Source organism: Rhipicephalus sanguineus, chromosome 5, assembly GCF_013339695.2.
Source record: "Rhipicephalus sanguineus isolate Rsan-2018 chromosome 5, BIME_Rsan_1.4, whole genome shotgun sequence".
Taxonomy (NCBI): Eukaryota; Metazoa; Arthropoda; class Arachnida; order Ixodida; family Ixodidae; genus Rhipicephalus; species Rhipicephalus sanguineus.
The window spans coordinates 50,745,141-50,889,319 of record NC_051180.1 but is presented as its reverse complement, the minus strand read 5'-3'; the positions used below and the strand labels follow the sequence as shown (position 1 = coordinate 50,889,319).

At 46.1% G+C, this 144,179-nt stretch overlaps 2 protein-coding genes across 2 annotated transcripts; one reads left to right on the top strand and one right to left on the bottom strand.

Moving 5' to 3' along the window:
- Positions 1–29,995: 29,995 nt before the first annotated feature.
- Positions 29,996–31,549, bottom strand: LOC119394656 (uncharacterized). Its single transcript, XM_037661972.1, has one exon. It carries the CDS (start codon positions 31,547–31,549, stop codon positions 29,996–29,998), a length of 1,554 nt encoding a protein of 517 aa, XP_037517900.1.
- An 18,697-nt stretch (positions 31,550–50,246) lies between these two features.
- Positions 50,247–140,373, top strand: LOC119394655 (cell adhesion molecule 2). Its single transcript, XM_037661971.2, has 4 exons — positions 50,247–50,364; positions 61,649–61,942; positions 98,062–98,349; positions 140,112–140,373. The coding sequence occupies exons 1-4, from the start codon at positions 50,247–50,249 to the stop codon at positions 140,186–140,188; spliced, it is 777 nt and encodes a 258-aa protein (XP_037517899.1). The 3' UTR covers positions 140,189–140,373.
- The last annotated feature ends 3,806 nt before the right edge of the window (positions 140,374–144,179 follow it).

The following is a 144,179-nucleotide window of genomic DNA, read 5'->3' as shown; positions in this document are numbered from 1 at the left end:
ACCCGCAGACAGCGCCTGTCATGCGATTCGTACCAACCACATATCCAGGTAAAGCCCGCATCAGTCTCAGTTGGCACACCGTACGAAGGAAAGGATCATTTGTGTTGCGGAAGAAAAGGAACCTGTTTACTACTTGGCGTATGAAAAGATGTGGTAATCCCAACCCTCCCTGTTTCACTCGTCTAAAAAGATTAGTTCGACTGCATCTCTCCCAATTCGACGCCCAAACGAAAACTGCGAATATGCGATGGAGCTTCTGTATGTTTGCCCTTGAACAATGCAATACTTGCATAACATACCAAAGTTTTGCGGCAAAGAACAGATTGCAAACAGTCGCTCTCGAAAACATTGACAGGTGATTACCGTTCCATCTGTTGGCTTTCAGCTGGATTTCTCTCGCTTGTTCTTGCCAGTAGTTCTCATTATCTTTATAATATTCCAGTGGGATACCAAGGTACTTAACGGGTGTGGTCACCCACTTAACATTGGCAAAATAGTCTGGTCTTGACGGCCACTTTCCATGCCAGAAGCCCAGGCACTTTCCCCAGTTCACAAAACTGCCAGTTGCATTGCCGAAGCTTTTAACTATTTTGATGGTAGCGCTAACACTTTCTTGATCAGTACAACAAATTGCCACATCGTCTGCATACGCGAGAATTTTAACTTCCGATGCTTGTAATCTAAAGCCGTGAATGCTGCTGTTTTCACTTATCGCTAAGCACAAAGATTCTATATATAGACTGAACAATAGAGGACTGAGCGGGCAGCCTTGACGAACAGAACGCCTTATGTCAATGGGAGCGCTCAGTGACTTGTTGACTACTAGACGTGTCGTGCAATTCCGGTATGCCATAGCTACTCCATCTCTGATTATTGATCCAACATTGACATGGTCGAGGATGGCAAGCAGCAGAACGTGTGAAACACAATCAAAAGCTTTCTCGAGATCAATCTGTAGAATCGCTACACCACCTTGATCGGCGTCGCAGCACTCGAGCACGCATCGCATCTTGTGTATATTAGTAACAATTGTGCGCCCCAAAATCCCGCATGTTTGGTGAGGCCCTACCAATTTTTTGATTACTCCCTGAAGTCGCCGTGCTAGTACTTTCATTAAAATTTTGTAATCACAATTAGTTAGGGATATAGGTCTATACGAAGAGACTAATTTTAACTTCTCTGACTGTTCCGTCTTAGGTATCAAAACTGTTGAGTACTGGACTCCCACGCAGAGGACCCAGGTTCGAACCTCGTTCCATCCTGTAATTTTTTTTCTTGTTTCTGTTTTTTTTTTCTTATTTCGAGCGATAGTGGTTACGGACACCGGCGGCGGCGGCGGCGGCGGCGGCGGACAAGTACGGCGCCAAAAACGGCCGCTGAAATGATCTCATAACAGCTTTCGCTGTAAAAAGTATAAACGCGGCATTGTACTTCGGCGCAGCAAGGCGCAATGCAATTGCATTAGTGGTCATAAAGTGGCGACATATTGTTACGAAAAGTTGCTTTTTCTTGTGACATCAGACCTATTTGCGCGCCTTAGCTCCTGCAAATTAAAATGAAAAGCGAACAAATGAACATAATGAGACATTATTTTAACGTGTGTCGGCTTACATTCATTTTTAATTCAGCGTAAGTAAGGCTGCCCGAAATAAGCATTGAAGAGCACTTTATTTTGAAACACGCGTGTTAATGAATACCGCTCCAACTACCCTATTCCTGTGCGCAACAGCTGTCCTAGAGAATCTTCAACGCAAAGCGTCCTCTCCAAACCTATACAAGGGCGTGGCAGAACCAGGTGAGGTGTCGCCAAGTAACACCATGTCCCGCTAGGTTTTAAGTTCAGAGTAAAGAATATATTAAATTCGACGCTCGTACTGCTGAATGTGTAGAAGAACCTAACTTATACGTTCAGAAGTCGGCTGCTTGCCTACTGTGTTCTCGGCACGACTACGCAGTAAAGCGACATACCGTTGAGCCACTCTGTCCTCCACAACAAATATACGAAACAAAGAGCGCAAATCCGAGACAAAGCAAGCTCTCATATTCTTGCTTTTTCGGGGTTTCTACGTCGGCACGTCTTCTTGGTCGGCCTCTCCCCACTATTGAAATGCAGTTCAATATTGCGCTATCTTCAGGGTCGCCTCACATTCGTGGGAACGTGAAAGAGATATTACATGAACAGGGAAAGTTCTATCCACATATGCGACCACAGCTCTCACGACTGTATAAATGTAACGCCAACACTATCACTCCATCTACCCAGTAAACTTCGCTACGAATGCACGCGCCAATTCGCATAATGCTTCGCACTACGGTAACTCTCCGAATCTTGGTGAAATTTCTTTTTGCTTGTTTATACTGCAGTATGTTCCAGCAGTGGCGCGTTTACTGTGTGGGTTTTCGCGCCTTCGATAAGTACTTCTTCGTGTGACTGCGGGAAGTACATGCTGAAGTGGTTAACGGCTTTCGAATGAGAAACTTAATATCCTTGGCAATCTACTATCCAGATCTAAAAGCGCATCTGACAGCATTTCGATAAGTGTGTGCACATTAAACAACTACATTATATGCTCAGCACTTTTAGAAAGCACCTTAAATGTGTTCACGACGGTCTCTTAGAAGGCCGCTCCTCCTGCTTACACTGTGTCGGCGCTCCGTGCTCCGCGAAGGCCTGGAGTAGTTGTTTTTTTTTTCCTCTCTCTCTCTCACTCTATCTTTGTACATATATATATATATATATATATATATATATATATATATATATATATATATATATATATATATATATATATATATATATATATATATATATATATATATATATATATATATATATACATATATATATATATATATATATATATCTATATATATATATATATATATATATATATATATATATATATATATATATATATATATGTATCACAAACGGTTACGCTACAGTTACATTCAGTTATATCATGTACAAATGTGGCCGGCAGTTTCTTACATTATGAATACGATAAACTGGCGATTTGACAAATTTGTTGTGAAGTCGTTATTTTTAGGATAAGTTATTACTATTATCATTACATTTTGTTCGACAAGAAGAAATACTGGAGTAAAGACAAAGAGAGGGGTAACAGGCTGGAAATTTCTACGAGGAGAGGCAACAAACCTGTCTACTCTTTAGGCAGCATGAGGCGCGTATACATAATATCGATATAGCAAGTAGATTTCGTTTTAGATTCGAAAGCAGTATGTAATAAAGCGTATATTTATTAAAAGTGGTTTCACGCTACAATGCTGTTACCCATTCAAACCGCTCTTTTTATCTCGAATTGCTGGTAGTATATCTCAATTTCGTTTCCCCATAGTAACCTTTTTACCCTTATTTTGGAGTGTGCCAAGTTAGCGGTTCCGTAAGTGGCCGGCGCGCCACATTACCGCTTTTGTTGGCAAGACTACTCTATTAATAAGCTTCATTCTTATCTCCCAGAGAGAAACATTTCCGAGCCGCTTCAAAAGACTCCCCAAACAAAATTCAGACCCATGCTTATTAAATTACCTCGGTGCCAAAGCCAGCCCGTAAAAAAAGTTTTTATTGTGTTGAACCAGCAGGGTAGAACTAATACACGGACAGAAGCTATGCCTCAAGGACGCCGATTCACTTTGTTCATTCGAGCGACACTTTCTGTTAAACGAGATTGTCTGAATAAACCAACCGTGTGAGATATAGCACGAATCTTTCAACCATGCCAACATAATGAAACGACATTATGACGTTGCGACATTTAGATAATATATTACTAGTATTCGCTAGCTTTATATATATATATATATATATATATATATATATATATATATATATATATATATATATATATATATATATATATATATATATATATATATATATATATGACATTAGCGCTGTGCAAGCTCTCACTTGAGCCGTATGTTCTGTATAAAAACATATAAGTATGTTACAATGAAAAGCACAAGACCGCTGCAAAAGATGTTAAGAACACGTAGAATTACTCGAAGTGTCACCTACGTATCGGTTCCTTATTATACAAAAACGTAACAGCCTGAACCTGCAGATTCAATTAAGCTTATACTTGTCACGTTTTCCACACGCTTCCAAGAACTCAGTCGCCGACAGAATAAGCTCTGTAGTTGAGATGTTTTAAGCTGGGCTATTGGTGTGTCCAACGAATTCGCCGGGCGATTGTAGAATTCAATGCGCGTTCGAAACTGAAAAAAAAAAAATCAGTTTCCTTTTATAAAGAAAGTTATCACTTCGTCACTCTACACTGAATATGCGGTCTTCATTAAAAAAACGATGTATACTGGAATACTTTAATATCTTACACTTACATCTTGAGGTACCAGGATAGTTTGGGAAGGTATTAAGTGGCTCACCATTTTCGCTCTTGCCACGAACGATAACGATGAAACAGAATAATAATAATAATAATAATAATAATAATAATAATAATAATAATAATAATAATAATAATAATAATAATAATAATAATAATAATAATCAATCAATAAATCAATGATTTATTTAACGTGCCCAGGAACAACCGTAAGGTCTTTGTGCTGGCGCACGCAAAAAACAAAAACAATAAAAATAAACAATACAATACAGACAGTTTTCAGAAATAAAAAGAGCAAAAACACGTAGACAAAGAGGAATGAACACAAAAGGGGAGGAGTAAAATAAGACAACACGAGAAATATTGACGGGGCACAAAAAATTAGATTGCATATATACAACTATGTGGAAAGACTGAGAAGGGAAGACTTTGTACATTGTGCCACACTATGTCAAAACAGTGCAAAGCTCGGATAAAAACAATGATTGTGGGCTATGAAAAACGTCAAGATCAAGAAAATTAACATTATAGAGACTTTGTATTCTGTGAACGGTAGAGTGTTGGAAGAAGCAGGCGGGTACATGAAACGGTCTGTTCTCTCTGGTTAACTTACGCGGAATTCGAAAATTTACACAATTGAGAAGTACAGGGCAGGATATGATACCGTGGACTAGCTTGTAAAGAAATAAGAGATCAGAGCGATTTCGTCGGCAGTGAAGTGATGGCAGTGATAATAATTCAGCAGTACTTGAACGAGATCCAGAGTCATTTTTAGCAAAGCGATGGTTATATATGCTGAGGAATTTTTTCTGGACTCGTTCAATGGTGTTACCGCTGGATTGAGCAATGCCATTCCATATCACGGACGCATACTCAAGTTGCGGAAGACATATTGCCGTGTACAATTTGTGTAGGGCCATGGGAGACCTGAATTCTCGAGATATTCTACAAACACATCCGAGAGAACGAAGGCCCCGCATAGCAGCACGCTTAACGTGAGAAGAAAAATTTAACGCGCTGTCAACAACAACACCAAGATCACTGATTTCATAAACCTTGCATAACGGCACAGAATTGACAGAGTATTGAAATGACACGCTAGATGTTTTGCGAGTGATAGACATGAATTTTGTCTTCGAGGTATTCAGAGAAAGGTTATTACCATCGCACCATTCGGAAAAAGAGCGCAAGTCTGACTGCAGCAAGCGACAGTCGTTAACTGAATGAATTTCCTTAAAAATCTTGATGTCATCGGCATACAAGAGGAAAGAAGAATTACGAATGGCAAAAGAAACATCATTAACGTAAATTAAAAATAGGAGTGGGCCTAATACCGACCCTTGAGGGACCCCACTAGTCACTTTATACAAAGAAGACGTTTGGCCATTTACGGCAACATAACAATATCTATTGAGCAGATAGCTCTGCAGGAGATTCACAACTGACAAGTCAACATCAAAGTGCGCAAGTTTAACCATAATCAGCGTGTGGCTGACTACGTCAAAAGCCTTGCTCAGGTCACAGTAAATTACGTCAACCTGTCCTCTCTGAGAAATAGGTGTGGAGGTCTGCGTCATGAAACTAGCAAGATTTGTGGTAGTTGAGCGGCCAGCGAGAAAACCATCAATGAGTTTTTCACACTAAAAGACAATATGTCGTGAAGAGCCAGCTCGAAGATCTTTGATGTGGCACATAGTAGGGAAATCGGGCGATAATTAGAAGCATCTGTTTTAGAGCCCGACTTAAATACTGGAAAAACACGAGCAGTTTTCCACATGCTTGGAAATGTGGAAGTGTCCAGGCAGTTATTAAATATCGTAGTTAGTACTGGGACAAATATACTACCATAAGCTTTTAGTATGGCGGAGGGGATGCCATCTGGCCCACATGATAAGGATGGTTTTAAGCGCTTAATGCATTCGGAGATAAGATTTTCATCCAGCGACAAAGCACTGGATGAGCTAACCGCCTTGGGCTGTTGTCTGATATCAGTGCTAGAGTCTGAGGCCTTATAAACGGATGAGAAATGCGTGGCAAAGCAGTCAGCGACGGCATGCACTTCTACCCCATTTGAGTCCAGTAGTCTGAAGGACTCTCCGCTTTTGCTGGACCGTTTACGTACATACTTCCAAAACTCAGCCGGCCTGTCAGAGGCGCTTTTTTCTAAGAATTCAATATACGAACTATGATCCCGTTTATATAGGCGTTTAGAGAGAGTTCGAAGGAAGCTGAACTCTTCCTTCCACTCGCTGGATGGAGAACATTTAGATTTCCTGTGTGCGTGATCTTTATGCTTCAGTGCACTGATAAGTTCAGATGAGAACCAGTGGGGATATTTACGTTGTTTAGGTGTATATTGGGGAATAAAATTACGCATGCTGCTCAGTACAAGCTCCGTAAACCGATCAACCTGCTCATCAACATTTGGTTTGTCAGTAACCTGTGACCACTCAACGGTAGACAAGTGATGATAGAGGCCCGTGTAATCACCTCGCTTGAAGGCAAATCTCGGAGATTTGTTTACGTAACTGCTGAAGCTCGTTGTTTCGGCTGATGCGGATAATCTTACGTTAAGTGGTGGGTGGAATTTGCCCGGACGTACAAGAGAGATGTCGGAGCGGGAAACTTCATAATAATAATAATAATACAGTCACAGTTTCGCCGTGAACGCCGAAGCAATGAATGCGATAGCAACAAATTGCAACGTAACGCGAAGACAAGCAACCAGCAGGAAAATTACAGCGCGCTGCTCAAGCACAAATGACACACGAAAAGAACACGCACAAGACGAGCGAGAACTATCAACATTCACAGCTGGACACTTAAAGCGCGCCCCTTATATATTTATATATATATCTACGGCGCGACAGAAAGCTTACCCTTCGCACTGTTTGCAGCTGCAGTAGTCAATCCCAGAAGCACGTAATTATTTTACAAGCAGTATTTTTCGATCTGAAAGGCTCTAAACACGGATGCAGCTTTCCTCCAGCAACGCTGAGAATTGATAGCGATGCCGCGAGCCCTTTTCGCGATTTGTGAAAGCTATCGTTGTTCTGCTTTCGCAGGAGTTCCTGTAACTATGTTTAACCACCTTTATTTAGAGCTTTTCAACTATTTTTGAAAACAAGCTGTTACAAAGATGATGTGGCATTACACACATTCCCTGTATTTGTACCGCGTTGTGCGGGCATGAGTCCAAGTTCGCTTGCGCCTGTGTCATGGGTGGCTTGTCCCGGCGTCGTTACTCTCTCGATGCACGAGCCAAGCCAAGTCATCGGAAACGTCACTACTAGTCACTACGCATATGCGCGGCCGCGCCAAGTAGCAGCGCGCGTCATTTCTGAGACGAAGTGTAGGTAGCAAAACTATGTCGCTCCAAAATCTTAGCGACCTGGAAACTGCGTGCACGGTTGCATGAGAACGCTCAACAGTTGCTCAAGACGCGCTGAGGAGCATGGGATCATCCCGTCACGCGAAGGCATCGCCACTTTCATGCATACTACTAACGCAGGCCTATATATGTGCATTTTTATGGAGTAATACCTTTTATTATAAAGAAACGAACAATATTTCAATACTAACAAATAAATCGTCGACCGCGTACAGCAGTCGATGGTCACGTGGCCGGGTACATCGGATCGTTGATGTTTTTGCCACCAGAGGCGCCAGAGGTCATTTTTCGCGACTTTCAATTAATAAATAAAAATATAAATCCACCTCTCACGAAAAAAATCGGCCGCGTATCTGCGTGCTTCGCTGCAAATGTCGTCTAAAGGCGATAGAAGAGGCGTTGCGTTAGAGTCACTAGAAAATTTCAGAGTACCGCAAAGGTAGGCTACACGCGGGCAACATTGGGCGGCGGCGGCCATTTCCCTTCCGGACCATCCGGCGCGTTGTAGCGTGTGTTGAGAAGTGACCGATCTTTTCGCCTCGATGCCTTGTTGCGCTCGGCGTAACTGCAATATGCGTGCGTGCGTTTCTTCAAAAGGATGTCAGGAGCAATTTCGAGTCATCGACAGTCATGATTAGACTGCGCGGTAAGCGGTGTAGCCAATGAAACATGCGGCGAATGTTGCCTTGTGCTTGCGAACTCTCTTCGTGTCTTCATCGGTCTCTTTTCGTTTCACAGCCGGGTGTGTTCCCAAGGTCCGGAGCTGTATAGTTGCATTAGCGTAATCACCATGCGAGATGCCATTTACTTCGACACTTGGTGAATTTTGACTGTTTGCGCTAGCTTTGCAGTCGGTGTTCAGGTTCACTTCATAGCGCATTCGAGAACATTATCGAACATCGCGAACATTCAGCATTGCGTCCTTCAACTGATCGCTGACGCATACTTTACTTGCGCACCATGCTTGCTGTTCAGCTGGGTGTTATCTGTAAAAAAAATGGCGTGTGTACGGTAAGTGGAAGTTGTGCGTGAAGTATTTGTCTCGGCTCGGAACGCCAGCAGCTGAACGCACGGGCGAATCGGCGTGCGGTAGGTAAGGTGCATCTTATTTTGCGAATACGTTGTCATTTTCTAACAGATACGTTGAAAATAGGCCATCAAAAATGATTGACCTCACTACTCAGTTGTTCATTTCCTATTTTTTGCCTCCCTAATATTCCAAACGTTGCAGTGCATTTGCAAAAATTTTGCTGTGTTCCGACAAAGTTTTTTTTTTGGCGTTGCCAGCGCGTAAACAGCTGGGGTTCGGTTTCTGCACTGCTTTTAATTTCAACATTTTTTTTTTCGTAATGCACTCTTGTTAAAACTTCCTCGGCGCAGTGCTTTATATTATTTTGATCAGAAATAACACATCCCGAAACTTTTTAAGGCGCATGCTACTGCAACACAGTATGTATATAGATCTAGGGCTCGCATGAAATCGATTCCCTCAATGCGTGGGAGGATAAGCCGATTTTTTTTTTTTTTTTGCTGTGACCATTTCTCACCCACTAAACAGTACTGTAAGGGTACGCTCGGCGCAATGCAGCATTAGCAACATCTTTCTTGAAAAAAAAAATAAAATACGCTTAATAACATTGCCTTATACCAAGTTTATCAACAGAGTTCCACGCTTCAGTTTTGCGCAGTGGCAAATAATCATGCGACCATTGCCTTCAAGGTATACACAAAACAGTTATTATTTTAATAAGTCTTCGATTTTGCTCTCGTGCGCGACACGCTTATAACTCGAAATGCATGCACAATCTGTTCAACAGATCGAGATATAAACAGCCGAGCAAATAGAAAGGTATGTAGTAGGTAGTTTTCAATATAATAATAATAATATCTGGGGTTTAGCGTCCCAAAACCACCATATGATTATGAGAGACGCCGTAGTGGAGGGCTCCGGAAATTTCGACCACCTGGTGTTCTTTAACGTGCACCTAAATCTAAGTACACGGGCCTCAAATATTTTCGCCCCCATCGAAAATGCAGCCGCCGCGGCCGGGATTCGATCCCGCGACCTTCGGGTCAGCAGTCGAGCGCCATAACCACTAGACCACCGTGGCGGGGCAGTTTTCAATATCGCTGAACAAAGCGAACAGAAAAGGTGAAGTATCCTGTTGCATGAGAGCTTTTCTAGCAAAGTTTGTGTAGTTCACTGCAGAAAAGAGTGTTCTTCGAGGGGGGGCTATTTCATTCCGTGGCCAACTATGCAGCCACGTACAACGACGCTCTTTGACGTTAATGTTTCCCACACGGAATGCAAAAATATAAGAAATTCCCGGAGTAGCTCACCAGCAACGTTCGGTTACTGGTGAGCTACTCTCTGGCATCTGCATGACGCGTTTAAAAAAGCGACGAACTACTTCTAGGGACCGTGGTACTGCTAAATGTCCGGCCGCGCTCTGCATTCAACGCGCCTGCACCCAAAGCGCTTGGAAGGAATATGACGGCGAGAGGTCACGTGATGCGACTAAGCCAATCGCGTCGGCGGCGGCGCACGGAAAACAGATGCGATACTCTGAAATTTTTCTAGTGACTCTACGCTGCGTGAGATATGGACACCATCTGGCAATACGTCGGGAAATATGAGTGCTGTGTTGCGGGCTGGTAGTCCCGGCGCAGCGGCAGGCGAAGACCGGTGGTGACCAACGCGACCGGCGGGGACGCCAGCCAGCCCGAATACGCGGTTTGGCGCGAAGCGCCGAAGCAGAAGAAACGTCCGCACTCAACGAGTACTCTCCACACACTTTTTTATTTACATGTCGCCTGGGTAAAACAGGAATGCCAGACCGGCGCCCCATGGCATTCGTACAGTGCAATACTGAACCGAAACCGAAACACAACAATGAGCTCATGCAGAGGGCACGGAGGAAGGCACGTTTCAGCGCAGTCGCATTTTCAGCGCAGCTTAAGAAACTAGGGTCTCTAGAATTACGTATCTATGTATTTTCTATAAAAGGAACACACAATCTAATGCTTACCTAGTGATGTTGCGCCTCAGATATGCGTAATGTTTGCTTTTTGATCAACAATGTACACTAGTATGAACCTAGTCAGCCGTTCAAGATGACTGGCCCTTGGGCAAGTGGTTCAACTTTGGCCGGGTGGCTGAATCGAGTGACGTGCCGACAAACAGAAAGACAGAAAGGCAGACCAAAATTTCTGCGTTTAAGTTCCCCAAGGAAGACTATCGTCTTTAAAGACAGGGTTGGTTTGAGTCAATGCGACGGACAATCTTTCCATCAGTGGAGTCATCTGATTTCATGTTCTGGGCAGTAGTCGGTCCCTTTAACGTCAACTAGACTGATGTCATATACCGTCATTCGTTCCCTAATATACACCATGGTCTGCCAGTTCTCTAACGTTATAACTTCGATTTTTCGCTCCACTGCTCATTGCGCAGTCCTTCTGCGCAATCCTCAGATTTGTACAGTGGAGCGGTAAATGGCACACCTGCTTGATTCTGCTGCGTCTGCCCGCGCCTGTACACGAACTGAAGACTCACGTGACCTCCCCCTAGTGAGGGATGGCGGCACAAAAATGACTTCATCATGACGTCACACGATGGCGCCATCAAGTGACATTGTCGATCGGTCAAAGTGGGCCATTCTCATAGGCAGCGCAGCCCCACGCGAGGCGAAGAAAGCTTCATTAGAGCGGTACGCTTTTCGTACGTGTTTGGCACGTCATTGGAGTCTAGGCGCTGCGCTGGCGTGGTTGTGCTTGGCAAATGTGGGTCGAGCGCTCACTGTCAGAACGCGCGAGTAGCAGCATGCTTATGAAGAACGCAGACGAGAACAGAGACGGGAGTGCGCCCGTCAACTCCGCTGGTCACCTACCGTCACAATGTGGAATGGCTTCAACTTCTTCAGTTAGGCTTCAAATTTCTGCCCTTGGTTTATGCCCGAAATTTTTTATCCCAGTATGCTGGCTCATTTGTTGTCGTAGATCGGTTGGGTGACTTGACGTGCGTCGTGGCACGCTTGACGTCAGCAGCCGGTCATCGGTCTGGCAGAACCCAGTTGGCGCATGTTGCCCTTCTCAAGAATTTCCACCCCACATTTCACCAGTAATTCTGACTCGCCTAAAGGTCTTCGTCTGTGAACTGGGGAATGCTACGCTATGAGCTGGGCGATGGTACGAAACCGGAAAATGAAAGAAGGGGTTGTTAGCTGGTCCGGCCTACGGACACCATCATCGCCTATCATTGCCTGACCTCATCTGTAAATAAATATAGTGAAGTTCAATTGAACCGTGACGGTACGTTAGCACCGGTAGAATATAATAACTTAGCCCTTTTCATTCGAAGTATAACTTGAAGTTGTGTAACGACGAGCGCCATCTGCTAATGACCGTGATTTTCGGCAACCAATTATATTCGTACTTGATGACTGACGTCGAAAAAATGTACATTTGTGCCTGCACCTATGTCAAGTTTTCAGGGTTTGTATTCGCAAGAACGTTTTATGCTAAATATGTTTGAAAGAAAAATGTTCAGCCTAACTTGATACTGGACGTGTGACTAGAGAAGCCGGCCGCCTATAGGTGCAAGAAAGCACTTGCAAAATGAAGGTTGCGTGAATGCAGCTCCTGTATCGCTTTCTAAGTCGCATGGAATCTTACGCAATGTTCAGACGTCAACGCCAAACCTGCACCTCTAAGGCAAAGCAATTTGCCGTCTCCACAGACTGGGTAAATATTTACGTAATAAATGGCACCCCGTTATAGCCGTTTTCCTGTGTCTTAAGACTGAGAATCGAATTTCGCTGCCTGATTGAAACTAAAAGGAACACGCATTTGCGTTAAAAAAAGGTTATTGATTCCCCAGCCACACGTCTAACAAAGAGATGACAGAGCTCGGTAAATATGGCGGTCAACAGCATTCCATTGACTTCAATCAAGGAAGCTTAAGCAAAAATGCTGGAATGGGAGCTCTCGCAGCTTTTGAGGAGCAACTGTAAAGCAAGCATTTGCCCATACTCAAGCACCATGACACAGCCATTTTTTGTGATGTGCGATTATAGATAAAGTGATTTTGCTTTACTGACGTAAATACTAGGTTAACTATAAAATACAATAAGAGATATCTGTTTCCAACGAAGGTAATGCGTTCGGTTGGTTACTTTTAACGTGAACCCTCATTCACAAAACCATCTTGCGATAAATTTTTTGTAGGGAAATATTTCAGCCAATCACAGTGCGGCTCATATCATTAGCGAAGTCGGCAGACCAATGGAAAAACGCACTCACGAAAGAGAAGTTTCCTGACATAGGCCCGTGTTCTTTAACAAAATTTGCCAAGAGTTTGGGGCTTCTTCAGGAAGCCAGGAACACAAAGGAACTGGTTTAGAAGTAGCTGTTCCGAACGAACAGCCGTCTTAAACTTATAGAACGTGCGAGGGAATGCTTCTTTTTTATCACTGTATGCTAGCTTTTTATCGTGCCCAGTGTAAGATGGCGGAGACCTCGCTTCCCTTTCGGGACATAATTTCGACTCCAGTATTTTTTAAAATCTCCTTGGCTACAATATGAATTTCCCGTCAAGAAAAAAAAAAACTGCGGGAAGAATGGTTGTCGCGCAATTGAAGATTGGCACTGTGAAACACGGGTTCGTCGCCGCAAGTACTCCCCGTCGACCGACACGTTTAGCTTCAAGACGCGTGGCTTGCCCTTCGGGAGTACGCAGCCAGGCTATGCACTATAGAGCGGAGGTTGCGCGCGATGTCTCCTATGGTGGGCTTCTCGTAGGTAATGCGCCTGCGCGGCTTGGCTAGGTGGTGCAGTATCTGGTCGCTAGACGACGCGATGCTAGCTTCCTCTTTCTTTTTATCTTTTTATCTCTCTCTCTACTTCTTTCTCACTCTTTTGTTGGTGTTCTCTCTGTCTCTCTTTCTTTTTGTTTCTGCATTTCTTTCTCTCTTTCTCATTCTTCGTGTGTAACGCTTTACACTCTCTCTCTCCTTCTGCTTTCCCTCGTCCTCATCATCACATTTGTCCTCCTCACGCTCACTTCCCTTTCCCAACCCCTTGCTGCCCTGCACTATACAAGGCTATGCTATGGTCGGCTGGCGTGCCTGGATAGCCGAGTGGTTAGGAATCTGCATTTTAGGAATCTGCATCTGCACCGAGTGGTTAGGAACACTGCATTTTAGAGCAGTATACTTGCGGTCGTTTTCCGTCATTTGTTCATCCAGTATATATACCATGTGACATTATGGATTTCCACGGCGTGAAATGTTGAAGTCAAGCATAAGGAGCTCGCAGCTATATTGCGGTACCTTTGCATGCTGCTTGATTCCTTGAATAGATCATTGCCTACCATTATGACTGATTTGATTTAATAGAATAGCAATATTAATAGTTAGTATGATCATCCCGACAATTATGATCGCCATGGCCATGTGTCAGGGCTAATAATTAAACTCACTGCCACCTATGCAGATCACAACACATCAGTATTTGATAGTGTAGACCGCGAGAAGACTCGACTATGAGCACATCACGAAGTGAAACCAAAATGAACAATTAAAAAAATATATACTGGAGAAGTGATTATAAACTGAGTTATGGACAGTTGACTTCACAGAACAGCATCATAGCAGTGTGTTTGTAAGCATGATGACAGAAATATTGCGCTTCGCAAAAAACCAGACATTCTGACATTAGCCACGCATGTCTCAAACGCCGACGTCGTGAAAAATTTGCGACGAATGTATACCTTTCCGCGTTTACAATGCCATTCCTGATTAACAAGTTTTTATGCCCTTTCAGTGTCACTCTACTTGCATCTATCAAGATTCGGACGGTAAGCGGTGGCGCTACCATATTTATTCGCATACTTCCAGTACTTGTCAGCACTTACTACTGTTGGCTTGTGCCAGCTGAACCATAGAGTTTCCTAATATTACACTAGCGAGAAAACTGGCGCTGATGTCTGTGGGAGCTGAACGCATGACGCTTCAGCCAGCATGGGAATGATGGTTAATACAGGGATTTGTCTAAGCTTCGTTCTTTCGTTTCTCTTCGGCTCCCCGTGGCCTGCAGCCGCTGTGTCGCAAGACGAAGTTCAGCAAATGTTCAGCAGTTCCACTTACCACCTTGACCATTTTGGGCTCACCAGTTCAAATAGGCTTACGAAGTTCACAACGATTCACTCTTTTATCCGAAACAAAGCCAAAACGCAGCAAAACACACCAATAAACAAAGCCAGAAGTGAGTTCGAAGCCTCAAGCACGAAGATTAGGCAAATGAACGACTGTAAATCATTATAATGGTGGCTGAATGATCGCAGCGCCAGAGTTCCGTCTGGTAAATATTGTAGGAAACTCGATCGGCTGAACAATGGTTTTTGTAGGCCGTGTTGGCTAATGTTTGCCAGGCGAGGGCAAAAGAAATGTTCGCTAAATGAGGCTAAATGATTGCTTATGTCGACTAGCACTGAATCAATCATGGCTCATCTTGTCTAGTTTTGGTTAGCATTGGTTAGATGATGACGATAACGTTTGGTAGTCTTGGCTAATGTTGGCTAGTGCTTACTTACTGGAATAATATTGGCAGACGGCGGCTAGTGTCGGTCTTTCAATTGTGGCTATTCGATATTTTCTTTCAATTCGAATCCTCGTTCCACCGTGGTGTTACAGTGTTTACGGTGCTCGGCCGCTGACCCGAATGTCGCAGGTTCGATCACAGACGCGGGAGTCGCATTTGGATAGAGGAGAAATGTTAGAGACCCGTGTAGTGTGCTATGTCAGTTCACCTTAAAGAACACCAGATGGTCGAAATTTCCGGAGCCCTGTACTACGGCGTGCCTCATAACCATATCTTGGTTTTGGCATGTAAAACCCCATATATTATTATTATTTTTTTTTGTTACGAAACTGAGCCCGGACACCACTGCTGCTGACATCAAAAAACATATTGCTTCATTGGATATGTCTCCCATCTCCTGGCGGCGACTTCAAACGACATTCCAGTCATATTCTTCATTCTATATCGAAGTTGACGAGGAAACTCTACAACGCCTGAATGACCCTTCGATGTGGCCCCTCGGATGCCTCTTCAAGCCATTTCGTGGGGAGCTGCGCGATGACATGCTTCATCCCTCTGAGCTAGTGCCTGGAATCGAAAGTGCCGTGTAACGTAGACATATTCTACCAAAATGCTCGGGGTCTGCGTACCAAGACACTCGAATTTTTCTCCAATGTTCTTTCGTCTTCTTTTCCTATTGCTATTTCTGAATCCTGGCTTGACACTGAAATTCCCTCATCGGACTTTTTTCCCCCGACCTACACCACCTTCCGCCGTGACCGAGATTTCAGTGAAACCAAACAGAAAGGCGGTGGCGTGCTGATTGCCATTGACAATTCACTGAAATCCGTTAGATGGAAAGACCTAGAAACAATAGAAGAATCGATCTCGCTAGAAATCAACCTTGAGCGCCGTGAAAAATTGTTGATTGGATATTTCTATTTCCCGCCCAGCATTTCCCCTGCCTCGTTTCATGATGTCATGTCTTCTATTGAACTTGTGATATCTGCTCATAGAGGGCACAGAATTATTGTTCTTGGGGATTGCAATGCACCTGGAATTGAGTGGAGCACGCTTACCTTTTCTCATTACAATCATTTCACAGAGAAAAAGTGCAGCCTGCTCTTGGACTTTCTGGCGTTTAATTCACTGCTGCAACATAATTCAGTCGTCAATTCCAGTGGCAAGGTCTTAGACCTGTGTGTGTCAAACGATCAACCCCTTGAAGTTTCCCGCTCCAACATCTCTCTTGTACGTCCGGACAAATTCCACCCACCACTTAACGTAAGATTATCTGCATCAGCCGAAACAACGAGCTACAGCAGTTACGTAAACAAATCTCCAAGATTTGCGTTCAAGCGAGGTGATTACACGGGCCTCTATCATCACTTGTCCACAGTTGAGTGGTCACAGGTTACTGACAAACCAAATGTTGCTGACCAGGTTGATCGGTTTACGGCGCTGGTACTGAGCAGTGTGCTCAATTTTATTCCCCAGTATACACCTAAACAACGTAAATATCCCCACTGGTTCTCATCTGAACTTATCAGTGCACTGAAGTATAAAGATCACGCACACAGGAAATCTAAATGTTCTCCATCCAGCGAGTGGAAGGAAGAGTTCAGCTTTTTTCGAACTCTCTCTAAACGCCTATATAAACGGGATCATAGTTCCTATATTGAATTCTTAGAAAAAAGCGCCTCTGACAGGCCGGCTGAGTTTTGGAAGTATGTACGCAAACGGTCTAGCAAAAGCGGAGAGTCCTTCAGACTAATGGACTCAAATGGGGTAGAAGTGCATGCCGTCGCTGACTGTTTTGCCACACATTTCTCATCCGTTTATAAGGCGTCAGACTCTAGCACTGATATCAGACAACAGCCCAAGGCAGTTAGCTCATCCAGTGCTTTGTCGCGGGATGAAAATCTTATCAGCGAATGCATTAAGCGCTTCAAACCATCCTTATCATGTGGCCCAGATGGCATCCCCTCCGCCATACTAAAAGCTTATGGTAGCATATTTGTCCCAGTACTGACTACGATATTTAATAACTGCCTGGACACTTCCACATTTCCTAGCATGTGGAAAACTGCTCGTCTTTGCCCAGTATTTAAGTCGGGCTCTAAAACAGATGTTTCTAATTATCGCCCGATTTCTCTACTATGTGCCACATCAAAGATCTTCGAACTGGCTCTTCACAAAATATTGTCTTTTAGTGTGAAAAACTCATTGATTCCAAATGAACATGGTTTTCTTGCTGGCCGCTCAACTACCACAAATCTTGCTAGTTTTATGACGCAAATCTCCGCACCTATTTCTCAGAGAGGACAGGTTGACGTAATCTACTGTGACCTGAGCAAGGCTTTTGACGTAGTCAGCCACACAGTGATTATGGTTAAACGTGCACACTCTGACGTTGACTTGTCGATTGTGAATCTCTTGCACAGCTATCTGCTCAATAGATCTTATGTTACCGTAAATGGCCAAACCTCTTCTTTGTATAATGTTACTAGTGGGGTCCCTCAAGGGTCGGTATTAGGCCCACTCCTATTTTTAATTTACGTTAATGATGTTTCTTTTGCCATTCGTAATTCTTCTTTCCTCTTGTATGCCGATGAGATCAAGATATTTAAGGAAATTCATTCAGTTAACGACTGTCGCTTGCTGCAGATGGATTTGTGTTCTTTTTTCGAATGGTGCAACGGCAATAACCTTTCTCTGAATACCTCAAAGACAAAATTCATGTCTATCACTCGCAAAACATCTAGCGTGTCATTTCAATACTCTGTCAATTCTGTGTCGTTATGCAAGGTTTATGAAATCAGTGATCTTGGTGTTGTTGTTGACAGCGCGTTAAACTTTTCTTCTCACGTTAAGCGTGCTGCTATGCGGGGCCTTCGTTCTCTCGGATGTGTTTGTAGAATATTTCGAGAATTCAGGCCTCCCATGGCCCTACACAAATTGTACACGGCAATCTGTCTTCCAGAACTTGAGTATGCGTCCGTGATATGGAATGGCATTGCTGAATCCAGCGGTAACACCATTGAACGAGTCCAAAAAAAATTCCTCAGCATATATAACCATCGCTTTGCTAAAAATGTCTCTGGATCTCGTTCAAATACTGCTGAATTATTATCACTGCCACCACTTCACTGCCGACGAAATCGTTCTGATCTCTTATTTCTTTACAAGCTAGTCCACGGTATCATATCCTGCCCTGTACTTCTCAATTGTGTTAATTTTCGAATTCCGCGTAAGTTAACCAGAGAGAACAGACCGTTTCATGTACCCGCCTGCTTCTTCCAACACTCTACCGTTCACAGAGTACAAAGTCTTTATAATATTAATTTTCTTGTTCTTGATGTTTTTCATAGTCTACAATCACTGTTTTTATCCGAGCTTTGCACTGTTCTGACATAATATGGCACAATGTACAAAGTCTTCCCTTCTCCGTCTTTCCGTATAGTTGTATATATGCAATCTAATTTTTTATTCCCCTTCAGTATTTCTCATGTCTTATTTTACTCCTCCGCTTTTGTGTCCATTTCTCTTTGTCTACGTGTTTTTGCTCTTTTAATTTCTGAAGACTGTCTGTAATGTATTGTTTATATTTATTGTTTTTATTGCGTGCGCCCGCACAAAGACCTCACGGTTGTTCCTGGGCACGTCAAATGATTGATTGATTGATTGATTGATTGATTGATTGATTGATTGATTGATTGATTGATTGATTGATTGATTGATTGATTGATTGATTGATTGATTGATTGATTGATTGATTGATTGATTGATTATCCATTTGGATGCAATGATATGGTGACTGCACTGGAATAAGACAGCGACATGATGCGGCTCTACCTTACTTCTTTTCTTGCAACGCTGAAATCTAACGTCCATCACGTGAAGCTTGAAAGAAGTTTTAAATGCCAGTGCGTTTTAGCGGGGCCTCCTTACTTCTTTTAACCTGCCATGCTGGTCTGGTGGTTATGGTGCTCGACTGCTGACCCGAAGGTGGTGGCATCGAATCCTGGCCGTGGCAGCCGCATTTCCATGGAGGCGAAATGCTCGAGGCCCGTGTACATAGATTTAGGTGCACGATAAAGAACATCAGATGGTCCAAATTACCGGAGCACTCCACCATGGCATGTCCCTCGTAATCACATTGTAGTTTGGGGACGTAAAAGCTCCAGAATTATATTATTTTCTTTTTAAAATATGTTTTCGCGCTCATACCGGCGGATTACAAGCAGGAAAGCGCGAAAAGCGGGCTGTGTACCCCGCGCAGCCGCCCCGCAAGGCACGCCGACTCCTCGAAAACGACGGTGAGTTACTATCACATGGCAGCAGTCCAGATTCGCTTCCTCCTCGCGGCTGACACTCCGCCGTCGTCCGCTCGCTACAAGAGTGATCTTGACGAATACAAACGGCCGTGTCGATGGTGGCAATATATTTTCGGTGCACAGGTGCTACAAGTTGTTATCGCGCGGGCTGCGCTCGGAAGCGCTTATCGATTACTTGCGCCAGAGCAAATCGAATCGCGCTGAACGGGTGCGAAGTTTGACTTTCCAATGGCGTCGTGGTTTCAAGTTGCCCACAAGGCGCCTAGGAAGCTGATCGTCAGACGAGTTCTGGTGCAAGCTGTTGCAAGTTTGGTGCAAGTTTTGCATTCTGGTGCAAGTTTGTTGTGTTCTGCTATTTTCGTCCTCCTCCTCTTTCTCATCCCACGGCTTCAAGCCTCTCGAAGGATTGCCGTCTCGTGGCGTTATTTTTTCTTTACTCTGGCGCATTCACACTATAATCGGGGACAATTTTCTGTGGCAGTGCAGTCAAGGCTACAGAGGCGAACCACGCCGTTTCGTCAGCGTCGCTGCGCAGCTGGAAGTAGTTTCACAAAAGAAAACGTTTTTTGTGCGTAACCTAATTATCTAAAAATGTGCAGTTATAATTTTAGCTGCTAATTGATAATGCCAGAAAACTATTAGTGATATTATGTGAAATAGCGTTATATTTTAGATTTTGGGTTTTTTTTTTAGTTGCCGCGTTCCCCACTGGCGTCGCATTGGCTCTCTTCCTTCACCAAAATCCTTCAGAAAAAAAAAAGGCCTCCGCGTCGCCTGTGCCTTCTTCCTCCGGTTGCTCGCTAATTGGCTCACCGAACAGGATATTCAAGAAGCTTGAGTACCAAAAGCTGTCGAAACAAACCAAGCAAGTGGTCTGCAACGTGTACGCCCAAGTGAGACTGACGCAACCAGGACAATCCGTCGCTTCCGTGTTTCGTTCGGTTAGCCAGGTTTGGGACGTTAAACCCCAGATATTATTATTATTATTATTATTATTATTATTATTATTATTATTATTATTATTATTATTATTATTATTATTATTATTATTATTATTATTCTCGGTTAGCCAGCTTACCGGCGTGCGCGAGCGTACCGTCGCACGGCTCAAGGCGGATGTTTTAAAGGCTACCCTGAGGTGCACGAAGCGTAAAGGGCTTTGTTTCGCCCCTGAATCACCAGCAAAAGTTACTAGAAAGACAAGAGTGCAGCGGTGCGATAGTTTTACGCTGTCTGCTCTTCGCCGGGCATCAGTACTACATTCGCAACGAGGCGCCAACGGCAGAAAAGATCCTCAGAGAGGTAATCGGCGACACCGACATGGGGCTAACGAAGCAGCTTAGTGTCAGAACGATGCGTAGTTTTCTGAATGGCATTGGATTTGAATTTCGCAAGCGAAAACGTAACTGTGCACTGCTAGAAAGGGACGACATCATCGTGTGGCGGCGGAAATATCTGCGGACCATTGGAGAAATGCGAAAGGAGAAATGGTACGTACAGTTACTGCTTCGATTTGTTGGACAGAGATATAAATGTCAACGATGTCAATTAAACACAAATGTAAAAATTCAGAGTTGAAAGAGCAGGAAGAGGAAATAACGATGGAAGTTCTCGTACCGCTAAATATTTAATTTTTAATTCACCCGTTCTCATACATGTTGCTGTTCATCTTGATTTGTATTTTTTATGGCTTGATTCTGCATCTGTGGCTCTTATTTGTATTTTGCCTGTTATTCTGGCTAAGCAAGCGAAGGCACAAGTACGTATCGACGTGTTCTAATGAAGTATGGATAGCTCTGAATGAAGGTATTTTGTTATTCATGCGAGTAGGTACCTTCTCCGAACATTTTTTTTAGTTTTGTATTTTCCAGTAACACCCAAAAACTGCAAATATCTGCCTGCCCGGTAGAATGATATTAGATGCACATCATAAATTTTTTCTGTCTCAAGTGAACCCTCTTGTTAAAAACAGAAACCTGGCACACTTTTCCCTTGCTTTCGCAGGGCTATATACCACCTTGACGAGACTTGGGTGAATGCTGGGCACACCAAGGAAAAGGAGTGGGAGGACGCCATTGTGTCGTCACGTGAGGACGCCTTCCGCAAGGGTCTCACAATTGGGCTTCGCGCACCGAGCGGCAAAGGTGGTCGGCTCATTGTTCTCCATGCTGGAAGCGAAAACGACTTCGTGGATGGGGCATCTCTCGTTTTCCGGGCGAAAAAGAGTGTTACCAGTGACTACCACAGTGAAATGGATGGCCCACGCTTTGAGAGATGGTTCAAAGAACAACATTTACCAAACATTGAGCCACGGATCGTAATTGCCTTGGACAGTGTTCCATACCATAGTGTTCAGCTCGAAAAGTTGCCCCGGACGTCATCGCGCAAGGCAGAGATTCAGTCTTCGTTGACTCAAAAAAACATTTCGTGGTCTAATGACCAGTTAAAGCCCGAGCTCATTGAGCTGGTTAACCAAAACAAGCACCGTTTTTATAGATACCAGATTGATGCCTTGGCGAAGGTTGCTGGTCATGACATTGTTCGGCTTCCTCCTTACCATTGTGAATTCAACCCTATTGAAATGGTATGGAGATAGGTCAAGGGGTATATTGCAGCCAACAACAGGTCATTCAATTTTGCTGGAGTCGAAGAACTTCTGGACGAAGCCATTGCCCTTGTGACATCAGAAAACTGGGCGCGCGACTGCGCTCATGTGGTGCGTCTTGAAGAGAAGGCCTGGGAGCAGGATGGTGCAATCGAAAGCACGCTCGACAGCATCCTAATTACTCTGGGATCTTACTCCAGCAGCTGCAGTGAGAGTATTGAAAGTGAATTGAGTGGTATAGAGGAACTCTGGTGAACCCGGTGTGCGCTGACTCATGTGGTGCTGATTGTTTGTGAGATGCTATGTATTCCATTTCGATGCCCAACAGCTTGGAAGTATGCTCTGTCATTCTAAAAAACAGAGCGTGCAAACAAGGACCCAGGAAGGAAGTCAAGACACCACAAACGGCGACTAACAAGTTATGATGTGCACTATCCGCTTACGTGATTCTGGTTGCATGCAGCACCAAGCAATCATTTAGTATGTTTGTTGTCAGCCTGTGAATTAGTCTTGATTGTCAGTTGTGGGTGGCACTTGTACTTCACACATAAAACGGCAGCTGAGGAGTGCAAGCAGTGCTGAGTGATGCATCACATATCTTGTTTCACCCGAAAGAAATGGTAGGAAAATTTTGATTACAACCGAAGAGACTGTAAACAGCCTTTCCAAATAACTGTTACGGGTGGATGAACTGACAAGACTGGATCAATTATAGCTCAAGAGCTGCGAGATGGAAGTGCATTCCAAAAATTCATTGTCTCATCATTCGTAACTGTTTCACTCAACTGGTAAAAAAAAATACCACGATCAGTTACACTACGTACGTAGATAATAATTGGTATCCACTTGTTCACGTTTTGTTTGTCTCTTCGATTGCACATGCTAATAGACCATTTCCAAGCAATCCCAGAACCACCCGCGGGCGCCCGAAGCACTATGGGAAAAGTATGTACGGCGAGCCCGCCGGCTGTTCAGTCGCTCGCTGCTCGTTGGCGCCGTGGGAGAACCAAACGAAAACGCTTCACCGCTGGTTGACTATTATTAAATCCTGAATACTACGCATGTCTGAACGCACCTGCATGTATCTCTACGCAATGAAATGCGAAAGGAATGATGCAGTCAGTGTAGGTATTGCCGAGCGGATGTATACCGGATGTAGCAGTTAAGCGGCATGAGAGTTATCACGTGCCGATACATGCAGTCAAAACGTGCCATCGTGAGCAATGTGAGCTGGAGCACCGCATTCGTATTTATTCAATGTTACTTGTTCACAAGCCGCCATGGCATTTAATGCCACAGCAGCTCGTGATCTGGTTTAACCAAACTGTAGAGAGGTGTTAGTGTTCAGGCACACAGAACATAATTTGATTTTAATTGACAAGTCACGCGCTGTACAAAGAAGTGAGCACATTCTAAACACGTTTAAAGAAAAAGGGATGGGACTAGAATTCACTTGCGAGATGCCTTAATCTGATAATTTGCGGTTTCTTTGATCCATGCTTGTAAGTTTCACTGCGGAGCATGTTTGCGGCCAGAATAGCCCGCGTTCAGCGAAATAGGTCTTTAATTTCGCGTCGGCGCATTCGAATATTGTTAAACGAGGAATTGTGATGTCATGATTACGCACGGCATTGGAAAAAAAAAAACTTGCACACATAAAATGAGCAGTATTTTCCAGCTGCAAAATGATCAAAGAGGCGGAATATCCTGCGTATCGTTGTATCGGTTTGCGAAAATCTGTTCGCATGGCAAAGAAAGATTAACGCGGACGTCCTCCATCCGTAAATAATGAAGAAACTAGAAATATTGCAGTTATTCCACATATGTATAAAGTCGCATGACCTGCCGAACGTGGAGAAATTGTGTGGGGGTGAATGTTTTGTTTGCCACCCCAAATAAGCTTAGTCGCATTAAGGTCGCAGCGGTCTGCGCTGGGCAAAGAAAAATGCGGTCAGAGGCATACCAATTGTTTTGTAAATTGTGTAGGAGTTAACCACAAATTTCTCTTTCTTGTGTCCGCATGTACATCGGCCAGAGTGGTCGATGTATTAATACGCGCCTCAGCGAGCATCGAAATTCATTGAATGGAGCCGTCTCATCTCGCATCGCTATGTCAGTCATGAAAATGTAATCCCATCTTCGAAAGCGCAGTTATTTTGTATCATCAACCTAATCAGACAACGCGAGAAATTTCGGAGGCATATCATGTCACAAATAACGCCACACTTTGTGCCAGTGTTGTACACGTTCCTCTAAAACAGGAACGAAAGCTCGTTCCTCGTTCCTTCCCAATCTTGGAACAAGTTCCCGTTACAAGTTCCCTTAGCGTGAAAGAAACTCGTTCCAGTTACATTTCGAAAATTGGAACGTGTCGTTACATTAACCTTACATTTGAATTTACGATCGAAATATAGTGCTGGATAACCCTGAGGCGAAATAAAGTAAGAAATTTAAAGCTAACACTGAGCTACATATATTTTACGAATTTGACATTGCCAGCAATGTAGATAAAATTAATCTAAAGAAACGCTCCTAGACGACTTTTTCAGACACCACCTGCCATGCTACAGACATATGTCTAACTGCAACTTTCGTGCTCGTATATTACAACTGCAACAGATGGGCCACTTTCCACCTCAGTCTTCAAATGCACCGCCAGAATAATGCGCTTCAGATATTGAATTAGAAATACCCACACATGCACTAATATAAATAAGTTTCTTGCATAGGAAACCACATCGAAAAGACCAATACATAAGCGCTTAATGAGTGTTGCTTAAATATCGCAGTGTGAATAGAAAATAATCTCCAGGATACACATTCACAACTTTGTAAAGTCCCCTGTTTGCACTCAGCAAGAGTTGCATATCGATTTTGGTATCCGACTGAGGAACCTGTTTTCTCGTGAGCACTTCGTTGGCAATGTTGGCAAGCAGAACCGCCCAAATACGCAGCATCCCTCCCCCCACACACAAACACACACACAAAAGCTACGTTCGAGTTGGCTGAACAAAGAAGCCACCGAGGTGAAAAAAGTGCGTGCCCATTCGTGGCGGCAGCCTAACAATAGGGTGCGATGATTCTCGAATGTCAAGTAAAAGTTCCCCAAGGTGTGTCTAGAACAGCCAGTGATTGCTGTCAGAGTGGCTCAGACGAAAAGGGGAAAAAAAAAAATCAGCTGTTCTTCCCGGGAGTGGTCGGTCTTGGCATCGCGCGCTTCCCTGCGCCTCCGACGGGTGCCTTAAATTGAAAACCAGGCTGCAGCATAGTCAAGTGACAGGCGAGCGGTAGATTCGTGCGGCTCACGCGGTCGCCCATCAACCCTGTTCTGCATGATGTGCTGTGTGCGGGCGCCTGCTCAATGCCGAGGAATGTTTATGGAAGGAACGCCGTTCCCTGTGCCGTTCTATACGTAAACGTAACGAGTTACCGTTACAGTTCCAGCGATCCTTAATGGAACGGTGGCGTTCCTCCGAAAACGAACTAGTTCCTGGAACGTCATTCCTTGGAACGCCGTTCCGTGCAACACTGCTTTGTGCCAGTCAACCTTCTCAGTCGTTACAAGACAAAAAATTCAATTTGATTAATCGACTGTTAGCACGCACCTTCATTGCTTGACTTTTTGTGCCTCTTTATGACACGCGCGACGCACTGCCATTTTTGTATTTATGCTTTTCGTTTGACGCGTGCAATAACTTTCAGTTGTGTGTGAGCGCTGGTTTCTGCATTTCTTTCCTTGTACTGCTGCTTTCTTTTTCCGCTCTAAGTATTATTCCAACCTGTAGTTATAGCACCAACGAAGGTTAGTAGGCACTTATCGTCCGTTGGATATATGGTGCGAGCGACGCAATGAACGTATCTCATTTCCCCAAATGCCGACTACACTTTCTAGTGTACTCTTTAAAGGGGTCATGAAGCACCCCTTGCGCTGATTGAAAAAACACATCCTGCGGAAAGCTGACACGGCTATGAACTGCTCTGCCAAATATTACAGTCGTGCGCGCCGCGTAATGGCCACAAGCGGAGCGCGAAGTTGCCGTTTCCCCAGGCACCCTCTTTTCAAACAGAGGCCGGTTCTCACTCTCGTCGGTGGGCGGGGCGTCTGTCCGCTGTACGTCGCAAGAGACATAGCATGCTTATTGGCCGATAGCCGACGTAAATCGAGAGCGGCGTTCGGATCAGATGCGCTTCTTGCCGCGGGGTGCCGCCACTTGCCGGCGCCGCACTCCTCAGTACACGGTAGCCGCACTCGCGCAAGCGAGTCACAGCGGGAGAGCGATCGCGTTTCATGACGCGCGCTGGCGTAACTTCTTTCCCCCATGCCATCCCTCCCTGTCTAGCTTCCAGTGCGCTCGTCGGCACGAGAAAAAAGAGAAAGCGCTGGGAGCGTGCGCCAAACCCCCGTAACTCCGCTGATTCTTGACGGATTCGAGAAATTTTTGCGGCAATCGATTCGGGAGGCAGTACACTCCGATACTGAGGCCATTAGATCATTACTTGGAAAAGTGGTTCATGACCCCTTTAAATATCAGAACCGCACACTGTACTCGTCGACAGTGTCGATGGACGTTGATTCCAAATGCCTCCGCCAATCATAGACCGCTCCTGCACTTCATAGGCAACCGAGTTGTATGTTTTTTTTTTCATTTATGCCGTAAGGCGCACTGGTGCCAAAAAAACGCCAGGCCTGCGCTGAAACCGCAGCACAGTCACAGCGAAAGCTGCAAGAGCGGCGTTTCTAGAGCCCGTTGTAAGCTCTCTTGGGGCTACAATACAAGTACACTAGAAAGGTACCCACTACGCCATAAATCACAATTTTTGTGAAGTTGGGAAGCACCTTCTAAGCCATTATTTGTCATTCTGCGGAGAAGCGAGGCACCAGCCACACGTCTGAAAGGCATTAGACAGTTATAGTTTAGCGGGTTTAACGGAATAGCGGGCTTACCGGAATAGCGGGATCGAAGTGCGCATGCGCAGGACCGTAAACGACCCGTAGCGTTTACCGTACGCACGGTATTTTTCAGATTTAGCGTTACCGTGTTTGCGTGGTTAACGTAGTGTACGTAAAACATGGCGGCGGTTTTCGACGCCAGCTTCGAACTGAATTTAGCGTTGATGTGGACGGATCCACTTCTTTCGTAGCAAACGACTGTGCGAAATGGCTTCGCTTGCCTTCAGGTAGCTTCCACGACACGGTATTACGGATAACTTAGCGTAGTTTTTGAGATCGCTTCCCATTTCGAACGTCCCTAGGCCTATCAAGAAGATCGGTGTAAACAAGTCTGCAACATGAAAATTTTCGCTTTTGTCGCTTAGTTCATATTTATTTACTTTTATTTTCACTAAAAAAGGAGTAATATTACTGCGTGCGGGAATACAGGCGAGCATTCTCGGTTTTGTTCTTCTCACTTTTTTTTAAGGCATTCACCCTTTTAAGGCATTCATCCCGCTAAACTAAAACACGCTTTCCGCAACCAACGTTTGCGGCACGGTAACGCTATTCCCTTAACCCCCGCTATCGCGCTAACGCTAAACTATAACTGTCTATTATGTGAACTTTGTTGACGCGACGACTAATGACGATGAAGAATTATGGCTCAGCTCTTTGTAATGGGTTGGAAGCTTTAAATGGCCCACCAGTTATGTAATTTGCATTGGGTGACGCCCAGTCGCTATTTCCCTCTCCCGTCATGCTTATAACATACGTTGACGTGGGAGAGAGACGGGGGGGGGGGTGAAGAAGCCTACTGAGACCCCGAGGAAATGGATCATGCGCTTATGGGCTTCCTTGGCAACCAATACAAGTGCACTTGCGAGGAACCCACTACGCTATAAATCATTGTAATTTTACTGAGACCCCGAGGAAATGGATCATGCGCTTATGGGCTTCCGTGGCAACCAATACAAGTGCACTTGCGAGGAACCCACTACGCTATAAATCATCGTAATTTTTGAGAAGTAGGGCAGCAGGCACTGTGCCATTTTTCGTCATTCTACGGTGAGCGTTGGTACCTGCTAAACGCATTAAAGGGGTCATGAAGCACCCCTTGGGCTGATTGAAAAAACACATCCTGCGGAAAGCTGACACGGCTATGAACTGCTCTGCCAAATATTACAGTCGTGCGCGCCGCGTAATGGCCACAAGCGGAGCGCGAAGTTGCCGTTTCCCCAGGCACCCTCTTTTCAAACAGAGGCCGGTTCTCACTCTCGTCGGTGGGCGGGGCGTCTGTACGCTGTACGTCGCAAGAGACATAGCATGCTTATTGGCCGATAGCCGACGTAAATCGAGAGCGGCGTTCGGATCAGATGCGCTTCTTGCCGCGGGATGCCGCCACTTGCCGGCGCCGCACTCCTCAGTACACGGTAGCCGCACTCGCGCAAGCGAATCACAGCGGGAGAGCGATCGCGTTTCATGACGCGCGCTGGCGTAACTTCTTTCCCCCATGCCATCCCTCCCTGTCTAGCTTCCAGTGCGCTCGTCGGCACGAGAAAAGAGAGAAAGCGCTGGGAGCGTGCGCCAAACCCCCGTAACTCCGCTCATTCTTGACGGATTCGAGAAATTTTTGCGGCAATCGATTCGGGAGGGAGTACACTCCGATACTGAAGCCATTAGATCATTACTTGGAAAAGTGGTTCATGACCCCTTTAAGGCATTATGCGCACTTTATTGATGCTGTGCCTGATGACGATGAAGAATTATGGCAGAGCCCTTTGTAATGGGTTGGAAGCATTCAACAACCTACTCGTTGCGCAATTCGCATTGTGTGACGCCTGGTTACAGAATTCGCGTCGAGCGACCTTTGGTGCTTATTTTACTCTTCTACCACGCTATATTGCATTTGCTAATGTGGTTCCTTCCCGACATGAAGCCTGTATAGGACCTTTGTGCAAAGCAGTTTCAAGCACCGGCATGGCTCAGAGGTTGAATACTGGGCTCCCACGCAGAGGGCCCAGGTTCGAACCTCGTTCCATCCTGGAATTTTTTTTCTTATTTAGTTTTTTTTCTTATTTCGATCGATACTGGTTACGGACACCGGCGGCGGCGGCGGCGGCAGCGGCGGCAGCGGCGGACAACTACGGCGCCAAAAACGGCCGGTGAAATGATCTCATAACAGCTTTCGCTGTAAAAAATAAAAGCTGATGCTTCTGAGCCACTCAACTGGTCCAACAGTGGGACAGATGGAAATCATCGAGAGGGCCGTCGCAGCTAAACACTGAAGCTCGTGAGTGAATTGCGCAGTAACATGTTGCACCTTGCCAAATTCACTGTGTCTAAGAAGTCCTCGCACGGCGCAAAAGGAAAGCTACAGCGCGAGGCACGCGCGTTCGTCGCAGCGGCTGCTGCGGCGTACACACATTCACGGCCGGGCTAGACCGCACGCAAGCGCGCGTGCGGTCTAGCCCGGCCCTGACACATTTCCCATGAGCGCTCGCGCCCGTTGGTGGCGCTCGTGTGCTTGAAAAAGGTCTATTGCTTAAGTAAATGGTCACGTTGAGCACAAATGCTTTTTCAAGTGCGTTTTTAAAGGGCCGAATGACGAGGTATTTGTCGTGTGCTCGAGGAGCACGAAAGAAAGCGACTCTCCACACGGCTTGCTGGTAACAAAAAGCGTTTATTTCAGAGGCGCCCGGACGCGCCTGCTCTCGGGGTGTAAACCGATCCGCGCACCGGGAGGGCGCGCTGGGCTGTCCGTCGTTTACACTACGCGGCGCGTGCGTGTTACAGTAGGCGAGGCGCCCTGCCACATTTCCCTCTCTTCACTGACGGGAGGGGAAATTTTTCCCTGAGGACTGAAGAGTTGAGGCGGGTGAAGTCCACGCATATTCGGACACCTCCTGAGGGTTTCACTACCGGAACAATTCCGGCGCACCAGTCCGTAGGGCTTTCTACAGGGCGGATCACTCCTTGTTGTTGCATGCTGATGATCTCCTGCTCGACTGCTTTCCGTAGGGGCACAGGAATGCGCCTTGCCACGCAATACGGCACAGCCGCGGGATTGAGGCGAATTGTGTACGCACCCGGCAGCAGACCCAGACCGTTGAAAAGTTCGGGATATCGTTCCTCAACGCGTTCCGTGGCACACAGAAACTTGACTAATCCCAAGCTTTCGATGGCAGGTAATCCAAGGAGTGGATACTTCAGCTGCTGCACAACGTAGACGACTTGGTTCGACCTTCGCGACCTCCACGTGATCGTTGCGTCAAATTTCCCGACGACCCGAAGTGCCCTGCCGCTCGGTCCCGAGAGGGTTTCGCTTGCTGGCTGGAGATTTTCAGGAATTCCAGCAAACGTAGCCGGGACAACAGAAACTTGGGCACCGGTGTCGATCTTTGCGATCAGTGAATAGCCGTTCAGGTCGACTTCGAGAAGCCTTGAGTCGTGCTGAGCGTCGGCTTGTTGGTTTACCGCCCCAAGAAACATCGCTGAGGTTCCTTGCTCGAGCGTTGAGATGTCTCTTGACGGAACTTTTCTGCAAACACGAGCGAAATGTCCCCTTGTGTTGCACTTTGAGCACTTCTCAGTCTTTGCTGGGCACAGAGAACGAGAATGAGGCGCTCCACCGCAGTAACCACACGATTGACTATTTGATTTCGTGGCGTTGTTATGCGGTCGCGGTAGGTTCTTGCCTTTGCCGCGATGCTTGTGGGAGACGGCGTCGAGACCGGTGTACTCTGACTTGAAAGAGGACGTTTCCCCGGAGGCCTGAAGGAGCTGCTGCTGCTGCTTGTGCACGGACTCCTTTTGGCGTGCCTTAGCGAGCGCCATGGCGAGTGTGAGGTTAGCGTCCATCTGTAGGGCTTCGCAGAGCTTCTTGTCGCGGAGTCCAAGTACGAAGCGGTCGCGGATGAGGCGATCCCGCAAGTCACCGTAGTCGCACCTGTCTGCCATGTTGTATAGGGCGGTGACGTATTGGTCGACGGTCTCGGAGGGCTCTTGTTCCCGCCGATTGAAGCACGCTGACTCGTACACGACGTTTCTCGCTTGGACGAAGTGCGAGTCAAACTTCGCCTTGACAAGGTCAAAGTTTTTGCTGTCTTCCGTGGAGAGCGAGAACGTGTTGAAAATTTGTCTCCCTTGGCGACCCATTACGTAGAGCAGAGTTCGCACCTGCATTTCACGCTCTTGATGGACGAGACCCGATGCAAAGCGGTAGTCGTCGAACTCGAGGATCCATGCAGGCCACTCGGAGGCTTGATCAAACGTAAATGGCTGAGGAGGCTTTAAAGAGAAGCCTGTCGCGGCGTTCGTAGCTGCCGTAGCCGAGTCCGTCATCGTGGTCGTTCGAGACCGTTGAGGACGACGAGAGCAGAGGCTAGAAGAGACGGCGGAAGGACCCCACTTCTGACACCATGTCGTGTGCTCGAGGAGCACGAAAGAAAGCGACTCTCCACACGGCTTGCTGGTAACAAAAAGCGTTTATTTCAGAGGCGCCCGGACGCGCCTGCTCTCGGGGTGTAAACCGATCCGAGCACCGGGAGGGCGCGCTGGGCTGTCCGTCGTTTACACTACGCGGCGCGTGCGTGTTACAGTAGGCGAGGCGCCCTGCCACAGTATTAAGGGAACACGCGCAGTAATGTGCGCGTCTTCATGAAGTTTTTACTATACATTGTAGTCAGGTACTTCATATAAGTGCTGACGGAGTCATAAATGTTTCGTTGAAAATACACGGCTGCCTGGCTTTGATAGATTAAGTTGGCTTGAAAGAAGGGAACACAGTATTAAATGTTTATTCCTGTGACTGGTGTGCACGTGTGTGTGCATTACTACTTGAGCGACTTTTAGATTTTAGCCAGCTGATTATGCAGGAAATTTATAACAAAACACCTTGTTTTAGCTGCTGCAATTTTTCACGAGGCACAATTTATTCCTCCTGACAAATACTCGCCGTGTCCAGATTTAAAACTGTCTGCTACAGGCCGTGGTAGCCCTATGTGTACAAAGGGTTTCCTTGCTGGTTCAGGTATAGTGTGTGTGAATACCGGCCACAGCCACGAAAATCGAAATTGTAATGTGGAGGGAAGAGGGATGGTGTAATTACCAGGCTGAGTATGGTTCAGAATGTTGGCGTTGGACAAAGTTAGCTAATGAAATGTGCTTTACGATGTCAGGAACCAATTCTTGCTTGCGAAATCATAGGTGACCATTTATTTTTCAACTTTAGAACCAGCGCTAATTGTGTAGTTGTTCAGAAAGCATGACATTTTACAGACGTGCAGGGGTTTACACGCCTTCCTGTTCTAAGTAAGTAACCTAACAAGTGCAACATACGATTGCTATCCTGAGGCGTACATAACCGGCGCCATGCAGTATCGTGAGAAATGACCGCATGCCCGTACGGTTTTAATGAAGGAGACGGAAACGGGCAGCGGTTGGGATTGAGCACAGGATTCGTGGGTTCTGCAGCGGCGCGAGGTTGCCGCTATACGTTTTCTGAGCCGCCTAGCGTGTGGGCAGTGGGCAACAATGCCTTCTGATGCCGGCGTAACTCAACGCGATCCAAACTAAATTTCACTTCGCGCCGCAGGATGTGCGAGCTGCTCTTCACTATACCGCGCCCGCGTTATGTAAGCACGCTACACGCGTCAGTTTTCAGCTCTAGATGAGTTTACATGGAAGTACATGCCCTAAAAACTGCAGCGCTGAAAATATCACGTCATTTCTGGACGACACAGAATGGCGCAGACAAATTAAGCGTAGGGAAAGAAACACCAATATGCCTGCACGCTTGGTACTCGTGGTTCAACGCAATCAACCAAGGAGCACCATGCGAAGAAATGAACTGCAGGAAGTACGCATCTGTCACGCCGAAACTGAAACCGGAACAAGTTCGTCGGGGACTACTCTGGCGCAGTAACACAGACCAGTTAGCTCCGCCCCCGTAGCTTTCCCTTAATTGCCACAGTAAGTTCTCCCCGAGTATAGACACAAAATGACCACGCGCCGCTCTGTTTGCCCCAAAGGGCCCGATTGTAATCGTACTCGGTTGTTCGGTTTTAACTCTTGCGAGTCTCATGGCAAGACTCGTGAGCCACGACATAAAGTTGACGTTCGAGAAACAAACGTGGTGCTTAGTTCTCTCGGTAGCGATCGCGTAGTTCACTCGGTAGCGACTTATAAAATGCCTACGTGGCGCGAATTCGATTGAAATTAGAAACGGAACGCCGCGCACTCACTTTCGCGGTAGCCAAGTTTAGAAAGAGGGTCAAAGCTAAAACGCACGGATCAACGTACAGGGCACTCGTTGGAAAGTACACGGCTGGTCGTGAGTCGTATGGATGCCGACGCAAGGCTAGAGCGCTCGCAAAACGTCACCGACCACCATAACGGAAAACAGCGTGAAAAGACGCGATAAGAAAGTAAAATTGGACAGGTGCAGCCTACCAATTTGGGTGTTTATTTCTGGAGACGCAGATACGTACGCATACAAAGAGGGAGACAGAGAAAGGGGGGGGGGGGGGGAGGGGGAGGGGGAAGGGATAAGAACAGGTTAAGCATTCTAGTAAATGTCATCGTACTATATTTTTCATTTATATTTGTCAAATAATGCCACTGTGGAAGACCACAACACGTGACCGGTTCTTCATCCGACGTGTGGCGCGCAATGCTGCCAATGCAAGAGGACCGAGTAGCAAGCAACATACGAAAAGAACACGAAAAGTGGAGGTGAGCTCATGACGTCAGTATGACGTTCTTCCTTGTATCAGGCACTTAGCAGCACGCAGCGTTTGCGAACGGTAAATGAACGGTAAATAGCCCTGCGAAAGCAAAGGAAAAATGTGCCACGTTTCTGTCCTCAACGAGAGGGGTCAATTGAGACAGAAGAAATTTATAATGTGCATCTAATATCATTCTACCGGGCAGGCAGATATTTGCAGTTTTTGGGTGTTACTGGAAAATACAAAACTAAAAAAAAATGTTCGGAGAAGGTACCTACTCGCATGAATAACAAAATACCTTCATTCAGAGCTATCCATACTTCATTAGAACACGTCGATACGTACTTGTGCCTTCGCTTGCTTAGCCAGAATAACGGGCAAAATACAAATAAGAGCCACAGATGAAGAAGCAAGCCATAAAAAATACAAATCAAGATGAACGGCAACATGTATGAGGACGGGTGAATTAAAAATTAAATATTTAGCGGTACGAGAACTTCCATCGTTATTTCCTCTTCCTACTCTTTCAACTATGAATTTTTACATGCGACATTTATGTTTTAATTGACATCGTTGACATTTATATCTCTGTCCAACAAATTGAAGCAGTAACTGTACGTACCATTTCTCCTTTGGTACTTCTCGAATGGTCTGCAGATATTTCCGCCACCACACGATGATGTCGTCCCTTTTCAGCAGTGCGCAGTTACGTTTTCGCTTCCGAAATGCAAATCCAGTGTCATTCAGAAGCCTGCGCATCGCTCTGACACTCAGCTGCTTCGGTAGCCCCATGTCGGTGTCGCCGATTACCCCGCTGAGGATCTTTTCCGCCGTTGGCGCCTCGTTGCGAATGTAGTACTTTCCGGCGAAGAGCAGATAGGGTAAAACTATCGTACCGCTGCACTCTTGTCTTTCCAATAACTTTTGCTAGTGATTCAGCCGCGAAACGAAGCCTTTTTCGCTTCGGGGACTTCAGGGTACCCTTTAAAACATCCTCCTTGAGCCGTGCGACAGTACGACCGCTCACGCCGGTAAGCTGGCTAACCGAACGAAACACAGAAGCTACGGAGAGTCCCGGTCGCGTCAGTCTCACTTGGGCGAACACGTTGCAGACCACTTGCTTGGTTTGTTTCGACAGCTTTTGGTACTCAAGCTTCTTGAATATCCTGTGCGGCGAGCCAATTGGCGAGCAACCGGAGGAAGAAGGCATTGGCGACGCGGAGGCCATCTTTTAGGGGCGAAGCTCCTTAGGGTGTGGGTCGTTCCTTCCTCTGTAGTAGTAGTAGTAGTAGTAGTATGTAGCCACCTCTAGTTTATAAATTGCTCAATAGAAGGCGTTGTGTGTCCGTACATGATAGAGTCACTGGAAAAGTACCGCAAAGGTAGACTGCACGCGGGCAACATTGGGTGGCGGCGGCCATGTCCCTTCCAGACCGTCCGGCGCGTTGCTAGCGTGTGTTGAGAAGTGATCGATCTTTTAGCCTCAGTGCCGCGTTACGCTCGGCAGAACGGCATTATATGTGTGTGTTTCTTCAAGAGGATATTAGAAGTGATTTCGAGTCATCGACAGGTACGGATCGACAGCGCGGTTAGCGGTGTAACTAATGAAACGTACGGCGAATGTTGCTATGTCCTCGCGAACTCTCTTCATGGCTTCATCGGTCTCTTTTCGTGTCACGCCCAGGCGTGTTCGCTAGGTCTGGATCTGTAAACATAGTTGCATTACCGCAGTGACATCGTGCGAGATGCCATTTACTTCGACATTTGGTGAATCTTGACTGTTTGCGCTAGCTTTGCAGTCGGTGTTCAGGTTCACTGCACTCGAGAACGTTATCGAACAACATCAAGAACATTCAACATTGCGTCCTTCAACTGACCGCTGACGCATAGCTTGCTTGCGCACCGTGCTTGCTGTTCAACTGGTTGATATGTGTAATAGAAGTTGTGTGTGTACGGTAATTGGAAGTTGTGCGCAACGTCTTGATTCGGAACGCCAGCAGCCGAACGCACGCGCGAATCGGCATGCTGTAGGTAAGGTGCATCTGATCTTACTATACGTAGAAAATAGGCCATCAAAAATTATTGACATCACTACTTCATTGCTTGGTTTCATATTTCTTGTCTCCTTAATATTCCCAACGTTGCAATGAATTTGCAAATATGTTGCTGTGTTCCGACAAACATTTCTTTTTTTTGGCGTTGCCAGCGCGTAAACAGCTGGGGTTCGGTTTCTGCACTGCTGCACTTTTTTTTTCATAATGCACTCTTATTAAAACTTCCTCAGCACGGTGCTTTATGTTCTTTTGATCAGAAATAGCACATCCCGGAATTTTTAAAGCGCATGCTACTGCAACACAGCATGTATATAGACCTAGGGCTCGCATAAAATCGACTCCCTCAATGCGTGGGATCTGCTTATTTTTTTGCTGTGACCATTTCTCACCACCTATACAGTATTTTAAGGGTACACTCGGTGCAGTGCAGCATTAGCAGCATTTTTTTTCAACAAATTTAAAAATACGCTTGATAACATTGCCTTATACTAAGTTTATCAACTGAGTTCCACGCTTTTGTTCTGTGCAATGCCAAAGATCATGCCACAATTGCCTTCAAGGTATACCAGTAAACAGTTATTATTTTAATAAGTCTTCGATATCGCTTTCGTGCGTGACACGCTTATAACTTAGATAGCATGCGTAATCTGTTCAACAGATCGAGATATAAACAGCCGAGCAAATAGAAAGGTATGTAGCTTTCAATATCGCTGACCATAGCGAACGGAAAAGGTGAAGTATCCTGTCGTACAAGATCTTTTCCAGCAAGGTTAGTGTAGTTCACTACCGCAAGGAGTGTTATTCGAGGGGGGCGAATTCGTTCAGGCCAACTATGCAGCCACGTAGAACGGCGCTCTTTTACATTAATGTTTCCCACACGGCAAACGAGATTCCCAGAGTAGCTCACCAGTAACGTTCGACTGATGGTGAGCTACTCTCTTCTGGCATCTGCATGCAGTGGCGTAGCAAGGGGGTGGTACACCGGGCCCGTTCCCCCCCTCCCCCTCCCCCTCCCCCGAAAAAAATGTCTGCTTACGCCCCTGTCTGCATGACGCATTTAAAAAGCGACGAAGTACTTCTGGGGACCGTGGTATACTGCTAAATGTCCGGCAGCGCTCTGCATTGCACGCGCCTGCACCCAAAGCGCTTGGAAGGGATATGGCGGCGAGAGGTCACGTGATGCGAGTAACCCAGTCGCGTCGGCGGCGGCGCGCGGAAAACAGATGCGATACTCTGAAATTTTTCCAGTGACTTTAGTACGTGAAAGAGACGCCGAAGCGTGTCGTCAGGCTGCTACTTCTAGTTTATGAATTGCTCAATAGATGGCGCTGTGTGTATATGACCTTGGAAATAATATCACTAGATGGGGTTAGTGGTTTTTCGCATACGTTGATGATTAAAGATGGTAGATGGCGCTGTTATAATAAGAAAAGGCGCTCGCTCTTGGCGCGCTTTCTCTTTCGCTCGGAGTCTCCGGATGGAAGACAAGGCAGCGGAGCGACGAGCGCGCAAGGCAGCGGCAGCGCGCGCTCGCAGACAGAATCCGGCCGTGCGAGAACGAGAGGCCGAAGCGTGTCGTCAGGTTGCTCGGCGGCGTCGGGAAAACCCCGCAGTGCTAGAACGGGAGGTCGACGCGGCACGGCAGCGTCGCGAAGATCCAGCCGTTCGAGAACGGGAGGCCGAACGCGCTTTCTCTTTCGCTCGGAGTCGCCGGATGGAGGCAGACAAGGCGCTCGCTCTTGGCGCGCTTTCTCTTTCGCTCAGGAGCGGACACTTTCCCTGCATTTCACCGATCACAAAGCGGTGATAATGAAGGGACCACGTAAACCAACATTACAATAAAAGTTTGATGTTTAATATATACACTGTGTTTCCCACTCTTTATATGATGTGCTGGGCGAATTTCACGGACGAGTTTCATGGTTTACCTATGATTCCCTCTGGAGCTTCGCCCCACTCATCATCGCCCCGGGGATATGCTGTGATTTTTCTTTTCCCGAAGGGTGATGGTGAAGGAAGAGAGCCAATGCGACGCCATTGGGGAACGCGGCAACTAAAAAAAAACCCGGAAAATCTAAAATATAACGCTATTTCGCATAATATCACTAATAATTTTCTGGCATTATCAATTAGCAGCTAAAAATTATAACTGCACATTTTTAAATATTTAGGTTACGCACAAAAAACTTTTTTTGCGGAACAACATCCTGTATGACATACTGCCGCTAGTAAAAAACACACACACAAAAGAGACACGAACAGGACGACAAATGTGTGCGACAAATGTGTGCTCTCTTGTGTGTGCGTTTTTTACTAGCGGCAGTATGTCATACGGTAAGCAATACCAACTAGGCCAAGAAGAAGTTCTCCTCAAGAACTACTTTCAGCTGCGCAGCGACACTGATGAAGCGGCGTGGTTCGGCTCTGTAGCAATGACTGCATTGCCACAGAAAGTTGTTCCCGAGTATAGTGTCAATGCTCACAAGAGTTTATTACAGATTCCAGCGACAGTGTGCTAATATAGCTCCGTTGTGTTATGTTTAAGACAAGCAGTCTATCCCGGAAATTTGACCTTCAGCTCGTTTTTCTTCCACACTGGGCGTACGCAGCTCTTTGTTATTTCAGCAGCACAGCTTCGGTTCGCGTGACTTCATTCCGTATATAAGTTAACAGTATGCATATATTGCCACACAGAAGTTCTTACCTTTGCAGTACTGTGACGTCATAAAAAATTAGGGAAAAGGGAGTAAAAAAAACGCACACACACTCAAGCACGGGAGCATCATAGTCGTTTAGCGAGGTCGGTTGAGCGGAGAAACTTCAGCAGCGCCTTCGTCGCTTTCTGGTTGGGAGAGGGTAGCAAACCGAAAAACTTCTGGTTAACCTCCCTGCCTTTCACTTAACCTTTCTCTCCCTCTATAAAAAATTACCGTTATAAAAATGCTACCAAAAGCTTAATATTGGTGTTTTATGAAAATACTAAACAGACAATCGTATAAGCAAGACTATAGCACAGCCTTGGTACAATCTGAAAAAAATTGCTGCGAAACACAATCTACAAAAGAAATATAAGATCATAGTTAACAAAAAATATCATAAGGTGGCAGTGCGACGTACCCGGCGCCCACTTGATGGTAATTAAAATTTTAGCGCTTTCTGCCATATACGGAAACACATTATTTGTCATGAAAAAAAAAAAAATCTGTTACTGCGGGTAAAAATCGCAGGCGTTAATGATCAAACTAGCACGAAGATTTAAGAAAAAGTATGAAAAGAAAAATCACACCCCGCTCATACGTCGCACTTAAAAGGACGGTGACACGTGTATGAAATTATTCGTGCTCTTCAGCGGCGTTGTTGCATCACGGTATACCGCACAAAAGTGCTACACGATTATGAAATTTAGTATTAGTTCCAACAGGGCAGGATTGGGAGAGGAATAAACTCTAATTAAAGAGCAGGCAATTTGCTTGCCGTCCCCTGCAGGACTGTGCATTAAATCACTGCTATGGCCAAGTATAGCTTCTGTCAACATGTTGGAAAAACAGACTACCTACTCATTTAATTTACTTAGAAGACATTGCACGGATATTGGGCAAAAGCGGATTTGAGCCAACAAGGCAGGAGGAGGGCTACTACGCAAAGTCAAGTCTTTTATAACACCGCAAGGTTCATAACGAGCTAGTGCTTCTAAAACTGGTATCGCAAGTGAGCGAAGGGCTTCCGGAGCAGCACCTCTTGCGTCACCTTTAAAAAACGAAGCACTATGTAACTTTTGCTCTGTAATTGTATGGTACAGTTGGCGAAAAAGGAACGCAGGGCACTGCAGCTGCGCAACAAGCAGCTACATCTTGCGCAAGAGCGTATCGTTCTGTAAGCTATTTTTCCTCGATACTAAAAGAGCCGTGTAGCGGTGACGGGTGTTCTCTCCTTTCCCATTCACCCCCGGAGATACTATGCCGGAAAGTGTCGTTGGTTTGCGTGCAAACACCACTAAGGCACATTTATTATGCCAGAACCCACAAATTACTGGATATATCGATAAAGACCTCATTTGGAGCCCACACGTGAGCTGCTTGAAACAGCGCGAGACCGCTATTTCCCAGCTGTTCAAATTCCTTGGTGCGAAATCTTGGGGGATGTCTGCAGACGCAACGTTGTAAATGCATAGAGCACTCTTTCGCGTTTCTTAAGAGCGGAGCTGTTTGAGGTCGAGGTGAGTGGAAAAGCCTAGACAACGTCACGCTGCTCATAGCGGATATGTGCCACAGAAATTGGGCAAGCTGCACTACTCGCCTCCGGTTCACTAAAATGAAGCAAGTCTTTAACTACAATGCTGGGCGATGGCTAAATGTCGTGCGCTCTCCGATAGATAGATAGATAGATAGATAGATAGATAGATAGATAGATAGATAGATAGATAGATAGATAGATAGATAGATAGATAGATAGATAGATAGATAGATAGATAGATAGATAGATAGATAGATAGATAGATAGATAGATAGATAGATAGATAGATAGACAGACAGACAGATAGATAGATAGATAGATAGATAGATAGATAGATAGATAGATAGATAGATAGATAGATAGATAGATAGATAGATAGATAGATAGATAGATAGATAGATAGATAGATAGATAGATAGATAGATAGATAGATAGATAGATAATGTCCAAAGCAAAGAGCAGTCAGAGTAACCGAGTTTAATGTGTTGCAAGAATTGTTCAGTGACTTTGGATAGGAATACCGGGCTTTCCTGTAAACAGATGATGACAAGAGAGAGAGAGAAATAGATGAAAAGGAAGAGGAAGGGAGGATAACCTGGCGCGAGCGACCGGTTTGCTACCCTGCAGAGGGGTGGGGATATAGGGGTCGGAAAGAGGACAGAGAAAGAGGGAGATAAAATAAAAACAAAACAAAACATGCACACATGCACACACATGCAGGACGTCCTATCACAGCCGTTCTGATAGCCCGGTTGAACGCAGAAAGCGCATTAGCGCCTGCACAGCCTTCTTCTGAGACGTAAAGTGCTGTCGGTGGCGCAGGATTCTTTCTTCCGAAAGAGTTCGGTCGTCCAATTTGTCAAGCGCGTTGCAAAGCGAATGTCTCTGCGAACAGCACTGTGGACAGTCGCACAGAATATGCTTAATTGTTTCATCACTTCCGCAGTGGTCACAAGCTGCGGTGTCGGCCATTCCTATACGGAACGCGTACGCACAGGTAAATGCGACACCCAACCATAACCTGCACAAAAGGGTAGCGTCACCTCGACGAAGTCCTGGGGGAATTCGAAGGCTGAGAGTTGGGTCTAGGGCATATAATCGTGCGTGCTGGAAGTGTGGCTCGTTCCACTGCGACGTGGTGAGTTGGCAGCAAGCACGCGGAGCTTCCGTGCAGCGTCAGTTCTGGAGAGCGATATTAAGAGTTGATCGTTTTCAGTATGGGCGGAACGGGCAGCTTGATCGGCCCGTTCATTGCCGATAATCCCACAGTGACTTGGAAGCCACTGAAAAGTTATTTCATGCCCTTTCTCAGTTAAATGGTGCGTCTCTTCTGCAATCTCAAACAGAAGTCGTTCGTGCGGGCCGCGTCGTAAAGGTGACAGAAGAGACTGTAGTGCCGCCTTGGAGTCACTGAACACAGTCCATTTTTGTGCCCGTTCATCACTTATGAAATGTAATGCGACACGAAGCGCTGCGAGCTCTGCTGCCGTCGATGTCGTAAGGTGGGAGGTCTTGAATTTGATTGTTGTGGCTTTAATCGGTATCACAACTGCTGCAGTTGAGCTTTTTAGCAAAACGGATCCGTCAGTGTATACGTGTACATAGCCTTGGTACTTCTCATATAGCAGGAGTAAAGCGAGCTGTTTAAGGGCAGGTGACGACATATCCGCTTTTTTCCGGATGCCAGGTATTGTTAGGCTGATGTTGGGCTGAGTCAGGCACCACGGAGGAATCGAAGGTCTCGCGGCGGGCATGAAGCATGTTGGTAAAGACTCGCGATACGCGGTTACCGTTTGGCAAAAAGATGCGCGTGGTCTGTCTGCTGGTAAAGAGGCTAGGTGGTGGCGGGGAGTCCGAGCCAGATGCCTTATATGTGTCCTGAGTGTTCCAACGTCAATGTGTGTCTTGATGAGATGGTCTCCGGCGATCGCTATAGAAGCCGCCATCGATGCGCTGAGGCAAGCCTAGGCAAATCCGGAGTGCCTGGGCCTGAACACTTTGTAGCGTTCGTAGGCTTGTTTTGCTTGCGTTGGTTAATGCAGGCAAGCTGTACCGCAGGAAGCCGAGAAAAAGTACCCTGTACATCTGTAGCATGGCACTTGGGGACTTTCCCCAAGTCTTCCCAGCGAAAAACTTCAACAGATGACAGATGCCAATCAACCGCTTTTTTAGGTATGATACGTGATGGCTCCATGATATATCTCTGTCAATTATGACACCCAGAAACTTGTGTGATCGAATATACGGTATAGCTTGACCGTTGATTATTACGCTGTAGTTATTCATAGGCTTGCGCGTAAACGCCACGAGAGCGCACTTCTCAGAAGAAATTTCCAAGCCTCTGTTACGGAGGTAATGGGCAGTTTGAGTGGCAGCTCTTTGAATTCTCGCTCGCAACTGTAGGAGTGTTACAGCGGTCGTCCAAATGCATAGATCATCCGCGTACATTGATAGCCTAACTGTGCTTGGCAAAAATACTACAGAGCAATGTCAAGCAATGAAATAGCAACATTACGCCGCCAGCTCCGCTGTTTAACCAGTCTTCGCGACGTTAAGTCAGTAAAGGTACTTGATTTTTTTTTAAGATATAGTCGGCCCGTACTGACCAACATCTGCAAGACAAATTGCGTTTTGCTGGCTGCACAAGCTCAGGCACTCAGAGTTTGCTTGACTTGCCAGAATGTGCGGCAACAAAGGCTACTATTGCCATCGCCCATGCTCAAATATGTGCTGAAACATGAACCGTGCTGAAACTTGTGCAGTTATTATTGTGCCTGTGCCGTTATTATATATTGTGCCTGTTCACTGTCACACACGGTTTCAACAAACGGCAAGCCACTACTACTGTCACCGAGGTTTCCCGTTTGACAGAGGCTGTATTATTGCTCGCTGAAACAACTTGGAACTACGCAGAGAGGTGGAAGTAAATTGCCAGCTGAACCAAATGCCAACTGCTTGACCGTTTGCGTTTTGCCTCTGGCACAATCTTACCGGTTCTGACAGCACACAAAGTCACTCAGAATCATTTCCTTCAATCGTTGGATGTTTGCTTTCGTAGCAATATGAAAGAAAACAAAACGGACCTGCTCTTTGAAGATGGACTGATTACAGCCAGCGGTGTTTTCCTATCTGCATGCGTGATTGCATTTCGGCAGAGATCAAAGCGCTACAAGAGCAAGTGATGGAACAGTGGACACAGTGTGTTCAGCTTGAACGAGCGTGAGTGTTTTCTGGGCTGTGTTTTCTAGGTGGAGTTCTGTATGTTCGAAGGCTGGCCACTCCTAGCTCGCCGGTGTATAGTGACGTCCTTGGAATCCGTGAAGTTTCTGGTTCGCATTGTTTTGTACGGCTTGCTTATAAGCCAACTAGGTAGAGCTTGTAGATTCACCCGTTTGTGGCCTGTTGAAAGTAAATAAAACGTGCACAAATGCTGCGATAGGAGTCTAAGTTGGACCAAAATGTATTCTTGCAGGATGGTGCAGGAATGTCACGTCAGGTCAAATTCAGTGAAAATTGCAAAGTTTTTGAGCAGAGTGAAAAGACGCTCTTTTACTAAATGGTGTTTTCTGCGCTGTAGTCCTGCAGAACCCTGATCGAATTCTTCGTTTCATTTAACATGGAAAAAAAAAAGAAACACCAATGTGCTTGCTGCGGCAGGTAAGTTTTATAAGACATTACTGTATTGTTGATGCGTTCATTTTGGTTTGGAGAATGCGCCGCTTTGTGGTTTCGAAACCGCCTGCAACTAAGACTTCATCATTCGTGGCGCGCCCTGCTCTAAAAATAAACTCTCCTTCTTTCAGGATAGCAAACGAAAGAACTCATTCAAGTCTAGCAGAAGTTTCAGTAATGCTGTCGTTATAAACATGAACGCGCTATCTAGTGCCATAAAGGGCCCGTAAACAGGCTTCGACTTTTTTGTTACACCTTCCAAACAAGCTCGCTAATTCGAGCAGAAGCCCGCGGCGATCACATTCGGCGAATACCACAGCGATGCGCTCCGCGCAGACGCTCCATTTCGAAAAAAAAAAAAACAGTCCCTGCGCCTCTCTCCAGCGCCTGTCCAATCCTCCTCGTATGCGCAGTGACGTAATTTTGCCCATGGGCAACTTTACGTATCACCGGCTTCATCGATTGATCCTCCGAACTACGAAAGCGCGCCTCATCCCTGCCGTGATGCGGTTTCGACCGCGTATAGACCGCGCTTGTTCACCGCTCCGCTAGGGTGACCCTATCGCGCCTGTCTTGCACACGAGCGACACGGGAATTAAGCCTGGCTCGGTCGTTGGCTGCGTGCCCAAGACGTAATCACTGACGTCGTGTTACGTCGCCTATGTGGGCGTAGTCACGACAGCGGCCTACGCCTACCCTTCTTGGCGGCCGAGAAGGGTAGGGATGCCGAGCGAGAAACCGAAACCAGCCGAAGCGGTTGCACTACATCCTGTAACTTCCTTAGTACTGCACTTATTCGTAAAATTCTTGCTGCAGAATGCTCACACCGTACAAATGCGCAGTTATGGCTTCATAACACATTTTGGACTGCGTGGTTCGTTACTGGCCCTTTAAACAGGAACCTCGCGGGGTTTATTCACGCTCTTCGCCCCCAAACCTCCCTTTTTTGCAGTGTGAGGACGCTACCTGATAAACGACCCCGGCAACGCCTGGCGGCGCGCAGGACGCCTAAAGGGCTGCAATGCGAACATATGAGAGAAAATAGTATTGGTGGGACTAAGACCTCATTCGCATAGCCGCCGAACGGCCAGTCTATACTCGCGGACATCTTTTCTTGGCAATGAAGGGAAAGCTACGGGGGCGGAGCGTCTGCATATGTACTGCTACGCGAAGTAGTCCGGTTTGGCGCGCGTCTCGTAACGCCGTGGAAGTGATGGCTAGCGTTGAATTTCGACGCAAACGCTGCTTAGCGTCTAACGTACGGGTAAAAGGCGCGAAGTTTTCACGCACTCAAAAACGCCAAGTGACAACGTATAAAGTAAAATAAATGCAAATATCTTGCTTGTGTGCGCTGCGTTCCGTCTCAAAAAGCTACATGTAGAAAATGAAGGAGTAATTTATACAACTCACGCAGAAAATACGGACGTAATTGTGGGGCTACATTCATTAGCGCTAGGATACGTGCATTGTGGCTCTGTAGCCTTCGCTTCATTGCCAATAGTCACCGCCACAGTACCACTATTCGTCATGAAACAACATTCATTGCCAGTTGATCTAAATAAATGTGATATTTGCACGCAAGGGAGGAGCAATGAATGGAGTAGCAACAAAGTAGAATGCTATGCGAGGTAAGGCCAGCAGCTTTAAGAGCAATGTTAATTGTAGTAAACATGTTATTGCTGAGTGAGCATGTGTGCAGCCGCATGTCTATACCTATATGAAGGGAGAAGCGCTATGAACGTGACGAGCCACGTGTCGAACGATGGCGTTCATGACAAGTGGCTGCCGGGGGCACAGTATTTTAGGTCATGAGGCAGAACATCACTTGTACATAAGTAATACATCCAGCGTCTCACCGTACTGGGGCTCCAACACGGTGGCTATGGGATGATGTCAGTGAATCATATTCAATGCCACGGAACGCTGCTGCGGGTGTGCGAGAACGTAAAGGGGTCCTGAATAACTTGTCCAAGTAATCATCGAACGATCTCAGTATCGGAGTTCATTGCTTCACGATCCCATTGTCGCAAAATTTGCTCGAATCCGTCAAGAACGAGCAGAGTTACGGGATGGCACGAGGGAAAGAACCTAAGCGCGCTTGGGGGACTTCAGCGTACTTCACGACTTTGAGCGCGCGTGATGAAACGCGGTGAATCTCTTGCCGTTGTGATTCCTGCGCCAGAGTCTGGTTCCCATTTGGAGCGCGGCGCCGGCACGTGGTGGCACACCGTTTAAGAAGCGCATCTGATCCAAACCCCGCTCTTGATTTATGTCGGCTATTGTCCAATAGCATGCTATCTGCTGTTCGACGTCAAACCGCAGGCGCCTGCAGCTCTAAAGAGAGTTAGTACAGGCATTTGTATGAAAATAGGGCGCCTGAGAAAATGGCAACTTCGCGTTCCGCTTCTAAATTCTGTTCATAGCAGTGTCTGTTTGGCGCAGGAAGCGTTTTTTTTTTTTCGCTAAGCCCGAGGGGGTGGTTCATGAACCCTTTAAAGCACAGCCACCGCGTGCTTCAATGTCACCAAGGCGCAATCGTGCGCGAAGTTATCCGTCTCAATCACATTTTGTTCGCAGATCGCCTCAAGAAGGACCTACGAGGCCACGCCAAGCCGCGCCCTGTAACTATACGTGCCCTAGGCACTTTACGCCATATCGCGGAGAGTTAGTGAACAAGCCTCTACGATGCTGGAGCTGCTGAAGTTGCTCAGAGACGTACGCATCGCCAACTCTAAGGCCCCGTTTACACTAGAGCTCGAAGCAGGCGAAAGCGGCACAACTTAATCAAAATCCGGTCGTTTCGCAACCTACGCGGGCAGAAAACCATGCGGCGCGCCCGACTGCGATAGAGGAACGCATTTCCGCTTCACTGGAAGCTGTACTTTGGGTGCACTAGCACATAAAACACGTGATGTAAACATCGGGCCGATATTTCAAAATGGCGGCCAGGGATTTGGCGGTGCTTCTCATCGATGCAATCGCAAACTACCCTTGCTGCACGGCAAAACTCACTGCACTTACGATGACGCGTTTTTCAAGAGAAATCGGAAGTAGGTGCAGCAACAGTGCTTTGGCGTGCCCCAACATAGCACATCGCGTTTGTTCAGCCGAGCGAATCCACCGCCGATGATACCGGGTGTCCGCTTATGGAGGTATATAGCTCCTGTTGACGCATCTCCCGAAAACAAAAGCTTGAAAAGTTCGAAACTATTACTTATCCGTTTTCTGCATGAAATAACTAAAACTAGGCACGGAATAAAAAGGCCTGAAAGGAGGCAAAGTGGCATGCGTTTCCTTCGTTTGTTAAAAAAATAAGGCAAGGCAGATGAGGCTGAGGCGGCTGCGGCAGAAAAAAATTGACAATCTTGAACAAGCGCGGGAAATAATGTCCGCCCAATTTGGCATTTTCGCTCTCCTGCTGCTTTGCCCAGTATGAAAGCAGCCGAAAGGATGTCTCTAAATAGCTCGCCGCTTGTATTAAGGAGTATGCAGGTGTACTCATGGCTGCAATAAAAAAAAAGGATTGTCTGCGACGTCTCTCCGTCGTGAAGAAGGGTCGGTGGTTCGACTCCGCGGTCGCATGCGCCGGACAAATTTTCCTCAAGGGGCCCTGCAATACTTTTCCAAGTAATCATTGAATGATCTCACTATCGGAGCTGATGGCCGTACGAATCGATTGCCGGAAAAGTTTTTCAAATCTGTCAAGAATTATCAGAGTTACAGGGGTTTGTTGCACGATTTAACGCTTTCCCTCATCTTTCGTCCTGATGAGCGCACACAAAGCTACACAAAGGAGGAGGACAAAGGGGCGAGGAGCTACATCAGCTCGCGCAATGAACTTAAGCACTTCCCCTTTCTTCCTGAACGCGTCAGAGTCAGAGTCAGTGATGCCAGAACTACGCATACAAAGTGGCTCAAGCTCCGTTTAGCACTAAATTCTGAAGTTAACGAGCCTCAACGAAACCTTGCAAATAACTCATTTGTGTATGTGTGTCTGTAACGACATGTACTATTCATGTGATTATATAATTGGTGTATGCACTTGTAGAGTTATCACTCCTATTAGCCAGCCACGCGTTCAGCAAAACTTTCTTGAGCATATCATTTTATCTGACTCTCATTACCTCTATTCTATATGCACATGCTTCTGTGCTACGTATTGCCATTGTGGGGATGGTTTGGGCTACCTGTTTTAACAATAGCTGTTACGAATAAAAACACGCATTTGTATGGTTAGACCTTAAATGTATGAAATACTTTGTGACATGTAAAATACAATGTCATAAATATCATATATCCTCAGTACAATGTCATGATTGTTGCAGTATAACATGCATACACTGGTGCTTTGAGCACTTTCTTGATGCAGGCGCAGAAAATTAACAGATGCCTACCTACTCCGACAAGAATATAAGCGCTACTACGGAAGGCAAACCTCGAGTTAGGTTATAAGTCCGCTCTGGTGAACGCGCATTACGGGCCCAAAAGATGGAAGGAGACGCTGCCTTCATTTCAATACAGTGAATAAGGTAAAGCCGCTTCGAACGATCAAGTATCTTTGTTTTAACTTCCCATCGGTCATTATCGTTTGGCCAGTCATCAAGACCTAGATCTTTATTGCCACGAGCGGCGGGGAGTAATTAAAGCACGCACCCGAATGCTGATTCTAAAATTTAGCTGCGCTCATTACACAGTTCATTAGATGATACAAAGCGTTTCACGGCACCGACTGGATCGCGTGCGCTTCTTTCGAAAAACCATCACACAGTAGTCCGGTATGTAGGCAGATATAGGCAGCCTTCGGGGCGCCTCAACGACGAAGGGGCGCTTCATTCTCGCTGAAAAAAAAGAAAAGCGATATACGGGAGAGAAAGGGCTCCCGTTCGTTCCCTCCACGCGTCAAATGAATATTCGCCTAAAATTGAAGAACGCTGCCTAAAAGCTCGGGCCTGAAAATGAGTGGGAGGTGCAGTCACGATTATGTAAATACTTCCTGCCAAGCGAAATCTCTGCCGGCCGCCGGATAAGCTGAAAACAAGCAGATGGCCTGCCCGTCCGCGCGTCGCCATCTTAACTCTATTCGTGGGTGCAAGGGCGAAAGCTGCGCTAATGCATGCCCTCTCCCCTAGTGCTGTGCAATCCCTTTCTTTTTTCGCCTTCGTCTCCTTCACTTCCCTTTGCCGCAAAGCACGCCGTTACTTCGCCCCCCCCCTCCCTCGTTATACTCCCTTTACCCTCGCCAAAACGCCCATTCTGCTCTTTCTGCCGCTTCCGTCGGCGACGCAGTATTCTTAATTCGAGACCACCCCATTCCACCCTGCCGGAACCGCGGGGCGCGATCATTTTCACTTGATAATCAATTCATGCGACCCTTATTAAGAACTTCTCTGCCATCTGTCGTTTCCCTGCATCTCCGCGACGACTAATGACCGTAACCTCCACCACCGCTAACGTCCCGCACACAAACACATCGCCGCTGGCGGGGTGGACCGCCGTCGGCCGCCCTATTCTGTGTCGGAATTCTCAAATTCCTTCTTCCCTCCGCGCTGACGCACGCACACACACACACACGTACACGGTCGTGCACAATCGCTCCAATGAGCCGGCGGCGGTAGCGAGCACTCTTTGGCGTATAGCCCGCGCAAGCCCACAGTGGACGCACCAGAAGCAGCAGCAGCAGCACTGGAAGGCGGCGGCAGATTGCGTGCGCGCTCCTTTCCGCAAAAAACTGGCAACTGATCGCCGGATACTTACGCGGATCGCCGGACTCCTTCATCGCGCAGGTCGCTTTGCCGCTTGCAACTCTCGGTGCAGCGGTGAGTCGGCGTTCGAGACCGCGTCCCGATTAGCGCATAAGGACATAAGCATCCGACTCTCTCTCTGCGTCACTCCCTCGTTTCCCTTGTTTCTTCGTCTCTGCGCACGAGCAAGGAACAGAAGAGCGAACAGCGAGCATCAGCTCGCCACGAGAAAAGAGTGGTTGAAAGTGTTTGTTTCTGTGTTTCCTTCTTTCATCCCACCAGTCGTAGCCCGCCTGGTGCTCTTTGAGCGAGACTGTCGTCCCGCTCTCTCGCCCCTTCTCGTTTGCCTGGCGCGACCAACAAACTCTTCCGCCGCCAGTTACTTCGTTTCTCCACTCTGCACTTCGCTCTCCCTTGTTCTCCCATTCCTTTCCCTCTCTTCGTCGTTGTGCGGCTCTCATTTACGTGCCAGCATCGACGAGGTGGTGCCTCTGTGGTTCGGCTGGTGGCGGTCCACTTGAGTGCCGACGCCGGTCGAGTGCGGAGCGGCACGCAGTCGCGCACCCCCGTCGTGTCCCGTTGGCGGGCGGGACATCTCCGTCCAGTAGTGCCCATGCTGCTACGCTACCGGACCTTCTGCTTGCTTCTCTGGCGTCTCGGCTTTCACGGCGCCGTCACAGCCTCCTCTTCAGGCCACAGGCACAGCGTCCCGCGTCGCGACGTCCAAATGGGTGAGCAAACACTCCATGTCCTACATTCACTCTCTCCCCTTCTGTCCCACCTCGTAGTTGAATGCCTTTTTTTTTTCTGGCGTTCTTTTCGTACGATGCGGGATGAATGCCGCAGCCGGAGAAGAGCCTGCTAACGCGAGCTTAATGCCCTTTGGCTTCGCGAATAGATTTCGCCGCCACCGGCGCCCCATCAGTCTGCCCGGCGTCCAGTGCTGACGAGCAGGCTTTACGCCGGTGGCTCGGTACACAACTCTATCGATCTCGCTTCCTCTTTTCTTCTTTAAGGGACGTCATGCTTAGCAAGAGACCTTTTAGCTCATTAACGATGCGCGCGCGCACTGTGTGTACATCGAGAGGCGTCGCCTTGACCGGAAAGCGATGGATGACGAAGCTGTGGTGTGTGTCTCGCACTTGCCATGCAGAGGAAAGAAGCGCGCAGAGACTGACGTTATCCTAGCCTGCCGGTATTGTTTCCTTGACGTGCGAACTGACGTTCATTCGAAGAACCGCATACGCTACCACGGAAGCGCGCCTACTCATATATCTTTATGCATAGACTGGGCCATCAGTTCTTGGGGCATACGAATTGAGCGAGCGTACATTTAAATTCTGAAATAGGGAAGTGGTAGGCTTCAGGAGAAATACTTGCGTTCCATTCGCTGATGTCCCGAGATCAAATTGTTCTGTTCATTGTAGTAATTAGGTACGGACATTCATGTGATGTGTATTTAACTTTGATATGTTTGCAGCCCATTCTGCAGGAGACCCTTAGACATATATATTTACTGCACCTGAAGTTATCTCGCTCGTAAAATTTTCAACGCAGTTATCGTAGCAGTTTGCGCCTGTGTTCTAATGTTGTTTTGTGGACAAAAAAATATAGATGGAACATAATGCAGAAGGCCTAGAGTGGAGCTCAAGTTGCACAAATAACTGGGTGGTGCGTGTCTTCCACCAGGAGCCTGCTGGCGCTCTCAATACCGAGGCGAGACCTCCCCACCAGTGATACGATGTACAGAAGGTTTCATTGTTAAATGGAACACTTGCGTGCAATGCATGCTCGGATTTCGCTCACTTGCAAAAACAGTGGCATATACTTGCACAAGACTGTATACTGGTGGTCGCCGTTTGGACACCTTTGGATAGACTAGAACCGTGTGCGAACTGCGTTTCCGCATCTACTTGTAGATAGAAGGACAGCAATTTGAAAGGTGCACATTCGAGTGGTTTCTTTAAAAACGGACTGCACTGTACACGTGGAAAAAATAAGGGGAAAGAAAGCTGGAGAGTGGACAGCTGTGATTAGTGACGGAGCGACATTCAGACATAACTCTTGCACGACGCTATTGACAAGGCAAGGCACTTCTCACACTAGCCTATCCTAACAAGAGAGTAGTGGAGGCCTTGTGAAGCCTTGAAGTGATGAAAAAACGTTGAGCAGGGAATGCCCCTCGAGCCATTTTGACAATAGGATTTCAGCATGACATATCCAAGTCATCTTGTCGAAATGTTGGCTCCAGCGTCATTCCTCGGTCAACGAGGCCCTATACTAAACTTCGCATGCTACAGCGGTCGGGAGGAGTTATTTGAAAATGTTGAAATGAAATTTACTACACGGTATTATTACTTACTTCAGATCTTGGTCGCAGCAAAAAAAAAAAAAAAAAAAAAACTGCTTCCGTGTCTTGCACAAACACTTTCCAGAAAATTGCACAGTAATTATACTCACGAAATAAATGTAAACTTGTTTGTCTATTGTGCTTCAATCAATTGGCGGGAACAAACAGTGGTCTTCAAATATGAACGCTTCCTTAAGCGCGAATGCTGAACAGCAGAAAAGAGAACGGCAGCAACAAGTGAACCAAGGTAATGTAGATAGCACACATATGTAATAATAATGAATTATAGGGTTTCGTGTGCTGAAACCACAATCTCATTATTAGACACGCTGTAGTGGGCGCTTATACATTTCATACCATCTTAATACGGCCGCCGGTGGCGAGATGGAACCCTTAACTTCGAGTAGAGTAGCGTAACGAAACACATTCTGAACAACCACCTGGGCTCATTAAAAGGGATATTGACGACTCTGGAGCCCTCTGTCAGACAGTCTTCCACGACAGAGTTTCATTATTTCCAGTATTTCAATATCCTGGCGTTCCCATTATTTTATCTCTCTTAATCAAAAGCCCTCTATGCATCTTTGTTTCTTTTTTCCTCCCGGAACTTGTGCTGATTATTCAAGAACATAATAAATTGATCCTTTTGCAGAAAACGCTTTAGAAATGCGGTATTTTCGATTGCAAATCACACAAAAGCCGCTTTTTGTACGAGTAGAAACTTTGCCTCCAAGAGTACAACGGCGATGGTGCAATCAGAGTCCTTGCGCATCGCCTTGAACCGCGCCGCAAGGAAAGAAACGTTTGTGGGTGTAACGTTGGCCGTTTCAAACTATCCTAGAATGCTTACTGCGAGTACAATTGCGAAGTTCGCACTGCGCGATAGTTCTTTCTTTTGCAAACTGGCAGAGTACCAACTACGGGCCCATAAGGTGCCCCGCGTATCTGCACATGTTGTAATGGGTGGGCAGCTTTAAACCGCCCACTCGTTGCGCACGTGACATGTTTTGACGTCTGGTGCGATTCCACTACTCTGCCGCGCAATATTACATGCGTTAAGGAGGCCCCTCCCACTTCATTACATTCTTATAACGTTCGTTTACGAAGCAGTTTCGAGCACTGGCGTGCCTTTGTGGTAGAACATCTGCTTGCCACGCAGAAGAACTGAAAGTATGCTAGAGGATGTATGCGTGGTGGCCGAGTGGCTAAACGCCTCGCGCCACGGAGCGAGGGGTCGCAGGTTCAAATCCCCACTTACACACGGGCCGAAGATTTATCATTGTGTATTTAGTTTCATCTATCTCGAATTTTCGCTCTCGGACAACGCGGATTTTTCATTCACAACTAACGACGCCGACACCGGAATCTCTGCAAAACGAGCTCTTTAACGCTATCGCTTTAACATCTATCTCTATAGTGCTCCCCGCGCATGTATTCAAGTTCAAAACACTATTATTGCATTGTTGAGCGTGCTACCATATGTGGCGTTTTTTTTTTTCAAAAAGAGCCAAATCCAGAAACCGAAACTCGGCTAAATTTCACGGGAGCTTAAAGCTTGCCTAAGTATTGTTCACTTTTAAAGTAGTTGTAATCAATATGGGGCAATTCCTCATTGTAACGTGAACTCAAACAGGCAGCTTCGAATAAAAAGATCAGCCAAATCATGCATCTGTTTGAACCAAACTGAGCCAGATCCACTAAACCAGCGCTGCGTCAAGAATCGTGACCAAAACAACCCACGGCGCCGCATCCAATCTGTTTCATTTGTGACCTAGTTACTTTCCTATCATGCTTTCATTCCACAGTTAATTTTTCTTTGGCGGGTTGGTACTTACTGAAGGACATGATGTTGTAGGGAAAAACTCGAACATAAAAAAGGCAAGAGGCCGACCTTGCTACACCTTTCTCCCTTTGAGTGTTTCGTTTCTAGTTTTGCGCTGGGCGTGTCCAGATAAGATCGAACACGAGGTCCCGGTCACCATTCCCGATTGTGATGAAATTTACTGTAGGTCCAGGCATTACACCCAGAACAATGGTTTCGCAGTTAGTTTTGCGAAAACAAATTTTGTTCGCCTAAAAAAACAAATGTAAAAATTTTCGCCGCAAAAAACGCTTTTCCGCCAATTTCGCGATTCCTGAATTTTAAGCGCACCTAGGGAAAAAACGGTGCACTTCTTCGTCACAATATTTATTCCCCTAAAGAACAAGTGAAATATAATCTTATGAGTCTATTATTTCCCTTGCTTGTCAAAGCACGTTTGAAGAAAAAAATCACAAACTTGGCAAATCGCACAAAACACCTCTAATTCAGGAATTTATTGCTGCAAGCAAGTTAAAGTGAGGATAATAAAAATCGGTACATATTAACTTTGATATTTTCGCTCTCTTTTAAAATAATTTGCGTGGTTTTATCGCGCTCCGTTTTACTCGATAATTGGGCTGAAACGTAAGTGATTTACCAAAAACGCCGAACTTTGAAAATTTTTTTCTCAAAAAGGCCATTTGTAATTTTTTTTTAAATCCCTCTGATTGAAGTCAAGGACGTCATCTACTATTGTGCAGAAAAAAACGTTGCATTATTTTGGTTGCTAACAAGTTATAGTGCGTCAAATGTGACCATGCCAGCCTAGCGGCCGCGTCGTTCGTTATGGGCTGAAACTCGGATATAAGTTGCTAAAAATACTTGTACGTGACATAATCACAAATCAGCAGCTCCATACCAACAAACGCGCAGCCCGGTGTCATGGTTAAGCAAGTTTTGTCTTGGGATCAGCCGCTTGACAAACCCGCAGCAGCGGCCGCTCGATGCTGCGGGCACTCACATTACATGAGTACCGCTTCGACTGTGGATGAGCTCCACTTGCGCGCCAAACTACGCTCAGAGGACAAACGAGAGAAGGAATGCATCACTGTGAAAGTTAAAGGCCGTTAAGTGCCAACAAATGTCATAGTATGCAACGAAAACTCTGCCAGCGATTTCCCAATGAGCGCCTCCAATAGTGCGCTCATGTGTTGCTTTCTCTCTTCGGATGGCCTAAATATAATTAGGTTCATTCTATGAGCAACATATGGCACAAAAGAAAGCCATTGACATCTAAAGAAAGCTGTCATACGTGCTTCCGATGGTCGAGCAACTCAAACTGCAGTTGTTCATCTCGAGTATTTTGTCACGTACAAGTATTTTTAGCAACTTATATCTGAGTTTCAGCCCATAACGAACGACGCGGCCGCTAGGCTGGCATGGTCACATTTGACGCACTATAACTTGTTAGCAACCAAAATAATGCAACGTTTTTTTTTCTGCACAATAGTAAACGACGTCCTTGACTTCAATCAGAGGGATTTAAAAAAAATTAAAAATGGCCTTTTTGAGAAAAAAATTTTCAAAGTTCGGCGTTTTTGGTAAATCACTTACGTTTCAGCCCAATTATCTAGTAAAAGGGAGCGCGATACAACCACGCAAATTATTTTAAAAGAGAGCGAAAGTATCAAAGTTAACATGTACCGATTTTCGTTATCCTCACTTTAACTTCCTTGCAGCAATAAATTCCTGAAATAGAGGTATTTTGTGCAATTTGCCAAGTTTGTGATTTTTTTCTTCAAAAGTGCTTCGACAAGCAAGGAAAGTAATACTCATAAGATTGTATTTCACTTGTTCTTTAAGGGGAATAAATATTGTGACGAAGAAGTGCACCGTTTTTACCGTAGGTGCGCTCAAAATTCAGAAATCGCGCAATTAGCGGAAAAGCGTTTTTTGCGGTCAAAAGTTGTATATTTTTTTTCAGGCGAACAAAATTTTTTTCTGCAAAACTAACTGCGAAACCATTGTTCCGGGTCTAATGCCTAGACCTACAGTAAATTTCATCACAATCGGGAATGGTGACCGGGGCCTCGTGTTCGATCTTATCTGGACACACCCCGCTGCAGTATCATGTCCTCCTTTCAACGGAAGGTGATATATTTAATATAGAAGGCGACTAAAATACTGGGCACCGATATTTTCCTTGAAGAAGAAGAAGTGATCCGAAACGGCACGGCATAAACCGAGATAAAATAAAAAGAGCTGTGGGATATTTTGAAGGCATCCAATAGGTGACAGAAACAAGAAGGCGCTGCCGATGACCCAGAATAGTGTGCTCTTGCCTGGAAGGACCACTCGCTCTTCATGTCTAGTCATCGCCACTACGCCCACGAAACAAATTTGGATGTCACCGACGGAAGCACATGGATGGTGTTAATTCTGTCGCAAAATATTGCTATATCATTCATTCGCTGTGATTTAAACGTATTTTATGAGCTAACTAAAGCCCAAATCAAATGTTGCAATCTAGAAGAGCCAAATACAAATGTTTCTTCTGAATACCAACGATAGGGGTGGCATATAGATTTCAGCTGCAATATAGATTTGAGGTATTTTGGTGACATGAGCACACTGGCAAAAAATTGTTGGAGCAGGCCAGACCATATTGTCAGTATCTCATGAATCTTGATAGATTTTCCGCCGTATTTGCATAGTATATGAACTACGTTTGAACGTTAAGTAGTCTGGTTTGTTCTAATTTATTTTTAAGTCAGCATCTACAAAACATGACTCGCTAAATCAGTAGCACGAGAGAGTTAGCTCAAAATCATAACAAAAGACTAGCTCGTAATACGTTTCATGATAAAATATGTGCTCTATAAATGGCTTAATACTACCTGAAGTCTGCTTTAACTAAAGGCAAATGAAATGTAAGAAATCATGAAAGTAGGTTTTGGTCAACTCTTTATAAATTTTGGCCTTACTACAGAGTTTTAAGGGTAAGCATAAGCGTTTTCGTCGATTTGTTAAAATAGTTTAGTGCAGGAAAGTGAACGCGAAACGGGAGAAACGGAATAAAGGATGGGTTCTGTGGGTGAATTTGTTTATGCAAATCCATCTCATTCGTGAAGCAGGCACCCGGCGTATAATCTTTCGGACGCTCTGCAAAAGTCAAACTAACTACAAATTTTATCTTGTTTACGTAAGTACACGGAAGCACAATGCCGTGCGTGTTATCTATGCTCTCAACTTACGGGAATTCGAGCCCATGCGATTCAAGGAATAGCTCAGAAATCTCAAGGCTTGCACAAAGACAAAAACGAAAAACAAATTACACCATTTCCCACTCAAGGGAACCATGAGGGGATGCGAAGCAGCATTGGGGGCGCACACCAAGTTTCCGTTACGTTCACTCAGCGTTTCCGTTAGTGTGTGAGGTTGGTATTTAGTGTTTGTATTATCATTACGTTGTGTTTGTGCGTTGCTTTCTGTTAGCGCCGAGCGAACGAGTGGCGCCGACGTTGACGTTACAACTCATCTGAATGAGATCGAAGCGAGAATGACGGAAGCCGACCGAGCGCACGCGCTTATATACACATGAAATGGGGGAGGGAGAGGAGAGAGTAGGTTACATGATGTATTTGGCTGCGGCGCGGCTGCATCACGTGGGAGGAGAGGCTGCGCCGCGGCTACAGCGCGGGGGAGGAGAGGAGAGAAGGCGACCAAACACCTGCGTAAAGAAGGAGAGTGGAAGAGAGAGTAGGCGCATACGCAGTGGAGCGGCGGACGCTACCACCGACGCCAGACACAGCCCCGAGCAAAAGCTGCTTCGCATCTAAAAATGAAAACGGCGCTTTCTCGTGATATGCCTTTAGAGTGAGCGATAATACAATTTTTATTTCTTTATGACCCGATGCTTCCAGAGTTGTATGCTGTCAGTAAAGGTTCATGAAAGTAAACCTACACCACATCTCAGAGCTTGATTGTAAAAACTGCGCTACAGTTACTGCGAAATACAAAGTTAGGGGGAAGACACGAAAAGAAGTGGACACTGCAAGCGCAAACTATAAAGTGAATTTTATTGAACAAAACTTGAAGGTAAGAAGACATCCAGGAAAGGGAAAGAACGGTTTACGCAGAGGGTAGGGCGGTGGCAATCTTGCTGAACCGTCTTCATGTGCTCCACGTGGGGTGATTGCGATGGGGTGATGGGGTGATGGCGATTACGAAAAGTGTCCAAGGCTCAAAGTTCTTTTGCGAGTGCGCTGATTCGATTGCTATCTCTGGCTTCTGATGAATTCGATTTCCGAGGGGGTTAGTAGAATGGAGCTTGTACTGATGCATGCGCTTTCCTGGTCCGATATGTGGAAGGCTTCCCAAATTTCGCCTGTAGTCTTATTCTTTGATTTGGCCAAAACTGTCGTTTTTTCTACCATTGGGCGGCACCCACACTCTCTGCAGTGCATGGAAATGTTGCCTGTAATCGCCGTCTGCTGGCATGCATAGCGATGCTTTTTTGGCCGTTCATTGAGGCACCTTCCTGATTGCCCAATGTGCTAACCGCCTCGGAAATCGAATTCATCAGAAGCCAGAGATAGCAATCGAATCAGCGCACTCGAAAAAGAACTTTGAGCCTTGGACACTTTTCGCAATCGTAAACCCCATCACCTCATCGATATCACCCCACGTGGAGCACATGAAGACAGTTCAGCAAGATTGCCGCCCTCCCCCCCTACCCTCTCCCTAAACCGCTCTTTCCCTTTCTTGGATGTCTTCTTACCTTCAAGTTTTGTTCAATAAAATTCATTTGATAGTTTGCGCATGTAGTGTCCACTTCGTTTCATGTCTCCCCCCTAACTTCGTATTTCGCAATAACTGTAGCGCAGTTTTTACAATCATGAAAAACCAACTAGCCCAATACCTCACTTTGCTCACATCTCAGAGCGTAGCTTGGTCTGTTGAAAGATGATTTCATAAACTTGCCCTGACGTGAGTCATTAGGGAAACAGGTGTAATTACTGTTAGACACTTTGACAAGGCAATTGGCCGCGAAATCAGGTTTACATAATTCCAACTAATCTTAAATCATTTACCGTGCAGTCACGTGCCTCATAATTACGGCATAAGGATTTGAAATGATAAAGCCATCGGAAGGAAAAAACGCCTTTGTCACAAGACAATAAATTGCGCAGGTTCTGGTAAGCAGTTTTTCCTGTTAAAATAGCACGAACGCAACAGTGTTTCCCACTTCTTTTGTCCAAGAAAACACTGCTTTGTCCACGGCTATAACTGCGTGAAACCTACTTTCCCTTATATACATGAGATAAATGAACTGTGTAGTGTATTAGAAAATATTGCATCTTGATTCGAACCATTTTCAAGTTATCTCTGCACATAAAGTACAACTTGCTAGCTAAATTTTCTCGCTTTTTTTATTGGAAATTTCTAAAGTATTTCATTTCAGCTGCCGATCTAGGCGTGTAAGAGGTATGGACATTCGTAGTCATTGCCAGCTACCTGCTCTTGTACACAATGGGCTCAAACGTAGCAGGTTTCTCAGTATCAAAGCAAGCTAGGGCATATGAACTAATCAACAAATTGTACAAATTGTACAAGTTTGCTACTGAGCATACCTTCTGATATGGTGATTTCGTACGCTCACGTTGTGAAAATGTTGTGAGCATATTATGTCATAGCTTGAATTAATGTCATAGCTTGGTCATCGTAATTGACGAGGATGCCCGGCCCACCCACGGAGGATATTTCAGTCCCACTGATATATGCTCGGATTACCTAATTTGCGAGTACGGCTCTGCAGAACCAGTACATTCTTCGTATCTTTACACATAGTGCATCGGAAGTAACGCTTATCGCGTAATTATAGTTTTTACTTGCCTTATGTAAACATGCACCGAAAACTATTGCATTGGACATGCTTGCTGTTGTGCAGATTTATTTATTTATGCCCAGCGTCTAGTGGTATAAATCGATAGATGGGCTGATGGCGCTACGGTTTCATCGTAAGTATCACTTTGCAATGGTGTAGATTTCATGCCAACCAATCAACAGAAAGGAAAATTGGCCGCCATCCCTCCATGCGAACGTGAATGTCCAGCGAAGCTGTTTCAAACACCACACATGCTGATGGGGGGGGGGGGAGGGGTATGTCTTAATATTACTGGAGAGTAATGGTAGTGATAACGGTAATGGTAATGGTTTGGTAGTAATGGTAGTGTCGCTATGGTAGACCGTGAATGGTTCTGCAACCATTTTCAGCAAGACCAATCTGTTTCTTTTGTCGAGCATTGTATTCACGCTGTTCTTTGCAGTCTTTAATTTTAGTGGCCCACCTATGGCTGTCTTAGAATGAACTAAAGGAGTTGCCACACGGGTCTCCCTTTTATGTATGAAAACGGGAAACACAGGTGGGGAGAAGGAAGGGCCATTTGACGTCATTCGAAGCGGTCGTGTGAAGTGCAAAGCAGCCGCAACCTAATCATTTCCGGGAACGCGTGGGAGGCTGTTCCCGTTGTTCGCAGGCGCCTTATCATCCATCATGCGGTTTTGATGCTTCTTTTGTGGTTTTGTTTATTGAAACGAATACTGAGTTCTATGCTGTATACCTGATTGCAAAGAAAGATATGCCGTTTGCCTTCAATTTTTCAAGGGTCCCTAAATCACTCAGAGGTCGAAATTCAGTTGCGGCGTAGCAGCTGCGCACGAGTCTACAGCGAAAGCTAGCGGAGTTAGACGCGTTTACTCGTTTCGCTCTTTCCTTCGCTACGCTGCGCTCGTCGGCTCGTCTGTCCACCTCTCCGGATGCCCTTCTTCAGCGTCCAAGGTGAAAACGCGAGGAGCGCGTGCATCTGCTAGCAGAGGAGCACGCGAGCGTCTGTGGCGTGTAGTGGGACTTGCCCAATTTCTGTGGCACGTATGCTCTATAGGAATTTTGGGCTGACGCCACGAAATTTTCAGACCAACAATGGGCATACAGCTTCACTGTAAAATGCGGTTGCTGACCTCGTGCGCACATCTGTAAACATTGAGAAGTTGCCGGATTGATTCGATAGTATATTTTGCCACATTCTCGCAATTCAATAATTTAGGGAAACGCACCTGATGGACAGCCGCGCATCGACTCTCCCCACGATGAAATATTCATGTACGCAATCTTTCGCCACGAACGTTTCACATCGAAGTAGTGTAAGGCTAGGGTTCCGTGTATCTTGCCTGTAAAGCTTGGGCGAAATTTGCTTACATATTGCATATTCATAGCTGCGAGTTCAAGGGTCAGGAAAGCATTTCGCATACGAAATGTGGTAGCTTTTGTAGCGAAGCTCTACAAGGCGAGAGCGTTCCGTGGGTTAGCGAGTAGAAATGTATGTGCCACACAATTTATGCAAACCCCACCAGTCAATGCCGCTTCATTAAAACTGAATAATGGAACACAGGGGCGGCAAGCAACCATTAAGACCGTGCACGAAACGCTTGGTGCATGCCGCAAGCTAGACAAGACGACGCACGTTGCACAATCGTGAATGCGGCAAAAAGGCGCAAATGCCATGTTACTTAAAATAGAAAGCTTTAAAGAAGCATACGCTAACTTCAAAAGAGGCTTTTTGGGAAGATATTTCGAATATAGTTGCTTGGCGTATGATCGGCTACGGTTCAAATTTATCCGTCACTTCTGTGCAGAGTGCTGAAGAGCTTCGCTGGTCGTCCACGTTCGCAGAGTAGAATGGTCCAGTATTTTCTGTTTTTTTTTTCGTGCCTCTTAGAAAGTAAAGATGCTGCTAAGTGAACATGTAGTTTTCCAGTTATTTATGACGTGAGCATATCTTTTCTTTTCCTGTTTCTCTCGAAGTGGCGCCGCAGACAACGCGCATCACGAACAGGGGCCAGCTGTTCGAAGGTGAGTCCGTGGAACTGGAGTGCATAACTTCCGGTTCACGTCCGCCGGCCGAAATCCGCTGGCGATTGGACGGTGAGCTGCTCTCGGACGCCTACCTATTTGTATCACCGGACGAGAACTCGACCACGTCGGCGGTGAGCTTCACGCCCCGGCGTGAGCACGACGGAAAGCTGCTGACGTGCGAGGCTTCCAACCCGCTGCTTGATAACAGCTCGCTGCTCGACGACTGGAGGCTCGTCGTCTACTGTAAGAAACGCTACGCCTACTGTTCTTGCCTCTCATTTTTTAATAGGTGTCACCCGAATGAAATGTTAGAAATAGAGGAGTATTTCGTGTGCTTCATGTGCTTACATAGAACCAAGACTTCAACAGATACTGAAAATCCTCAGATGCTAGAGGAGTACAAGTGAGATATGCAAAAGTTGGCAACAGCATCCAAGAATAGTGCGAGTCTTCCCTGTCCTCTTTTTCTCTAGTTCGCAGTGTTCATTTACCAAATATGTTATCGCAGCTACTTCTCGCAGTTACGTTCGGGTTTTGTACAAGGCTTAATCTTGAGGTCACTAGGGAGCAAGTATTCGAGACTGACAAATATGATAAAACAAAGAATGCATTGGTAAGCCAAATAATACAAAAACAACACTAAGGATCTCTTACACGCTAAACTTGAAGTCAGATGCGGGGCCTTGGAAGACCTACCTTTACAGCATTGGGAGCAAAAATGTGCTGTTTATATTTCTCAATGTTTTCTTCACCGGCTTTACTCAATGATAAGTAATAATGAAACACAGGCGTTTAGCGATCCATGCGGACAATCTGCATGAAAGCAGTATTTAGCAGGCAGTCTGCGGCAAGTGCATAGACAAGGAGAGTTGAGACGGCTGTTAGATTCGTGTGCACTGTGTTACCCCACGACTTCATTGGAGGTCGTATTATCTCGACGTCTCCGAGGCGGAACGGTGGTGACTTTTCGTGGTCGCTAGCGAACGCGTGACGCGATACTTGTGCCTTACACGGGTAAGCGAATATTTACTCCGTATGGGCCTAACGGCGCACATTTGACACAAATATACGTAACAAATATTATGCCTTAAGGGCAAGTCTATATCGCAAATAAAGAAATTAAAAAAAAACATGGCTGATCCCTCCGTCATAGGAATCGGTATAACACGAAAGTGAAACGTGTCTTCACAGAAGTAGTGCTTATGATATATGAGAGCTTGTACAATGTCTATTCGTGTTTGGCAGCTATAGCACCGTTTGACGTGGATGCACCCATGTTGACATCATGTCTCTATCGCGACGACTAACGCCCATGATCATGATTAAACCGTCGTGGTAGCTGACGGTGTGAACATATATTTGGACACAGCGAATCGTGAATCCCGCGTAAGGATGATATCAACAAGCTCATAATCAACACTGGTACCCGGTATGCACTTCTTCAAAGCGTCGTCTATTAAGGAGAGAAACGGCACGGTGTGCGCTTTCTAGTAATGGGTAGCCGACGCCTGTGCTCATGCATACATAACACACACTGCGCTTCAGCAACACGGGAGTTAGTCTGAGCCGCAAACGCGTGCGTCCCGCTGGCCTCTGTCTCGCAGGCGCGGCTCTCGCTCCACCAAGGCACGACATTCGCCCGTCGAAATCGCGTCCTTTCTGCAACGCATATTGCAGCAGTTTTGTTAGTCGGTGCTCTCGCAATTGAAGCAGTCGGCGGCAGAGAAATCCCGTTCGTGCATGTGGAAGCTGCACTACTCCGATGAGCCGACGCACGCTAACACGAATCCAAAGGCAAAGAACGTAACTGCGTCAAGGGTGCCTCGGCGACGCCAGCGCGGCCAGTCTACCTCTCTGGTATCGAGACGCTTTAACCATGACCTCCGATATCACGTGCAATCTCGGAGTAAGCGCTAGTAAGTGTCGATCGTGAAGCATTACTTCTTTTCACCTCTCACAGACGGCGGCACCGCCCCGCTCCGCCCGCCGCGAAAGAGAAGGTGTGAAAGATATAAGGCGCGTTCGCGCCGTACCTAGCATCTCCCGAGTTGGCTTAGTCGGTAGAGCGTCGGGCGCTTGCCGTCGCGGCCGCAACGTCGTGGGTTCGATTCCCAGCGGGGTATCTTTTTCTTGGTTTTTTTCTTTCTCACCCGTTGGCGTCCATTTTATCAACGTCATATCCGTGACGGATGTACTTGGTGGACCCCGGCATAAAACACTTTCGTGTTAAAATTACTCCGTATGAAAGAGCATGGGTGTGCGAAAGCGAACACATGCGAAAAGGACCAGGGAATGTTTGCTGTAACTGAAACGGTCAACAGGACTACGAACCTTACTTCTCATAGTTGCCTAATCATTTGCTGTTGCCACTAGATACTTGCCTTTTGGCACAAAGTGTAGCTATTTTTCGCAGATCATGAAAAACTGCTGATACGCCCCTGATGGACAGATCCATGTCAATATACAATCCCGCACTTCATTGGGAATAGCATTTACTTTATATATTTGGAGGCGTGGAATGAATACCTCTATATTAGTAGTGGGCGAATTGAAAAAAGCTGGTAATATAATGCCGACTGAAATCAAATTGCGTGGGAATATATTTCATATTTATTTATTTATTTATTTATTTATTTATTTATTTATTTATTTATTTATTTATTTATTTATTTATTTATTTATTTATACTGCAGCCCTAATGCATGGCAATAGCAGAAGTGGATAAGTTATACAGAACTAATAAAACAACAATAAAACTGAAATACGTTACAGCAATACTTAAGAAAACATCACTTTGCATATTACAAACAAGATGTTTACATATTTTCTAAGTGGTTAATAGCAGCATCAGGGAAATCTTTTAATGGTAGTGAACGAATAATGCCCGGTAGGGAATTCCAGAGGTCTATTGTACATGAAAAAAAAAAACTAAATTTGGATATGTTAGTATGAGCAAATAAAGGTTTTATGTTTAAGATGCGGGAGCTGCGGCTGCAACTTCCATAAATGCGATGTAGTTACCATCAAAGATGCCAGGGGATGAGTTGATGACTGCATATAATATTAAAGATTCGATGCAATAACGAGAATGTAATGGTTCAATGTTCAGTGAATACAGAGCCTTTGTTGTGAAGTTGTGGCTGCAGTTACGGCATATGAAGTGGATGGCTTTACGTTGAACGCTATTACGGATTTTTAGGTCACACTGTTTGTAAGGGTACCAATTAATCTTTCTTCTCTACCCTTTCCTTTCTATTATTCCCCCTTCCCCCACCCCAAGTGTAGGGTAGCCAACCGAGCCAAAGCTTCGCTAACCTCCCTACCTTTCCTCTTCGTATCTCTCTCTCCCTCTCTCTAAACGACAGATGCGTATTCGCGTAAGTACGGCGCGAATAACCTAATTTTTTAGAGCTTTCCCGCTGATGTATTAGATGTGGTTGGTCCAGGAAAAAAATTTTTTTGTTAGAATCACACCCATATATTGTGATACTCTTTTAACCATTTCGTTACCACGCCTATTCAAATCCATCACCGGTGATCCATGCTTTCAATCTTCGATTTTAGCAAGTTGAATTTGTTTCTCGTGCACCTAACTCATCCTACTAGTTACTCCAGCCACTGAACTTTCGGGATCAGTTTGAATTTGCCCGTTTTGGCAAAATAGTGATTTTTGACAGACCTTTGCGCGAACCAATGTGCGTGTGCTGTTGGGAAAGTGCGCTTGCCTGACGAACTTCAGAGAAATACATGCTGATCGGGGTTATGCTCTAGTAACATGAGAGTTCTGTAATCAATAGAACTTTTTCAAGTCAAATATCAAATTATGGTGTCAGCTTCGCAATGTCCCAGTGTTGAGCAGTAATAATTGCCTGAAATTTTTGCCAGCTGTTCACTAGAGAGCTCTTGTTTGGAGTCTAGGAAGATCTATTCTACCAAAAATTATTTTAGAAGGTCCGCCGCATGTACAACGTGTAGACGGGGCCTTTTCAGCCAGTTTCCAGCAGCTTAGGTTTGGCTTATATTGTTATATCAAACACGGGGCCGCATCCCTCGTCGCTAGTCGCTCCTATGGCGTCGTCGCCACTCGCGCAGGGGTGCGCACCTGCGTCGCGAGAAACGCGCGCCGTTCGAAACTGTCTTGCAACCGCACCTGAATTTAGTGACGACGAGCTTTGAGTCCGAAGATGACAACATCTAAGCTTCAAGCTCTGATGGCGACGATGTTTTGCGTCAGCCTGGGACATCCGTAGCCGTTCAGGGGTTGGTTTCGTTTACGGCCTCAAATGGTCTCCTCCACCGCACCTGCGTAGCTGCTGACTTTTGTGCACAGTCTTGGAGCTACTCTGGTTACGTGCGAGGTCCACATGTCGCTGGAGCTCGATATGCTGGCGCCGGCTGCAAAGCTTCTCCTCATGACAAGAAGCCTGCCGCAGCAGATCTCGGCCCTGCACTACAGAGCGGCGCGAGATGTTTTAGGACTGCGCGTGATTTAGTTCTCTTTTTATTAACATGAAAGTGTTTTATGCCGGGGTCTACCACGGCTTCACTGGCGTATTTCTGTCACGGATATGACGTTGTAAAATATAAAGACTAACAGTCGGCAAAGAAAAAAACTAGAAGAAAATGTTCCGTCACCGGGAATCGAACTTACGACCCCTGGCTCCGCAGCGCTAAACGAACCGGCCACGGACGGCACGTTCTTCGCTATCCTAACGGTGAGCTATTTATATACACCATTTGCCGGTGGCTGTACTCGGAGATCTGTGTTACAGCGTGTTTTCGTTGTCGCTAGCGAGAGGGCGCAAAGGGCTCGAAGAGCGCGCTTGAAAGGTCATCGCCGTTGCGACGACTACAGGGCGTGGTCGCTTGTGCGTGCTCTTATCTCGTGATCGCGGTGGTTTGTACGTCTCGCGTTGAGAGCACGAAGGTCACTTGGCTCACTGCAGTGGCCGCTTTTGCGAAAGGCGCACGGTGCTCACGCAGAAATAAGTTACAAATGTGACAGTTCGTTCGCTTTCATCCTGTGCATGTTCGTTCCGTGCGTCCTTTCTGCTTGAGCAGCGCGTTGCAAGTTTTCGAGCTGCTTGCCGTTCTTCGCGTGACATTACAATTTGTTGCTGTAGCATTCATTCCTTCGCCCTTGGGGCGAAAGAATGCGCAACAAACGCTCAACTACGTCTATGAAGACACGTTTCACTTTCGTGTCATACCGATTCCTATGACAGAGTGATCATCCATGATTTTTTTTTTCAATACTATCTGCATAAATACGAATAAATATGCTTGGATGCATATTTTGAAATGCCAACAGGACAAACTGTTGAGGTTCATTGACCATTTGATTTATATAGGTGTTGTTCACATCGTGGGCCTCCATCTATACTAGAACACGAGCAGGCTATTCTCGTAAAAAAACTAACATTTTTTTGCGAAAAGCGCACAGGTTCGCCTGTGTCTCACAAAAACCAGGATATGCTTCACCGCATTGCACGCGCAGTGAAGCAGTACCTCGGGTCAGATTTTTTTTTGTATATTTTAGTAGAAAGATTGTGTCGAACGTTTATTATTTTTATGCTATTACTGGGTCATTTATCTTCAAATTATATATTATAAATTTTCTTTGTACTGGATGCTTTTGCACATGTATTGTTTTTATTGCTCTTTATCAGCCAGCAACAAAATGTTACACACTTTCAAATTTTTATACATTTGTTGTGTTCCAAGCACTCCCTGCAACACCGGCAAGCCTCCGAACCCGCGAAGGACCGGATGCTGAAACTACTTCCAGATGTTGACTCCTCCCCTTCCCCCGCTCGGCTAAAACGAGCCACCGATCGTTTCCCCGGGCAGTTCGGCTGCCACCTCCAACCCAGAAGGAATAAACTTGTTTTTAACCGTTCGAGGCTGTCTGCGCTTTTTGAGACTACCGCGACCCACGCGTACGTCTATGGGCCGACTACAACACCGGACATAACAGTGGCGACGAGGAAGTGGATTTCGACCTACGCTACGCAACGATATTGACAAGCTACAAGCTATGGCTACGCACGGGCTCCCAAATCAGCTACCCGAATTCAACGGCTCATGATGGTCATCATGGTTTGGACGCCTGCAATTTTACTTCGAGGCTAACAACATCACTGATGCAGCAATGAAGAGAGCCAACCTGCTAACGCTGTGTGGGCAGCAGATATGCGACACAGTCTGTGCCCTGATTCATGCACGCACTCCAGCAGCCGTTGACTACGACGACATCGTAGCAGCGCTACAAGAACATTATGACGCAAGGCCATCGGAGGTCTACTGTCGAGCCCGCTTCCAACGGCGAGACCAACTGGAAGGCGAAAAAGTGGCCGAAATCGTAGCGGCTCTCAAAAAGCTCGCTGCTGACTGCAATTTCGGGACGTTGACCGCGACAACTCCAGCTACTGCGCAGGTGGGAGGATCGATTGCCACACCTGCTAACACCACTATGCTCCCCTTGGACGTTATGTTGCGTGATCGTTTTGTGTGCGGACTGCGTGACGAAGGCCTACAACAACGCCTGTTCGCGGAGACGGGTCTCACCTTCTCCAAAGCCTACAACATCGCCCAACGAGCGGAGAGCGCCGGTCACCAGCAGAGGGATATTCGACGGTACGTCGAGCCGGTGCATCACACCAGTCATCAGACAGATGATTTCAAGTCTAAGGCGAAATCAAGCAGAAAGACACAGCGCTGTTGACGATGCGATGACATGCACGATCCCCAGGTATGTCGATACAAGACAGCGACCTGCAATTTTTGCCAAAAACTGGGACACATTGAAAAGGTATGCATCGCGAAGCGCAAACAGCTCCGACCGAAGACTTCAGTGCAACGGAACAACAATGTTGATACACAGGAGAGCCAGACGCAAGATACAAGCCGAACAGCACTAACGTCATCGGCACTATATGACTTAAACGCCGTTGTGAACCTCGGCACAAGACCTAAGATTACGACTGAAATCATGGTACACCAGCGCCCTATCAGGTTTGAGGTGGATTCCGGAGCAGCATGTACGCTCATCAGCGAGGACACTTTTCGCGCCACTTGGCATGAGAACGCGCCAGCTCTTCAGCAAGACGACACGCAGCTGAGAACGTGGTCCGGACATTCTCTTCCACTACTGGGCTGTGCCAACGTAGACGTGTACTACAACGGTCAGACATATCAGCTTCCATTGCTAGTCGTTCACGGTTCTGGATCAAGCCTTTTAGGACGAAATTGGTTCACCCCTCTTGGAGTGGTCAGTGGCGGAGTTCACCACACACCCAGCTATCCGTCAGGGGAGGAGCTTCAAGATAAGTACAAAGCGGTTTTCTCTGAAGAAATACCAGGAAACAACGGACACCAAGTCACACTGGAGCTTCTGGAGAATGCGACGCCGAAATTTTTGAAAGCTAGGTTGGTACCTTTCGCCCTACGAACGTCAGTCGAGAATGAGCTTGACCGACTGCAGGCACAAGGGATCATCGAACCGACGCAACAGTTGGAATGGGATACACCGCTCGTTGTCGTCCGAAAGAAGAACGGTACCCTACGCCTCTGCGGAGACTACCGGAGCACTGTGAACAAAAGCGTCTTCCTACCCACTGCCGACACCGGAAGAGGTTTTTAGCATGCTTCGGGGTGGAAAAATCTTCAGCACCTTGGACTTGACACAAGCCTACCAGCAGCTGAAGGTGAGCGAATCAACGTCTGAACTGCTCACGATAAACACCATTGAGGGTCTCTACAAAGTTAAAAGGCTACCATTCGGAATATCTGCAGCGCGAACAATCTTCCAGAAGTTTATGGAGTCTACACTTAGCGGGATCCCTGCCGTTTGCGTCTACTTGGACGATGTTATTGTCGGTGGCGCCTCCAATGAAGAGCACACAGAACGCTTGGAGCTCATTTTGGAAAAGCTATCAAATGCTAACTTGTGCATCAGAAAAGAAAAATGTGTTTTTGCGGTGCCTGAAGTGAAGTTTCTTGGACAACAAATTGACGCGCAGGGTATCCATCCCACTGAAGACAAAGTGCGAGCAATCACTGAAGCAAGAGCGCCTACTAACAAGCAAGAACTGCAGTCGTTCTTAGGGCTATTAACGTTCTACAACCGGTTCTTAGAACATCGAGCTACAGCGGCCAACGATCTAACCAGCTCCTGCAGAAAGAAGTCGCATGGACTTGGTCGCCACGCCACCAAGAGTCATTTGTTGCCCTTAAGCAACTACTTCGTAAGTCTACAGTTCTGCGGCACTACGACGAAAGGAGACCCCTACTGCTAGCCTGTGACGCATCACCATACGGAGTGGAAGCAGTCCTCTCCCAAGCTGATGACCAGGGACGGGAAGCCCCGATCGCTTTCGCATCGCGCACCCTATCGCAGGCAGAGAGGAATTATTCCCAGCTAGATAAAGAGGGACTTGCCATCGTCTACGCAGCAGATCACTTCCGGCAGTACATATCGGGCAGAAAAGTGACATTCATAACAGATCACCGGCCCCTATTGGGTATTATGGGTCCCCAGAAGCCAATGCCACAGACTTTGTCGCCGCGGATGACACGATGGTGCATCAAGATGTCGTCGTGCGATTACGAACTCGTACATCGCACTGGGAAGAAACACCAGAACGCCGACGCAATAAGCCGCCTGCCGCTAGACACCACAATAGATCAACCACCCCCGCCGGGTGATATACTCATGTTCGAGGCGCTGACGAACCCTCCGCTAACAGCTGACACGGTAGCAGCGTCAACGCAGGAGTGCACTGTCTTGAAGGAAGTCTACGCAGCTATACAAGAAGGCAACGTGCAGAAGCTAAAGGGTGAACACTTCAACGCTTACCGCAAGCGAGCTGCGGAGGTGTGCACTCATCGCGGTTGCGTCACCTTTGGATCAAGAGTTGCAATTCCGGCGGCACTTCGCGAACGGGCCATGTCGCTTGTCCACGCAGGTCATCAAGGCATTGTTGCCATGAAAAAGTGCGCCAGAAGTTATGTGGTGGCCTGGTATCGACGATGATATAGAATCAACAGTTAAAGATTGACAGCCTTACCAATGCAACCACAGAAGTCCGCCAAGAGCCCCGGGCCTATTCCTGAATGGGAAAGACCAGACGCGCCTTGGCACACCCTGCACATTGATTTTGCTGGACCTATCGAAGGTTGCTCATTCCTGGTGGTTGTAGACGCGTACACCAAGTGGCTTGAGGTAAAACAAATGGCTACAACGACATCGGCAGCAGTTATCGAAACTCTGTGGTCATTGCTTGCAACATTCGGTCTATCGCGCAAGGTGGTCTCGCACAACGGCACTCCGTTTGTGTCCACGGAGATTCTCAAGTTCTACAGCGACAACGGCGTCTCGTCTGTTACATCAGCTCCTTACCACCCGGCGACGAACGGACAAGCCGAGCGCTACGTGGCTGAGCTAAAACACGCCCTTACTAAAGATCAGACTGGGACAATACAACGCCGCATCGCGCGCTTTCTCTTCAGACAGCACAACACTGTTCAAAGCACTACTGATCAAACGCCAGCGAAATTGATGTTCGGACGAGAAATGAGAACCCAGCTGACAGCAATTGTCCCGGAGCCCTCAGCGAAAACACCGTCGGAGGAAGAAAAGCTCCCGCGTAGCAGGAGAACTGAAAGTGGACAGCGCACATACGCCCGCCAGTTCCACAGAAAGCCCGGCTGAGTTGAAGCGACGGCACTCAAACGCATAGGTTTGCGGTCATGGCTCGTCGACATCGGCGGAAGGGCCACACGCCGCCACCTTAATCAGCTACGTCGTTCAAGTAATTTGCCAAGGGAACCTCCCATTCAAGCAGCCACCTCCACGGAAGCTTCGTCCCACTTAGCCTGGCATCTCGCACCACATGAATCGGCGCCGCCGACCGCCTGCCCTGAACACAAGAGAAACGACGCCCAGCGAGCGGAGGCTTCTCTTCCTAGTGCGTCTAGAGCGTCCACGCGCCCATGCCTCCGAGAGTTGCTCGCTGGATTTCGTGGAGAACGGACGTGTCGCCCGCGCCCTGTGACGATTGCCTCGACCGCTATGCCGTGCGCCTCTCATCGGCGGGGCCTTCGCCGCCTCGTCACCGACGCGTACCGTGCCTCTGGCTGAATCGTGGTCCAATCCCTCGAACTCCTGTGACCATCTCCATCTCTCCTGTCTTCTCTTCTCTTCGTCGCGGCTGTCGACCTGCTATCACTTCACTTCCTTCTCTATTTTCTTCCACTTTTCTTTTATTCCCTCCTTACCCCCCCCCCCCCCCCCAAAGGCGCTGAGCCGTGCTCCCGCAAGGGCTGCAGAAAGTAGTGCCCTTTTCCTTTCCTTCAACCACACAGTCAGCCACCGAACCCGCGAAGGACCGGATGCTGAAACTACTTCCAGATGTTGACTCCTCCCCTTCCCCGCTCGGCTAAAACGAGCCACCGATCGGATTCGTTTCCCCCGGCAGTTCGGCTGCCACCTCCATACCAGTAGGAATAAACTTGTTTTTAACCGTTCGAGGCTGTCTGCGCTTTTTGAGACTACCGCGACCCACGCGTACGTCTATGGGCCGACGACAACACCGGACATAACAACATTCCACAATATTTTTGTTGCTCTACAACTTATCTTTTTCTGGAAAGACCATCTTAATATGCATATTTTGGTATGCTGCAATGCATGCTGGAGTACATTTCAAACCGGCAAAACAACTTTTTTCCCGAAACATGCGAAAAATAACCATTTTCTCGCGGTAACGAAAAAGTTAAGTTGTGTACCATCCAGATAATAATCCTTTATATAGCTACACTATGCGTGTTTACTTCATAAAACCATAGACTGCTTGCCTCACTCATATGTTATTAGGGGTAATCCCTAAGACGTTTCAATACTTATTGGAAGCGAGATACTAAAATCCTTTTAAGGTTTTGCATAAAATGAATATCTGGGCGGCTTTCTATAATCTGCGCACGTCTCCCAATACGCAAGGGGCATATCTATGCTAATGCACTTTCTACTGCGTGGGAAAGGTGTATACAGTGCATTTCCCCGGCCTATATCAGTAAAACACTTTTAGCTATTCATCTGCGCTAATTCAGTGCTCTCCAAGCAGACATTAATTTGCGTATATCGGAAATTCTGCCTGCATCAGTGGGTTGGTTCTTTCAGCTGAACAGCTTACGTGAGGCGCTGCTTACTTCAGCGTCTGGATTTGCTATTTTGGTCCTTTCGATGCGCTTTCAGTATACGCTGTGTATCAAAGCACCTGAAAAATAAGGCAAAGAAGGAAATGCACATTTTGGTGGTTGTTGTCGCTACTCGACTGCATGCAACGTGGTAATAAGGTTTTAGTTATCACGTTCTAGCCCCCTGTTTTGCTAATGCCACCATGGTTCACTGGGTCAAAGCCTTGACGCAGGCACTGCACTTGCGTCGTCATAAACATGTGTGGGCGACATAAGTCCCTGTTTTTTGCACCTAAATATATTAATGCGATCACTATAAAAGCGGGATTCTTTTTTGAACAAGTAAGCTCGCCTTCATTAAGGATGTCTTCTCTTAGCAGCAAGCATGTGAATACTTCGCCCACAGTGGAGCTTCGTTATGGCCCGCTGTTCGGCTCAAAGGCGGTGCTTTAGAGCGTTTCGTGTGCTGATGTAATAAACGGTATAAAACATCAGCTACATTGGCTTCTAATCAAAAAACACTACCATGAGTATCGAATTTTCGAGCGTACATTGGTCGATAGCTCGGAGACACGCGTTGACAGTTGCGAAATAAAGGGAAACGAGCTGAAGAGACAAGAGACAGCTGGTGGTGGGAAGATGGAAAGGTGCATCTAGCCTTTTTTTTTCGTGTGTTGGTTTCGCAGTGCCAGCAAAAGAGTACAAATTCCATGTAGTCAAACGTGTTAGTAACCTTGCCTTAATGGGTACATACTCTGGATTGGTGTGGCAATGCGAGTGTCCATCGGTGCTTGCCTGCGTACATCAAAACACATAACACACGCAAGAACTAATTCCTAACCCTTTCCATCATTGTAGAACCAGCTTTCCTGCGAATCAGTTAACCCTACTAATGGCATCTAGTGACTTCTGCAAACAGCGTGTTCAAGCGCAGTTTGCGTGCGCTGTGACAAAGAAAATGTAAAAATGTAGACTCAGCTGTTCTGATATAAACACGCATATTAGACAAGCGCGAAAACGTGCAAGTACGACCTCCTCTCACCTTGAAGCACGACAGGTGCCGTCTTTAGTTGGACGAATACGCAGCGCAGGGAAGCGCACTTTGGATTATGTAAAGGGTCTGTTAACATCCACGAAAAGCAGTCATGGACTTAATGTATCTGTGTTTCATTCTCGGAGTGATATTTTCAAGTACAGTTTTCTCCTCGGACCATAGAAGTGTCGAACAACGTACCGGCGGGCTACATTCGTTGACTACGCACGGACGAGTATTTGAACGCTTTGTAAACTGTAAACTATAACCGTTCGTCATTATTATGTATGCTCTATCGATTTTATTGCTTATATGATTCCGATTATATGATCTTTTGTATTCTTACCAACTATTTGGATTACTTTGACTGCATCTCGCATATTTACTTGCTTGCGCGATTCTAATTTGATTACTTTCTCCTGCAATACTGTTATGCAATACTTAAGTTTTCATTATGGGGGTACATTTCTTGGTAATGTGTTAACATTGAGCACCGGCGCCGGCACTGTGGTACAGTGGTTAGGGTGCTTGGCTGCTGACCCGAAAGTTGTGGGTTCGAGCCCGGCCGTTATGAAGGTGAAATCCTAGATGCCCGTCTACCTAGATTTAAGTGCACGTTGAAAAAGCCTCAGTAGTCGACATTTCCGGAGCCCTCCACTACGGCATGCCTCATAATCATGTCGTGGACCTAACACCTGGAACCCCAGCTATTAATTAGCGTAGGTGTACAGTAATTTTTCAGTGTTCTGGCAAAGCACATCTTTACTGGGATTGCAAATGTACGGGTACGTCACGTAAGAGCCATTTTCATCATCTTCCTGCTAAGCCGTGCCTTCCTGAAAAAAAAAATACGAGGGCGAGCCGAATGTGATGGCCGAGCGCCGTACATATACTCATGCGCGCAACCTGATATGATGCGCGTGCTTTGGCAAGAAGGCGAAGGCCATCCGATTCCGCGATGGCTTCATAGAGCCACGTAGACGTCGCGCACGCTAAGTGTTAAAGTTGACCTGATCGAACCCGTATTGCCATAAGAGTGGGTTTGCTGAGGCCAGCGCGCCCCCTCCTAAACCCCCACAAAGGGATAGTTGAGGAGCCCATTAAGGTCACAATCGAGCGAAGTACAAGGCCTGATCGCACTATGTAGAATGCAATAAGCTTCTGGTGACAGGGTGAAGGTCGAGCCTGGACAGCTGACAGCTTTGCGCGCTCGTGCCTAGTATAGGAGTTCATGTAATCTCGGTTTTGGAAACGTGGCCATATGGAAGAACGGTGCAGTTGGCGGCTGTACAAAACATGCGCTCCATGGTCGATGACTTTCAAAAGGAGAATGATGTTGTGGCGGAAGTTCGAACAGTACTGAACTCAGAGGCTCCGGAGCATCTTATATCCGTACTACCGAGCATATCATATCATATCTTATCTTTTCTGCGCCTACAAATGTTTCTTTCGTGGTAAAAAAATGAATTATTATTTGGAAATCTAGCGTAATGCCAGATACATAATTAGTAACAGTTTTATTTTTCTTCTTTTTCGTTTTTTGTTTCGAAGACAGAATAAAGACCCAATTTTCTCGTGTCCTAACGAATGCCTCCTCTTTGCTTCATGCTTAGCACGCAGCATTCCACGCACAGGGCAGAAGACTAACATAGATATATGATCGAAAGGTGTCACACGCAGAACTCTTTTTGGACATATAAGAACGTCTGTGAGTCACGTATAATTTGATAAGCTTCTCCGGCAAGGCTTTCACGTTATAAGCGGTCTAGCAGATATGTGCACTTTTTTTACAATATTACTTCCTGTGTTTCTTCCTCATCGCCAGAGTTTGCGAGTATTGTTTACAAAGTATTTCATAAGCTCGGAGAGTGCAATGAAGGCAACAGTACATTAGTAGTTTTAACCCGCCGTGGCTTATTCCAGCTAAGGCATTGCGTACTAAAATCAAGGACGGGGTTTAATTATCCTCAACTGTGACCGTATTTTGATGGAAGTTAAACAGAAAAACAACCGTGTACTTTGACTTAGGTGCAGGTTAAAGAACCGCATTTGGTCAGAATTAAACGCAGTCCCACACTACGGTGTCCTTCATATTTATATCGTGGTCATGGCATTAAAAAAAACATAATTTAAGAGTGGTTTACTTGCAGTGCACACACAGTGCTGCAGAAGCACTCGTGAACAAAACAAAACAAAAAGCTCGAGAAAGTGAAAAGTTCTCGTTCACTTGTTTGTTGCACAAAGCCACAATTCCTCTCCCACATCAAATCTCATCTTCTAGCAATTTATTTTGGGCCGCACTTCCGTCTGATACCGATATTTTTTATTTAGACGAAAAACGTTAAGATCCTTACTTCGTGGAAACTGTCACGCAGATTGGTCTCGACATTCTGTTTCTCAGTGTACTCATTCTCTGCTCTCAACACTGTGTTTGCACGCGCCTTATACACGGCCGCTTCGTTTCGTTCTTTCGGGATCTGAACCACGCATGATATTCTCGGTACATAGCTTAGGTTCATCGCAGCTACGCTAACATAAAAAGCAAACGTGGAGACATCTGTCTACATGCAGTGAACGAAAGGCAAGCTAACTCCTTTATTCGCCCACGGGGGGCCGATCGATGACGTCGTTCCGGAAGTAGACGAGCCCCTAACTCGTCCCTGCCTGCAGCATTATTTGCGCTAGAATCAGTAGCGCCTTGCTTCAGCTTTCTTTATTACTGCTGCTCTGTCCGCGCTGCTATTTATCGCTTCGGGGAGTAAGAAATATTACTTCTCGGCTCCTCAAACCGAGGTAAAGTGCTTCGCGCGAAGCGCTGAGTCAACTTCCTCGGATGAACATTTTCTCTTCAAATGCGTACGCTTCTTGTTCTCACAGGCATAAGGTATTTTATTATGATAGAAGGAGCGAGTGTCAGCGGAGCGTGTAGCACGCATATATTATTGGGCGCTGTGTCGGTTAGACCGATAGAAGGGAAAAGTGGCAAGCTTTCCTCTGAGCGCCTTTGTATAGGCAGGGAAGGTACCTCAGAAACCGTTTTTGTAGTGTTATCAACTAAACATTGGCACCCTGTCAGAATCAGATATTTTCTATTAGTCTGTTACTATCGTTCTATTTAGAGGGGTAATACTATGGAAGCAGACGTTCATGGTCGTTGAATTTTGAAGATGTTTACGGACGTAGCAAGTGGACGGATATTAAAATCTTCTACAGATTAACGTGTAGTTTCGAAAAGTAAAACACATATACATTCTAAAGTTAAGAAAAGAATAAAGTACCTTGGCTACAATAAATAATCAATCTTAGTCAACGGCTTCACATGCAGAAATGTGTGAATTGCGCTTTAAAATTTAAAGTGCTTGAACATGCGAGGACGTAGCAGCTTCGTAGTCAGAGAGGCCAAAGTAGTCTTTCAGAAGCTTAACATATCTAATAAAGAAGACATACAGAACACGAATAATGGTTGGACAAGCATGAGATCAATCCCTACTCTATATTAACCGTAATACGAAGAACAGAGCATTTAATTGAGTGATCGGCTGAACAACTCCGAAGCACTTTGCTAATCTACCACAATTAGCAAAGTGCTTGGACCATGTCCCCATGCTGACAACCAAAGATGCGCAGTGAGCGCTCTTTTGATTTTTCAAAGGACACAAGTTTAATGAACTGTTTACAGTTGTCATTATTGCTCCCTTTCATAGTATTGTGTTATTATTGAACCTATCCCATAGTCAAGATATATGGAAGTGCATAAAAAATTATCTGCACGGACTGAGCAATCTGTGTGATCATCCTGGATGTATTGACTCTGCACTTAGACGCTGCCCATTCTTTATACGCCAGAAATCGTATGTGTACATGGAGCTCCTGATTGCTTCTTTTTCTTTTCTTATTGTTTTATTCTTTCTAATTTTTCTTATTTTTATGTATTTCTTCAGTAGTCATATGAAGTTGATGACATAGCTGGCTCTAACACGGCCTATGTTCCCGTGTTATCTTCACATATATAAAAAAAACCTGTACACTCCAAATTCCTAGTCCAATACCTGTGCGGATGCAGCTTCGATAAAAGACAATTACTTACAGCAGCTCTGCTATGAAAAAATCACACCATCTCCCGCTAAAGGGGACCATGAGGCGATGCGAAGCAGTGTTTCGGCATGTAGAGCCCGCGTTCTAGAGGTGGAGTGGTGAGGGGAAAGGGAGAGGGGATGTGGTGAGGGGGAAAGGAGAGGGGGAGGGGAAACGGTTAGGGAAAGGGGACAGAGAAGGGGAGAGGTGATGTGGAGAGGGGGAGGGGAAAGGGGGAAGGGGAGGCGATGGGAGAGGGGAAGTGGAGAGTGGATGGGAGAGGGAAGGGGAGAGGTGATGTGGAGAGGGAAAGGGGAGAGTGGGAAAGTGAGAGGGGAGTGGAGAGGGTTTGCACATGCGCAGTCAGGGTGGTCACGCCGCACACCACCACCACCACCGGATTGAACTCCGCCATAAGATGCTTCAGATCTAAAAAGGGCTGCTCACAATAGATAATATCAAAAGCTACGGAGCTAACAGTACGCAAACAATTATAAGCAGAGTTGTAGGCACTGACAGACAACTGAATATAAAACAAACAATTTTTCATGGAAATAATATTATGTGCAGTTTTACGTGCGGGAACCCTTATACTGCCACCTGATGTTCCCAGCCAGCATGCCGTGGCCAGCCGAAAGAGGCGAAGGAGACGAACACGAGGTGCGCTAGCCGTTCATTCGTGTCTGACATTCATGTCTTGCTGTTCCGCTGTTCTTGCTCTAGCGTGTGACAATATGAATATGAGGTGCGCCGGCTCCAGAAATTTAGACCATCTGGTGTGATTTAATATGCACTGACATAGCACTGTACGCGGCAGCAGCGTAGCCAGAAAAATCTCTCGTGGGGAGGGCGGGGGCGGCGGTGGCGCAGTCATTTCTTAAACGCGCCTGCTGCTGCGAGTGAATTGATCTTCGTGCGGTCTATAGCTTTAACGCAATCTTTCCTATGAAAGCACAACACGTACAAACCTCCCCCCTCACGAGAAAAGCGCGCAAGCACGGAAGACCACGTCCTGTGGGTCAAAGTACAGGTAGGAGGCGCGAATCTCAACTCCGGCGACACACGAGCAGGGCGACGACCTTTAAAGCGCGCCCTTCGCGCCATCTCCCGGGTGATAGTGAAAACGCTGAAGCAACTCCAAGCTTTGCGTACCGTCGGCGGTAAATGGTGTATATAAATAGTAGCTCACCATGGCGGAGAAGTGTAACGCGACGCGCTGCGAAGCGAGGGGTCGCAGCTGAAAATCCTTTGTCGCGCGCTTCCAGAAATGTTTCTTCTGAGTTATATTATTGCGATAGCAATTATATGGACACTCTCGGCGAATTTTTGCCGTCGCCGTCATGCCCCGTTTATGTATATGCATGTATATATAAATAAAAGCCATATATAAAAATAATTCACAAGAAAAATTCTGAAGCGCTCGGCCGGGGTTCCGAACCTGCGACCCCTCGCTCCGCAGCTCGTTGCCTTAGACAATTACGCCATGCCTCATTCGATCTCCAGTATACTAACGGCAGAATACAAACGCACGCGGTGTTGGGTGAAACGCACGGGACGTCACGCGTGGCTAAATTAAACTTATCCGAGACGCGAGCCATGCTGCATCGTTGCCCGTGCTGCGTTTGTGTCGTATCGCTGGCGACCCACGTAAGTTTTTCGTTTTGGAGTTGTAGCGCCACGCCATTCGTGCGAGTCCACCATCGAAAAAGAAGAGCGTCCCGTGGCTCGTGGGGGCGCGAGCTAGTGGAAATGCTTTGGCTCTTGAAGACTTATGCCACAAGAGGGAAGAAACGAGACGGCTGAACCAGAGTTACAGTATTTATGTTACGCTGTGAACAGAATCCTGAGGCTGAAATTACGGCACAAACAGATAAGACACCCACGAAGAAAAGAAACGTACGACACAACACCGACTAACAACTGCACAATGCATATGCCTAAGGCAATCTTACCGCACATGCGCACACACCAATAGCTCTAAACCAAAACGTGTAACAAGGATGATAGTGCATTAGATACACAAAGACAAGAAATCATATTCATATGGGGACAGGGACAAATCAGTAAGGAAGAAGTCAGAAGGACAAAGAAGCGCGTTTGCGCTGTAATTTAGGCTGAGGAATATGTACCAACTAGAGCGAATTGAAGTTTTATCTTAGTGACCATTATCGACGCCCGCAGGGAACGCCAGCCGTGGCTTCATCTGCCACTGCCAAGCGCCGTCTTTATTTTCTTCTCTTGAGATCGCGCGCTCTACGGTTTTGTTTGCCGCCCAAAGGAAGGCGCTGCAGTGTCTTGGGACAACGCTAGCGCAAGAGTCCGAGAGTGGCTTGCGTTCTGCGCATGCGTGCTGGCGGCTTGCAAATTTCTTGGGTCCCTAATTCTAAAACTGTCTAGTGTTTCACCGGAGTTGCGATGTGCGCCTCGACTTGTACTTTGATATACAGGGCGTGGTCGAACGTGCACGCGCGATTATTTCTAGAGGGGGAGTTTTGCACGTCTTGTGCTTTCGCAGCAAAGTTTGCTTTGAAGCTATAGACCACACGAAGGTCACATTGCTCGCTGCAGTGGCCGCGTTTGCGAAAGGAGGAATCTGCTAGCTAGAAGAGCCAAAGTAGGGGCTAGTTGAAGTAACAACTGTGACAGTTCTTGCTCGTCCTGTCTATACCTGTGCGTTCTTTTCGTGCCTCATTCTTTTTGTTTGAGCAGCGCGCTGCAAGTGTCGAGCTGTGACAGTTGTTAGTTCGCACTCGACTTGTGCTTGCTCAGCGTGCAGCAAGTTTCTAGCTGGTTGCCGTTCTTCCTGTGGCATTCCATTTTCTTGCTATCGCATTCATTGGTTCACTCTTGAAACGAGACTGACTTTTCTTCCTGGCTTTTAATATATATATGCATATACATGTCCCTTTGCACCCCGAGTTTTTGTTAGGCAGAACGACATTTTTTAATGTTTTTTTCTTGCTAAGAGGCTATTGAAAAGCATGCTAAAAATAAAGAAGACTGTAAGGAGAATGGTTTTTCACGGGAGAACCATGTCCAGCATACTGGAAACTGAGATTCATTTGTTGCACTTATGGGTACACACATTGTGCTTTCTTTCTTTGGTCCTGTCATAAGTTGAATTGTCTTAGAAAGCACAACAACGGTCTGTTTTGACTCGGGAAAAAGAAAACAAGTTTGACGTGGTTAACTGTCTCACATCGCGTTCAGCACCATGAAAGAAAAAGATATCTTAGAAAAGAGCGCACTTAACGTCCACAGGCCAACCTCCTCTGACGCGGCTACCTCCTCGTGCTCATGGTAGACTTCTCATCAAGCTCCTGTTTCGTTTTCTTTTTTGTTGGTCTCGTAAAAAAATTGAGGAGCACGCGCGCGCCTAGTGTCCGCAAGCCAACCTCGTCCAACACCGACTCTTCGTGCTCCATGCTCTTGGTAGAATTCCCAGCATGCTCCTGGTTCATTTTTTCATGGCTGGGCTTCAACACTGTCACGTGTTGCTCCCTCCTAGTTTTCTGTTTTTGCTTACACGTTTTGCGCGATGCGTGCCAATTGCATCATTGTGTCTCGACTTCTCGCATTGCAAGCAAACTTCTGATTACAAAGGCGAACTTTTCACGACAATGTTTGAAGTGCACATAAGTTAGCTCGCACGATTTAAATTATTTGAATTGTCCGAAGATAGCTCCTCAAATAATTTCGTATGCTTGAGCACACTGTGCGCACGGATTTCATCGTTGACGACGCCATTTCATTGATGCGCCCCCAGAAGAAAATGCGGCTGTGGGAGGACCTACATTAAAAAGATGGTTGATCCCGCCGTCATAGGAATCGGAATAACACGAAAGTAATGCTTGTCCTTAAAGAAGTAACTGAATGTTTACTGTAGATTGATACAAGAGAGTTTGCACAATGTATATTGATGTGAGGCAACTATAGCACTGTTTGACGTGGATGCACCCGCTTTTATGATTGGTGGTACATTTCCATCCTGACGACTAACGTCCATGTTAAATGATTAAACAAAGCCTTGTGGTAGCCGTGGTTATTGGTGAAAGCGTAATGAGAGAACTATGTGCGATAGCCAGAAGAGCGTCGCATATTGGACGCAGAACTTGGTCGCCATCGACCGGCATGTTAAAATGTGATTGAACACATTTTAACCGGACTAGAGGGAAACGCACAGCACGTCGTTCCGCCCCGCTAGCCCGGCCGCAATTTTTCGGGGCGAGCGCGTGAGCGGGGAACGCGGTGTTACAGCCAGGGGAAGCAGGCGCGCGTCGCAGAGCTATTTTAGGGGCGAAGCTCCTTAGGGTGTGGGTGGTTCCCTCCTCTGTAGTAGTAGTAGTAGTAGTAGTAGTAGTAGTAGTAGTAGTAGTAGTATGTAGCCAGCTCTAGTTTAATGAATTGCTCACTAGATGAGCAATTCACCAGATATCATAATTTACAAGACATCGCAGTGTTCCTTGATTTAATCACACAAAAAGACATACTGTGCGGGCGATATACTCTAGTGAGCTTTCAACTTTTCGTCTTAATTTACATGATAAAGAAATTATTTCTACGAAAAACGCGAAGCAAACCTTGAGCAAGATGTTTGGCTAAATGGGACCATGAGGTGATGCGAAGCCGGAGCACTTGCACGATCGCGTTCCGTTGGCTTTCGTTGGGCATGCTACGTGTATGTTAATGTTTTTGTTGTACGGACACTGTTTCTAAATGTTCGTAGCGTCCTACGATGAAATAAACTTTGTCTAAACACACCGACCTCGCGTCGTGGAACGCGAAGAGAAACGCTACGCGCGTCGTGTCTGCCGTCTAGCCTTGCCGTTAATTCTCACAGGGCGAGCGAAGAACGCGGTCACTCTTGGCGCGCTTTCTCTTTTGCTCGGAGTCGCACTCGCTCTTGGCGCGCTTTCTCTTTCACTCGGAAGCGGACACTGTTCCTGCATTTCACCGATCACAAAGCGGTGATAATGAAGGGACCACGTAAAGCAACAGTACAATAAAAGTTTGATGTTTAATATATACACGGTGTTTCACACTCTTTATATAATGTACTGGGCGAATTTCACGGAAGAGTTTCACGGTTTACCGATGATTCCCTCCGGAGCTTCGCCCCACTCATGATCATTCACCCCGTGGATATGCTGTGATTTTTTTTTTTGGTTTGAATTAGCGCGATGCTATGAGCGAGGCCGACGCTTTTACGACGCTTAGGCTAAGGTCACCACCTCGCGGTGTGTTAAGGCATTGACAAAATTGAACTTGTATAGGCTTCCCAAGCAACGCTTAGCGGCGCTGCTGCTCTTGACAGGCAGTGCCATCTCTGGCAGAAAAATAGAAACTGGAGTGTAAGCAGCGCGCGTTTTCCCTTCTCTCCACCGCGTTGCCGCTCGCTTCTGTGCACGTGCAGAACTCTCGCGTTGCGCTTGCGGGGCCTCACAATGTACCGCTTGCAGTGTGGCTTCAAAAGCATCTTCAAGCTTGTCTGGCACTTCTGAAAAGCGAACTTGGTAAAATAAAACAGACGATCGACGACAACGACGCCCTACTCAAAGTGAAATGCATTTCCCAAGTCGTGATTACACCGTGTAGGACGTATACCTCGAGGTAAGTCTCATTCTGTCATGTTAACGATGAATAATGGTCCACATGCACTCCGAAATGAAGCCGTACACGCTAACGATGTTCTGCGGTGTGGACTATGAATCATATGATTGTTGTTTTGATGTGGCATGCTTACAGTAGCAGCCGTGTACTTTCGTGAACAAACGTTTGCGGCGTGCGAAAAAAAAATTATACGGCCATGGCACTGTTTCCTGAGAAGGTTAGAGTCAAGTCCTCCGTGTCGCCGCAGAATCACCCGCCGATTAAGACGCGAGGCAGCTAGCTGAGCTTTAACCACTGTGACGCAAGGTAAACTGCTCGCCTCGTTTTTTTCGGCTCTCGCGTCATGCTTGCAGTCTTTTTTTATGATAAATATTTGACAGGCGTATAAAACCTGCTGCGCGAATACGGCTGGAAACTCACACAAAGTGATAAGGTGGTTACTTCAAGGCTGCAATTGCAAAGCATGTATTACGTGCCAGTTATATTTAGCGGCTTACATATACATCACCCTAATAAAGTGACAAAAACAAAGCAAACCTGCAGAACGATGTCAAAGCTTGCTGAAAATGCACAGACGCCCGTCCCGGCGTGATAAAGCAGCCTTCCCGACGCGTCAATTGCAGGCGCCGAACTTCTGACAATGTGCCGAGTTCAGTTTAATTCAACCAACCGCGCAACGCTAACGGCATGACGCGAGTGTGAACGTTCAACAACGACGGGTAGGTCTCACGAACACGGAGAATAAAACACAAAGTTTCTAACCTACAACCGTAACTAGACTTTCGCAATGCGAGAAGACAGCGAGTAATCATTACTGTAGTCGCTGCGTGCATGCGCCGCGTTACTTACCGATTCAGGTAGTAGAAACGAACGAAAACGATGAACTCAGACAGCCAAAATAGAAGGCGAGACAGCGATGTCAGCTATCCACGCTTGCCGCCTTTATTTCTCGTGCGACACGCCCGGGAACCAATACAGTTTCACTCGTGAATCATGTGCCTTGGTGTTGTCTGCACTGTTGCGGCAGGCCACTAAACCACAATACATCGGACCTCGCTTGCGCTTCCGCGGGGTTGCTTCTGCCATCGCCGAAATGCGCAGCTTCGCACAGCTAGCGTCTCGGTTCAACGTGCCGAGCTTACGGCCCCCCAGTTACCCGCATCGACAGAAGAACGCGTGCGCACGTGCGCTAGCGCTACCGTGAAAGGGGCTGAGTCGGCCGCGCATGCACTACAGAGCTCTCCGACAGAGCCGCAGCGCGGCCAGCGCGGCGCTGTCGTCGCGCCGCAAACTTGACCTTGGGTTCCCTATTGAAAACGCGCCGAATGGGACGGTCGTGTAACGCGTTGCAGGTGCTCATCGCGGAGGCCACAGTAATGACGAATTACTTTATTTACCGCTCCCAGAGGGCAACACCACCCCGCAGCGCGGGAGAGTGGTAGATATTGTCACGTGGTCGTGACGTCGACGAAGACAGCAGTCGGCGTTTGCAGGATGAAACTGTTTATTTGGCCGAACTTGTGGCCGGAAAATGAGAACTAGAACTACAGCAATACACGCTGTACAATGATAGCGGCGAACAATGCGTCGTCCGTCGATCAACTGACAAGCGGTCACGCGCGTCGGCTTTTATACACCAGAGCACGCCTGTCTCGCACCCAGGCTGCTGGCGAGCCGAGCGGATACTCTCGCACCCAGACGCCGGGCTGACCGGGCTGCCGAGGCGCGCGCCGGCTGCACTAAGTAAACAGGGCAAGCTGCAGTTCTGAAGCTTTAAAGTGCAAAAAAGTACCCGTTCACGCCGCTTCAGCGTATAAGAGCTCGTCTGGGCACTACTGCGTCGTCTTTGGATGCCAAAACAAGCAGCGCAACAAGAGGATAATAGCGTTGTCTGCGACGATTATACGACGCGCCACGGAAATAGTGCCGGTGCGGTATTTTCAGCTTCGCCGCGAGTGGATAACTGTGATTCAAGCAAAAAAACTAGGAGCCGAGTGAAAATGCTCGAGTAAGTACACTAAATGCGTGTATTCTGCAGTGTGGTGCCCACCTATTTCGTTTTGCGAACCTAATTTGCGTGACACGCAGCTGGGTTGAAGGCAGGCGCGAGCTTTGTGTGGGGGTGCACTTCATACCTTCGAGCGTTTCCTTTGACGAAAATGTAGTGCAAGGTAGTGCTTTCAAGCACAAGAAATCAGCATGCTTTGCCACTTTCAACGTAGTATTAAGCTTTAGTGCTTTTGATGGCATCCACGCCTTCGAGATTTCGTCTTCGAAAGGTAATAAATGGCACGGTGCTCCTCAACTGCTGGCCAGAATTTCGTGCTTTCACTGCAGTGTTCGATGTCCCCAAATTTATTTGGACACGACGCATCCAGCTGCACATAATACATATATTGGCACGTAAGTAAAGAGTACTCGCGCCAGTGTCCTTTACGTCGCAGACGTAGCTAACCGGCTTAACTAATAGTAGCACAGTTTCGCTTGTAAAACACCATCGTTACAAGAATAAAATCGCGCAGATAGCTTCCAAAAGGGATCGATGAACGTCACTGCAGGTGATACTCTCTGATAGCACGCTTTTGTGAGCAAGACGCATTATTGTAAGAGCGCTCGTGAAACAAAAATTACGTTCCGCGAAACTACCCGTAAAGCGTACTCTAATTATTACGCGATGAATGCTGAAATGATGAGCTTTCACAAAACTTTGTGCACAACTTGTAATATGGGGCAACAAAACATCGTTTCACTCTTTCGCGAGCTGCACTGCGATTACGATTCACGCGTACTACAGCGAGAACGTTTTTTTACAAATGTAACAGCGTACGTATCCGACGAGGTTGCTTCCGCAGCCCACTCAGCACGTACTGTATACATTGTGGACTTGCATGAGCAAGATGTTCTTGATGTTCCAATAAAATCAGCGAAAATGTCCAGGCCAGAAAAGACGCGAAACACGCTCTCCGACGGGCTGAGTTTCGGGAGTTTCACGTTTGCTCTGTGCGGCGTCTGCTAGCGTGGCAGCCCGCGCACGTTGTTTCCTCGCGTGTGCGATAGATGGCGCGACGCGCGATGCAAATATGGCGATGCGCATGGAATTCGCTGTGTTCTGGTCTATACAGGCGCTATGGAACTTTCCAGCAATATCGCTGGTGGCGGCGTTATCTCTCGACAAAGCTGGAACATTCGCGTGCGGCGCGCAATCTTAACAAAACGATCTACCAAAATCGTGAAGCTTCTCGAACACTGCTTCGGGGCCAGCGTCGAGCGTTGATAACCGTCCTTGCTGGTCAAACTCGAACACATCAAAATAAAAGAAGAAGCGGGCGTGGCAATATAAAAAGCGCGTTTGCAAAGCCTCTGGAGTTTGTGACCGTGGCGCAGTGGATAGCGCGCCCGGCATCTGTTGCTGCGGACCGAGCGGTCGTGGGTTTCATGCCCGCTGACGGAAGTTTTTTCTTTGCCATCTGATCGTGTAAATGACGTCATTTCCGTGACGGAAATACGTCACTGAAGTCTTGATGGATCCCGGCATAAAACACTTTCGTGTTAAAATAAAACAACGTTGATTTCTCCGTCATAGGAATCAGTATAACACGAAATTGAAACGTGTCCTCGCAGAATTAGCTGAATGTTTATTGTACATTGGTATACGAGAGCTTGTACAATGCCTATTGGTGTTTGCCAGCTACCGCTTGGTGTGGACGCACCCACGTTGACACCTGGTGGCACATCCCCATTCCGATGACTAACGTCCATGATTATGATTAAACATTTGCGGTAGCTGTAGTACTTAACATACACTAGGACACAGTATATCGTGAATCCCCCGCAAAGATGGCTTCACCATGGACATAATAAACACTTGCACTCGACATGCGCTCTTTCAAATTGCGCAATCATTTGAGGAGAGAAACGGCAAGGTGTGCGCTTCCTAGTAATATGGTAATAGGTAGTAAAAAAAATTCATACACTACCACACAGCCCTTCAAGAACGCGAGAGCAGAGCTCGTAGCTCCAACCATGAACGTAGTTTAGCAGAACAGACTTGGGCTGGTTGGCTATCCATGCGCCAGTCCTTTGTCTGTTCTCCTTTTTGTGCTCGTCCATTTTTAGCGCTTATTCTTTCAGTGTCCATGAACATGCGAAAGCGTTCCGCTGGCGTGTCTCTCGCTGCACCAAAGCACCCACTCGCACGACATTCGCACCTTGACGTTGTTGCCTGTCTACAGCCCTTATTACAGCCGTTTTATTAGCCGGTGCCAATGCACACAAATCAATATGCGACGGAGAAACACCGTTGGTTCATTTCGAAGCGGCGCTACGCTGGCGAGGAGCCGTCAGGCGCTGACGCGAAAGGCGAATCGCGTAACTGCGCCGCCACCGAATCGAGTCACCGTGGACGCCGCATTTCAACCACCGTCGAGTTTCCTACAATATTGCAGCGAAAGCCTCCGCCGCGCTGAGACTACCGAAACGCTCGCAGTCGGCGCTTGTTAGTGCCGTGATGCATTACTTGTGGCCTCCGAGATTGGCTCCGGCAACGCGCCGCCAGTGTTGCTCAGGCCGTTCCATTCGCATGGGGAGAGCGTAATAAGAGAAAGTGGTGTAACAGCCAGAAGAGCGTCGGTGGTTGGATGCTGAGCTTTGGCTAATGTCGCCATCAAGGGTATGTTAACGCGATAACAGAAACATCACACCATGGCCGGGCTAGAAACGCGACGGTAAACGCGACGCGCGTCGTTTCTGCCTTCTAGTTTGGCCATGATTTCACACGGTTTTAGCGGGGAACGTGGTGAGACAGCCAGGCGAGCGTCGCATAGCTATTTTTAATATGGATGGGTGCTATGAGCGAGCCTTTACGAGGCTTGGGCTAACAGCGCCACCTCAGACGGTGACGCCACTCCTCGAACCCAGCGCACTTAGTGAAAAGTGTGAGAGATAAAAGGCACGTTCGTGAAGCTTCCTGCATGTGTGACCGTGGACAGTGGTTAGAGCGCCCGTCACTTATTGTCGCGGACCGAGAGGTCCTAGGTTCGACTCCTCTTTACGGTACTTTTTTCTAGTTTTTACACGAAAGTGTTTTACGCCGGAGTCCCTAAAAACTTCGCTGACATCGTTTTCGTCATAGAAGTGACGTCGGTAAAATGTACACGAGCAGATGCAAAAGAGAAATCGGAAGAAAAAAAATGTAGTGGCTTAGCTCGGCTTTGCCAGGACATACGTAGCGTGAGCTAACGCTCAGCTGATTATTCTTAGCTCTCCTGGTTGTCTAGGATTAGCTTGTTTATCATGCTTACTGCTGCTTCAATGACACACACATGGTGTATGCATTATGTGACACATGTAAATTTCTTGCTCAATGCCATTTCTCTGTTGCCTGAAAGACGGCTCGGTGGTCAGTGTAGTAACACGTTGCCGTCTCTATGGCAGCGTCTCGTGTCCGGTCTACACCACCTACAGAAGTGAAGGCTTACGCACTCCCTCCAATACGTCACAGGCCTTGCCCGAGAGGGACGCTATCGCCCGTGGCGCAGCTTGCGCGTTCATGCAGTGGCAGCAGTCGACGCACTCAGTCAGTGGACGCTGCACACGCGACAGGGACGCGATCAGCCCGCCCGTAACCACGGGTTCATAGCGTTAAAGTGTTTCAGCATTCCGATGTTCCAGCTGTGTGACATCGCTGCTCCCTCGCACATGCGCAGCACGGCTCTTGTACGGGCACGCAAAACCGCTCCGGCTCGGCCAGTGTAACTAACGCTGCAAAAGTTCCCTTGATTTGGATTACCTAGGAATCGAACTTAGGACCACTCAGTCCGCGACGAAAGGTGCCCGGCGCTCTACCAACTGCGCTACTGACACTTTTGCTTTATTTACTTTCCTTATTCAATTCACACTAAGAAATAAGCCGTGAACATACCAGCCAAGCATAGGCTGTCAAGGGACAAAATGAATACTCAGGGATGTGCACGGCACACATACTCGAGGCTTTAAAAGCGAGCTTTATATCTCTCACACCTCCCTCTCGGAGTGATCTTCGTTGGCGGGGCAGTGTCGCCGTCTACAAGAGCGAAGGGAAGTACTGCAGCATCATACGCGTGCGCACAAGGGGGCAGGGGGGCGTCCGCCCCCCCTATTCACCTGAGAGGGGGGCGCAAAGTCAGCCCCACACATTGACATCATAGGGAGGAGGGGGCGCTGTGCCTCGGGGGGGGGAGGGGGCGCAATGTCAGCGCCATACATCAGGGGCGTAGCCAAGGGGGGGGGTGGGGGGGTTCAAACCCCCCCCGAAATTTTTCAGTTTTGCTTGCGTATATAGGCACGCACACATACAAACGCACGCACGAACATACATAAAGTATGGTTGAACCCCCCCCCCCCCCCCCGAAAAAAATTTCTGGCTACGCCCCTGCCATACATTGACATAATCGGGAGGGGGGCGCGCTGCGACGAACCTTCGCCCCCTCCTGAAGGGGAACCCTGCGCACGCCTATGTGCATCATGACAATAACGAGTGCCGACAGGGAGCGCTTCGGTAGTTTCAGCGCAACGGCGGTTTTCGATGCATTATTGTAGGAAACTACTGTCGGTGCCATGCGCCGTACGCGATGATACGGTTTGGTGACGACGCAGTACGTCCTTTGCCTTTCGCGTCGTGTTATTGTGACGACTCGTCGACCGAATAGTCGACCGAATAGAACCACGTGACTAGCGCGCTCGCGCGCCGCGAGAATGCTGCCCTCAGCCGTGGTTTGAGCGAATGAAATCAGCTGCGGCCGCGACTCGCCGGCTCCGTTGCAGCGGTAGGCCGATAAGTGGGCGGTGGTTTCTGGGCCCGTTGCCAACCAGTTGGCGCGCGTGGCTGTGCAAGTTGTAGCGAGCGCGGGACAAGAAACAACCTTTAACTTATCGGCTTACCTCTGCAACGGAGACGCCGAGTCGCGGCCGCAGCTGATTTCGTTCGCTCAAACCACGGCTGAGGGCAGCATTCTCGCGGCGCGCGAGCGCGCTAGTCACGCGGTTCTTTTTGTATTTCGCGGGCTTTCTTTGCAGCTTGGAAGAAATTGTTTCTTTATCGCAAATAACGCAGTTGGGGTTTCTGAAGACACTCTCGAACTTTGCAAGCAGGATTTCTTGCCTAAAGTCAATATTTAGGAAATTAGTTAAATCGTCCTAATTAGCAAATTAGTTAATTACAAAACAAAAAAATTGTCTGTAGTGCGCAAGGTGGCTGTCAGTAATTTGCAAGTCATTTCCCTCGCCTGCCTCTAATATTGTATTTTTTAACCCTTGGCTAAAGATAGCTGGGACACCCTGTATAGCCGTGACAACGTTGTTATATATACATTAGCCCTCTTCGCTTCCGCCTCCCGGGCTCTCACCGTAGGGTCTTGACGGCGAGCCCGCCGCGCCGCTGCCTTGGCTGGGGTGTTTATGATGCGGAGCGGCAACGAAGAGTGTTCACTGAGTGAGCTCCCGGCGAAGAGAAAGGAAGCGCGCCAGACGAGAGGCGCGGCCCTCTAGCGGTCACCTATCTATTTAGCGCATGCGCCGAGCGGGGTGTGCGCCGCCTTGAGCAGCGGCGCACCATCTAGTGAGCATTCTTGAAATCACCGGAGAGAGCGCAGCCGCGCCTATGGCGGGACCAATGAGAACTAGTGTACATGCCGCCGACAACGGACAAGGCGCGAGCATAAGGAGCATGCTCCTAAAAGACACTTAAACAAAGAAATTAGCACAAGTGAGCGCACAATAGAGCCGGATTGCTAAGTGTCGCATAAAAGCAGTCGTTGAACGTCTTCGATAATGTAAATCTGTTTGTTTATGTAAACAGGAACGAGAGAAAAAAGGCGTTTTAAAAATGTTTCGGTGAGGAATATAAAGGGGCTGGGCATTGTTCAAGAGAAAAACCCAGCCTGTCGTTTTAGTCCTCTGATTGCAACTGAGGTTGTACCTCTTCGCTCTCATGTTCGCGCCCCCAAAGAGGGGAGCCCTCTCTCCATCTCCTCTCCTCCGAGTCACCGCCCCTCAGTGCCATAGAACTGCCAATGCAACACATTCGTTAACCACGGAGCACCACTCTAGTGTTGCCGCAGTCGACGCGTCTCGTGACCTTGAAAGAAAAAGTGGCGACCACGGAGGGAGGGATGAAGAGGGAAGCAGGGAAAGGCAAATTTACAACACTAAGTTCAAGTTTTTTTTATTATTAGCTGCTTGAAACGGTAGTCGCACACTGTTTACAGGCCACCTCCTTTCTTGTACTTCGCCTACAGGAGCTCACGCAGGCAGCCTGCACCAAGATGAAGGTTGTTCATGCCAGCACATTTTTGCCGGGCATGATTCAGCCCATTGTAAATACCTTGACTGCTTCTTTTACACGCATCAGTTGATGCGAATGTGTAACGAGCAGCAACGTGACACGTACTTCAGTCAATCATTGAAATAATTACCAGTCGACGTCTCTGGCGCATAGTCACGCTGAAGTGCGGCACATTGAAGGGACATAATGGATATATTGAACGCTGTCGCCCCCCTCTGCATTTTTGCCGGAATATCTGCACGCTAAAGTCCTTCGCAAACTGCGCAGTGTTCGAATTGCCGGTTATGTGAACAGTAGTGTTCGTCGCACAGTACATCCGCGTGCTCTGCTGCTTCTATTCGACTGGTCTATTCAGGTCAGTACGCCACTATTTCAGCGCCAGAGGCCTCACAACTCAAAATCAAACTGTTTATGTGTTCCCAGCGGGTATCGAACAGCCAACCGAAGTCGAACTTGAGCCCTTTTCAGTTCATTCCTGGTGCATTCCGAACATCTGTTTTGGGGAACAAGTGCGTCGCCATAGCTACCGTTTGTCCTATGTGCTACAAAATGACAACAACGTTTCCGACCAGCTGTGCTACAGACTTCGCGGACTTTCTCCTCAATGGCGCAATTATAGGCCATGGTTCCTTCGTGTCAAACCGACCAAGGCCGTACTTTCTCATCTATGTTTATCGTGGACTTTCTACGCTGCTGCCCGATCCAGAAACTTGCCATACCACTCCATCTCTATAACGGCATGCAATGAGGCATTTCATTTGGTCTTTAACAAATACGTTTTCAGTATCCATGCTGGCGAGGTCCCAGAATTTCAACCACATTGCGATATGTGAAGCCGCCTAAGATTTCTTCCATCACAATCCCACTGGGAACGTTCCTTGTCTGTTTTTGTTCTGGCGTATGCCTTGCTTCCTGGTTTTCCAGACCAATGAATCTGCGCGCGGCACCTATTTCCGTGCAAAGCAGTTGTGGCAGTTTCCTCGTAGCAGCCCTGTTGCTTTCCATAGTATCAAAAGAAGCTACGCGTGGGCAGATGGACCACGATGAACGTTTTGCGTTGGTTTCGTTCGTGCTTTTCTTGATCCCAACGTTCCACGTGGGGCTTTCTGAAAGGCCATTTTCTAGTACATGAGTCCGTACCCCGTCTTTCAGCAAATGGCTCAAGGGACATATGATATCATCCCGGCCAGTGCCACTACGTCGTCTGTACCGTAACCCTGTGACGTTATTGACGTCTCGAAACTAGAGTTTTACCATCCCTTCTTACGAGATGCCCCTTAAAAACTTTTGGATAGCTCCCCTGCCCCCAGTGTTTATACGGTGTGGCACTCAATAATCTGGTGGCCACCGCATGAACTGATTTGTCTGCCGACTTCCTTTTAAGCAGACGCTTGCTAATGCCTGGCTTGTATACATATCGCATAGTTTTCCATTTGTTATACTTCCATTTCGCTATACAATTTAAGTACTGCTCCTGAAATTTTATCAAGGTCATGAAGGCTGCTGCTATGCAGACACGTTTTTGAACTGATGTCGAAGTGCAACTAATAAGGCCACTGGACATAATTAGCGAAGCGGAGACTTAGTGGTCCAAGAAGGTCGCAATGGTACTTATTCCGCGCTAGTAGGACAGACAGGAAGTGCCCTGAGTTTCAAGTATCCTCGTCTTTCAAGAACATGCATGAATTGTATTGAATGGAATTTTATTTGCGAAAAGATACAAGGAATCGATAAATACATGAAAGAAAAACATCTGGATCCTTAGCATCAAGCTGCTTTCGATCCATACAAAAAAAAGGTTTGCAGATATACGCGGCCCGCCTCGGTCTGAAGAGACCGGGCTTCAGGACTCTTAATAAAGTTTTGAGAATGAATGAATACATATACAAAATGTACATATGGTAGTTCTCTTCGCAATAAAAAATAAAGGTACACGTGCGCGTATTTCATCACTTGATTTGGTAGTGTAAATTGTTCTGTGTTGTTTGATCTGTTTCGATCACAATAAATTTCCAAGCCTAATATACTAGGTCAGCAAGCTCACAGGTAACGTGCAAACGCAAAGTTTAAAATGATTCGTCCTCAGTAATTTTTTGGGCACGTTAAACCCCAGATATTATTATTATCATCAATAATTTTAATCACACAGCGTTGTGTCTGACATTTGTTCTTGTCACCAAGATAACCGCAGTGAGGCATTTTCATCTGCTCCACATTAGGGAGTCCTAAATGCAGGAGTCCGCTTTCAGCCCCACTCTGCCTGCATGGTGTGTTTATTAAAGTTTTGTAATAGGCTATTAAAAAATGCCTGGACATCCCACAATAATGAAAGATACATCTGCGTGTATCATTTACGATGTTTGCAGAAACAGCAGTCTCAGAATAAATCATCTTTATGTTGCATATATTATTCGCCTTATACAGCTCTATGTAAGTGAACAGCTTAATATTCACAGCAATTTTATGGCGGTACTCTTTGTGCCCCCATTTCCTGAATAACGGCTTGCTTTTTTTCGAGTCAATATTTGAACGCTCACTTTACGCTGGCCACCTACTCAAACAGAAGCGTACAACGGCGAGGAAACAACATAGGACTTACGACAGTATTCCGTTTTCTGCCCGGACGCCATGAAATATTTGCGTGCCAATATACCATGTTTATGCGTTTTATTTGTGGAGTGTCTGAGGAAAGAAAGGAAGGAAAGAGCAACTTCAAATTGTATTTACCTAATGGAGAACAACAGATTGATCGGAATAAATCTGTTCCTTCGAAGACGCCGTGTCCGCGCACCATGCATGCTACTCCATTTCCGAGAAGAACTTTGAAAGCGTGCAAACATAAAAAAAGAAACATGCACACCGTACGTTGGGCCCTTCTCGTGGCGCACTTCTCTTTATTTTACTTTTGCATTCTCTCTAAGCACGCCGTTGGTCACGCTCGCTCCGTTCCTTGAGTCTGGTGGAATTCGCCGAACAAGGGACCAGAGCTCATTTGTAATCCCAGAAGCTTTGGCAATGCAGCGTGTTCTCGGTTGGGCTCGCCTTCGAAGGCAAACGCATGCTCCAAATGTTACTCCGCAGTGGCTACCTGATTGATGGAATCCCGCTATCGCGTACTATATGTTTATTTAGACTTGCTGCTTTGTTTTTAAGAGGAAAGGCATCCAGGACAGCTAAAGAACCCCTCGAGAACGAAGGCCTTGCAATCTGGGCAATTTTTAGCAACTAGCAGAAAGAACGACAAATCTGCATTCGAGAAAACAACTCAACCCCACACGTGTCCACGAAATTGCAATTCAGTTTGCTTCGCCAGTAGGCAAGCTTGCACTTAAGGGGAAAAGGACAAAATCCTGAACTGACCGTTGCAGTAAACTTGGTGAACGCAGAACTACTTTGTGGTAGACATGAAGGTTTAGTGCGCTTGGTCCCTTGCTACAATTGTATTTTTTTTCAGTGACAACTTTGTTCGCATTATTCTCTTTAGCAAGTGTAGCAAACCGGAGGATGTCCAATTAACATCCCCACCTTTCCTATATACTCTTCCTCTTTCTCTTTGCTTGCTATGAGGGTGGTCACCACTGCAGTCCGACATGCCGGCGCGGCTGGCGATATTCCGCGCCTGTTGTCTAAATAAAAAGAAAAGCTGAAACTATGATATTCATGAAAAGAAGAGGTGTCGCGCGTTGCCGCGCCGGTGTTTAGATATATCTAGGAAGGAAGGGAGGAATCAACGGGAGATAGACGAAAGCTGGGGATGCTAACCAGTCTAAAAAAACTGGTATGCTACCATATACACTGGGGAAATGGATAGGGGAGTTTGAAAGATAAGGGTAAGGAGAAATTGAGAGAAGGGGAACACACACGCACAAAGTCACACACCCCACAGTCACAATGTCGCTATTGGTCAATAACCGCCGGTGTAAGTCTGCTGTCTGTAATAATTTGAGCAATACCTTCGTAGCCTTCATCTGCGATGACCTCTAAGAACGACATTCCACCTATGGAGTGTATATCTAACACGTGCAGGACGAAATGGGCTGCTTTATTGACCGTCAGTATGACGGCATCGATCTTCACTGCATGCTCTCCGTAGAAAAGATAAAACAGCGGAAGGAGCTGCAGAACATGGAATGCCGCTATTGCCTGCTTTCTCGAAATACTCCACAGGCTCTCAACCATTGCTGCTTCCATGAACCTCCGCCTCAACGCCATCTGTGAGGGCTGCGGGGAAGCAGTTCATAGTGAATTTCGAGCAAGACATCATGCTGCAGGTGGAGAGTCAAAAAAGAGCGATCGAGAGAGTGTGGAGGTCGATGTTTAGAGAGGAGTGAGGACTTTTCGGTAGCGGCCGTATCTATATACACTCGAAATCCGGAACCACCCACGCTTTCTTGGTTGAGGAGCCGACAGGTGATTCCGATGTAACCCATGTAACCCATGTAACTTGCCCACTTGCAAGGAAAAGGGCGACGTTGCTACGTCAGTCTTTTAGTACAACACATCGCGGATACCATCATAATTTCGTTTTTCTAGCCTCGCTTGTAAAGGCGTTCGCTATGCATGAAAAAATAGGAAGGGGGTGCTATTTTCTCGCGCCCTGGCTTGCCTGTAATAAATTTCCGGCACCCTCAGACTCTAGGGTTTTGCATGTCGTTGTACACATACTTGCCTGCTGACTGTTTATGATCACGTTCTCATTGAGCGTACTCTATACAGAATGCATTATTATTTTTACGTAGTTGATTGAGCTTCGTCTTTGATATGAGAAGAGCTCGGGCATTTGCTCGCAGATAACTTCACATTGCACTTTACATACGACACTATGTTGCCTGCAAGTAGTGACGATGTCGTTTTTTTTTATATGGAACTTTGGTATTTTTGTTACCTGTTACAGCAGTTAAGTGTAAATGCCTTTTTGTTTATCTTAATATGGACGGTCCATTATATAATACATTTTAGCCTTGATGTTATGATCAATAATTAAAGATAGCTCTCGAAGCGTCGCGTGACGACAGTATTTGCAGAACACAATATCATTTCAGCTTTATGGCGTACTATGATGACGTAGGTTTGTGAACCTTAAGTTTGTGATCGCACTCTACAAAGGACTGTGAGTTGAACTCTTCGGCAAAGTGCGAACGATTCTTGTGGGTTTTGTGTGTGAACATTGTTGTCATCACGTGGACATTATGCATGACGTGTGAACATTCCTTTTAAAAGGACATTGCCGTGAGTGAGTGTACTTTCATTTATAAGTTCGTGGCGCTAATTAATAAGTAAGGGAAGAGGAGTAGCCGGAGCCATGTATAGGCACCAACCTCTCCTTAAACACATTTAATAATAAAAAAGTTTGCTTCGGTATACGACACAAAGCTGCACTTTATTCTTGACAAGCACTTGCTGTTCATTTCATCTTCCCTGCTTATTCCTATCAGGGCGTGCTAATGTTGATATCATAATTTAAGTAAATGAGAGATACGAGGTACAATCCTCTTGTATGACTGTTTACAATATCCACTACCCTTGGTCAGATTAGAATAGCGCATACGCAAAGCGCAGCTACGATCTTTTGAATTTCAAAACTTTATACTTCTTCGTGAAACTTTATGTGTAACGCCGACTGTGCGCTTAAACTATGTATTTTATTCAGACCACGAAAAAGAAAAATAAGTTTTCAGGGTTTCGATGGCATAATGGCCAAAAACATCGCGCAGACGGACAGGATGAAGAAAAGGTCCCGTCCCTCTGCGCGCTGTTTTTGCCCATTATGTATCGCCAACTAGCCCAACTTTCAGTCTTGCTGCAGTTTCGATGGCACCAATATTTTTCCTTAAAGTGTTTTTCACAAATTGCTCAGGACAGTAAGGGACGTACATGTACCTTTTATGTAAGCAATCCAAGACAGTTGTGCGCTGAGTAGTGGCTACGTACTTGACGCTAAAATACCAACGATATATATATATATATATATATATATATATATATATATATATATATATATATATATATATATATATATATATATATATATATATATCTTCTGGGCCACAAAGCGGAATGATGTTCATAAATGTGGTTGGATGTACCCAGGAATCCTTAATAACCTCTTTTTCTTTCTTTCACGCGTAGACAAGCCAGAAGTGAGCCTGCGTGTCGTATCCTCGTGCGGGAGCAGCCCGCAGGTGGGCTCGTTTGCCGTGCACTTGCGCTGCGAGGCGAAGGCCAACCCGCGAGTAAGCCGCTTCACGTGGAAGCTGAACGGGAGGACAGTAGACTACCAGCGTCCCGTCCGCGAGGGGGACCCTTCGAGGCGCCTTTCACGCACATCGCTCAAGACCAACCTGACCGGATCGTTTCTCTGCACCGCCGAGAACAGTGAAGGCCTCACGGACAGCGACGCACTCCTTCTGCCTCAATGTAAGACCGTGCGCACATTGCCCACCGATGATGGTACACTGCATGTAATACTTTTAGCTGCACGGTAAAATGAGTGGATGAATTTTTACTGAATCAGCGTAGGAAACAGAGATGGCTACCCGTGAAAGTATCTAGGCTCGATATTCTTGGAAGTGCTTAAACGCAAGCCTAGCATAGCGGTCCTCCTCCTTCTTTTAGAACTACTGCTTGCAACCCTCTCCCTTTCCTTAACTCCCCCCCTAAGTGCGCTGTACTTGCGTAAATTCCATATTATGCGGCTAACAGGAAACAGAAAATGAAGCTTCACGAAAACGTTGCCCAGTGTGATAAGCTTACAGTTCTTGTGCGGGAAACTATGCCGATACAGCGCTATGTTATCCATGACGTTCCACACAGACATGTCTGCTACCTTTTTTTATTGCCAGTTTGTCAATTACCTCTTTAGAGCAAGACCGCTCGCAGTCATTTGAAGTGCCATATGCTGTTTTTCGCGGTCTTAAATCTATAAGACCCTACCGATGTTTATAGACTATGAATACGTAGGGAATGTTAGGGACAATCCGAACGAAAGCTTTTAAAAGGGTTTGGTAATAACGATTTGAATTAAAATTGCTAAGACCTCCTTTTTGAACCTTTTGTCTGCCATGTAACTCGGCCAGGGGAGCATCAAAGTTACCTGACTAGATTTCTTTACTCCGTTCAAAGCGACGATGAAGGTTAGGTAAAAGCTGTCGACACAGTGGGTAAACCTGCACCAGGTGCTGTCCAATCACGCATAGTATATGCGCCCAAGGAGAGACCGGGGAGGCAGGGGGGATTCAGTCTCTTTCCTCCTTTCGCGCATATACTCGGCGCCGACTTTAAGCGTGCATAATGGTCACGCCAAAATAATTGCGTCGGAAAAGTGGACCGTATATCACGCCTGCCATGCGTGAAGAGGTTGTCGCTGATCACTCCTAGTAGGCGTGATGGGCAAGCGTGCAGAAATATCACGCATACCTTACGCGTCTAAAAAAAAGAGCGCATGCTTAGGAAAGCGTGAGTTTTTTCAGAGTGTATGCTATACAGAATAACTTATCGAAACATTACTTAAACCTGGTTTGCGACCTTATAAGCTTTCGCCGAATGAAGTTACGTCGACCTCAGAAGAACGTACCATACCTCTCTTTGTAGTGTAACACAAGTAGCAGACCATTAGATGTGACGTCCTTCGTCACGGCACTCCATGAAGTCGAGCCACGCAGACAGTGCTCTTTCGACAGCCGCAATTTTCCCGGCACTGCTCGCAGTGTTTTTGCTACTGCATTCGCATGGCTGCGCGAAGCAGGGATAAACAAGGGGCGTCAGGTGAAGCGTACGAGACAGCACGCGCCAGTGTTGCCGAACCGATTGCTGGAAGTGTCGTTTTTCTTCGCCAGAGCGGCATGCCGTCCCGTTGACAAACGACGCCGGTTCAGAACGGGGGGCGAGGTCCGAATACGTCTCGAGCTCCGTCAGGCGGCGTTGTTATGTGCTTCGGGCCGTGTGCATTGCGAGTAGCGAGAGCTGCTGCTTTTCTGTGCTCATTGTCGCCATTTTCGCGTTTATCATTCAGCGCTGATGTGTCTCTAACTTATGTCGAACGCTTTCTGTGTTCGCACTCGCGCGTCTAACGCGTTTTACGAAACCCTTGGGCAACGCCTCCCGTTATAAAGGAGACGTTGGTTTGGGAGAATGTAAAAGCAACACGTCTTCTCAGCATTCCAAGTATTGAATATTCGGTCGAATCCCCCGTATAGAGAATACTCTTTATCTATATTGAAAGTGTCAGCGTGAAAACTGCATGAAAAGACACATGAATATTCAGCAGTTTTCTTGCCAAAATCCATTTATGGATTAAAAACATTTAAAAGTTTCTGTTTATCATGGTGTTTTGTAGGTCACGATATAATAAAAAAAAATTACGACAACTTCGCGCTAGCGCTGCCAAGCCTACAGGAACAGCGGACCTTAGTGGTCTTCCTTGTTTTCGTTTATTTTTCTCTTTCTTTCCCCTTTCCTGGCTTCTTCTATCCCCTTTCGGCCTCGTTTTCTTTCTCTTCTTTTCGTTATCTATCTGTTTATTTCTCTATCTTTCTCACTCTTGATATCGTTTTGTCTTTCTTCTTTTTCTCTCTCTCTCTATCTCCATTTCTCGCTTCTCCTTTCTGTCTATCTCTTTCTCTCTTTGTTCATTTTTTCTCTCGCATTCTTTCAAGTCCCTCTCTTTTTTCCTTGCTTTTTCTTTCAGTCTTTCTTCCCTTTCTTCTCTCTCTCTCTCTTTCTCTCTCTATTTTTCGCTTCCTCTTTATTTCTATCTATTTCTTTCTCTCTGTCTTTATATCTTCCTCTGTTTTTCTTTGATTCTCTCTCCTTCTCTCTTTCTGGCTTCCTTCTCAATCTTTCTCTCTATTTCTCTCTATCTTTATGTGGTATGCATTACTCTCTCCACTTCTCCGGTCCCCCACTCCTCACCCTCACTTCCTCAGCCGCTTGCTATACTATACTATGAAGGGCTATGTTATGCACTGCTAGCGTGCACGGATAGCCGAGTCATTACGATGCTCGCCTTCGGATCGTGGGTACGCGGGTTCGAATCCCGTCTCGTCAAGAAATTCTTTTGCGGTGAATTTTCTCTCTTTCTCCTTCTTTATCTCTCTATATATATGTCGTTCTCTGTTTCTTTCTCTCTCTCTCTCTCTCTCTCTGTACGCGTTCTCTCACCTAACCCACCACGGTGTTCTAGTGGTTCTGGTGCTCAATTTCTCACCCGAAGTTCGCGGGATCGAATCCCGGCCGCAGCGGCCGAATTTCCGATGGAGACGAAAATGTTTGGGGCCCGCGTACTTAGATTTAGGTGCACGTTAAAGAACCCCAGGTGGTCGAAACTTCCGGAGCCTACCAATGCGGCGTGCCTCATAATCATATCGGTGTTTTGGGACGTTAAGACAGAGAGAGAAAAACTTTTATTTATGGAGGCCTCAAGGATCGTCCTGATTGCATGGAGCCCCATTGGCTCGCGCCGCACGACGTGCCCGATGGATCAGCCGACGCTGCTCCTGCGGCTCTGAGCTGGTCAGCGCAGTCTCCCAGGAGGAACGTGTGGGTGAAGGAATAGGGCTGTAGCCCGGTGGTTGTGGACATTCTCAGGTGCAGCGATACACCGTGGGCTTCGCTCCACAATAGGGGCAGTATGGGGGATATTGATGGGACGTTAAATCCCAACAATTATTATTGTTATATCGTTCTCTCACCCATGGGAGTTATCCGAATCGTGTGCCTGACAAATCGCACGCGTGTTCTGCGAACGAAGCAGAAGATGAAGAAGTGGACGAACAGAAAGAAGAGGACGAACATAGCGCATGCCGGTTCATGATGATGATAATTTCGTGGGGATGGATTACAACCAAGAGCTGGCGTAAACAAATCCCCTGTTCAAACAAAGCTATTTTATATAAGACTCGTATGTTTCTAAAATTTGCAAACTATGTGCAGATACGTATTTTGAGTACATTCGAAAGCAAGGGTCTCCTTCGTGTCTCACGAAACCACGCAGTGAATAGAAAAGGGGCTGCTTTCATTGTCAGAGACAATAACCAAATGAATCCAACGGACAATTAGGTCTTTAACTGTAGTGTAGTAATTATGATATAAACTGAGATCAATCAAAGTGGATGAAAAAACACATTTTCAGTCGGTGAGTTTGGTTTGGACGAGCGTGACACTAGAATGGCGCGAATATTTCGATAAGGTTAAACGTGCTGCGCCATTCTGAATGGCTTCGAAAGTTCGAATGACAGTGGAATAAGGAGAATGCCATATGGCGCATGCGTACTCTAATTTAGAACGTACCAACATTTCGTGGAGTGCAAACATCAGGGACGATGGGGCAGTGGAAAAATTTCGACCCAGATAACATATTCTACATGGATGTTGCAGGAAACATGAGAAGAGATGTAAACACTGAGGTATTTTGTAATTGTCAACAGATGGTAATGAAATGTTGTACAGGCAGTAACTGCGCGGACAATGCGTAGTAATGTGGCGGGAAGCTCTCAGGCTTTTACATGTATTTGTTTCGGTGTTACGAGCGATTTATTGCACTGTTCGAATGCTCTATCTAGATCGCGTTGCAGGTTAAGATAATCGGTATAGTTAGTGGTTTTCTGGAAAAAGTGTGAAAAGTGCACAGTCTTCTGCCTGGAAAGTAAAGAAGAAATGCAGGTAGAAAGATCATGTAAATATATATATATATATATATATATATATATATATAAACCTTCGCGCATCTGTTCCCGTTGCCTGCTCGAAGGTTTAAAAGTGGAAAAAGGAATAGATTAGTTGCTTTAACAAAGCAGATCAGTTGCACTTGTGAACGAACGCAATGAGTATATTTAGAAGTGAATCGTATGCAAGTGTTGATGCTTGGCCAGGATCCGGGAATTGGTGAAAAAGTACAACATGCGTTTCATATTACAGCAACTGAATTTTTCCTTAATCGTAGTGTTGTTCCCACTTTTATATCTGTGCGTAGGCAACCGAGCGTTGCACGCATCGGTGTGACTTCCCGCTGTTGCGTAAGCACACTATGCCGACCTTTATTGGACAGCTGCATGTGGTTAAATTCACTCTAGCGGGGTTCGCATTTCTCGTTGACTCAGGCCAATACTCGCTAGTAAAGCATTCAAATAACCACGGGCAAAGATTATTATGTTGTCTAGCTGTTCCGTGGCGAACCTCGCGCCCATGTAGGTTGTACTAACCGCTGGACGCGTTTCTGCAAAGATAAAACACGAGCAAAAAGAGACATCGGCAGAACACAACTTCAAAAATATTTTCTTCCTTAAAACAAACTCAATGTTAAATTTACGACTGAACATGTGCGAAAATGAACTTTCTTGGAACTTTGTCGCCAGCTCGACACACCATTTCACGCCATATACGTCTCACACTATTTTTGGGCTACAATAAAATATCCTGGCAATCAGTTCAAATAAAATATTACACTTCACTGAATGTCGCCTTTCTATGAAAAAATCCCCAATATGGTCCATATTGTCAATATTTAAGTGCGCATGAAAAACCCACGAAAGCGTAAACGTTCGTGAAAATTACTTTAAGTGAGAATCCTACGATAGTTATGTAGGGAGAAATTTGTCCAAGCCTAATATATGAAGAAGAGATTTTTTGAAAACGCATTTTCCGATCCATTATTTCGAGGTTTCCGAAAAAGTTCACATAGGGTTTGCGGCACTCAAAACTTTTTTTCGCAAAAATATTTTGGCGGAAGGCTTCTGGCTTTGAATAGATAGTCCTCGATTTTTTTCATTCAAATCGCAGATGGTCGAGCGCCAAGGCTGGGACAGTTGCCGTGGAATGACCCATATTCCAGCTAAGGAGACGACCTCGAGAGCCCCCAGACGTCGGCGGATAGATAGATAGATAGATAGATAGATAGATAGATAGATAGATAGATAGATAGATAGATAGATAGATAGATAGATAGATAGATAGATAGATAGATAGATAGATAGATAGATAGATAGATAGATAGATAGATAGATAGATAGGAGCAGTCAGTGTCTTAATTTCGCTAAGAAATACTTCGTACTAAAAAAACAAGAGAACAGGAAAGAAACGGTCCGAAGGTAAATCAGATGCGTGTTTCTCGCTTGCAAAAAAAAATTAGAAATGGAGACAGCGAAGTTTCTCATTTAAGGTAATGCTATGTAGCTGTTCCACGTAGCAGAATAAACAAAACGGAGGAAAGCGATGATGTGTATCCTGGCAGAACTATGTAACACAGGAAATTGAAAGCGTAGAAAAACACAGCGTCCTTCATCTTTATTTAACCTATATGCTTAGCTCGAGAGCAGCGGAATGGACCGACCTGGTATCATGCGTCCTCTTCTAATGCGGTACAGCTATTGGCCGCGAGATCGACGTATAGGTGACAGCACCGTCGCCGCGTTAGTGTGGAGAGGCGGTCGTAGGCGCGTATACAAATGCACAAAGCGGCGCTTCTTTGTGAGTGCGTTGAGCCGATTGTAGGCGAATAAAATGCGTTGATTGCAGCTTACTGGTAATATATACGCTCTTCATTGTTGAATCGACGCACGAAGGTCATCCAACGTTACTATTACTATTGAGAGAAGCGCAATCTCCCGATGAAAGGGATGCTCGCCCTGGATGACAGTCTGCGCTTACGCACTATATGACGTTTTTTGTTGTTATATCTGTACGTGTTTAGCTTGTGTTTTGTGTACTACGCAGTGTATTAGCACGATTGAACTACTTAAGTGTTTACTTCTTGTTCATTTGTATATCAGCCCATATTCCTGTGCAATGAGTTCAATAGAACTGTTCACGCGAATACGCATATATACGCAGGTAAGAGTTTAGCACAGAGCTTTCACCGATTGATTACGTGCACGACAATGATGCAACAAAGGTCCGGTTATATTATGGAACAAGTGTCGTTTTTTTTTCTCAAACTGATAATGTCCGCTGCCTTCCATCAATTTATAACAACTCCACACAAACCCTCAAGATAATGTAAGAAGAAAGGATGAGGTTTTGCGTGAAATTATGCGACATAAATGTAAGGCACGCCATCGGGATTAATTTTGAGCATCTGGATCCTTCAAAGCGTACCTAAATCTAAGCACACGGGTGGTTCTGCATATATTACGCCCCAAGTTAGAATTGCGCGCGGCAACTTCGTTTAACACTGCCGTGTCATTCCATTGCCTGTTTTTTTTTTCTTTTTTTTAGGCACAGTTTGACTACCGAAGTCTCAGACTTCACTTGATAGAAATATTTCGCTGTAGCGGGACCACGACCGCACAATAAAAGGACATCTTAAGCACAACTAAAGCTCATCATGAACTGCAGTGCGACGGTTATACACCTAACAACGACGCGAAAGTGCATGAGCGTCGTTTTTGTTTACCACCGAGTCGCTGAAACGCTGCATTCACACGCTATTTAATGTTCCTCATGTTTGGGACTATGCCAAGCGCACTTTAGGGTGTGCTTGAACCAGAAAGCGGCACCAACACTGAAATGATTCTGGCGAACGAAGGGTACGACACCAATACACAGCCCTCTCGAACGTCGCACTCACTGATCTTATTACAATGCGCATGCAGCCGAGCAAGCTCATTTGCTTCCGTACACCCTGTTAGGTATACGTACGAGCAGTTAAACTCGCGCTAACATAACAGAACAAACCGCCCATTGAGAACGTGCAGGACGTACGCGCACATGCAAACACGACGTGGCTATCAGGCGACGCAGGGAGCAATCCACACTAGGCGCTCTTCAGCCAGTAGCCGCCAGGCGGCCACTCCGCTCGATCTCGCGGCCAATAGCCCCGTTCTCTAGATGAACCTAAATAACAATTTCGGCTAAGTTGCTCTAACCACAATGCCCAAAAGCACGGTCGTTACGCAGTTGCGCTGCAGTTTTCGCCTAGCGCATCATGTCACATCAGTATCACGGACGTTGTATCCGCGTTTTGATTGATGGGTAGCGCGAGAAAATTTGTGAGGCTAAGTTTTTTTCACTGATGTGCCCCTAAAATGGAACGGGTGGGGACAAATCCTTTCAGTCCAGCATTCTTCAAAGCCAGGGTTTGTAAGCAGTGCAATCAACATAGCACCGCCGTGTTTTAGATGCGAAGCAGCTTTTGCGCTGGGCTGTGTCCGTAGTTCCATTGGCGACCGTCCGCTTTCTACTAGCAAAGCCATCTGAGCGCGCGCTCGCGCCAAGCAGAAGTATAGAGGGTTTCACTGTTTACTAACACAGGCCCTGGACCGCTTCCGGTTTCCTGCGCTGGCGTAGTCTAGCAGGATTGGCGGGGAACCAAAGCCTTGGCGAGTAGTCCGCAGAGTTTCAACACTTTTCTCCCTGTGTCTAGCAAAATATTTGAATTAAATATTCTTCTATGCTACACACAACATTTAAAGAGTTAGTCTTTAACTATAAGCGCCTTTCTTTTATGTGAAACTGGAAAAACAGTATTCCGTTACTCTGACAAATCTTTAAAAAACGCTTTACGCTTCGGTGTTGCAGAATAATAAATGAGGTGGCCGGAAGTTTTTCGGGGTACACCACTTGCTCCTGCCATCGCAATCTTGAAACCGCCTTGATGATGATACGTGCAGAGCACTTTAGGGACCTGGGCTGCCGTGTGCTGTCCTAGCTTGGCGTAACGCAAACAAAACCATGTGTGCTGGCACGCGCTAGCGCGTTTGGGCCTGTGTAAGGTGCTGGGTAAGACGCTGTGGCCTCGCCCCCTTACAGTCTCACAGCAGTTACGTGATGGCGTCGGGGAACGACATTCTGCAGACAGGCGATGAAACCACGTGGCGTGCTCCAACAAGAGTTCGGGACGAGTAACAGCAACAGCAACTACAGTGAATTCATGGTGTGCTCCACTTCAAGGTGCCCGTGATGAACGGAACTTTAAGTCTACCCATGCGCTGCTTCGCATCCCCACATGGTTCCCTTTAGTCGTAGATGGTGTAATTTTTTATTTCAGAAGTATGTCCTCTTTTTTATATCTAATACTATCCCATACTATCACATACTAGCAGGGATACCCTAACGTTGACAACTGCGTAATATTTACCCGATAGCGTTAACGAGCTCGTTTAGCAGAAATTCCAGTGTCGGCGTCGGTGTCGGTGTTAGCGTAATTTGTTGTCAGCAAAAAATCAGCGTTGTCCATGAGCAAAAGTCGAGAAAGGTGCAAATAAAATAAATAAATAAAATTGCGGGCAGTATGCGCCAAGTCGCACAAAGCTTGGCACAGCGAAGCACGGAGCCGTCGCCACTCTTACTCCCCGTCGACCGACACGTCTAGCGTGGAGACGCGCGGCTTCCTCCTCGAGAGTTCGTAGCCAGGCTATGCAGTATAGAGCGGAGGAGAGTTAGCGCGCGCGAGGTATTCGCCGCGAGATCGGGCTACAGGTGGCAGCACCGTCGCTGCGCTAGTGTGGATAGGCGGTCGTCTGCGCGTATACGAACGCACACAACAGCGCTTCGTTGTGAGCGATTTGACCCGATTTCCGGCAAACAAAATTCGTTGACTGCAGCTTTCTGGCCATATGTGCGCTCTTCATTACCGAACTAATGCTCGAAGCGCGCCGAAGGTTACTATTACTTCTGAGAGAAGCGCATTCTGCCAACGAACGGGGTTGCTCGCCTTCGGCAACATTCGGCGTTCTCGCAATGGATGACGTTTTCTTGTTTTATTTGTACATGTTCAGCTTGTGTTCCACCTACTACGCACTGCTGCAGCGCGACTGAATTAAGTATTTACTTCTTGTTCATCTGGATACCCCACAACAAAAAGAAATCCCGTATTCCTGCATGATGAGTTCATATAGCACTTTGTGCACTGCGTGCTCAAACGTTCATCCAGATTTCTTATTCAGTTCTCCAATGTAGGACAGTTGATAGGTTTATGAGGAAAGCTACGTGGCGGACAGCGCTTTAGCGCTATACAGAAGTTATTAACACGCACACGCTTTTTTTTTATTCCAGTACAGTACACAAAGGTAACTGTACAGCACGGAACTTTCTTCGAATAATTACTTGAACGACAGTAATGGAACAAAGGCCCGGTTATTTCGCGGGACTAAAGTGTGTTATTTCACGCGAACAATGTCCGCTGCCTTCCGTCAATCTATTACAACGCAACACAAACGCTCAAGATAATGTAAAGAAAACAATTCGGCAGATCCCACTTACTTTGGGAATCGATGTTATGCGAAGCATGCGTGGGATGCTGGCTGCGGCGTAATTTTTCAAATTGAGCGAAACGTAACGGAATGACGCTAGAGAAATGTAGAAGTGGTATACGCACGCTCATATGTTGAAGAATCTCATATGTCTCATATGTCTCGTATTTCGCCGCGAGTTAAAATTGCGCAAGGCAACTCAGTTTTGCGATTTTCGTACATATTTCATTTTCTGTTTTTTTTAGGGGACAGTTAAGTACCGAAGTGTCAGACGTGACTTGACAGAAATATTTCTGTGTAGTGGGACCAAGACCACACTCAACTAAAGCTCGTCGCGTAACCTATAAACGACAGTCCTGAAGTTATACACCTAGCCACAACGCGCAAGTGCATGAGAGCCTTTTTCTTTACCACCGAGCCGCTAAAAGGCTATATTCACATCAGATTTAATATTCTCATCTTTAGGACAACGCCAAGTGCACTTTGCAATGCGCTTGAACCACAGAGCGGCACCTACACTGATATAACTCTCTTGAACGGAGGGTACGACGACCACACGCAGCACTCTCAACAAGTGCACTCACTGATCTTATTACAGTACATATACAGCCTATCAAGGCCAAATGCTTCTTTACATCGTGTTAGGCATACGTATGAGCGGTTAAAGTTGCACTAACGCAACGGAACAAACCGCCTTTTGAGGACCTGCATGAGATACGCGCACATGCAAACCCAACGTGGCTAGCAGACGACGCATGGAGCAATCCACACTAGGCGCGGTTCAGTCAGAAGCCGCCAGGTGGCGACTGCGCTCGATCTCGCGGCCAATACTGTGCATGCGCGGCTTGGCCAAGTGGTCCCTTTCGCACTCCCTTTCTACACTTTACTATGCAAGGTTATGATATGCTCTTCTAGCGTGTCGTGACAGTCTTGTGGTTAAGACGCTCGCCTTGGATAGAGGGTACGTGGGTTCGAATCCCGCCTCGTGAAGAAAGTTTTTGCGGCAAGAATTTTTTTTTCTCTTTCTTTATATCTCTCTTTCCGTCTCTCTGTTTGTTTATCTATTTCTTTCTTTATCTCTCTATCTGTGTACTCGTTCCCATTTGGTGACACATACCCGTTAAGGGGATGATAGTTTTCTGCGATCGACGCACAAGGAACGATTTGCTAAACAGCTTAGAGGTTGAAAATCTTCGGTTCGAGTGAGAATCGAACCCAGCTAATGTGCGTGGCATGTAGGTGTTCTACCACAGAGCCACGCCAATGCTTTTTTTTTAATGCGAAGAATTTCTTACCGAACCGAAGGCACTTTGAGCGTTCTATCTACGTATCTATCTAGGCGCCTACTTCTGCGTGCTGTCGTCATGCCGTGTACCCTGATCTTGAACTACGCATCCCGTCCACCTTATCACGACGTGACTCTACATTGCTGGTCCGTCTATGGCTTGGAGTGGCCTTCTGAAATGCATATTCGTTTATTATGGGAATGGGTGAGAGCCCGTCATGTGAAGTCTGCGGGTGCAGCGAAACAGTCGCGCACCTTCTTTGTGAGTGCACCCGCTTCAACTCCGAAAGAGCGGCCCTCTCAGCAGCACTAGGCCAGCTGGACAACCGTCCTCTCACGGAGAACAAAATCCTAGGGCCCTGGCCTACCCGGTCTTCAGCACGAGCCGCTCTGAAGGCGTTGTTGCGGTTTCTACAAGCAACCGGACTCAATGTCAAACTGTGACTGTTGGCACAAAATGTTGCTATGTAGTACGTGGACTACGGTCATGACTTTGCTTTTTTGTTCTTGTTGCTGTTGTTGTTGTTGTTGTATTTTGTCGCGTGCTGTCGTCACATCTCTTCTCCTTCTTTTTTTATTATTTTGCACCCCTTTCCCCTTCCCACGTACAGTGTAGCAAACCGGAGAATTCTTATGGTTAACCTCCCTGTCTTTCCTTTCTCTCTCTTCTCTCTCTCGTCATCACCCCCTTTAACTTCGTCTAGACCAAGATTGATATGGGAGGGTAACAGGGTTTGACGAATATGACCGTCTGGTCATGACATGAATAACGTGAAGTTCCTGTCGCGTAGGTCGTCAAACCCTTTCCTCCAGGCACGTGTAGCACATAACCGTATACACTCTTAACCGCGTAACCTTTAGTAGAGGCATACATTTTTAAGATTCGTATCTGTCTAATTTAAAGGTTATGCATTACCTTTTAATATGGTTAACTTCTACCATATAGGTCACGGTAGTTTTATAAGTCACAGAGAAACCTTTAAAGCAAAAGGTAACTAGCAACCTCTAAAACTGTAACTTTTATTAGAGGTATAGCGTGTTTGTGTCCGTATAGGTATTTGAAAAACTTCTAAACTGAAAGGTTATACAGTAAACCTTCAAATCTAACTTTTATGACAAATACAGCAGACCACTGCATGGAATTAACCTTATACAACCTCTGCATGCCTCGTGCAAAACTCTTCCATTAGAGAAAGAACATCACACGGGACACGCAGAAGTTGTGGGTTCATATTCCTTCCATTCAGCAAACTGCATTTTCCTTTCATTCACCTGGAAAATAAAAGTGCCCTGAAAGAAAAACAGGCGTATCGGCTTACCATGATTTTTAGCTTAGTGGTACACAAACTTTCTAATCAATAAATGTTTATAAAGCCTGCGTGTGCTTGGCAATTTCTGTGAGAAATATGTGAAAATGTTTGGCATACACAAAGCCGAACAGTTCATGCAGGAGCATAGGCTCTCAGACATTCGTCCGGATGCAAAGCAAATTAAACGAATTAGTCAGAGAAATAAAAAGCATGAAGCACTTTATCTAAAAAGCAAAGATATACAGTAATTCAGCTACACGTAACTGAAAAGTTTTTCTTGGAAAAATTTTTATATGAAAACTTCCAAACATCTGCCCAAATAATCTTTGACAATAAAGTTTGACCAACCAATTGCATATATACTGATCAGACTTTTTTTTTTTCTTCAAAAGCGCCAAGAAACACTTCAATCGGTTTGAAATAAGCCCACGTGGGATAGGTTCTTAGGGTCTTAAAAGTTTTTGAACCATATTCAGGGTCTGCGAAAAAGCAGACGGGTACATGAGGTTTTTCAGATAGTATATGAGAAAGCATATGACGGCCGCACGCTCAATGTTCAGTTCCTTCAGGTTAATTATTTCTTCCTTGCTGCCTCCATATACCCAAGCTTGGTCCTTGTATACGTATACATGTGGTGCGGCAATTTTTATTTCTGTCGGTAGAGCAGCCTGTAATTAGAATCATCAAAGACCCAAAAAAAAAGAGTGTTATATACTGAATGCAGCCATTTGCTAGACATTCAGCATTAGCCCAAGTCTATTTTTCGCACGTCATATGACACATGAGCACTTATCAGTGCATCTTTCACGCTTTTCGAATACAGTTAGGCAGAGAAAAAAGAAAATAACTTACCTCAATGATCAGTGAGTGCTCTGACGAACATTGCAAGTGCTTCGAGAGCTCCAAAAATGAAGTTTCCCTTCCTTCCTTCTCTGAGAAAACTTGTGCCGCCTTTTTTAGCCGTTGTTCCGCTTCATCCCCAGTGAACCCAAAGCGCAGTTGGAGCTCAGCACAAAGCTATGGAAGAAGCAACAAAACAAGAAAAACACTTATTTTCCCTTCACGTGCCTTAAAAAGTGAATTTTAAACAAGTCATTCGGCTAGACCAATGTTATATTAAACCTTGAGTAAATAAAAATCAATCGGGCCTTGAATACAACGCCACAAGATTAATTTTCCTGTGTGAGTTTACAACTCTACTGTGTGCCACTGCTCAGAAACAGATGCTTTACGATGTTTTAAATCAACGCTGATATAAAGTATAAACTTACAGTTTCTTCCACCAAAAAATAATTTGGCAAGGGGTCTACATGGTGTTGGCAGCGGTCTTGGTAGGTGGCTCTCAAGAGGCACAAAACCCTTTCGTAGTTGATTGTGGCCCCTTTTAAGCTGTTCGAAGCCAATAACGGGAATACACAAAAATACAAATATGACAAAACAATTAAGGCCCCCATTGACATGGAAGGATAAGGAACATAAACGTCCTTTGAGAGCATTTTGTCTCGTATTAAAATTGAATAAAAATTGCAGCCTACCTGCAACTCTGCCAATACCACCTCTTTTGTTAGTTCTGGCCTGGATTCCTCCAAGAGAGCAGTATTACTTCTTTTCTGTCGGTGCCGCTGCATTTTTCTCTGCAGAGAAAGCCTCCGTATGAAGACACTCTGTGGAAAACAGTAGAATTTTTTGCATAACGATGAGCTACTTGATCACCTAGAGTACATTTTGAAAGTTGTATGCCATTTCAAAGAGTCCTGACACATAACTTTGAAGGCTAAATAACTTCTGGGATAGATATTTTTGGACACATGCATCATCTAAATATATCGACGGTGAATATAGGCTAGAACATGAATAAACTGAATTGTGATGTATATGGATGAACTGCACGATGATGTATACTGTGATGTATATTGTGATGTATATATATGAACTGCACGAGAAACGCCCGACTTCACAACATCAACGCCACCTTGGTCTAACGGTAAACAACCAACGGCCACCTGACTCACGAGTTCGTGTTAGCTGTCATCATCCTAGCGAACGCTCTTTTCTAGCACACCTCTGCAACGGAAAGAGGGGGGCACCTCCTTAATGGAGTTGCACGGGTGTACAAATGCTGAGGTCCTTGCCCTGGCAATGCAAATGTAAGGGAAAGGGTGACGCATATATATTTACAACATACCAGAGGGGATTATAGCAGCACCCTGAGAGCCTTGGTTGAAAAGTTTTCAATTCGGTGCTCATGTGAACGCGGTTTTGACAGCTGACGTAACCAGCTACGTAACCAGCTATGTTTACACGAAAAGCACTTTGGGTCCCGCCTCACTCAGTGCTCTTTTAAACCGAAACTTCACTGGGCACCAGAACAGTCTTCCAATTATTAACCACCACACGCTCAAGTAAACGAGCTTTCCGGCCGTGATAAATGGGCCGTTAGCAACAGAAAACACAAGGTGGAAAATTCTATTTTTTTTTCAGTGCCTTTTTAATAATAAATACGCAAGGATTCACTGCTCACGCCAACCAGTATATGAGCCTGGAGGACGGTACAAACGGAGCACACGGTCGATCAAATCACACCGAGGTTGAACATGGCTCCGCGAATGCGGACGAGCCCGTTTTCATAATTCGTGAAAATGACACGAACCACCTCATCGATATCCCCCTTCTCGCACCACTCAGCATTGATTCATGAGCAGACTAGATGCAATGACACTCTGCAGGTGCGTAGCCACGCGTAGCCGTGTTCCCGAGGCGAGGTACGCACAAAAGCCACAGCGCAGATTAAGAGCCCACGACTCGCCTCATGCCCATGTGCCGTCTGGCATACGTGTGCTCATATAACACCGGCAACAAGGAGCTCACACATGCACGCAGATTCTCCTACCATATATATGCTTCGGTGCACCGCATTCGAAGCGAATATTTCGCTTTGCAGCCGTAGACTCGGTTGTCAGATGAAGGAACGCACTGGTAAATGCTTATCCACTCATTTCAGCATCGTTCTCCGACTGCGCTCGCGGTAGCATGAGAAGAACAAGGTGTTCGTGGAGAGCGCGAGGGGCCACACAAGTGCGCTACCGAGAGAACACAGAGCCGCCTTTTCATTCGCGTGCGCCTGAGTGAGGTTTGAATAAGTCCTGGGGCGGACAACGCTTTTAGCACAAACACTACACCGCAAAACGCCACATCAGCCAGAACATGGTACGTAACACTCCTTACCTAACAACGTTGCGAAAAGATGCTAAGCTCACACGTGCAGACAAAGCAAGTATTACGTGCTCGCGTGATAAGTCCGTAAATAACAAGTGAGCACTAATTTTAACAAAATAATGCCACAAAATTTATATCTTAATACAAGATTACCTAATTCTTGTATACGAGAGGCAACAGCATTTGTCAGGGCATAGAAAAGGGAAAACGCACAAAGGCTACAAAACAAAACTTTGCTTACCGAGATCAGCAATCCTGTTGTGAGCGCTGGGACTGTGGTCACAATAGTAGCATCGAATGCGAACATCGGCATCGTCGACGGCGCACACCACCATATATTGCTTGCAATCGCATTGGAGCTCATTGCACCGGCCACGTAACACGCCACAAATGTCTTTGTGCTTGACGGGCATTTTAAAATCATACCGAGCACGCCGCCACACGTCTACAACGAGCGCGCGACGTTGGGATGAAACTTTGGTGTAACATAGTTGCTGTATATGGGCTCCCTGAAAGACTCATAATGGCGCGAGAGGGCGCTGAGCGCAAGAGAGGTGCATCGGTAGCAAAGGGAAAGAGGAATGCTGCAATTATGAAGCACAGAGCTTTATGGGGATACAATAGGTACGAGGTGCTTCGAGGGCTCTGGAAGGGTGTGATGGTTCCGGGGCTTACATTTGGGAACTCAGTGGTGTGCATGAAGTCAGAGGTGCAATCAGGAATGGATCTAAATCAAAGGACGGTGGGCCGCCTCGCGTTGGGCGCTCACGGGAAGACGACAAATGAGGCGGTAAAGGGTGATATGGGATGGACAGGCTTTGAAGTGAGGGAAGCGCAGAGCAAAATGAGATTCGAAGAGAGGCTGAGGAAAATGAAGGAGAGTAGATGGGCAGAGAAGGTTTTCAGGTATTTGTATAGGAAAAGCGTTGACACGCAGTGGAGAAAAAGAACTAGGAGGCTCACCAGTAAATATACGGCTGGCAGTGCGGGCGATATGGCAACAAGGAGCATTAAGCGGAAGGTCAGAGAGGCGGAGAGGACTTATTGGATGACAGCGATGGAAAAGAAGCCGGCTCTGAGTAACTACCGAAAAGGAAAAAACGAAATAAGGAGGGAAAGGTTTTATGATAATTCAAGGGGAAGCGCTTTACTGTTTGAAGCAAGGTCGGGCTGCCTTAGAACGCGTAGTTATAAAGCGAGATTTAGTAACGAAGAAGAACAATGTACATGCTGCGGGGGAACTAAGGAAACGATGGAACATGTACTGATTGAATGTGGCGATATTCACCCAGGTATACGTGTGGGCACGAGTCTACATGAAGCCTTGGGTTTTAGGGACAACAATGGAAAGCTGAACACGTCCGCGATAGAAATAAGTAAGAGACGGTTAGAGTATTGGTGGCAGAAAAGTAGAGATAAAGAACAAAAATAAATAATGGGGGAAAAATAAGGTCATTCTGCCTTAAGAGGCAGAGAGATGGACCGTGAATTTATATTTTTTGGTATAATAACATAGATTTAATCAATGTAGATAAGGTATTAGGCCAACATGAAACAAGGAAGCTTTTTTTTTTTTTTTTTCTTCGAGCCTGGTGGCAGACATGTCACCGCCCCGTTTTAAAGGGGACGCTCATAGCATCCATCCATCCATCCATCCGTGCTGTAATCGCGGAGCAGACAGCTTCGTGAACAGCCTCTGTAGCAGTTATTTCCGTGAGACTTCATATCGCGCAATTTCGTTGTTATTGTAGAAGGCAAAATTAGTAAATTGCTTGTTTCAGCCACCATAAGCTGAATTTAGAGCATAAGAGCGTTCCTGTTAGCGCTTTCTGGGCGTAGTTTCCTGCAGCTCTGGCTGTTGGTCGCTAACGGGTGCTTCTGTTCGGTGTGCGTATATATATATATATATATATATATATATGTATATATATATATATATATATATATAGAGAGAGAGAGAGAGAGAGAGAGAGAGAGAGAGAGAAAGAGCGAGAGGCTTTTCGATGGTCTGCCACCGGATTTGCGAACAAGGATACAGCTATCCGCACAAGGGACCATCGTTATTGACGCGCGTTAGAAATAACGCCTCGTCCCCCTGGACCCGTCGTGTTTTCGTAGTTCTCTTCGGCAAAAATTGCTCCAAATCACGACCGCCGAGTAGCGGGATTAAGCAGAAAGCGACGCAGGAGACGAGGTACAGAAGCAGGTACCATACTTTTTTTCTCCTTACCGCGAACGTTGCGGTAGAACACCTCAGAATGCCACGGCCCTCTAAGTATTTCATCGCTCTAACAACCACCTCGCCCACATTGCCGCGCGCCGAGGACGGCGCACTTGCCAGTATTCTAGCACACGTAAGCACCAAACCATTTCAGGGCTGCTTGCGCGCGATTGGAGCAATAGAATTTCCTTTCCCGATCGCCCTCGCCGAATCTGTAACCCTTGCCCCTTGAATGTAAACGCCTAAACGTATACGGCGAACACTCTGTCAGCTCTAAAGGTCACCGTTAAAGGTATACACGAGCCATATACCTTTAAATTTAGATTGTAACCTCTGTGAATCAGCATGTAAACCTTTAAAACTTGGGAAGACAAAAAACACAAAAACGTCGACCCATGTAACCTATAGGATAAAGGATAAATTTTGGTAAATGTATACATAGAGGATACGCGGTTAAGAGTGTACAATGGGCCACGGTATGCGGGTATGCATCGCATGTGATCAGGGCGTAGTCAGAAAACTGCGCATTTGTTTCAAACTGCTTTGGGAAAAAACACTATACGAATGTCATGTAGTGGGAGGAGTCTCCTTAACGCAAGTAATATTGCGTGGCAGAAGCGTGGAATCGCGCCAACCGTCGAAACACGTGAATTGCACAACGAGTGGGTGTTTTAAAGCCCCATTACAAAACGCTGAGACATACTTATTCATCACTATCAGCAAAAGCGTCAACAATGTGAGCAGCTGCGTAGGTTCGCCTGTTGCCTTACGGACGCGTAGTGGGCACTTCGCAACTGTTCTTGCAGTAGGCATTCTACACTCTTAAAAAAAAGAGAGTCAAAAGGGAGTCACGTCTGCTTGACTCTCTTTGTGGCAGCCGATGACCACCTTTTTTTCTAAGGGGAGTCACAATGCTCTGGTCGACGCTCCTGAATGAAATAGATGACTCCCTTGCTCCAAGGGAGTCAGTGATGGATCTGCATATACAGGGTGGGTTTTTTTTTAAAAGAAAGCTTCACTGGCTGCGACCAAGATACAGTTCGCTGCTTTGGCTTGTGGTATACCGAAAAATTTTGGTTGAGAATATATAGCATGGGATCGTAAAATGTGGAATTACGCACGTATTGTGTTATGGCTTCAGTTACGATATTGCTGAAACGGCGCTTCGAAAACGTCTACAAGTAAACAGGGTTCTTAAAAAATCTTGCCCCCAAGCGAAACATTCAGAGTTATGACAACGTTTAACAATGGCAGCGCTGACAAATTTGCGAATCTTCGCACGTTTGCAAGCGAGGTTTGTAGATTCCTACGACAGCATGTATGGCAGAAAACATACATTTATTAGTGAAATGGACGTGCATGGTGTTGAACGCACTGGCGATCGGGAACACATCTAACTCGACGGCCGTAAAAACATGTGCCGCAAAGCTGGCATGATAACCGCGCAGACCGGTTATCAAGGCGACGCTTTACCGCGTCTCCTAAAGAGCGACAATACTACCAGAATTATAGCTCGCGTGGTCATCATTTCTGCCCGCCACAGCTAAACTATATCTTCACGATAATCCGCGCGGGCCACCAAATCGCTCAGCAAACGTTGAGCACAGCTAGGCACGCACACACGGCCTCACCGCACTCTCCCTAGCCCCTAGAGCAGGGGATGCACGTTCACCTGCGCCCCCTCCCACCGTACAGCCCTTACAGACACACACAGGGCACGCTTCGCCTCCTCCACCCTGATATTATTCAATAGAGCTTTAACTATGCATGGATGTGTGTTCTATAGCACCAAAACAAAACCGAAACCATTTAGGCGTTCGTGGAGGCTACTTTAATCCAAAGCCGAAGCCATCAATACGAGACAGCCATTTTGGCCTGGCGTCGTGAGACGGCATTGTTCGTGATCCGTCTCGTTGTGGTCGTTCTTTAGTCCGCCAGAATAATCTGTGTCGTCAGGCGTGATTGCAAGTGATTGTTTTGCGTGACTTTCTTCGTGCTATGCATTCGTGGCGTAGTATCGTATCGTCGGCTCGCTCTTGCCGTGTCTGGCTGATCGTTTTGCGTGACTTTCCTTCCGTGCTATGCATTCGTGGCGTAGTATCGTGTCGTCGGCTCACGCTTGCCGTGACTGGCTGAAGCAGTGTCACTCAGTGTTTGGGAAAAGCAGCCTCCGGACGGAGAAGTCCCTGCAGTAAGCTTCGTTTCGTCGTGAACTTGCCTGAGCAAGATGGCAGCGCATGACGGATCCCAGTGGCACCGACAGACGAAGCCTGTGGACGACGCTCCTACGGTCGTTATAGATTTCAGGTGAGTTCTGCCGGCTTCTGCATACAACTCTTTTATTCGCTTCACACGTAGCTTTGCCACTTGTCTTTCTGATGTTCCAGTTGCACGGATTTTGCTATCGTGTTTCAATGGCTTGGCAACGACGAAAACCGCACTGGACTATCCAGTAGCGGGTAAAACGGAGTGGTGCGCGCCAATATCGTGTTTCCTTATTCCATACATGCCAGAAAAACATGAAATTGCGAGTTGAAATCTCGGTTGCAAGTCGAGTGTGGTGACACGTAGAGCAACGTTGCACCGATATATATTTGAAGGGTAAGTAAGATCAGCTGATCAAAATCAATCTAATGCACCCGGCCCGAACATGCCTGATATCCAGATCATGATTTTGGCTCGTGAAACTCTAGAATTTAGCGTTTCTTTCCTTTGCTACCCAGACGTTGAAACACGTTTAATACGTATTTATTCGCTGCATATTCGAACTTCTCGCCGTGTTTGCTTGTTTGTTTGTTTGTGTGTGTGTGTGTGTGTGTGTGTGTGTGTGTGTGTGTGCGTGCGCGCGCGTCCGTGCGTGCGTGCGTGCGTAACTGCTATAAAACTTTGATGCAATAGCTTTTGTAGCACGGTTTCATTTAATTGAAACAGTGGTGACTTGATCTTATGATGCTAAAAAATATCATGCAACAAAGGTAAATGTGAGTTCACTTCAAAGTTGTAGTTTTCTTTTTTTCCACAAACTGCATACGAGCATAACCTCATCCTCCTGTGATACTTGCTTTGTCTAATGTGGTGTGGTGCTAGTATCTAATAGTAAACACAACACCGGCTAGTAATAATGGCAGTAAACATACTGCTCAAACGCTGTGTTTCGTGGATATTAGATGCCTTTGTTATACCAGCCGTGGTTCAGTTCGTTATTATTTTCAACACAAAGATACAGTCTACAGTGATGTTGTGGGCAGTGGACAAAAATCCCTTAAAATGGACTTGGAAGCGTTACGCTGCGAAGCCCAAGGACGCGGGTTCTATTCCTGACCCCGGCAGCTGCATTTAGAAGGAGGCGAGATACAGAAACTCCCATGCCCTCTGATTTGTGCACGTTGAAGAACTCCAGGTAGTTGAAATTAATCCGTGATCTCCCACTATGTAGCACCGCTTAATCGCATTGTGCTTTTCGCTCATAAATCTCTAGCAATTATTGCTTCATCATTATACCTCGAAACACTCGCTGTATCCTATTTGAATTCTATTCGCCATAGTCTGCAATGAATATTTAGCACTTTTTACAGCAGGGTACCTCATTTGACATTCTTTTACAATGCACCTTAATTGTCCCAATTTCGTGCCATAATCAGCTGTTGTTTTTAATATGTATATAAGTCACTTCAGCACTGTTCCTTTTTGTTTGACCGCTTCTCATCACCTCAATTGTTTGAGGTTTGAGGTGATGTTTGTGCTGCACAGTTTGCCCGAGTTTGCTCCCAACCCTCTATACTGGTCAACGCTGGCTGGTGGGTTGTCCTTCCAGACAAACGGAAAAACGGGACCTTTGCCTGTTGATATAGATCTGAAGAAAAAATGGCACATTAGGCCTTTAGAATAGCTGCACCTTCGTGCAGCTGTTCTGAAGCCAGGCACTAGAAGGGCACGCTCACAATGATGCGACAGAAAGAAGGCAGTGAAGGCAAGCCTAGTCTTGTCGTACATTCGCCATATTTTGTGTAGCTGTATACACATTTTGCCGTTTTCTTCGTTAAACTAATAATAACATTTGGCGTTTAACATCCCAAAACCACGATATGATTGAGAGACGCCGTAGTAGAGGGCTCTGGAAATTTCGACTACCTGGGGTTCTTTAACGTGCAGCTAAATCTAAGTACACAGGCCTCAAACATTTTCGCCTCCAACGAAAATGCAGCCGCCGAGGCCGGGACTCGATCCCGCGACCTACAGGTCTTCGTTAAAATACTGCTAGTCTAGTGGTTATGGTGCTCTACTGCTGACCCGCAGGTTGCGGGATCGAATCCTGGCCGCCGCGGCCGCATTTTCGATGGAGGCGAAAATGGTTTAGACCCGTGTGCTTAGATTTAGGTGCACGTTAAAGAACTCCAGGTGGTCGAAACTTCCGAAGCCCTCCACTACGGCGTCTCTCATAATCTTATCGTGGTTTTGGGACGTCAAACCCCAACAATTATTATTATTATTAAAATACTGCTGCCATGCTATACAGGGTGATTTTTTTTCAGACAGTGCATATCTTTTATAAAAAAACTCTATGACAGTCACGCTCCAGTTCGAGGCGGAAATATTCTGCCGCAACAAAAAATGCGTTGACGGGACTAATTAACAAAAACCCGTTAACTAATTTTTATTTATTGACTTGAGGGCAGTTGTTTATATTAGAAATTTGTAGTGCGTGCCGCTTTATGGTATACCCATTTTTCAGAAATCATGAGTTTTACGTAACTCGAGATATTTATTGTGAAATTTTAAGGGCTAAATCAAAACTGATCGTGTCCGGCACACAGAAAACGCGGTTTTTCTGTTACGTCAGACCGGAGCTGCCCGCGACAAGGGAGTGACGAAATTTGAATGAAGGCGCGTCGTGGTCGTACCTTTTCGTGAAAACTGGCAAGTCATCTAACTTGCGTCAGCGGATCGCCTTACCTTTGCATGTGGCGTTTGGTGCTCATTTGTTTCTTTCGAGATGCGCGCATCCGAAACGGCAGTAATATCAACCTTTTCTTTCTGTGTTTACAGATAAGTACCACACATCGCACCCAAATAATAAGCTGTTTACTTGTGTATTTCTGAATGCTTGCAGATTTTCCTGATCACATTCTGCTTCAGCCCACCTTCACTAAACTATCATCACCTTCTTTTCACGTGTAGCTCCGAGCTTACGTAACAGAGAAGCGACGTTTCCTGCACGTCAGGCGCTATCAGTTTCGATTTCGTCCTTGAAATTCAAGGATGAATATCACGAATTACGTGTAACTTTCGCGATTAAAAAAAATGTGTATGCCATAAATTGGCACGCGATACAACTTTCTAATATAAACAACTACCTCCAGGTCAGGAATTAAAAGTTAATTAATGAGTTTTTGTTAATTAATCTCTTCATTGCCATTTTAGTTGCAGCAAACTATTTCCTTCTTGACATAGAGTGTGTGCGCGAAAACATCTTGAGCATGACTATTATACAATTTTGATAAGAAATATGCGTTCTCTAAAAAAACATCCTTCTAATTGTACGGAGGTCATGCAGCGGAAACAGTTGCAGCTGGCTAAGGGAGTAACAGACCCTCAAAGTACAGCAAAGTTAATGAGTATCCCTGGTTTTGTTCATTGCCATGACACTTCATGGAATCTGGTGTGTGAGCGCTGCCCTTGTCAGATTAAAAGGTGATCGATCTGTCTGTCATCATGTGTTTATTTTTGTGCACTTGACTATTTCAGGTTGCTTCAAGACTGCACATTGAAGCTCTACAGCTGCATTTGACCAGGAAGCCTCCTTGGAAACTTCGTGTCTCGAGGTAGTCAAGACGTGTCCAAGAATTCGGAATAGCCACGCTTAAGGTCTGGCCGCGAGTGGTCTCGAATCAGTGCAACCTGCTGTCCTTTTCGCCAGAATGCCACCTGACCCTGACATGGTCTGGGAACACGACACTGCCAAGCTCATGCACGCAAGCTGTGTCACCTATTAGGGTCCTGTATCTCAGATGACTACATGAGAATCCTGTACTACATGAGAACTACACATGTTGCATGTTTTGCGCTGTATGCCACAAAAAATATGTAATGGATGTCGCAAAGAAGTGCTTGATGGCTGGCCATTGATTCCTATTCATAAAAACTGACTGCTGGCTATGCTAATGTTTATGCCAGGTCTAGTATATTGCCGCATTTGACAGTAATGAACGATGTTAGCGAAACTATTGCTTTTCATATCTCACTCATTCTGACAGTAATGTGTCTCGCTGTATTTCTGGACGGTGTTTCTGTATTTCAGTTCTGTACAGAACTCTCCATACCACCGCTAAATATATATATTTATATATATCATACCTTATATATATAAGGTACTTGACACACGACGTACGTTTTAGCATTAGCATAGTGCTAAAACGTACGTCGTGTGTCAAATGCCTTCCTACAGTATCAGGACCTTCGTGATCTTTCTGTAGCTCTTATATTTAAGGGTCATTCCATGCCAAGTGTCCCAGACGTGGCGCTCGCACATCGCAGCTTTTGCTGATAAAATTAGTGCCTTTTTCCTGTGCCACATGGAGTATTGTGGCAAAACATTCTTGCTCGAAAAAATTTTTGACGGTCCTGGCACCCCCTCGAATTTCGCTTCTATTTATTAAACTGTACCTAATAGAAAAATGTGTATAAAATCTACTTTTGTCTGTTGAGCTTCTAAACTGCGCTTGCGCTATCGCAGAGGTTCTGTTTAGTTGTCCCATTCATTATTTCCGAATTTTTGTGTTTCACTACCAGCTACGTAGCTTCAAAAACTACAAAAATCTTCAAAGTTCGTGAATTTTTCTTGAGCTATCTGGAACTCACCCTAACCAATATTAATAATAGCCTGATTTCCAGAAAAGTGTATTTTAGTACAGAAATGTTTAGGGGTAAAATAGACTTCAGATCTTTCCGAAAAAAAATTGTGAAATTAGAGAAAATGTACGATTTGTTGCATGTTTGACCATATTTTTCATACTGATGCGGTCAAAGTAAAAATCCTCGTCATGCGGCGTTTGATAAAAGACTTCATCGTTAAGTAATGAAAAAAGTCTTATCAAATCATTTTTTTTCTTTTAAGGAAGAAAATAATTTTTGAATTTGGCCTTCCGAACGCGCAGTGCATTTCATTTTGTTGCCACTTCGCCGCAAAGCACGTGGTAGCCCTTGCAGCTGACACTCGTCACAGGCAACGGCCAGATGCGAGATGTATGTCAGTGGCTCGTGAGTGGTCGAAAGTCTTGTCACGTTGATGTCAGGGCGACGAGTAATGAATTCGCGTTACAATGTGAGCTTGCTTGGCGTGCCCAATGGGAAGTATGGACGCCCGAGAGCAGCCTATGGCGTCGTTGGCACATTGTGCTAGAGGCCGTCTGTACAACATGTATACCCTGAGAAAGAAGTGTGTACAGTGTGCATTATTTCTTTCAGTATGTGTATGCTAGTTGTGCAGACGTCCCTCTAGGACATTGTGCCAACGACTCCACATGCTGCTCTCGGGCGTCCATATTTCCCATTGGGCCCGCCTAGCAAATGCTCATTGTAACGCAAATTCATTACTCGTCGCCCTGACAGCGCGACAAGACTTTCGACCACTCACGAGCCGCTGATATACATCTCGCATCTGGCCGCTGCCTGTGACGAGTGTCAGCTGTAAGGGCGACCACGTGCTTTGCGGCGAAGTGGCAGCAAAATGAAATGCACTGCGCGATCGGAGGGCCAAATTCAAAAATTATTTTCTTCCTTAAAACAAAAAAAATGATTTGATTAGACTTTCTTCGTTACTTAACGATGAAGTCTTCTATCAAAAGCCACATGACGAGGATTTTTACTTTGACCGCATCAGTATGAAAAATACGGTCAAACATGTGACAAATCGTACATTTTCTCAAATATCACAATTTTTTCGGAAAGATTTGAAGTCTATTTTACCCCTAAACATTTCTGTACTAAAATACACTTTCCTGGAAATCAGGCTATGATTAATATTGGTTAGGGTGAGTTGCAAATAGCTCAAGAAAAATTCACGAACATTGAAGATTTTTGTAGTTTTTGAAGCTACGTAGCTGGTAGTGAAACACAAAAAAAAAAACGGAAATAATGAATGGGACAACTAAACAGAACCTCTGTGATAGCGCAAGCGCGGTTTCGTAGCTCAACACACAAAAATAGATTTTATACACATTTTTCTATTAGGTACAGTTTAATAAATAGAAGCGAATTTCGAGGGGGTGCCATGATTGTCAAAATTTTTTTCGACCAAAAGTGTTTTGCCACAATACTCCATGTGGCACAGGAAAAAGGCACAAATTTTATCAGCAAAATCTGCGATGTGCGAGCGCCACGTCTGGGACACTTGGCATGGAATGACACACACACACACACACACACACACACACACACACACACACACACACACACACACACACACACACACACACACACACACACACACACACACACATACACACACACACACATATATATATATATATATATATTGAGAGAGCGTAGGGATCTGCAAGTTGGTAATTCATGTTTGACTTTTTGAGCGCGCAAAAGAACAGGGACGAAAAACGACGCAGACACAGCGCTGACTTCCAACATATGCTTTATTTTCTACAGTGGTACATATATATATATAGACAACAAAAAGCAACGCACGCAGGCGCATTGTACAGGAAGGCTTCATGTAAAACCACAAATAAGTATGCATGATAAGCAATCAAACAACCTGATACCGGATTTTTTTCTTCTTTAAGAGATCAAGCGGTCATTCCTGACTACCACTATCGTCTAGTCACCCCGTGGGCCTTGCTTAGAAAGTCTAGTTCTTTTTGGATAGGTCAATTGAAGGTGCACTAATGCACATGTCTCCCAAACTTGCAATCTTCGCCGCTTCAATTATCTCACGTGTTGTTTGTGCCTGGCTCCTTCCTGTCGCAGTGCACTACGAATACATGGGATCGCACCCACACTTCCTGCAGTGGAAAGCCTAATGTCCCACACCTCCAGTTCGCACGTTTTTTGCGTGCTCACGCAGCCTGTCATTGGCACACCGTCCCGTCTGCCCTATGTATTTCTTGCCACAGGACAGCAGTAACTCATAAACGATGTTGTTCTCACATTTAACAAAGCTTTCTTTGTGCTTTTTTTGGCACCTGGGTTTTTCAGAACCACTGTAGGAGGCCTTGCACAGATTATAAAGCTTGTTTGGTGCTGAAAGGACGACTCTTACGTTGGCGTTGTTTCCTATCTTTTTCAGCCTATGTGAGACATCGTGAAGGTATGGTATGACGGCGCATTTCTGCTTGACAGGCTCCGTTTCTGGTGAAGTCTGCTCCTCACCCTCGCGAGCATGTTTGACAGTCTTGAGAAGACCCTCCGCCACAGATGTGACGACATACTGAGGAAACCCCGCCTTTTTCAGGCAGTCAGCTTGCGCCTGGAAACTACACGAACACTTGTGAGGACATGAGCGGCGAAGCGCATTCATTAGGGTTAATTTTGCAATACCCCTTTTAACTAGCTTGGAGTGGCCCGAAGAAAACGGCAGAAGCGGCTTATTGGCCCTAGGCTCGTACGACCAGCAGACCTGGTCTCGCTCAAAGGACATTCGTAAGTCAAGAAAACGCAAGGCGTTGTTTTGCGGCATTTCATGCGTGACTGCGAGCGGTTGCAGGAAACGCGTGAACAGATCAAGTACGTTTGAAGAATCATTGCCAAATTCGCCTGGACTTGATTCTAGAAAGACAACGTAGTCGTCTACATATCTAAACACCTTCTTTACATTTGTGCCTGTTAGCTCTGTTTCTAGTTTCTAGTAACAGGCACAAATGTAAAGAAGGTGTTTAGATATGTAGACGACTACGTTGTCTTTCTAGAATCAAGTCCAGGCGAATTTGGCAATGATTCTTCAAACGTACTTGATCTGTTCACGCGTTTCCTGCAACCGCTCGCAGTCACGCATGAAATGCCGCAAAACAACGCCTTGCGTTTTCTTGACTTACGAATGTCCTTTGAGCGAGACCAGGTCTGCTGGTCGTACGAGCCTAGGGCCAATAAGCCGCTTCTGCCGTTTTCTTCGGGCCACTCCAAGCTAGTTAAAAGGGGTATTGCAAAATTAACCCTAATGAATGCGCTTCGCCGCTCATGTCCTCACAAGTGTTCGTGTAGTTTCCAGGCGCAAGCTGACTGCCTGAAAAAGGCGGGGTTTCCTCAGTATGTCGTCACATCTGTGGCGGAGGGTCTTCTCAAGACTGTCAAACATGCTCGCGAGGGTGAGGAGCAGGCTTCACCAGAAACGGAGCCTGTCAAGCAGAAATGCGCCGTCATACCGTACCTTCACGATGTCTCACATAGGCTGAAAAAGATAGGAAACAACGCCAACGTAAGAGTCGTCCTTTCAGCACCAAACAAGCTTTATAATCTGTGCAAGGCCTCCTACAGTGGTTCTGAAAAACCCAGGTGCCAAAAAAAGCACAAAGAAAGCTTTGTTAAATGTGAGAACATCGTTTATGAGTTACTGCTGTCCTGTGGCAAGAAATACATAGGGCAGACGGGACGGTGTGCCAATGACAGGCTGCGTGAACACGCAAATAACGTGCGAACTGGAGGTGTGGGACATGTGGCTTTCCACTGCAGGAAGTGTGGGTGCGATCACATGTATTCGCAGTGCACTGCGACAGGAAGGAGCCAGGCACAAACAACACGCGAGATAATTGAAGCGGCGAAGATTGCAAGTTTGGGAGACATGTGCATTAGTGCACCTTCATTTGACCTATCCAAAAAGAACTAGACTTTCTAAGCAAGGCCCACAGGGTGACTAGACGATAGTGGTAGTCAGGAATGACCGCTTGATCTCTTAAAGAAGAAAAAAATCCGGTATCAGGTTGTTTGATTGCTTATCATGCATACTTATCTGTGGTTTTACATGAAGTCTTCCTGTACAATGCACCTGCGTGCGTTGCTTTTTGTTGTCTATATATATATGTACCACTGTAGAAAATAAAGCATATGTTGGAAGTCAGCGCTGTGTCCGCGTCGTTTTTCGTCCCTGTTCTTTTGCGGGCTCAAAAATGTCAAACACACACACACACAGATATATATATATATATACATATATATATATATATATATATATATATATATATATATATATATATATATATATATATATATATATATATATATATATATATATAATGCTTAACAATTGTGGCGACGTGGCTAAGGACTACGCATTATTCGCAGGATGTTGTGCCTATAGTTTAGGTGCTTACTGATAAAACAGTAGGTTGTCATTACAATGTGAACATGTATGAAATGGCATGAAGTGTTTAAAACCGATTCAAAGAATAATTTTACGAATCGCAGAAATTTCAGTTTGTTTATAGGATGAAGGCATGCAGACGTGAAAGAGAAGACACAGACAAACCAAACGCTAGCGTTTGAGCTGTCCGCATCTCTTCTGTTTCCGTGTTGCATGGCTTACTTTCTTCTAGAATCAACATTTTTTGTTGTTTTACGCGAGTGGAAATTGTTCTGAGACTCATCTATATAAACTTCGAGTAGTATTTTATTTCCCCCAGAGGAATCGAATGCAGCACTGTAAAGTTGCTACAAAAACTTGTTGCGGCTGTCATGCATCCACCACAGTGTTCCTGTTTGAGTAAACCCGGTGGAAGTGCCTTGTTGAGTAACAAGAGGTAGCGGCACCAACTTTCGTCGATTGTCAGATAAAAACCCTAATGGTGTTCGCTCTGATTTGAAGTTCTTTTGAAATTCTTGATCAATCTCTATAAAACTTGTTTAGTTTATGTGTATTTGTACGCTGATTTTGAAAATGCAAATATTTTTCTACTATTATATGTCGTGTTAAGTATATCAAACATTTCATGTGCCATGTTAGGCCTGCACGAGTTACAAAGTAAGCATATCACAATAATATGAAATGGGAACTGTATGCAACATAACCAGAATGCATGTCCTAAACCCACTTAACAATAGTCATAGTATGCTGAACATTGACCAGTAAGTGTATGTCTAGCTAGTGATTCGCTCACGAGAGTTCAATATTACGTAACTTTTAACTCAAATGGGTTTAAAACGCGAGTTCGTATGTGGGCTAGTGGGTTCATGAACATTATGCCAGAACAGCGCAGTAAACTCCTTTGCCAGAACAGCGCAGTAAACTCCTTTAAAACTATTGCATACAGTTTTTATCCCCTAACTATAGCGATATGTCGATTTACTTTGTAACTCCAAGCTTGGAATGGCTTGCTCATCAAGACACATGAAATTTTTATGTGTAAAAACTGCGTTTTCTTCCAGATAATTGCATATTTGAAATCGCCACATAAGTAAACCTAAACTCAGAAAGTTTCATCAATATCGACCAAGAAGAAAAATAAACGCATTATTTGTTGCAGAGTGTCTCATTGAGTACCACGAAGTGGTCACACTGACTCTTGCCAGGGGAGTCATGTACACCACTGTCCTTAAGGACAACGTAGTCAAAGGAACGCTCCAGTGGGGGTCAGCGTTACCATGGCAAAGGGGTCACCCTGACTACCTAGAGGTACTAGCGGGAAATAAAAGGTAGTCATGTAGACTCCTGCGTTGGGAGTAACGTAGACTCTCTGCTTGTGAAGAAGGGAGTCGTTGGTCTGAAGAACGAAGGGAGTCGTTTGACACCCCAAATTGTGAAGAAGGGAGTCGTTGGTCTGAAGAACGAAGGGAGTCATTTGACACCCCAAAAGGTCATCATATGTGTAGCGAGGCGATTACCACCCAAAGGTAGTCAGTACAGACACCCTTTTTTTTAAGAGTGTAGGATAGTTTGAAACTGCCACTGTTACGTGCGCAGACGTTCGTTTCCTTGTGGCACGGTTGAGGCAACCACCGAGAAGTGAAGCTAGGCTAGCAATTTTCAAGGCGATGCGCACGGAGCCCGTTACGTTATCGCGTTGTATTCTTGAAGGCGAAGTTCAAACGTCCTCCAAGTTTGTTTATCCGTTCCAGGCTATTCCCGTTTAATCAACCACAGCCGCTATGCTCGGGCGTGATGCCGCGAGACGAAATGAGGCTCCTTCTCTCGGCGGCGATTAAAAATTCGATCCGGTTGCATCCATCGACTCGCCTTCACCTAAGCGGAGCAGATGGCGCTACAGACGCGATGCGCAGAAATTTCACCCTACCTCGGGAGATGAGGAAGAATAAAGGATTGCTGTGTTGAAAGTTCTCGCGAACACATTGACTGGGTCTTTTTTTTTACCACATTTTTCTTTATATTCGCTTCTCAGACAGCCCATTACGAGTTCGGCGGGGCTGCCAAATGAATGCGCTCTTTGGCGCTCGTGGCAGCGTGCTGCTAAAGAACGGGTGCCCGCCGCGCCCGTGTTGTGGGCTCGGCAATATTTTCACTCTCCTTGGCGGCGGCTGCTGCGGCATCACAATGCCCGTCGGTGCCACGCCACTCTCGTCCATAAGCGCCGCCACGCTTCGGGCTAAATTGGCCTCCCCTTCCAAGCCCACCGAGCTGACACCAGACTGCGGCCCGTTCGTGTGGAGAATATTACTCGGCGAAGCCCGAATAACTTCCCCTGTTTCGCGACCTGTGACTACCCCTCGTACGCTCTAGCCAATTATTTCGTTGTACGCAGTAGACATTCCAGTCAAACACATTTTCATTGTTTTTCCTTCACTCTACCCGACAAACACACACATACACACACACACACACACACACACAGATATATATATATATATATATATATATATATATATATATATATATATATATATATATATATGTATATATATATATATATATATATGGGATGGCCTTCCCCAATTTTTATCGCGTGCAGTTCATCACTTAATACACTGCTTATTGCTATAAGCCCTATGTCACTAACAGTTATGGAAGAATGACAGTGTCGGACAATGCGCGACGCCTGTTTCTCGGACGCGTAGAATTTTTGGCGCTTTTCGTGAAGTTTTGCTATGTTAACTAAAACTAGTTTCAATGTTAACTAAAGCTAGTATGAACATACTCGAGGCGTGGACGTCCTACAGAGAGCTGCCTACTGTTACCTTCCTCGAACCCGATCGTTGCGACCGGCACGCGTGAATCTGTTGGTCCAAAGCACATTTGTTGTTCTAGTAGAATGAAAGTTAAACCACGTATACTGCTGCGGCTGTGAATGGAGTTCCTGGACTACAAAGCGCAGCTTATATTTTATTCTCCGAATTTTGACCTCGATCCTATAACGACGTCGTACGCTTACTGGTCGCACACATGAAGATGCGTGGGCTTCTTATTGGTAGCTCGCTTTCTCGTCAGACATGGTCATGTTGTCTGCATATATTCAGTTGGCCAGTTTTAGGCCTAGTTACGAGCATTCATTAACAAAGTGTCTGTTTTAACGCGCCCACTAAGATGTGTCGCCGCTGTGACCCGGCATACTCTTATTTAACACTAAAACAAAATTATTCATTAAAATTTTATTATGTTTTGGTTAATCGCGTGTAAAAATCATGATTTCGTTATATGAGACGTCAAACTGATGAGTGAGTGGGGGTGGCTTTAAACTATTTTTTGGCACTCTCTCACCGTGCACCAAAATGAAACGTAAAAATGGGAGTGTTATTGTAATTTGCAACCATTATTTTGCGCCCACTGCTTCCGGAACTGACCCGTGCAAACTAAACTCTGAAGGCAGGTTTCATAACCCTCCAAGTGGAGGTACAAGTTTTTAGCTTGCTGCGCTCAGTCGCCTGCTCTTCTAAGCTCTAGTCCTTATATTAGTTGCGTAAACGAGCGTGATGCGCTCAAGACTTACTCGGAATTATTGCCTATGTGCTACCTAGGATGAAAAATGAAACGTGACGCTCGAAGTTTGTTGACGTGTGTGACTCAATGCGGCATTACACAACAATAATTAGTTTTTCTGTAATTCTCACTGACTCACTCGCAAGAGAAGAGTGATGGAGGAGAAGCCATTTCGAATGAGAAAAAGGATGCGAACGTTACGTTACTGTCGTCACAGTTTATTGCGAAGATACGCGCAGTGTCCTTCAGCGTCCTCACGAGAAGTGAGGCAAGAAAGGTGGAATGGTGTCGCATGTCGTTCATATTATTTCTCCAAGCACAATGGAGATTTCGGTAATCTCTTTCTCGCTCAGTTTATGCCACGGTTTTATTCTTAAGAAAGAAAAAAATGCGCAGTTCCACTAGCGGCGCAAGGCTGGAACCATCAGCGGAACTAGTGTTCGACCTAGCTAAGCTTTGCTAGTATCGCCAAGCTTTTTCTGAGAGGCTTTTAGATGCGAAAGCATCTTATGCTCGGATCAGTGTCCGTTATGCGGCGTCCGCACCCTTACTGTGCGTGCGCCAACTCTCCCCCCTCTCATCGCGTGAGCGGGAGGATGTGGGAGGAGCTGGGGTGGAGGGTAGCATGAGCTCTGCCTCCGCTACGTTTCTCCTCTGCCGTTTCTCTCTCTCCGCCACAGCTGTGCGCTCGTATATAATGCGGCGCCCGCTCGCTCCCGTTGCACTCTCCTTCGCAACGGCGCTATGAACGCTCGCGAAGCTGAACGTAAACGGCAATGCCGGCAAGCGAATCTCGAAGCTGCGAGGCTGCGAAAGCGCGCGTTCGCCGTGCTTCCGTCATTATCTCTCTGTGCAAGGGTGTGCGAAACGCCATGAACAACGTCAACGTCGGCGCTAGTTGCAGCGGCAGCGCCACCGCCGCGGAGCTCCGGAAAGCTCCGGAAGCCGAACGTAAACGTCAGCGTCGGCAAGCGGTAATTCAAACGCCTCGACAACCACCGTCTCATAAGTCACATAAGAGAAACGGAAACTCGATGCGCACCCCCCCCCCCCGATGCTTTCGCATCCCACCATGGTTGCCTGTAGCGGGAGATGATGTGTAATTTACTAGTAGTTCTAAGTATGCCTAGACTTAACTAGACATGTCACGTGACTACCTGTTACGTGATGTGACTTCAGTCACGTGTCTAGCTGTTACGTGGTTTATGACGGAGACATATCAGCTGTGACTAGCTATTACACGATGTTGCGTGATTGTAGCCGCATATGACAAAATGTTAAGTGATGTTTAGCCACGTTATGAGATGTTGCCTGATGTTACGTGATTTTTATTCTCGCGAGTCGTTATATGATGTTACACGATTCAATCGCGTGGCTAGTTACGTCATGTCACGTGACTGGATGTTACGCGATTTTAGTCACGTGACTAGTTATTACGTGATGCTTCACACTAGTGGTGCCAAGCCTGAAGGAAGTGCCGAGCTGGGAGGCCTTCTTTGTTTCTCTTTATTTTTCTATTTCTTTCTTCCTCTCTTTCTTTCTTTTTCATTCATCTCTTTGTTGCTTCTGTGTTTTTTGTCTCGGTTTATTCTTTCTCACTATGCATTTCTTCGTCTTTGTCGCTCTTTCTATCTTTCTCCTTCTTGCCCTTCTTCTTTCTCGCTCTCTATTTATCGCTTCCTTTTTCTTTCTATCTCTTTCTCTCTCTTTATATCTGTCTCCATCTTACTTTCTCTTTCTGTCTTTCATCCCTTTCATTCTCTCTATTTCTCCCTTTCCCTCTATGCTATGCTTTACCCTCTCCTCGCCTCCTTTCTCTCCTCCACATCTTGACTACCCTTTCCCGCCACCTTGCTGTACAATACTACGCAAGTATATGCTGTGCCCTACTAGCGTGCCTGGATAGCCGAGTGGTTAGGACGCTCGTCTTCGGATATTGGGTACGCGGGTTCGAATGCCGCCTCGTGAAGAAATCTTTTCGGCAAGAATTTTCTTTCTCTTTTATTATATCTTCCTTTTCCGTCTCTCTGTTTCTCTCTTTCTTTCTTTCTCCCTCTCTCTCTTTACTCGGTCTTTCCTCTCACTCATCAGTGTTATTTACGGCAACGCCGGAGAAATCGGCGCACGTGTTGCGGGAGCGAAGCAGAAATTGAAAAGGACGAAGCCAACGCGTACCGGTTCATGATGATGATAATTGCTGTTCGCATTTTAATAGAACAGGGTTTTCGATCTAAAGCGATTCCCTGGGCTAGAGTCGAGACATATTTCTCACATTGCCTCACAGATGGCAGCACATTATCTAACGTTTGCTGTTTGCTTGATCAACGCCTTCTCTAGAAAGTAGGCATTGGCTTGATATGTTTTCCGCTAGATGGACATAGTTGTCCATTTCTGGAGCTGTTTGAAAGTTCGTGTGTGTTTTTAGCGGCGATGGCTGCGCTATCCCGGCTTTTTTCGAAGCATGGCGTCGTGCAAAAAAAACGTAGTTTGATGGCCTCGCCAGTGCGCGTACAAATCACCGAATGGGCTCATTTTCGTGACACCTGCCGAACAAAATGCGTTCAGGGGACTCCTTCCACTACATGGTATTTATGTAGTGTTTTTTCCCGAAGCAGTTGCAAGTCATTGCAAGTCATTGTGGTAGGACACCTGCTTGCCACGCAAACGGCCCGGGTTCAATCCTTAACGGGACCGACGATTTTTATTCATTCTATTTGCATCTTTCTCGATTTTTTGGTCACGGATGATTTTTCGCTCACAAGCGACGCCGACACCGACGGTGGCATTTCTGTGAAACGAGCTCTCTAACATAATAAGAACTTGTTGTTGGGCGAGTTGGTGAGTACTTAACATCGTGGTTTAGCGCTAAAAAAGACAGACACATTTAACAAAAACTTCACTCCCATCAAGACGAGTGTGTCAAAAGCAAAAGCTAGCGTAGCAAAACTTTGCAAAAGTTTAAATCTCAAAAAACTAGCTAAAGAAATAAAAGAAAGTAAAGGTAACACGTTGAGTCTTTTTCAGTGCAAAAACGCACAAACCGGAAGTGCCGTTCAGGACGATCGTAAGTGAGCAAGGCACCTGGTAACAAAATGTTAGTCAATTCCTTTTACGTACACTTACCAGCCTCCAGATAAGGGATCCCTTCTATACCCGAAATTCTGATGAGGTTGTAAAGTTCCTTCAGGATAACGAGTGCTCTGGCAAAGCCTTTTCTATTGATGTTGAAGACTTATTCTATTCCGTCCCCCATTCCCACCTCTTTAATGTCGTGCGAGCGTGCATAGAAGAGAATGGTGTAATTCCCTTTCAAAACAGCGCAGGTCTCACGGTAGAGAATTTTTTAACCCTTTTAGACGTTTACCTCAGGAACACTTTTATCTCTTTTAATGAGCAACAAATTTTGCAAGACAAGGGAATTTGCATCGGGTCGTACGTGGCGCCAATTTTACGCAATATTAACGCGATAGCGTTAGAGAGCTCGTGTCGCAGAAATTCCGTCGTCGGTGTCGGGACCGCGGGGACCGTTGGTTGTGAGCGAAAAATCGAGAAAGGAAATGGACAACTATGTCCATCTAGCGGAAAACATATCAAGCCAATGCCGCCTTTTCCAGGGGAGGCGTTGATCAAGCAAACAGCGAACGCTAGATAATGTGCTGCCATCTGTGAGGCATTGTGAGAATCTTCATGGCCTCCGAGATGGCAAGCGCGCGGCGTGCATCTTGGTGGCCATGCGACTCTTGCTTTAGATCAAAAACCTGTATGTACCATTCTCGCGTGCGCGCGTGTGTGTGTCTGTGTGCGTGTGTGTGTAACAATACACATTAATAAGTATGCACTTAGTGGTTGAAGTGCGCACCAGGGGCCGGATTTCGCTATTGCGTTCAACTCTTAAATGCGAAGCTTAAGGGTCCCCCAATTTTTTTTTCTCGTTAACATTGACCAATGCCTTGAGCAGGTTCTAAGCCATGAGGTTAAAAAAGTTTTCAGATACATGGATGATTTTTTTTATTATTTTAAGCGACAGTAGCACAGTGCCGTGCCGAGACCAGGTGGACCTAGTGACCAACCTTTTTAAACAGCACGGAGAGGGCTTATCGTTCACGCGAGAGCTGCCCCAAAGTAACATGTTGCAGTTTTTAGACCTTAATTTGCGCTTTTGTAAGAGTCACACATGTTGGATGTATTCCCCTAGGGCACGAAAGGAACTCTTACCCCATGACTCTGCCCACTCAAAGCTTGTTAAGAGGGGCATCGCTATATTCTGCCTGGAATCGGCCTTGCGAAAGTCGTGTTCACATGTAGTAGAAGCGGCCTTTGTGAAACAATTGGAAAGACTATTGTCCACGGGCTTCCCTGGACCGGTCTTGGTGGCTGTGGCTGAGGCCCTACTCCGAAAACTGAAGGGCAGCGCCAAGCGAAAAACAGCGGATGAGGGAGCACCGGGGAAAAAACCTGAAGTTGTGCCGTATGTGCACAAGGTTTCGCACAACCTGAAGAAGGTTGCCAATAGGCATGGGGTCCCGCTTGTTTTTGCGGCGCCTAACAAGCTTGCACAGCTGTGCCCTCGCACAACAAAGGTGGGCTTCAAGAAGAAAGGGTGCTCAAAGAAGCATGCCTCGCCCTTTGTGAAATGCGTGCAAGGAGTGGTCTATGATATACCGCTGTCTTGCGGTAAGTCGTACATAGGGCAAACAGGCCGATGCCATAATGACCGGTTAAGGGAGCATGAGCAAAATCTAAAGAAAGTAAATGGGGCCCATCTTTCGTCCCACTGCCGAAAATGCATGTGTGAGCCGATATTTCGAGAGGCTAAGATTCTAGGAAGAAGCTGGAACAAATCAGCCCGCGAACTCTGGGAGGCGTATCATATAAAGAAAAAAGGTACTAAATGTGTTAGCGACACATCTATCTGCTTGTATAGAAATGAGATTAGGCTTTTTGATGCCACATGCCTGTAGCCTGATAAGTGGTGACGTCTTGATACGCGTTCGTCACGTCTGCGCACCAGTGTGGTATTTATTCCATTGCAACCCTTGCAATAAACCAGTTGTTAGGAGCGCCTGTCCTGTCTCTCACATGTGTCTGTCTTTTTTAGCGCTAAACCACGATGTTGAGCTCTCTAACGCTATCGCGTTAAAACTTGGAGGACGCTTCAGCTTCACTTTCATGTGTAGAACGCGATAGCGTGATCGGGATCCGTGCGCATCGCCTTCTCAACTGCTAGCATTGCTTCGATTTTCGGTGCATGCCTCAAACATGCCGTCAGGAAACGAACAGCTGTGCGCATAATATTGGCCGTTCCAAACTATCCTGGAATGCCTACAGCAAGTTGGTTGGTTGGTTGGTTGGTTGGTTCCTTAGGGGAATAGCTCAACCCACTACGGGGGATCGGCGACGAAGCGTGCGGCAGTAGACTTCGTGAAAAAATAAAATAAAAGGAATATGCGAAAAAGATATTTTATAGTAAAGAAAAAAATGTTTGGGCAATTTTGAATTTTTTCCTTTTTTTAATGAAATGTTAATTAAACGATTGTTAAATAATAGAATTAAATAAATAATAACTACAGAAATTTAAGTAAGGGAATGAAATGATATATTTCTACCTATAATATTAATATGGTAGTCTCCTTGTTTCTTTAATATAAATGAATATGGCATAATATATGCCCCTGTTGCATTGCCCTAGTGCCGAGGCCCACAGGGAGAGTAATGGCGATGTGGAAAGCTCAAGGCCAAGTTTTTGCGAATCAGCGAAGGGCCCACTACGCGCCCGTAAGGCAACACGCGAACCTACGCAGCTGCTCACTTTGTTTATGCTGTTGCAGCTGGTAATGATTAAATGACTTAGCGCTTTGCAATGGGTGGGGCTTTAAAACCCACACTCGTTGCACAGTTCACATGTTCTGACGCCTGGAGCGATTCTACGCTTCTGCCATGCAATATTACATGCGTTAAAGGGACCGACAACTGCCCAGAATATTAAATGAGTTGACTCCACTGATGTAAAGATTGTCCGTCGCATTGACTCAAACCAACCCTGTTTTTTTGTGAGAGATAGATTTATATTTTTATTTCTTAAATGAAAGTCGTGAAAAATTACCTGTGGCGCCTCTGGCGGCAAAAAGAAGAATGATCCGATGAACCCGGCCACGTGACCGCTGACTGCTGTACGCGGTCGACGATTTTTTTTGTATATTATTGAAATATTCTTCGTTTCTTTACATTAAAAGGTATTACTCCACAAAAATGTACATATAGGCCTGCGTTAGTAGTATGTATTAAAGTGGCGCTGCCTTCGCCTGATGTAATGGTCCCATGCTCGTCAGCGCGTCTTGAGCAACTTTTCAGCATGCTCATGAAACCGTGCACGCAGTTTCCAGGTCGCTGAGATTTTGGAGCGACATAGTTTTGCTACCTATACTTCGCCTCAGACGCGCGCTGCTACTCGGCGTGGCCGCGCATGTGCGTAGTGACGTTTTCGATGACTTGGCTTGGCTCCTGCATCGAGAGAATAACGACGCCGGGACAAGCCACCCATGACAAAGGCGCAGACAACCTTGTACGCATGCGGACACAACGCGGTACAGATACAGGGAAGGTGTATGATGCCACATCATCTAATTGTAACAGCTTGTTATTTTCAAAAATAGTTGAAAAGCTATGGATAATGGTTGTTAAGCATATTTACAGGAACTCCTGCGAAAGCAGAACAACGATAGCTTTCACAAATCGCGAAAAGGGCTGGCGGCATCGCTATCAATTCTCAGCGTTGCTGGAGGAAAGCTACGTCCGTGTTTAGAGCCTTTCAGATAGAAAAATACTGCTTGTAAAATAACTACGTGCTCCATGGATTAACTACAGCAACTACAAACACTGTGAAGGGCGAGCTTTCTGTCGCGTCGTAAAAAAATCGGTCGACAAAAATTAGTTGTCGGTCATTTAAGGAGACACCTTCCACTATATGACAATATTATAGCGTTTTTTTTTCTAGCAGTTTCAAGCAATAGTGTGGATCTGTGGTAGAACACCTGCTTTCCACGCAGATGGGCCCAGTTCGATTCTCACTCGGAAGCAAGTTCTTCGTTCTATTTTTTTATTTACATCTTTCTCGATTTTTTGGTCACGGGCAAGATGATGATTTTTCGCTCTCAACCAGCGACGTCGACATCAACGCTTACATCAACGCCGACACCGGAATTTCTGCAAAACGAGCTCTTTTACGCTATTGCTTTAAAAATCACATAATCACGAATTACTTTCAAATGGCAACACAAAATACAGCCAGCCACATAAGACAGTGGTTCATATAAAACGCAGTCACGAACACCGTATATGCTGAAAATAACGCTACACATAACGTCCATTCGCGTAACAACACTGAAGATTGGCAAAGTCCAGTCACATGGAAACAGAATAAGTTTACACATGAAGCGACACATAACGCGGCTTCGTTAGGTCAAAGTACATAAATCGTCGTAATTATTATTGCGATAACAATTATATGGACAGTCTCAACGGGCTTTTGCCGTCGCCGTTGCCGTTGCCGTCGCCGTCATGTCCTTCCTGTATGAAGTCCAAATAATAAGATCCCCACGGGCATCCGGGGAGATGCGGCCGTTGGCAAAGTTCCTTACAGCCGTCTGAGAGTCGCTGACTATCACAGTTGCGTGTGTCTGAGCTACCGCGAGCGCTATGGCCACCTCTTCCGCTGTCTCGTTACTTGTGGTGCGTATCGTCGCACACGTCTTACAGCGCATTCTGCTTGTAGGAGGCCAAGCGTGCAAAAGAGATATATTCATTACATGGACACCCGCTCACGCTCTCGCGGAGGACAGCAACAACGGCGCGGTACACGACGCGGCTCGAGGGCTTACGGACCGAGCTGCGATCTCAAGTGCCGCCGCAGCACCCTCCGGACGTGACGGCGCGGTAGACGAATGGGAGTGGGAAGACCGAATGACCAGATACAACGACATCACAAAACATTATAGGTTACAGAGGGGCATATTTCCGCCACCTCACCCAAAATTAACAAAAAAGCAGTCTGTCGAATGGCGGCGGTTACAAACTAGGACGTATCCGAATCCCGCGCTCTCGCACATCATATATCCGGATATATACGAAACGGACCAATGTAAACAATGTGAATCCAGAGCCACTCTGGAGCATATGTTATGGGAATGCCGAGGGATTAGTCCTAATACCGAGAACGCGGCCTCTAGTGACAGCCTTCGCGCACGCTGGGAAGCCGCGCTGCTCAGCTCCGCCCTCGAGGATCAGCTCTGGGCCGTCCAGCGGGCCGAGGAAGCCGCCAGGGTTCAAGGACTCCTGGCCGTCTCCTAGGCGGGGCCATCGGCCCGCTCCACCAACTCGCAGGACTCGTAATAAAGTTATTTCCTCCTCCTCCCACGGGCATAGTTTGTTCTGCCGCGGTTAAAAGCGCGCGAGCGGGGGCGACGAACGCGGCCGAAGCAGAGATCAAACGAGCCGGCCCATTTCCGTCGCTAGGAGGGTACATGCTATAACATCTCCCCGCTCGGGAGCCCTACTGTCGAAGCAGACAGGAAACGCCCCGCCCGTCTTTAACGACCATGTAAACGCGTGAGGTGGGGGACGGGGAGGGGGCTCTCGCGCGAGCAGCTACTTTGAACTTTGAATCTAAGGGCGCGGTCGCGATCGCTGGCGCGCGCGCTATCTCCACAGCCATCACAGCGGGCGGCTCGTATACCCTTCTACGTGTTGTGCTCTCAACGCGAAGTGACTATGCGGAGAGCATCTCTCCCTGGAGCAGCCGTATTGTCTTACAACAGCGTTTTGTAGTTTCGCGAGATCGGATACAAAACAGTTAGCTGCCAGCCTCACTTCGTGTAACACTACAATTTGTTGCTATCGCATTCATTGCTTCCCCCTTGCGGTGAAACTGTGACTTTTTTCCAGGTATACTACTACTAAGTAATTTCCAAGTATACTACTCGCTTATGGAAATGTGTTTATTGCTAATTAGAACGATGTCGTTGTCACAAATTATTTATGTGTCGTAGTATTATTACTATATATATAGCAATACAAAAGCCACCTTTTCTTGTTGCAGGTTCCTTGGCATCGCGCTTGGCGTACTGGCCTTGGATACATCTGTGCCTGCTCAGCCTAATAAAGGCCGCAGCGTGATGCTGAGCTCAAGACCAACTAGATAGACTTCAAAAAATAACACGTGTTGACTGAAATGTTGGAGTTATAGAATGTGCAAAGCTTGACGTTTTGTTTCAAATGGCTATATGTGATAAACAGTTGCATGCAGTAACCGAATGCCGCCTACTCGTAGATGTTAGAATGCCGTTGTAGCCCTTGTGTTGCCGCTTCGTTGTATACTGTTGTGCACATAAGTACTTGTCCTTAATGAAGGACTTTTGTAACAATTAACGTTAACCGTACGCATTTATAGTATGCGTGAGTAATAACGGATAATAGAACACCCTTACACACGAGACTTCGTGAACAGGGGCAGTATGAGCTCTTATCTCGCAGCATAAAGGTCTGCGTCCAAGCATTTTATCAAGTGAAATTTGCTTTAAGAGAATTTGAATTCGGCCTATAGTTTGCACTTAGTGTACAACACATTTACCCATAAGAAAGGACGAAGTCACTGAAGGAAAACAAGAAGTGCATGTGTGCTAAGTTGCAGCTATATCTCCAGCATAACTACTGAAGCCCATACAGTCAACCAATACACATGCGCAGGACCCAACGAAATTTCGCATACGAGCAGGGTAGCGTAGTAACCACTTGCCAAGGAATAACTAATCGTTTTATCAAACAATTTTATGGAGGAGCCAATAACACAACCTCGCCTGTCTTGTTTTGTATGGTACGCTTCGATTATTTCCGGTGCAGCCCGATCTTTGCTATTGCCTAGAATACTTATCTCCTAGAAATGCGGCTCAATCGAGCGGTCTTCGCCATGTGCAGAGAAGTGCGCCAGTTTGCCTTCTAAATTTAGATATTGTTTCTCCGATCGATGATTCAAGCATGGACCTGTCTAGTCCTTCCAGGACTCGAACTGGTGAGCTGTCATTGAACAGGCAATGTCGCTGGAGTTTTCACAAGTGAACTTGTTGTTTTTCAGGGTAGCAGCTACTTTCCTTAGCAACGTGCTTATGTGCGCATTGCTCACGCTCCGGCGTCCTCAAAAGGAGGAGTAGAAGAGAAAGCTTGGACGCAAAGATTTAGGACTTGCCATACGTCAAGGGTGACTGGAACCCCACTTCCAGAGAACATAAAGCGTACGGCTTGGCATGCTTTTTACCGGAGCCCCGTTGATCTTTAGACGCCTTGAAATAGCGGCCTAAAGGACAATGGGGTTGACGTAGCTGCCTGTCACATTCTTGTTGTGGATAACTTTGAGGACGCATGGTGCAAATGCCGGTATTACGACCAAAGCTAAACGATGCGTGAATTGAAGTGAACTAATGCATTCGTATCATAGAACAATTCAGGTTAACGCTGTATAAATGACGCTTCCATTATGTTGTTTTATACGGAAAGGTTTTTTTTTTCTGATAAATGATTTTTCAGCTAAGCTGTCTGATATGCGAGCCTATTCATGCGTTCTGTGTATTTGGGCTAAATATTTGTATAAAACTGCGTACTTTTACAGTGTGAATCAGTTGTCAGTTATCACCAGTGTTCTTTGCGCTTCCTTTTCCTGCGCCAGTATTTTTCTTTAGCGGTAAATCTGCCATGGAGTGTTAAGTAAAATTTCATGTCTTCTCGTCTAAAATTGACTAGCGCCTGAACAATGCGCGACTTCTGAAACACGTGTTCTCATAATCTGTCCAAACCTCACAAAAATAAGAATACATTAACAGCACATTATCATATTACCACTACCAAATTAACGCAAAACCAGTTCGTGCTGCATCTCATTGTAACGTTACGTTAGGTTAGATTGATTATATTGCCGGAACCAACACACGTTGTCCGCGTTGTGTCAGCTGGTGGTGGGTTGCATTACTTGGGGTGTCGCATTCTTGCCAAGTTGTTTTGTTTTTTTTTTAGTCAAAAGCAAGCATATCTTTTTCCGACAGAAAAAAAAATATGTGTTAAGGTATAATATTCATGTTGACGAAAGAACCATTTCTTGATATACCTTGATGATGTCGGGCTGTATGAAATAAAGGAGTACGTGCTACTCGTTTCGGTGATTCCCGACTGTCCACTTATATGACTCTTTTTATGGAGATGCGTTAACTCTCTTTCGGGGCCCACGACTCTCCGACGAAAGTATAATATAACGATCTCCAAAGACAGCTCACCTGTATGTTTAAAGAGAGTGACGTACGCGGCATGCAAGACAGGACTCACAAAAAGGGAGTCAACGGACTCTTCTTTTTTGTAGAGTGTGCTTACTGTTCGCCCACACGACGCTGGTCAAGCAGTAGGGTTACGTAGAGTAGCAGCTCTAAACATGTACCATTCAAACACACAATGTGGCCTTGCTTTGAAGTTTCAGCACAGTACTCCTGCCTTCCGGACGCAGTGTGAGGAAGCCCTCACTGCTGAATTTATTCCTTCTCAGCCATCACTCGACGCTGCTCGACCCCAACGATGACGTAGTCGAAGGAGTCGATGTAACACCGCTTTCTAAACATAAATAGGAAACGAATTGGAACTGAGACTTTGCATTAACCCTGCATTAATTCTGCCCTTGTCTTATGATTGACCGAATAACCGTATATCGAAGCCAGGAGGAGATGCGCCCGCTGCTTCTCGACAGCGATAAGTATCATACAAAGAAGTGTTTCACTCACAAGGCACCTAGAGCATTCGTAACAAATCTGTTATTGGTGTTCATAATTGCGCCAAGGTGTGGTAGGGAATGCACTGAAGAGGTTCGCCATTTGAGGCTCTCAATTCTTCAACCATGCATTGCATAATATGAACATGTCTACGAGCGTAACGCAAAGCATGGCGTAAGACATTATTGTTATTATTATTATTATTATTATTATTATTATTATTATTATTATTATTATTATTAGACAGACATACACAAGGACACAGACGAAAGAGGGAGAGAGCAGGCTGACAACTGGCAACTAGAGGGACACAACGCTTGCCCAATATTTCGGGAGGAAAGAAGAGAGATGGCATTAAGCTGCCCGCTCGTAAAAAGATCACGTGCTACGTGACGCCAACAGGCAGAAAAAGAGCGTTCCACACTCGCCGCCATGGCTGCGACTGGCGCTGACTAACACTCCTAGATTGAAATGCACATGTATATCCCATAATGTGGACGGGAGGATGACCGCCGCCGTAGCTCAGTGGTAGAGCATCGGACGCGTTATTCGAAGGTCGCAGGTTCGGTCCCTGCCGGCGACAAGTTATCTTTTCGTCCACTTTTCTTTCTTTACACTTTATCCAAATTACAACGAATAACATCCCCTATGCTTTCTATGGCATTATTGTCTGTTAGTTCTCATTAATATAAGAGGACAGCAAGTCATTCTCGTGATTGCGATAGAGCTTTAGAGCACATTCTGTGTAGCTGCCAAACTTCCAGCTTTAAAAGGTCTGTTCTGTGCATTAGCCTTAGCTGCTGCATCGACAATTCACTTTAGGAAAGTTAAGATCCTGGGACTTTGGCCAGAAACATTAGCTACGCAATAGGACACAAATGCGTTAAGGCGCTTCTTGAAGGCCTTGCGTTTGGTAGAGCTGCAGCTCCGGACCGCCTCGGTAAATACGCCGCAGAACGATCAACAAGTTTCATACGGCTTACTTGTGGATAATAAGAATAAATGAATCAATTTGACTCAAAAATGGTCCGGCAGTCTACTTCAGGTGAAGCGTGGGGAAGAGGGGATTGACACCTGCCTCGTCCCACACACCGTCGATAAGGATGGCGGTGCCTCAGGTGATGGCTCGACGTCCTTGCTTTCTTTTTCAAGTATCGCCATGACGAGAGAGGAGAGAAACACAAACGCTTCGCCCACACTGCTCATGTGCGATGGCCTCCTATCAAGCTGAACAGCTTAGCCCGGCTTCTGCGCAGGATGATAACGAGTCCACGTGCGCGATCGCAGCAAAGGCAATCGGAAAGTACGAGTGCTTGTGACTGTATGGCGTAAATAAGCCTTTATCTCCGGTGCACGCACAATCA

Bases quoted from the DNA above. Each gene is read 5' to 3' on its own strand.
- LOC119394656 (XM_037661972.1), bottom strand. From the start codon at position 31,549: ATGACGGACTCGGCTACGGCAGCTACGAACGCCGCGACAGGCTTCTCT.
- LOC119394655 (XM_037661971.2), top strand. From the start codon at position 50,247: ATGCTGCTACGCTACCGGACCTTCTGCTTGCTTCTCTGGCGTCTCGGC. The intron at 61,943-98,061 runs GTAAGAAACGCT...TTTCACGCGTAG, and splicing joins CTGGAGGCTCGTCGTCTACT to ACAAGCCAGAAGTGAGCCTG. The intron at 98,350-140,111 runs GTAAGACCGTGC...TTCTTGTTGCAG, and splicing joins CGCACTCCTTCTGCCTCAAT to GTTCCTTGGCATCGCGCTTG.